Source organism: Sitophilus oryzae, unplaced genomic scaffold (genome assembly GCF_002938485.1).
Source record: "Sitophilus oryzae breed Bouriz unplaced genomic scaffold, Soryzae_2.0 scaffold_2008_pilon_pilon, whole genome shotgun sequence".
NCBI classification, from domain to species: Eukaryota; Metazoa; Arthropoda; class Insecta; order Coleoptera; family Curculionidae; genus Sitophilus; species Sitophilus oryzae.
Window position 1 is genome coordinate 654,469 of NW_022146734.1, and position 144,179 is coordinate 798,647.

At 32.8% G+C, this 144,179-nt stretch overlaps 1 long non-coding RNA gene across 1 annotated transcript; it reads left to right on the forward strand.

Annotated features, from left to right (window-relative positions):
• Nucleotides 1-11,864: 11,864 nt before the first annotated feature.
• Nucleotides 11,865-96,708, forward strand: LOC115884029. The gene is made up of 3 exons (XR_004050488.1): nucleotides 11,865-12,291; nucleotides 86,329-86,459; nucleotides 96,669-96,708. It is a non-coding gene; the product is annotated as an uncharacterized LOC115884029 (long non-coding RNA).
• The last annotated feature ends 47,471 nt before the right edge of the window (nucleotides 96,709-144,179 follow it).

The window sequence follows — 144,179 nt, forward strand, 5'->3', positions numbered from 1 at the left end:
CGGGATAACTCTCTATCAAACGGTATCGAAAAATATTGAGACGTATCTTTCTCCACTTGAAAAGTCGAATTTTCAGAAATCATTAACCTATACCTACGTTTTCTAATTAATTTATCAACTAGTGAAGGAGAATATCCATTACACTCAGCTACATTCCTAATGTAATCTCTTTCTATTTCATATCTTTCGTTGGAAAGTGGGAAACTAAGTAATCTATGAACTAAGAAATTTAAACTAGCCATTTTATGTTCAACACTATGATGTGATTCATTAGGAATATATCTGCGTGTGGTCGTATTTTTCCTATAGATATCAAATTCCAGGCAATTATTATTATTTCTAATAACTAATACATCTAGAAATGGTAATCTGTCGTTGTTCTGAATTTCATGCGTAAATTTAATGGAAGGAAAACGATTATTTAACTTAGAAATAAAATTATCTATGGTGTTTGAATGTGTGTTAAAAACAGCAAAAATATCATCCACATACCTAAACCGTACTCTTGGAAAATACTCAAACTGATTCTTAGCCTCTACTTCAAACCTGCTCATGAATAAATTAGCCAAAAATGGAGACAATGGATTACCCATTGCTGTACCTTCCCGCTATTCAAAAAAGTTGTTTTTAAATTGAAAACAATTTTGTTTCATATATAACGATGTAAGCTCAATATATTCACTCACAGTTTTGTTGTCGAGACCATTTGCGTTCAGTAATTCCTTCAAGTAGCCTAAAGTATGTGGAATTGGAACACTTGGGAACAACGAAGATACATCAAAGGAGACCAAAATTTCACCTTCATCGAATGTTATATCTTTAATTTTGTTAATGAATTCAATATTATTTTTAACTGAGAAAGAAGGTTCATGATCAGGTAAATTTTCGAACTCCCTTGATAACCATTTTGCCAAATTATAAGTCGGAGAACCTACAGCCGAAACAATTGGGCGCATAGACTTGTCCGGTTTATGAATTTTTGGCAAAGCATACAGTTTTGGTAATGAGGGATTGGATACTTGCAATTTCCTCTTTAAAGAAAACTAACCTGTGTAAAACCGTTTCAGATAAAGAGAATAAAGGCTTTTGTCAAAGCTCTGACACTGTATGATGAGTTATAACTTAAAAAAGACACCATAGATCTATAAATTCTACAACTAAAATAAGTAGTTCATATTAAAACAATAATATAAAATCTTGACATTAACCAACACAAATCAAATCAACAGGCTAGTTTGTAATCTAGCTGCTGATTACCCGCTATTTTACACAAATAGGCGGATTTATTCAAAAGAACAGCGCCTTTAGTTAGTTTTAAAACTAGCCATGTGCCAATTTTAGCCGTAACACACTTATATAAGCACAAGTAACACAATTATATAATATATTTTAGCCGTAACACATTTATAACATACTGCATAAGCTCTCGCTAAGCAGTTGGTACGGCAGCGGCTCGTGTACCGACACGCTCGGCTGTCGAAAATCTCTCCACTTTTTTGTTGCCAATGGTCGCGTCCGGCGTCGCGTCTCCTAATGTTTGACCCTGGGCGCCCTCCGCCGGCCGGTCGTACCGCACCGCCGAATTGTGGTCGCCCGAGCGCAGTGGTACCGCCGAACGGAGGAGGTAAAAGTGCGCGGCCAATGGGACGGCGAGCCGCCGCTCTGCCGGGCGTGTCATAAACCACGGCAATAATCGGCTCAAATATTCCGGCGGCCCGGCCGGGAATGGGTGTGAGAAGATTCGACAATTAGCTATTGTTGTTTGTGGGTGGCGTTGGTCAGTTAGGAAATTAATATTTTTATAAAAAATTTTACCATTTTTTTAATTTACCCTTGAATCTTAGATGTAACTGAGTTGTTATGATTGGCGGCAGTGGCGGTTTCCAAATAAGGAAACGTTAACGCTAAAAAATTAATGATGCTAAAAAAATAACCATATAGAATGTATGGAAGGGGGTTACTGCGACCTTACAGATATATTATATTGCATCCCCCTTTCTTCAGTTATAACTAGTTATGACTCATTATACAGTCTCAGGGCTTTGATAAAAGCTAGTATCTGAGACGTTTTTCAGAGGTTAGTTCTCCATCTCCGATATAAGTCGAACCAAACTTCATGGGACGAATGGTAGCAATGATTAGAATGGTCATTATGGAAATATTACTGGGAGAATTGTCATCTCAGGAGCTTGGAACTACCTTCAAAAGGAAAAGTATACTCCACCAATTTTCAGTAGATGGCATACCAAGAATGTACAACTTTGAGAAACACATCACTACTACTGTAGTATTGAGCAATAAAAAGGAGACAAACACATTGGATGAGAGAAACGTTAACTCGGCATGTAAAAGACCATACCATAACTTGGTATACTGATGCTTCCAAAACCAAAGCAGAGACAGGGATAGGAGTAGTTGGGTCGAAAACTAATTACTCCGAAGCAATGGGTACCTACCCCAGCATCCTTCAGGCAGAAATATATGCTATCGAAAGATGCGTACAACTTATCTTAGATAGGAACTATGGGAAAGAAGAAATAGCCATCTTATCCGATAGTCAAGCAGCATTAAAAGCGATCAACTAAGTAACCATCAATTCTAAATTGATTAATGACTGCCTAGAATGTAGAATGTAGAATGTTTAAAAGGGGAATTAATTATCGCGACCTTACAGATCTATTGTGTGTTCCCCTTTTTTGAGTTATAACGAGTTATAACTCATCATAGAGTCTCAGGGCTTTAATAAAAGCCAGTATCTGAGACGGCTCCACAGAGGCCAGCTTTCCATCCTCGACATCAAGGTCGATTTATAAACTCTACAGTTGGCTTTGGATTTGGCTTTGGCTTTGGATTTGCCGTCGCCCGTTCGTAGCGCCGCAAAATCGCATTTATAAACTCGACGGTTGACAGTTGGCTTTGGCCGTTTTGGGCAGATCTAACCTTACATTTTTGTTTACTTTTTACTTTAAGAGTAGCAGAGTCTATAGTGCGTTTTTAGAGACGAAAGTGTTTAAAGTTTTGGTTTTTTGTTCGAGATTTTTAATTATGGATTTGGAAAGTAATGGTCTTGATGAAACTACCCTATTAGGGTTATTGGGAGTGACCATAAATTTGGAATTAGCATACTTCAAAACTAGATGTAAACAAAGCAACACGTGATCGCTCTTTACTATTCTATTGGCTGTAACGTCATTGCTACGTGGTGCTACGGACGGCGAACCGCCCGAACGGTAAAAGTTAAACATAATTCAAGTCCGACGGCAACCGGGCGCCAAAGCCAAAGCCAACCGTGTTTATAAATGCTCTTATGGTAATATACAGTTTTAAGAATTGGGCGGCGGCGCCAACGCCAAAGCCAAATCCAACTGTGAGTTTATAAATCCTACTTCAGCCGTACCAAAGTTCATGGCACGAACGGTCGTCGTCTCGTCGCACTCAGTGTTGTAAATGTGTTTCCCCATTCTCCCCACAGAATCTGCATTCGCCGTTATTTAGACAGTGTCCTGTTAGAAACCGCGTGACAATCCGAAGATTGTTTTTACTTAAATCAAGGAAGTTCTTTGATTTTTCTCGGTCGTAAGTTCTGAGGAACTTTTTCGAGAGTCTTAGACCGTTGGAGGTCTTAGATCCGTAACCCATTCTAGGTTACGGATGGAGTCTGCGAGGTTCTTCAGTTCCGTTTTCAGTTGGTTCCCGCTTGGAAAACAGAACAGTTCTGGTCCAGTTAGTGGAGTGTTTCTTCTAGATTATTTGCTTTTTCATTGCCTTCTATGCCTTGGTGAGCAGGCACCCAGAGAAGGAGGGCTTTATTTTCTTTGCCTAATTTGTTGAGCTTTTCTAGGCATTCTTTGACCAAGTACGAATTGAGGGTTACTGAGTTGATCGCGTTTAGTGCTGCTTGACTATCGGATAAGATGGTTATTTCCTGAATGACTGCGTAAAGAAGCTGAACAAATTAAGCAAGGACAATAATGTTCTCCTACTCTTTGTGCCAACCCACCAATAATAACATAGGGGACTAATATACATACAGCCGTTACTCGCTGACGAGTATTCGACACACATAAAGACATTCACGCAAGGCGTTTTCTTTCATGAGCTTTTCTGTGACTGAAAAGCCCGATACGTGATGTTATCTGGCTACCGCACTCTGTCACTATCTGTCTACAAGCTCACCGTAAAGCAGAGATTTTGGTATGCGGTTTTCTTGCATTCTGCATACGTGATCAGCCCATCTTAAGCGAGATTTTGTGACCATGACTTCAATACTCTCGCAGTTAGCTTTTTCAAGGACCGATACGTTTGAGACATGATGGAACCACCAGACTCTTAAGAGTTGTCTAAGGTGTCTCTGTTGCAACTTGTTTAATGCGTTCATGTGTCGGCGGTAAGGCACCCAGGTTTCGCTCCCATATACCATAGTGGGGATTATAATTGCTTGGTACACTGCAAGTTTTGTTTTTGTACTCAAGTCATGATTGTAGAAAACCCTGTCTTTTAATTTCCAGAATGCTCTTGAGGCGCTACTAATCCTGTGCTGAATTTCAGAGTCAATATTGGCCTTTTCCGAAATCAAACTGCCAAGGTAATTGAATTCCGCCACTCAAGTAGCATTTGGACGTTATCTAACGTCGGGTACCAACGTCGGTTCGACCACCTGACGACCCTTATTTGCACCTAAATGGGGAATGCAGATTCGGGTCGCCTCGACGTCGGTGTCTGACCTAATAGAGAATGTAATTCTACCAATTACCAACGTCGTATTACGTTGGATTTTAGTCACTTAAAATTCGTCGCTAAGCACTTACGTTACGTTTGGTTTCATATTCGCTACCAAGAATACATAAAAACCTAACCAAACTACCTAATTACAAATGGATTCATAATCACTCCTCGAATATAACTATAAGTGCCTATCTAATTTCATATTATAATAATTCTGAATCATTAATCCAGACATCAGTTTTGTCAACGGAAGTCACTTTTTTGATATATCTGATTAAAATGCTCCGGAAAACAACGAGCGCCTTCAAAATTAGGTAGATTTATGAAATTAAAAATAGCTATAAAAAAGTTACTCGCAAAATATTTTTTTAATTTTCTAGCTGGTTTAATCATAAAACTGTACTGTCGTTCCTCCCAAACTCAACCTTATCAATATTATTCTACTAGAAATCGAAATGTGAATATAAATTTTAAAAACAAAAACGATTTTAAAATGGCTGACAATCGGATACGTGTTAAGAATGGCGGATTTCTGTGTCCGACTTAATATGAACTACCAATATACCAATTCCGATCGGGTCTCCAATATTAGTCGTCTCACACGACCGAAGTCATCAAACCGGACGACCGGCAATCGTATTATGACGTATATAATTCCAACGTACGCCACGTAACCTCACTTTGCGTATCAGTGATTTGTGGATTTGTGCAACTATATTTTAGTTTTTGTTTTCTCCTTAAAAATGGACAGCCACTTTTTTTAAGCCCTAACCTCACTTTCCTAAGCTAAAAAATGAAATTAAGATGCACCAGTGTAATGCAGCATCTCTTCCGGATAAAAAGCATTTATGGGTGGAGGCAAGACATCACTACTACTATTATTATTTTGCAAAAGCCTAGACCTCTTTCTGTAAAATGTAGATGAATGTCTAAATGCCTGTTTAGTGTTTTATTAGGCATAATAAAAAAATAAGTTTGTTTACAAAAACTTTTTATTAGGTTATGTTCATGATGTTCATTAGGTCGCAAATGCTACTTAATAGGTTGTATTTACGGACGTAAATAGAGATACGTAAATTAGGTTATAAATATGAACATAAAATACAACAAAATATAATTGGACGTTACTTTAGGGATTATCAGTGAGACGTATCTTATTCGGACAACGGGTAGACGTCGGGCTAGTTCAAGTATATGTACGTCATGCACGCCAACGTGGGAACGACGTTGGGAAATTAATAAAAATGGTACGTTGTTATTTTGTACGTCGACAGATCGTTGGATTTACTGACTCGGATCCAACGACGTCGCTTTTAATAGGAAAGCGACGTCACCGGTCGTATCACCAGCACCCGACCTAAATTTGCACAAAGTCTGACGTCGCTTCAGGTCAGATTTAGTTCGAAGTCAGATAGATGCTACTTGGGCACATATTCCAATAGTTCTTCCATAGGGGATAGGACATCTACCGCCGACAATTTGTAATGGTTTTAGGTCTAGAATGAACCCCATTGCTGCTGTTGGGCTAGGAGTGAAATGAAATTCATAATTGCTCCATATGCTGCTTCCATAGGTAATCATGGGTTTTACTATCATGTTATATATCCAGCGCAAAATGTTAAGGCGCAGCCCCATCTATTTTCCGCTAGTCTTCTGCATATTATCAGAGCCTTTGTGGCTTTGCTGGTAACATTTCTGATGTGCATGTTCCATAGAAATTTACCAGGGTTATTCCCAGATATTTGACTTCCTATGATGACAAACTATATAACCATTACTTTTTTAATTAATTTTTTTTATGCCAAAAACAAAAAAGCAATCGATATAGAAGCCAAAAAAAATAAATTTATTTTTTAAAAACGTATTGCCGTACTAAATTAGATGTAATGAAATTATAATATCGAATATTGCATTTATACTCTATTATACCAGCGTATAAAAAATATTGTACCAAACTTCTGTGAGTGATACTATAATCTAATATTATATCTAATTGATCAATTTTGGACGGAATCGCGTTTTTATTTGTTATTTTAAGGTTGTGCACCCTAATGTATAGACCAATGTATTCAGCTGGCTTGAAAATAACAATCGACGACATTCCTCATGTAATTTGAGGAATAAAATAATAGTGATCTTCATTTCAAATCAATCTCTGACGCTATTTTCTCAGTCGAATTGTGTCTTTGATTGAACAAAAGAATCTTTTATTTTTCGTGTAGACGCGATCGGAGTTCTCTCTAATATTTTTTGCAATTAATGTTATTTTTTTACTAGTTTTTATTACTAGTTGATAACTAGTTTTTTATTACTAGTTTAGTTAGTGTCCCTGTCTAGCAAGTATATCTACAAAATAAAAAGTAATACCTATTTTGTGAACACCACTGCGTTGAATGCAAACGGAAATCCGCTTGTCACTTACTTTTTACTAGTATACAAATTTGCCTAACCGACAAAAAATGCTTAATGTTTCAGGAGGTGTATCTCCTCCGGTTTTCAGAAGCAAAATAGCACAAAGAAAAAAAAATCTATGTACAACTATTCAAGAACAGCTTTTAGCAGATACGTCTATGATGTATCTAAAACCGTTGACGTTCTGTTAAAATGGCATAACATTAAGTCAATTACTATCTGATCAAAATTATTTAATGTGGCAAAACCAAAAAGCTTTCAACGGTTTATAATAGATATATCTGCTAAAAACTGTGTTCCTGAATAGTTGTATTTAAAATTTAATTTGCCCTTCACATAAAACGTCTTGTAGTGTGATCTAGCAATCCCCACAATGTCGTAACGGTAACACAGCAAAGGCTCTCATGCTGTAGGAGACAAAATAAAAGGCGTATCTAACAAAAGTTAATTTTTATATTACAGTAAAAATGTTTCCTTCGCTCTAATGCAAAATTTTCAAAACGATAATGACAGTTTGTGTAGAAGGCGACGATATAAATAAGAATAAAGGTTTAAAATAAATTATTTATTCGATAAATTCCAACTAAGGAAAAATGTATTTTCTTTCTTTCTCTCTTGCAGGGTACCACTCGGTACTACTTAATGCGGCTAGTATAGGTGGCAGCACAGCAAGGGAACAATAGCGACGTAAAACTCTCCTAGTCATGCCGAGTCATCGAAGCCTATCATTAAATATCCTGTCCAGTACTCCACCAGTAATATTAGGTACAAGTACTTTGTTTCGAACGATATTTTCCGTGGATGTGTAATAATTATGTGGTAGCAAATAAATATATATGGGTCCTTTTTATGCTTTGATTATTCTAATAAAATTTGATAATAAAATAAGAAATAAATCTAAAATAGAAAATAATTACAAAATTATTTAAAGAATGCATATTTTTTGGCTAGTTTAAGTGGTTAAGTAGTTAAGATATACTCCTTGAGATGTATTCATGAATTCTTTACATGATGTATTTATGAATTCTTTACAGAAAAAATTGTACAACGAAAATCGAAATGTTGTGTCCTAAACCAAATTTTAGATATTTTATTTCATAATCTAAATATTGAAAATCTTTAGGTTATTCAAACTTAAGCTAAAAAAGTATGTATCTCAAAGAGGTAATGCTTTGTAGATATCCTATAACAAGTAAAACATCAATCTAATAATAAAAGAACAAAATGTTCTAATTCTCAGTTTTAAATTTTACGAAAAAAAAAATTGTACCTATCGGTTTCACATGATTGTTTCAAAATTTATTTAATATCTGTCAAGAGAAATAATTATAGTGGGGTACCGCAAATTACTACTAAGTATCAATTATTATTATGCCAATGTATTCAAAATTCCTTCAGGCGTGGAATTTATATTTCCATAAAAATGTTACAAAGTTATACCTTTTATCATTGGACAAGCTGAGTTTCTTAGATAATTGTTAACGACGTTAAAATTTTGTAATAGGTCACATACCTATTACAAAAAAAAGAAGAACTAGAGAATATTAAACATTTGAAAAAAAAAATATTTGTTTCTGTATCAGTAATTCATAATAACATAATTAATAAAAAAAATCATATACTTCAGTTTTCGGTTTTGACGTTTTTGACGTTTCATACTTCGATTTTGACGTTCTGTTAAAAATCAATTTTTAAGAAAAAACGTTAAGAGTTCATTATACTGTGTGGTGCATCGGAACACGGAACATAGGAAAAATTTCATGTAAATTTTGAAAAGGTCCAATATTATCTACCAAGATGATTTTATGGAAGAGTTGTATTATACTTTTTTGAAGAGGCGTTAAAGTTGTTTTGTCTGGATTTTCGTTTTATTTGGAATAGGCGTTTAAATGTTACTTGCAAAAATCTAAGTTCAAATTACTAAAAATTTAATACCTTCGATGATTTTGTGATTATTAGGAATACCATGGATGATTTTATCATTGTCAAATTCGATGTCAAATATTGTTTACAGGTATGTGTAGTTTGGAAAGGGTGGTTAAATCTTTCTCTATTGGAATGATCATCTACAAAAAAATTAGTTGAACTGACAATAGTATTCATGGTGTATGACTTGTTTGCTGCTCATTACTCAGTCACTCGAGAGCCTCGCCATATCTCCATATACATCCACTATAATTTAAGAAATAATCGAAATATAATAATAAGACCTATATTAATTAATAAAATGTTTACATAATACCCCATTCACATTCAAACAATATATCAAAAGGGATTGTCAAATTCACCCCTCACAATACAAAGCTCTTAAGGGTAGCATTTTTAGCACTCCACTGAGATGTCGTTTTCAGTTCATCTAAATTTCTGTATCGAATATTCCCATAAAGAGATCGTCTTTATGAGCGCGCTTCACAGGGAGAAGTCGTTCGGCGAAAGTTCCTGTGGCCCTTTCCTATACTGAATCCCCAATAGATGGAGGTAAATATTTTTCTTTTCTTCAACATGAACAAGAATATTGAAGTCATTGTTGTTTTCTTTCTGTTTATTATTTTTCTTTTCACACTTCCATGTGCTTAATACCGTGCTTTTAGTTTCAAACATCTTGTTTATTCTTTAAACTGTTGACTTATTTGGTATAGGGCTGTCCAGAGACTGAGCTGCGAACATATCTAGCAGCGGGGATACTATTTCCAGCAAAATGCCGTTTAACCATTGTAACTTTTTCAGAAGTCTTGAAAATCATAATTATTACAAAATTACTTTATTTGGTACCTTCAAATTCTTGTAAACAAAATGTGACATCGAATTGGACAATACACATTTTTGCTGGTATTTTAATTGTAGCTCTGAGCCGTATCATAAATTTTACTGATTTGAAGATAGATTATTCCAAATAACTTTTATATGCCGATTCCAATTAAAACGAAATTCTAGACTACAACTTTGTTCAACTTTTTCTTGTACAACTTTAATGCCTCTTCAAAAAAGTCTCATACAACTTCTGCATAAAATTATCTGGGGAGATAATATTTGACATTTTCAAAATTTACATGGAATTTCCTATGTCCCGTGTTCCGATGCACCACACCGTATACGCATCTGCTAAAAAACTAAAGAGTTTTTGAATAGTAATATTTAGATATTTTAAATAGCTTTTCTTTTATTTGTCTTTTGTTTTTTTTTCGAGCTTTTTTTGCTTCTGACAACGGAAGTACATGGACCTCCTGAAACGTTAAGCATTTTACGTACGTCTGTAGGAAAATTTGTTTTATTAGTAAAATAGTAAAATACCAATGACAAATTGGTCTCCGTTGGATCAATGTAGTGTATATCTTTAAATAAATAGAAACACAAGTATCCACTTCAAGTACATTTTATCCAAATGTTAAAATGCATCACAAGAAATAACTAGTCAACTAAAACACTAATTCACTGCAATACACCATAACATTTTAACTTTTAACACTAGACGAGCGTTTCGCTAATCACATTAGCATTATCAGCAGATGGTTAAAAACTTGATTAAAAGTTTTAATCATTTGCGGAAGATGCTAACATAGTTAGCAAAAAGGGCGTCAAGAGTTAAAAATAAAGTGCTAAGAACCTCGAAATTAGTGGAATAAATTAGTGATTTTAATTATACTTTATACTTAAATGTTTGCAATTATTTACAATATTTAAAAAGACACAATTAAAATTAATAGAATATCCTAGTAACAGTTTGCGTTAGTCAGTTGTATCCATAGAGAAAGCCAAATATTTAACTTATAAAACAATCAACTTTTGATTTCTAACCACAATAACTTCTCTTGACGGAGGATAATCAAAGACCAAAATGACATTTCTCGCAAATTTTGAAGTATGATTAGTGGAAAAGTAAAAATTTGTTAACTTTTTCTACTAATTGAAAATGTCTACCACTAATTTTGACGTTCTGAATGCTTACATTGAAATTAAAGGAACAAAGTTCTACGCTAATTGAAACCACTAATTTATTTCATAATTGCGAGGTTGTGAATGAAGCTTTACATTGAAATTAGAGGAACAAACTTTTATTCTAATTAAAACCACTAATTTATTCCATTAATTGCGAGGTTTTCAATGAAGCAAACTTAATATGGTTTACTGCTCCAAATTAGTGCTTTGCAGTTGTAACACCAAAGGTTCTAACCCCAACTGTATTCAGGTAATAATTATTAACTGCAGAATTTTAAATTTATAGTAAAAATGAATAGTAAATTAGATAAATTAAGGCAATTTTTCCCTTTGCGCGATTATAGTATGTCCATCAACGCAGGATTCGTAACAACGATAGTTGTGTCCGTCATTTTAATTCACAGGCAAATTATATTTTCGGCCATGTTTTGAAAGTCCTCTGTGAAAATCTTCCTTAATTTGTTTATCGAAAGTTGTTATGAATATTCGTATAAACAGCACTTACTTTTTTACATTTCTTTTCCCGCCCATTTTTCACCACGTACGTTACATCTTTCCACGACCGATCTTCTTCCTTCTCCTGGAGGGGTTAAAAACACATACACACATCAAATTGGTAAGAGCCCCCACTCGGGGCCGTAACAGGTGCACACCACGAGCGGGCAGCGCTTAGGTTCCTCAACCAGAACAGCGCCCGGCGCACTCACTCACCGGCACAGTCGCTCCCAGACAACCGAGCGATACTATTCTGTGGTAACACCAACCACGACCGGTACGATCTTCTGCTGTTGTCCCGTGCGAAGTCGGAAACGCGCGCGAAAATCTCGAATTTAAAACGAAAATTCAAAGGGTTAGCGCTTTGACCGACTGTTGATGTCTCCGGAGGTTTGTGGCTTGATCGACTGTTAAATGTGCGCGTGAACTATGAGACTGATTAACTTAATTGTTAAATTAATTTGAGAACGAACTCAAATATAGTTTTGTGTGCAGAGATAATGATAGTTAAATAAATAAAAAGCTACAGACAATAATATATTATTTGAACGATATATGTATATTTTGTGAGTCAGTAACAGTTTAGTGTTATAAGTTGATATTTTTATTTGGACTTGTTTTGTGAATTGGGTGTCGGTAAACATTGTGATTTTTACTGGATATAGTGATTTCTGAGATCTGCGTGATAAAGTTTTTGTGTTTTTTCATCGGTGTATTTTAAAGGTAAGTTCCTTTAAAAAAATATCTTTTAGAAAAAGAATCATAAATATTATAAATTAAGTATGCAAACTAATACAAACTAAATAAATATTTTAAAGTATTATTTATATATATGGTCATAAAGTACATGGTGTGCTATATAATTATACCAAAAAATTATTGCTTGTTTTTATACACATTTAATCAAAGTGATCCGTATTTATGGGAAGAAATATTCTTTATTATATATTTTATGGTTAAATGCTCTATGTCATTGTATTTAAGAAGTCATAAGCATATATATAGGGAAACAAAAAATCTAGGTCCTTATTTAAAAAATAAAGATGATAATATGTGCTCTAAAAACGACAAATTAAGAATTTAATAACATAATAACTCGTAGAGCAGGAAAATTGACAATAGGAGTATAAAATTTGTATTCTAATATATTATTTTCAAATAAATTCAGAAAAAAAAAAGAAATAAAAACAAAATGGGAAAAATTCAGTTTTTACTAAATGTTTTTGGATTTTTTTGAATAAACCATATTTGTATACCTTCTATAGTGTGTATTCTTATAAGACACCATATAGATATTATACCAGAGATAAATAAAAAAATGGCCAAAATTTGTCAAGTTTAAGATTATTTCATTTTTTACGTCTCAATCTGATATCCTATAAAAAAGGAAGAAAATAATTATACCACCGGAAAGAAAACACAATTAAAACAAATTAGGATGGGTATTTCAGAAGAAAATAATATCAAAATGGAATAGTCAATGAAGGATTTTTTTGAAAACTTACCTTTATTATTGTTTCAAAATTATTAATTCTATGGTACTAAGGCAGAACCCGATATGTCAGTAGGGAAATAATGTTAACACATCGGATTTTGCTCTAGTACCACAGAATTGACTTTAATAAAATAATATGACTAATTATACCACAACCAAACAAATATTTGACCGAGAGTAACAAATATGTTTGCCCCTATATGAAGAAAAGTCTAGTATTAATATTAAAAATTGCCCTATATAAATCATCTACTTGACTACAACATGTATACTTATAGACAATTTACCATACAAAGTATGTTTTTAAGTAAAGTTGTTGAAAATTTTACCATTTTTATCACTTATTAAGTATGGCTTTCATTATTTATTTGTTTAAAATCTAAATTTTTCAGATATAATGAGAAGAAGATATTTTTTAAACTAATTTTATTCTAATAAATTTATACTTAAATCTTGCTGAAGTATTTTTAAAAAAACACTACAAATATATATTTCTTGTATAATGCCACCTAATAAAATATAAAAAAAAAATTATCACAAGATTTAATTAATTTACTCATCAGAAGATGTAATATATTTTTAAGTTTAAACAATAGTAAAATATAATTTTACCTTTACAACTATTATAACTTTTATATTAATTTCAAATCTATATAGTAATAGAATTATTATAATGCGAAGAATATTTAATTAATAATTACATTATTAAAATACGATTACCTAATTAATTTATCTGATAGGCACTTGGTACTTTTATAGGTTTTTATGATACTTGGATAGGCACCACGTCTTTTACTATCATTGTTGTTTCTAAAAAATTATACATGTTTATCTGTTTTTTTAGAAGCATATTGTAATGCGGGTACTTTAATATACAAGCAGATAAAATTATTGAACTTGACAGATAGCTACTTTTCATTGTCAACTGTATGTTTTATTTCTTTTTTTTGGAATATATTTTAATTAACGCCGGAATAAAACCTAATTTCATTCTTTGTATTACTTATTACAAGAGAAAAAATTTAAAATGCTTTAAACGGTAAAATATAATAACTTCCTTTATATATAAGAACAATAATTTATCAGCTATTTATTTCAATGTTACCGTTTTGTTCATCTTTAACTACTGAAACGAAATAAAAACAATATTTTAAATATTCTAAGAAGACTAAACACTTTTTAGCATTTCTAAAGAAGTCTGAATTCAGTATTGAAAAGATTGTTTTTTTAAGCGAACAATAGTTTTCTGTTTTATTCAAGAAAAATACAGGGTGAGTCTTAGATAACTGGACTTATTTTCAGCGGTGGTATCCTATTCCCGAAGAAAATTTGTTGAAAATTTTCTATTTTAATATTTTTTTTGGATTTTTTTTTTAATTTTCATTTAAAAAACATAATATTTTGATATTATTGAATCATAGGTAACAGAGTAAATTTCAAGGAACAAAAATCCCGGAAAATCTAGTAGTTCTGAAAATTTAAGCAAAATATATTATTTTTAACATTCAAAGTAAAATATCTCTATTAATATTGCTATTTTGAACTTATTTGAAAAACGATAAAAAGAAAATATCCTTCTTACACTTATTTAAGGCTCACCCGGTATATGAAGAATACAATAATTATTGTGTTAATATTTGCTTATTACATTAAATAAAATGCATATTTGAGAGGCTGTACAAGGCAAATATACTCAAGGTGGTTTGCCATTGCCTTCCTTGAGGTGGCGGCTCGTTGGTCGCTCTATTTAGATAAATAAATATTTTTATTTAAATAAATAAAGCGACCGTACTGGCTGGGGATCGAACCCAGTACCTTCCGCTCCGCAGATCGACACACTAACGCTGGAGCTACGGCCGGCCACAAATCTCAATCAATAAAAAAAACTGATTACAACTAACAAAAACCGAAGAAATTTTAAACGAAACCGCCTAAATACTTTCACATATTTAAAGTTATTTTATTTTACGTACAGGAGACGTATTATAATATCACGGTATAACTTTCAAGCTTGGTTTTTTGCCCTCGCTCCGACATGAATGTTGTGTTTTAGTATAATAGTTAATACTAATAACAGCAACAGTACTTTTATTAGAAAATAATCGACAAGAACAAACAATTATTAAGCAAAAAAGACAGAAAGCTCAATGAGATTTATATATTAAAAAAATTATATATTATAAATCTTTATATAATGAGTTTTCAGTATGGTTGAGTGCAGCGCAGATATATAATATTAAATGATAAACTTTATTCTACAGATCGACGGTAGTCAAGATATACAAACCAGATGTAAACAGAAAAATGCTCCTGGTTGCTGCATATTTATAGAAAAAAAGCTTAGACCTTATATGATTATTATAGTATACGAGTATCATCAAAATACAAAGAAATTATATTAGATTTTTTCGTAACTCTTTATTTAAAGATTTATAGATTTTCATAAAGTCAGTTTTGGCTTTTCAAGTTTTCAACATCTCATTTATTTATTTACAAGTGAAAGTTTTGGGGGCTTTTGTTATGTTTATATTTTCCTTCAAGTTCATACTGTGTGTATTTTGCAAGAGAATTAAAGTGACTGTGACTGTGACTGACTGATATAGAGCTGACAAAATTCCAAATATAATAATACATGTATAGATTAGCAAGAAGATATGAACAATATTTAGCAAAAAACTTATTTGCTAAAGCATAATGTTTTTTTGCTTTGAGCATAAAAGCCGACATAAAAGCTTTTGCTTAAATAAAGTTTTTTCAATATCTAAAAGAAAATTTACTAAACCAAATTGCGTTGTATATGTTACGGACAAAGATGTACAGCCGGTCTTTAACAGTAATGACCGGTCTATATTGTATATGCCTACTTAAGTTGGACATTGTTCATACTGATCGGCCATTAACGTAAAATTCCAAAGGATTTGATGGATAATTTTGATAAACTGCAGGAAAAACTATCGATTTAACAACCTTGCCCCTCGACTTGATTTTAAGTCATTTTTCGAAAGTTGACTTAAGACTTAAAATTTAAGTCTTTTTGAAAATTATTTGCTATTTAAATCTTTATTCCGAAATAGAAACATCTGAACTGAAAAGTCTTATTTTTATATATTTTTATGATACATTTTTAACAGCAGCATTTCTTTTTAAACTGTTAGGCGGCAGTCAAGCAGCAGGATAAACAAAATAATGCTCAATACCACTAGTTGTCTATAACCACTAGTAAATGAAATGTTGGTTTTTTGGAACCGGTTTTGATTATTTGCCGTGTTACGCGTGCGTAGTGAGTCTGTTGTCTTTCAAGTGAATCCCCGACTCCGTTATGTAGCCCGAAAGATGGACGAAAGAAATATATCTCGAATATATTGAAGAGTACCTTAAAATCCTCTCCAGCCCTTAGATTATGCCATAGATTTATTACATAGTGATCAAAACACATCACCACTTTTTAATAGACATGTATTCGATGATATCTATATGTAATGGATACGTACAAAGTACTACAAAATCGATTAAATTTTATAAAAAAACACATATTTTTGTGTTTGTAGTTGTTCTGAAAATTAACTGTTTACTTATTAAGAACATCACTAATTGGTAATACAAGAAAATTAATATTAACTTGAAAAAAGCTACTTAAATTGAATTCTGGTTGTCTTGACTTGAAGGTAATTCTATTGAATTAAGTTATTTTCTTGACTTAACTTTCAAATCATAATGATTTAGGTCAAAAATATATAGACTTAAGTCATAAAAACGACTTAAATAACATTATATTGATTTAAATCTTTACAAAAATGACTTGACTTGAAATAAAATGACTTAAGTCAAAAACTTGAAACATAAATCATTTGAACTTTATGTTAAATTTGACTTAAGATTTAAATCATTTTGATTTTAGAAATGACTTAAGATTTAAGTATTTTTAAAACTGACTTGTTACAGCTCTGGCTGTTATATTGTTGTTAATACTGCGCACAGTAGAACGCAATGGAGGAGAATTGTAAACTCAGTTAACAACGACAACCAAAAAGTAAAGAGGCAACAAAGTAATGAGATTTTTGAATGTCCGGAGTGCGGAAGAGAGATAACATCACGGATCGGGCTTTTCAGTCACAGAAAAGCTCATGAAAGAAAACGCCCTGCGTAACCATCTTCTGATGAGTGTCAAATACTCGTCATTGAGTAATGGCAGTAAGTAAGTAATACTGCCCATAGCTATTATATTTCAACGTTTCCCAATATTATGTGATCAATAACGTGATTGCCTGGATGATGGCCGAAAAGAAGCAAATAAAAGAGTAACATTTTCAATATTGCCCCTAATTCGTAATGACGATATTATCGATGTATTAAATAACGTTGACTTTAGGTCTCAACGTTACTGTAATATAACAAAAAATAGACTATTTCATTGTTGAAGTAAATAATGGTTTACACCTGAATTTGATTTATTTGAAAATTAGTTTTAAACCGCATAAAAGCTCTTATATAAAGAAATAAAAAAACGGATATACTTAGACCGACCAAAAACCGAAGAAATTCGTGCTTCGTCGACGCAAAAACTCCTTTTTATTGCAAAACACATCAGCATGTACGTAAATTACTACCGCATACGCTCCACTATTATTTGAAGTATCTAGGTCTAAAAAATCCTCCATTTAATCAATGATATTGTTACTTTAAAAACTTGAATTTAGTTTATTCTCACCGAAAAAACAACAAGAAAAAGAAAACGAACAAATTATAAATGTTACAACCGTTGATTATTTTGTTTGTTACATATAACTCTAACTGTGTATATGTATCAGAAAATTATAAATTATTACTTTTTATTCGGACTATTATAGTTATTAGAATTAATTTATTTGAAACCGGGCAAAAAAGTACCAGATCTAATTGCAGAACAAATCAAAGCAAAATTTTGCATGAACATGTTATTAGTAACACGAAACTGATATTTTTGTTGTTTTCGCTTAAAATTCGTACTTTCATATATACACACAAATACATACACACACATTAATATACGTTTAGATTTGTTGATTCAGATAAAGTTACAAGTAGGTCATTAATTTTGTTATTTACAAACACCTAAGTAATTCTTCTTAATTGTTATTTCCTAATCTAAATAGAAAAATTGATTATTATTAATTACCTTTATTATTTTAAGCCTTAAAACCGAGGATAGAAAAATGTTTCTTTTTATATTTACAGCGTGTTTTGGTTGTTTAAGCTATAGCTAGAAGTCCACCGACTGCCAAATCATTACCTACTGTTTTGTTGAAGTTCTCCATTCTGACAAACTCATTCATGTCAAAAATAGCTTCTTGTTGTATGCAATAAAATGTAGTTTTATTTTGATAGCAGTACCTAATCGCAGAACTTACGTTGGTATAAATAATAACGCGGTGGTATTGGTATTTTTCACATACAGGGTCCGGCAATAGTGCACCAAGCATCTGTAGCTTCTAAAATAAAAAACTTGAAAATTTTCTTTAAGTACAAACCTAAACTATATATGAGGATGTATTTCAGAAATATATTTTAACTTCTATAAGATGGCTCAAGAAAGTGTGAGTGGATCGGGATGATTTTTTTAAAAGGAACACCCTTATATTATTGCATTTTTGGCTTCATTTCAGATCACTTTATATAATCTTAAGATACGAGTGAATATATTTCTATAATTTCAGAGATATTAATAAATAAATAAAAAATATATTTTTTCAACCTTCCTTAAAAAAGATTATTACAAATTCAAATACTGTCCTGAAATCAAAACTATATTTATGTATTTGCTTTAGATGGTCTATACTTATGCTATAAATATCGAAATCTTAAATTATACTGGGTGTTCAAAATTCTACGCCAAACTTTCTAAAAAAAAATTCTTTGTTTTTTTAAATGGAACACCTTGTATATTATTTTTATTTTTACATAGAGAGTTAAAAAGTGAACATTTTTTGTGTTTAAAGTGTTTGAAAACTTTTAATGGCTTTGCAGATACACACAGTTTTATTGCATATGGCTCTTTCAATAGTAAAATACCTAGGAGAAAAAAATAATTGGGCGGCTTTGATAAAAAATTACTTTGCAAAACGCCATATGAAATAAACCGCGAATATCTGCAAAACCGTTAAAAATTTTGAAAAACTCTAAATACAAAAAAGTTTATTTTTTTAATACCCCTTCTATTGAAGAAGTAGGTAATATACAGTTTGGCGTAGAAGTTTGAGCATCCTGTATGATTTACGATTAACACATTTATAGCAAAGTAAGTACAGACCATCTAAAGTAAATACCTAATATAGGTAGTTTTGATTTCAGGACAGTTCTTGTATTTTTAACAATTTTATTAAGAAAGGCTGAAAATATATTTTTTTATTTATTTATTAATATCTCTTAAATTATCAAAATATATTTACTCGCATCTTAACAATGTAAAGTGATCTGAAAGGAAGCCAAAATTGCAATAATATACAGGGTGTTTCATTTAAAAAAAATATCCCGATCCACTCACACTTTTTAAGCACTTTTTTGCACTTAAACAAAATTCCCAAGTTTTTTATTCTAGGACCTACAAATGCCTGAACGATTAGTGTCGAACCCTGTATTTAGCAACAACCGTTCTACTAAAAATTTACCTAGGCTTTTTCCGGCGGTATTCAAGTTAATAAATATGTAAAACGTGGAATATGTGGGAGGCGAGTTAATCATCGCGACCTTACAGATCTGTTATGTCCCTCTTTCTTGAGTTATAACTCATCATCCAGTCTCAGGGCTTTGGCAAATGCCAGTATCTGAGACGCTTTCACAGAGGTTAGTTCTTCATCTCTGATATCCGTCGTACCAAAATTCATGGCACGAATGCTTGTGGTCTTGGCGCACTCAGTGATAAGGTGTTCTGGTGTTATTTTGAAACAAAACATGTGTATTTATGGTCTAAAACCGATTTCATTATTTCATACTCGACCTTTACATTAAATTTAATTTTTTTTAAAAACCTTTCTAGAACACTTGTTTTAAAGTCTGTTTTAAACTACATAGTTTAGAAGGAATCCACAACTAAGAAGTAGGTTGGGTGACAATCAGGCGGCAAAACTTATTTACAGTTTTATAGAACTTAATGGTACTCCTCTGAGCTGTAGCTTGAGTAGGGTTTAAGTACCATTATGATTATTATTTGTTCCCAGTAATTAGAATGTAGAAGAATTCGTAGGTACTTGGGAAGGCCCAAAGGAATCAATTTGAGGGGTGTCTCACTTGGGTAAAAAATGTACATGTACTGCCAAAATGTCACTTTACTTCCAAGCCACTGCCAATGACGACTTGATTTTTGTGAACTGCAGGCACTTTGAGGCACTAAGCACCTGTAGTTTTTCTAGACTGGCTGAAGAAGCGACAATAAAGTCGGGAAAAAAAGTGTCTCTTCTACATATTAAGTATCATATGTTTTTATTAGTTCTGTTATCAGATTTGAAGGTACAGTAAAGTATTTTAAGGTAACGTCTTCTTTTTCTGCTAAGGCTAATATGGACGAAACCACCTTGTTTACGCGGAATTCAAACCGCGACCATCGGATATATTACTGTCATTAGCCTACCGACTTGGCGAGGGTCTAAATGAATAGTCTAACTAAGAAGTTTGGTCTTTCTTTTTGTGGAAGTCCAAAACCGAGACATCAAGACTAATGTTGGTCATGTATATTTATGTCATAAATCAATCTTTTTCTTTTCCTTATCTTTTATCAAACTTTATGTTTTGTTAGGAATTTGGCAACTCACTTTAATATTAGCTACTAGCTACTAGATAGTTTTACTCTTTACACAAATACATTTGAATAACATGCCAAAACTAACCACAAGCAAAATACCGCACGCAAACTACTTACACTATTTTTTTCGGAAATATCTAAAGTAAGTTTCTAGAATTTAAGATTAAGAGAGATACACTCTGCATCTGCCCCATTGTTTAACAATAGTAACTGTATGAATAACAAATTTGTGCTTGGGAATACAATAACGGCTACATCGAGCTCAGCTTATAAAGATATGTAAGCGAATTATTCCAGTTTTTTTTCCTTTTATGAATAACAAATTACGAATAAAAGTTCAATTTCTTATTTGCACGCCGAGTTTACATGACAAAAGCTTGGGAATATTGGTTTATTTGAGTGTTTATCAGCTGGTCAAATTTAAATTATACGGTTAAAATATTTCTATTTATAAATAAAACTACTTTATAAATAATACACTGTTTATGTTGTCGTAGATTTAGACACAGAATAAGAAATGACCCATAATTTTTTGAGTGAGTGCGATAAATCATTGATTCTGGGAGTTTAGAAGCTTTTAAAATCCATAATAAAAAATCCAAAAAAATATAAAAAATATAAAAAATATAAAAATGAAATCGCGTATACTCGTTTTTATCCAAAAATTTCCGGAAATTTCGGAATTTTTAAATTTTTAATGTGAAGTTTGAAGCAACATCAAATTACGCACCTTTGCCTCAATGGTGATGAATGGTGATTCACGAGTCTCAATGGTGATGCACGAATTTGGGACACCCGTACATAAACAAACACTTTGTTTGCATTTTGTTTGTATGTGTTGGGTCATAATATATCAATATATATGCTTAATTATATGATTTTTTCTACATCTCCGTGTACTGATCATTTTCGCCCTTGCATATTAATTTACAACCTGTATAATAGAATATCTGATCCAAGCAGATTTTAAAATCTCGAAAATATTTTTGCAATTAAAAGTTGAATGAAATTTCTAATTTCAGAACAAATATGTCAAAATTATAATCAAGCTAAAACAAATCTATGTCAATTTTTTTCTTTCTCTGAAATACTAATAACTAATTAGAACGTTCATTTTGTTATGCTAAGCATCTTGAAAGCGAAATGTATCATATAATCTCGGGTGTCTATCAAACTGCTTTTTTTAGGAGCGATGTGTATTGTATGAAACTAACAACACCTTTTTGATAATTATAGTTATGTGTAACAGTACATCTATATTTTTGACTTTCTTCTGTCAAGGAATGATTAAGTAGAATAGTATCTTAATTTAGATTATTTTTTGTCAGTTATTTGGTATAAGTTTTCATATTTTACTGCAGTTTTATATATTTTATTTCTTATTTAACAAAGACAGACAGTTGAAGCTATTAGTGCAAAAAAATGTTTGAAAGATTTTACCCAAGAAGGTGTTAACTCCCGCTCTATGTTTTATAAGTTGCTGCTATTCGGAATGGAGAAAAATCCAACAAATCAGGGACCATTAAAATCGGCCCAGCCGTTCATGATTTATAAATGGTGTAACTATGTATGCACATCTCTAGTCTCGATTTTCTATATTTTACAAAATTATCCTTCAAATGGACAAAAAAAACACCGGAAATGATATAATTGACAAAAACACAAAAAGGAAAGAGCTAAATTAAAATACGGTACTGAAACACATATACCAACTTTTGTAAGGTTATCGACATGACCTTGGCTGTCAAAAATTTCCACCTAATCGCGGAATACACATTGAAATTTCAACTTGAACAATTGCCGAAAATTTGAATATTATCTATGTATAGTTTTTTCGGCGTTTTAGATATTCAATGTAATGTTCTTTTTATGTCCCAAACTTATTGTTGGAAGGTTATAGTCAGAGTAGGTACGCTGCAATTTGTTATATCAAATGAATTAAAATTACATTTCGAGGATTTGTTATTCTAACTGCAAGCAAATTTATTTTGATGAAATAATCGTTTTTCTTCTCAATGTTAAGGGTCAGTGCTATATCACTGAACAATAATTGACCTGTAAGGCTTATGTGTTTGTTCCCTTTTCATGTCTGTACCCAATATCCTATAAAAATGTCTATACCTATGTGGCGGATTCATCTCACCAAAAAATTTCGCCACTGCAAAAAAATCTACAAAATAAAATAGTTATTTTTTGTAAACACTGCTGCGTTAATCCAAACGGAAACTACTTGTCATCAGTTAGGTTTACAGATATACAAATTTGCCTAACGAACAAAAAAATGCTTAACGTTTCGGAAAGTTATCTCTTTCCGTCGTCGGAAAGAGATAACTAAATTCAACTATTAGAGAACGCTTTAGTTTTTTAAAACAGATACGTCTACAAAAACCGTTGACGTTCTGTTAAAATGACATTATATCAAGTTAAACTTCAAAATTAACAACTACTACCTGATAACAATTACTAGGTAAAACCAAAAAGCCCCAAACTTTCTGTATGATTATTTTTAATTTTTACGTATGTTATGTTTATTTATGTTATGTTCTTTAAAATCAAAGAAGCGATTGCCATACATTACTAACATCTACACATGCATGAGCAATACATTTATTTTTATTAGATTGTACTAAAAAGCCTCTTTTTTTTCTTTTAGAGGCTATCGCTTCTTTCTTTATAATTTTGGCGTTATTAAAATTTATTCTGTGCCCTGTGTTCCAGGAATGCTGACAAATCTTAGATTTGTGAAAATCTCCCATTCTTAAATAATCTTTATGTTCTTTAGTTCGAACATTTGAGGGTCTAGATGTTTCACCAACGTAAAATTTATCGCAATATCCTATCTCTGCGCCAGCTTTTAAGCAGACTTACCGTGGAAAGGGTCGGAAAACTTACTTATATCGCCCAAAATTATAATTTACTAAATCGAGAAGAACATCCAAGAAATGGAAAAAGATGAACATGTAGATTTCGAAGTAATACACGTACTAACTCAATTAACGCAAAGAGAAAGAAGAACCAGATGTCGAGCTTGAGGATGATTTACCATTATCCACTCTATTACGTAGTATAATATAGGCCACTCTGACTCTGACTAGCTTAAAAAACGTCCTTGTTTTTTGTTGTAATGTTTTTACAGTTTTGAAATAAAAAAATAATATTATTTAAAAACTGTTTTTTTAAATTATCAATATTACCGTAATATTACCGATTTATAAATTACACTAGTTTACAAAGTTTAACTTTTTTTATATACCTCGAAATAAATACACATAAATATGTTAATCTACCTTCCTTAAACCTAAAAGTGTTAGAAGAAATATTCTATCACGTCACAATTTCTTGCTGGACTCAAATGTTTTTTTTTTCGGATGCCTGACGTGGTGAGGACAGTTTAGTGTTCGTTTGCTTCAAACGATATGAATTATCTTGTTTCGGCTTGATTTAAAATGTCGAGTAGCATATGTAAACAAAATTCTGATCGTTTTTGTTATGTTTGTGGAAAATATATAATATCAAAGAGGAGAAGACCCATTGCCCCCCCAGATTCGTTAAAATTTGCATATCTTCATTATTTCGGATTTCCTGTTGCAAACCAAGATAAAAAGTGCGTACCTCGTGTGTTTTGCGAAAGCTGTAGATTCGTCTTACTCCAGTAGTGGTCATCAGGACAAAATGTACACCTTCCATTTGGTTCACCAATGCTATGGATAGAACCTAGTAATCACGAAAATGATTGTTACTTTTGTGTTACCAAGACATTGGGATATATTTGTTGGCCCACAAATTCATGAAATTATGAAAGATTCTCAGTTTGAAAGCCCTACTCAATCTGTCTCTGTCAATGAAAAATCTGCTTGGAAGTCATTCCAAATGGTTGTGGAAGATTTTTTTTGGGAAATAAAAAAAGTGAAAATTACAAAGAAATTGTTACCGATTTATTGGAAAATTTTCAACAGATGGGAGTAAACATGTCATTAAAGATTCATTTTTTGCACTCGCATCTGAGTTTTTTCCCTGACAACTTAGGAAGTATGAGTGACGAACAAGGGGAACGTTTCCATCAAGATTTAAAGGTTTTTGAAGAACGACATCAAGGATTTTGGGATGAAAACATGTTAGGGGATTACTGTTGGTCCATTATAAGAGAAACTGGTTCAAATAGCTATAAAAAGAAGGCAAACATTTGTCATTTTTAATTTTTTTTAGTATTAATAACAACATTATGTATTTCAGTTAAGTAAATAAATATTTCTTAAACCAGATGTGACAGAATTTTCTAATATTTTTTTCTGGATAATTCTACCTAAATAAATAATAAAATAACAACTTTCAGCTGGGGTATGAAAACCATGTAAACTAGTGTTACCGGTAATTTTACATCACTACCCTGTCTGATTCTTTAATGAATGGTTTGTTTTTTCCCTGATCACACGTAATATTTAACATATTATTTATTTAAATAAACATTGTGAATGTTACAGTCTGAAAATGCCTAAACAGTAAACAGACGCCAGTTGTAGCTTATATACAAACACTTTAATGATTGATGCTTTTACTTTGCATAAAAAATCTGTTAATGATAAAAGAGAGTTGTCCTAATGACTAATATCGATCAAAGAATAATTTGTTGTTAATATTCCGTATTTCTTCGATTCAAATAAAGACATTATAGACTCGGCGCGGAATGTTATCAAGCGTAAAAATAGAAACCTAATTAATATATGTTAGTCGTAAGGCGAAGCCGAAGAATAAAAAACAAACATTAGAAAATGATTAGTGTTCTGCATTGTTGGAGTTGGATTCTCTAACGTGCTGTTTGAAAATAAATTTCATATTAAGTCCTGACCAGATAGATGTGTTGCCTATGTAATTTGATACGAGCAAAAAAATTCTAGGCTAATACTAATTTCTTCGAGTCTGGCTGGTAATTTACTTTGGAGTGAAAATTAAATAAACAGGAGGATGGTATTTCGATCGGTGTTGGTTCGGTGTTACTAATAAATAAATAGTGGGTAATAATTAATTTATCTTGTTATTTCTTGTAAATTATATTGTTATTAGAAATAGCAATTTGTCGACAGGATCATTTTTCAATCCAACATGGAGGACTGTTAAATATACAGTGTTAACAGAGCTACCACCTGAATTCCCAGCGCAAAATTTAAATTCCAGTTAGGCAGCACGGCGGTGCCGAATATGTCCATGGGGGGGGGGGGCAACAATGAATTTAAAAATCGCGCCTTCGATTACGTAACTAAAAGTTTAATTGATATGAAATATATGTATCCATTATAGCCATACCAATTACATATAGTTATTAGTATTTTTCTGTAAGCTGCTGCATTAAGAATAACGTTTCGATACAGCGCCACCATCATCAGAGGCAACGCTAAAACTTCGAATAGTTGGTTTAGCGAGTGCTCTTTCGAAAAATGCCCATCCGCATTATAGGAACTCGGTTGCACGGGCACGATGCACTTAATTGCAATAGGCAGGGCACCGAGACTTTTCTCTCTTTTTAGCTCCTAAGTCGGTAGTTAATTCAAGATTACTCCCCATAACTGTTCGCCCGAGAGGTCAGTCAGTCGACCGACCGAAAAAGATAAAACAATAAAATTTAAATTGCCCTCTCTCGCTCTCTCTCTCCCTTTAAATCTATGGCGATGGTCGTGGTACTATCCGGACGATTAGAGCGATCACTTAACCTCTGCGAATTCCCGAATTAATTACATTTTTCGAATAGGCAGCTGTATTTGTATATATTTGTAGGAAGTACTTAAATAAATTCGTTCTTTCATTTCTCTACAACACTAAATAAGGTGTGTGTTGAAAAATGTCAGGTTCAAACTTTTAAATAATAGTTATCCTAAATCATACAGGTCCCGGCAATAGTGAGTCGGGCGTCTGTAGCTCCTAGAATAAAAAAAATTGAGAATTTTGTTTAAGTGTAACTCTAAAATATGTACAAAGATGTATTTCAGGAAAATATTTTAACTTCTATAGAGTAGCTCAAAAAGGTGTGATTGGATGGGGATGATTTTATTTAAATGGAACACCCTGTATATTATTGCATTTTTGGCTTCCTTCCCACTTTTGGCTTCCGACCACTTTACTTAATCATAAGATATTATTAAATATGCTTTGATGGTTTCAAAGATATTAATAAATAAATAAGAAAATATAATTTTTCAGCCTTTTTTAAAAAAAAATATTAAAAATACAAGAACTGTCCTGAAATCAAAACTATATTAGATATTTACTTTAGATGGTCTGTAATTAGTTTGCATAAATATGGTAATCGTATATCATACAGGATGTTCAAAATTTTACGCCAAACTTTTTAAAATACAAAATAATTTTTCTTCGGTTTTTTAAATTGAACACCCTGTATATTATTTTTTATTAGATGGAGAATTAAAAACATTGAACATTTTTTGTATTTAAAGTATTTCAAAATTTTTGATGGTTTCGCAGATACACGTAGTATTATTTCATATGGCTCTCTCAACGGTAAAATACGAGAGAAAAATCATTGGGTGGCTTTGATAAAAATTTACTATGGAAAATGCCATATGAAATATAAAACCGTGAATATCTGGCGAAACCGCTAAAAATTTCGAAATACTCTAAATACAAAATATGTTCATTTTTTAATTCTCCCATCTATTGAAAAAATAATATACAGGGTGTTCCATTAAAAAAACTAAGAAAAAATATTTTGAATTTTAGAAAGTTTGACGTAAAATTCTGAACATCCTGTATGATATACGATTACCATATTAATAGCAAACTAAGTACTCCACCAGTGGAGACCAACTAAAGTAAATATCTAATATAGTTTTGATTTCAGGACAGTTCTTGTACTTTTAATAATTTTTTTAAGAAAGGCTGAAAAATATATATTTTTTATTTATTTATTAATATCTCTGAAACTATCGAAATATATTTACTCATATCTTAGAATTATGTAAACTGATCTGAAAAAAAGCCAAAAATGCAATAATATACAGGGTGTTCCATTTAAAAAAAATCATCCCGATCCACTCACAGTTTTTTGAGTCACCGTATAGAAGTTAAATATTTTCCTGGAATACATCCTAGAACATGCTTTAGATTTGCACTTAAACAAAATTCTTAAGTTTTTTTATTCTAGGGGCTACAGATTGACGACGCGCTATTGCCCGACCCTGTATATTATACTTCATGGATGCATAAACGCCATACGATTAGCATTAAAAACAATGTCTCCAACATCACGACATGCCATTTTCAAACCCTCCTTATTGCACTTGCGAAACGTTAAATAGGTTTGTCTTTCCCGAGGACCTTACTTTGCGCATTCGCATTAAAAGTTGCTCGTATTTCCAAAATAGTTACAATTTTATACGGTTTAAAAAGTAAAAATTATACATTGTTATGGAAACCAACTTTTCATTATCGTCATATTGTCATAATCATATGTCATAATCTTATTTCCATTGTGTAAGGACGCTTGTTTTTATGCGTTTATTATTTTAAAAATTGTATTAATTACTCTTTTATCGGTCGCTTTTATATAGCCAAGGATGCAAGTGTGTTCAGTGACAAGTTAATTTTAAGTTTGTGCAATTATATTTCTATTTTTTTTTGTTGGACTTTTTAAATAAAAATGACTAGGAAGTGTTTGGTGTGTGGAAGTTCTAATATAAAGGTCCCCGAATTATCTTTTCATAGGCAAGTAAAAGTATCCAGTTGTTCTTTTATTTATATTAATATAGGAAACATAGGAAATCCCATGCAAATTTTGAACTGTCCAAATATTAGCTTCTCTATTGATTTTACAGAGAAGTCGTAAATAGTATTTTTAAAGGTCCGGATATGCTGAAAACTCTTGCCAAATTTGAACAATATTTTGGGCAAGTTATTTTTAACTAATTTAAGAAAAACTACATCTATTTTTAAGTAATTAAAACTTAACAAGTAACAAAACCAAACAAACCAAATAGAAACCAGATAAATGCCAACATACCTTAAGTTGTCAACTTATAATTTTGTCATTATCAAATTTCAGTTCTTAAACTTTAAAAGCTTTTCTCTAATTTGAACAAATTTTAAATAAAAAATGCATATCGGGTACAATAACCGTAGGTACTATAACAAGTAGCGTAGACAGTACATTTTATTCATTCATAGGTTGACAACTTAAGGTATGTTGGCATTTGCTGGTTTTGCATTGTTACCTGTTCAGTTTTAATTTAAATTAAATGCAGTTTTTGTTAAATTATTTAAAAACGGCTTGTCCAAAATTGTTCAAATTTGACATGCGTATGCAGTATACGGAGACCTTTAATAAGCCAAGAGCCAACATTTGGCCCAATATTTAAAATTTGCATGGGATTTCCTACGTTTCCAGTTTGTATTTTTTCCATGTATGTTATGGAACATTTATCCACACAAGAATGTTTATTATAAAAAATTGGTAAGAGCAAGCTTCTTAGACAGTTGGCACTAGTATCTTGCCAGTAAGTGTTATGTGGTAGTGTAGCAGAAATATGTCGTCGAGGGTCTCCGATACCACTCGTCAGCTGTTATATACCGGAACTGAACGTATTATTGGTATTATTTCCAATGCTTTTCTCAGGTTGGTGGTTATTATGAGCAGTTTCCGAGTCGTATGTTTTCTAGTGACCCAAACTTGGAGATTGGGACTAAAATCTTCTAGGTTAATACGGCGGCATATGATTTAGATAAAATGTTCGACTCAGCTAGAACAGATACTTTAAGTTTAAAGATGATTCTGATTGAGACCAAGTTTTTCAAAAATTTGGTACAAAATTTGTTTATAGATCTTCATTTGCAAACGAAGATCGATAAAGGTATTTGAAGCTCACTACTAGAATTGCGTATAACAATTGAGAAAGCATGTATTATGGTACTAATGAATATGATCTACTGGTCGATAACGACATAGGAGTGTGTTTGAATATACGAACAACCTATTAAAAATATCGATCAAGGTTATGAAGAAAGGCTCATTATGGATGTGTGCTGTACAAAAGAGCAGAGTATCCAATGCTCAAAAAAATCTGCATTGAGTATGTATCAGATAAGCAATAGGTTCAAATACTCTAAAATATAATTGTTATGATATACTAGTGCTTGTTTTAATGTAGCGAATGAACAAATGCTCCTGATAAAATGAGATGCTTTTGTTTATACGTACTATCTATCTTTCTAATAACATAATTATTCAAGTACCTAAGTCTAATGACTTAGGTACTTTTTTCTGTTATAATGAGATGAAAGATTTTTTTCTAAACAATATTAGGTTGAGGGGCAAAAATCTGCATTGAGTATGTATCAGATAGGCCATAGGTTCAAATACTCTAAAATATATTTGTTATGATATGCTAGTGCTTATTTTAATGTATCGAATGAACAAATGCTCCTGATAAAATGAGATGCTTTTGTTTATACTACCTATCTTTTTAATAACAGAATTATTGAAGTACTTTTTCCTATTACAATGAGATGAAAGATTTTTTTCTAAACAATATTAGGTTGAGGGAACTATTTTGTTTTTATTCCTTATGTTTTAGAGTTGTTCTTTATTAAATACTTGAAAGACAGTGGTTTTAGTTTCTCACCAAACGTATTTAGTTCTTCAAAAAAGTCCTTTGTGTATTTCGATACATGCCCTGTAAGAAAATCTACAAAACAAAATAGTTATTTTTGTGAACACCGCTGCGTTAATCCAACAGGGACCAACTTATCAGCGGTATTTTATTATATTCTATTATAAAAAAAGCTTTGCATCAATGTTTACAACAAAATCTATTTTATTTTGTTAATTTTACAATAGTGCTAGTGGCGAATTATCCAGAGGACTTTTTTGAAGAGATATATCCGTCACAGGGGTATAGAGATTTTTTATAATTACTGTTAACACTTTTGAACAAATATTTAAAATAAATTTAAAAAAAGTAATGGTGTTATAAACTTAGGTTTTAAAGAAATAATTAAAATATATCAGCTCCAATTTTATGTATTAAATCGATTATCATCAGGATCATTAACGGCAATTTTATCTAATTTTAGCCACCCTATATCTCATTCTATTAATTAAACATCTACCGGTAGATATTAATAAATTAAAAGTTTCAGAACTCACTGTAGGTAATATACAGTAAGAAAGATTTATCGTATTATAATAGCTCACTACTCTCACATATAACCCATTAATTCGATAAATTTCCAACTTTATTAAGAAAGATTATAACCACGAACACATTACCTGTCTAATTGCGGCAATATTTCAAAATAAACTTTACGCCGATCAGACTGTAATCGATCGTTTTGTTCAAAAATCGCAACAGATTATTATTATTATTATTGTTTGGAAAACACGAAAAAAATCGAATAATGTAATGTTGTGTAAGTAAGCCTACGGTATTTTTAGAAAGCATGAAAGAAAATCCATTTAATTATTTTTTGCTTGCCATTGATGAAGAAATCCGATGCCTGTAAAAAATTAACTGTTATTAGGTAAGGAAATTTGTAAAAAGAATACTGGGGAGGAAGCATGTATTAATACAATAGAAACATACTTTTGAGGCTAAAAAATCCTTAATTTAAGGCTGTAAATTAATAGATAGTTATGTTATTTTACGAAGTTAATGTTATTTTTGAAGTTCGTGTTTCAATTGGGTTGGGGTTGGTCAGACTTATTACATCGAATATGGCTAGAGGGTCGCGGAGAATAAATAGTGTAGGTGGCAAAGGTTTGACTAATTAGATCTAATATTCCGATGAGCAGTTATCGAAACCAGACAACACAGTAAATTTTTTTATTAAGAATGACAACACGCGTGGTATTGACGTATTCAGAATACAGCGACTGATTGAGGTTGGGTTGGGTTGGATCTAGAGTAGTTTATAACAAGTTTAGTTAGTTAATCTATAACTAAAAATTACGTCGAAAAAAATTATTACTCTTAGATACGCTTCAGTCCGTCCGTCAAAAAAAAAATGTATGGAAGGAAAGGATATGGAACGGAAGGGAAACGGAACGGATAGTGTGCATTGTCCTATACATTTACATCATATAATATTTTATGTAAACGGAAGGGAGCTGATATGGAAGGTATAGTGAGAATCAACCTTTACAGTTCAACAAACAAATGCAAAAGAACTCATATTTATTTAATATAATATTGAATTTGGATTACTGTAAAGCGTTATTAACACGACTTTGAAGAAAATGAATTCTGCGAATTTCGACTTCTTTATTTTTGCAATTGAACCGATTAATATAGTTAATTCATAGTTGTTTTATCAGAGTAATATCGTAAAAAAGGTTTAACGAGTGTTGCGAGTTCCATAGAGTGGTACTAAGAAAGTATTATTATTGAATCTTTCGATTTAGACACCACGACTGGTCAGTTGTCGAGGTGGTGTCGGATTCTTACAGCGCTTTCAGATGGAGCGGACCGTCCGCGCGGATGTTTTTTCAAGATAGCTCATCCGGACGGAGCATACGCGACCCATGCGAAATTGCTCATATAAACTCACGGTATACTTGCTCGAAGTCGCAGACAGTCCGTCGCGAAAAGCGCTGTTACCGACCAAACCAAACCAATCCTAACCAAACCAAACCAAACCACCTCCTTTTACTTCACCAATTGCAATGGAACCGCTTGCGCATTACTTCATTTCAGTGGCTGTAAGATAACTATTTTAAGGCGTGTTGCTGGCCTCTATTTATTTTATTATGTCCCTCATTATGTTTGTGATATCCTGATATTTGTTCAATTCTGTTCCTGCAAGACTTTCTGCTACCTCATCAACATCAATGCTTCTATCTGTTATCCTGAAATATTCAATTTTTTTCTACTATTGGAGGCACTTGAACAAAGAATACTATACATCTTCTTTTTCCCGGCAATGTTTGCATATAGGGGAGTTAATTTTACCTTTTATGTAAAGATACTTTTTAAAGCATCCATGCCCTGATAATGTTTGGGTGAGATAGCAGTCTACATCTCAAACCACTTCTTCACATTTGGAATTAGTTTAAAAGTCCATCTTCCAGAGGTCCTCTGTTTCCATTTTTCTTGCCACCGGGTTATTTGTAAGTTGTTATCTAATGAATTACCTATTTACGTTAATACTGTTTATAGTGACCTTATTAATATTAGACATCTTTATTTCTATAATAATTATAATGACTTCAATCAAGTTTCTCTTGGCTTGGCAGAGCTATCCTAACGCAGAACTGGAGAAATCTTAGAGCTCAAACACACTGACGCGACGGCCACTGGCCGTTGGCTGGTCGGATATATTGCGTACATAGGTGCATCCAGATAAACGACCAGTTTTAGCAGAGCTGTCAGATTTAACGATTTTTTACGTTTTACCAATTAGAAAATATTGTTTTCAGAAATATTAAAATATCCGAACTCAAAAGCGAAGTTCCTATTCGAGAGCTTATTAAATGTTCTAATATTAAATAATGAATTTAAAACATTAATGGTAATTACAGTAGGGTAATTAGTATAGTTTACACACGTTGTAAAGGAGGAAAAAAAGATGATACAGGGCAGATCAAAAAGAAAGTTTAAATATGCTTTTTTATGTTTTACCATCGAAACTTGAAAGTATAATAACAGGTATCATACCAACAATAATAAGTGAATATAATATAAAAATGTTATGAATTTTTCCTAGAATCGACCCTTCATAAAAAAAGACTAGGTTTAAGTTTCTTTATTTAGTTTGTATGCTATTTCTTTGAGTTTTCTGCACGTGTACAAATACTACACTAAAACACTATATCTTATAGAAAATTTGGCGTTGAATTTTAGGGATATCATCTGAAAAATTATTAATTTGGAAGAAAAGCGGCAACAAAAGGCAGAAAATATTAGAATATAGAATATTTTAATGCAGTCTATTGGTCGCAGAGACTAGCCAATGGCCAGGTCGTTAGTGCGCGTTATAGCGTTGGATCATTAGATTTAATAGTATTACAGGTAGCAGCGACCTCGTCGTCAGTGCGTTTGAGCCCTTAAAATCTGGCAGAAATAGTGCGCGTATGCTCACTGCAACGAGCAGACTGAAATCACATCTTCAGAGAATGGGATTGGTAGAAGGCACCGAATGACTCTAGTATGTAAAGTGATGAAACTATGAAGCACGTTATTGCAAATTTGACCTTAGTAATATCACCCTCAGATTTAACCACCTATATTAAAAGGTTGGGTCTTCGGGGTAAAATTGTCTAACCACGGATCCACTTTTAGTAATTAGACAAATACCTACAACATCGCAAGAAATATTTCTTGCTTAGTACCGCTCCCGTCATATCTCGGTAATGCAGCGAGATCGGTTCTCTTTTTTCCGCATCATATTTTTACTTTTTTCACGATTAAGATCAGCATAGCACCTTCGGATGAGTTTCCCACATAAGAGATATTGTGCACCTGTGTTCTCCGGAATACTGAGAGAGCAACACGACTGCTCACAGTTCGCGTATAGTTCGCATTATTGTAATAGCTATACGCTGCCTAGCTACAGCATACATCTAATTCTCCAATTCCCTGTCTCTTACTTTTCAATAATTACGTCTGCCGAGAAATTTGTGGAATTTTATATTTTACCCGAGGTCGTTAAAATTTGAAACGGACATATTTATGAAACTAGGAGTCTTAATTGAACGATGTTTTATAGCTATAATATATAAACCAGCTGAGAAGTATTTGCTTCATGGAGTTTAATATTTTATATGTTGAGTGAAATGACTTTATTAGTTCAAATAGGCCTTGTATAATTGCATGGGATAATATTGGAAAAATAAGCATAGAGAAATACACTGGCCGACACAAAAAAGTACACCTTAAAATGTTCATATTAAGTTCATTTCGTTTGCAATGGAACCAATAGTCGATCAATTTTGCAATGTGTAGTCTAATTATTATTAGTTTTGTTTAGATTTTTTAAATTAAAAATTAAAGCCGTTAATGTCTATTATATGAGAAAAAAGAAAATATTGTTATTTAGGCGTAAGTTTGAAACTCCTGTGGAAGAGTTTAACAAAATAAAGTATATGGGGGTGTCTCACTACTGGAATACATGTACCGAGTGTCCCACTAAGAATAGCTCTCGGCTGTATCTCGGAAAGTATTAGCCTTATGGCTTACGGAAAAAAATATTTGTAACTAAAGGGGCTATGAGAAATTGCTGGAAATTATTTTCAAGTTTGTAAAACGGCCGCTAGGTGGCGCAACTGCTATGGAAAATAAGAAAATAGATTTTTTACAGTATTTCGCCTAGATAATGGGTACTATAAATAAGCTTCATAATCTTAAGTAAATTTTGGATTTTTTTTGTTAGAACCATTTTCCCTTATCTGCTAAGATAAAGTGGTGGGGGAAGGTAGATCTATCTTTATTTAAATGTTAATAACTCCGGACTGGATGATCAGAATCCAGCAAACGAGGGTTCGTTTAAAAGAGCGTGTCTCATCTTATTTCATCTTACTCTATATTATTCCATAAAAATAATAATAATAAGGTTTTGAACGTAGACGCTAGGCGGCGCTTTCTTACAGTTTAACAAACAGAGCGCGTTTTTTTCAAAAAAATTAAATATGATAGTATGTGTTACTTTAGCTGATAGCGAGGCTGATAGTAAAAGAGTAGTAAAAGCTTAAAAAGTCAGCGAAAACCGCATCTTGATATCTTCTTTCAAACCGAAGGTATTAGCAAAATTATAATAAATACCAAAAAATAAGCCCTTAATTTCCTTATTTCTACAATACAGTATCAGTAGCCCTCTTGATTAGGCCCATTCTAACAAAAAAATAAGATAGAAACAGTTAATTTATTTTAAAATCGACAAAATACCAGAATACCATAATACCAGTATTAATATATAATAATTAAGATATTAATAATAGTGAACAAGAAATTATGATTCAGTGAAGTCATGGTAGGCTTTAGAAAAAAGTTGCTTTTCGCATAATAGTATAAACGTCAAATTGTTATTAGATCAACACTTTAATAGTCTTAGCAGTATTTTTTGTATCTTTTAAATGCTTTTTTTAAAATGCCTTTATTATTTCATGTAGTTGAAGTTGTTGGGGCATTTTGAAAAAGCAATCAAAAGATAAAAAAACGCTGCTAAGACTATCAAAATGTTGATCTAATAACAGTTTGATGTTTATACTATTACTACAAAAGCAACTTTTTTCCAAAGCCTACCATGACTTCACTGAATTATCGTTTCTTGTTCACTATTTTAGTAGTATCTTAATTATTAGATATTAATACATCTGATATTATGATATTCTGGTATATCGTCGATTTAAAAAAAAAAACTAACTGTTTCTATCTTATTTTTAGGTTAGAATAGGCATAATCAATAGGGCTACTGATGATACTGTTGTAAAAATAAGGTAATTAAGGGCTTATTTTTTGGTATTTATTATAATTTTGCTAATATCTTCGGTTTGAAACAAGATATCAAGATGCGGTTTTCGCTGACTTTTTAAGCTTTTACTACTCTTTACTATCAGCTTAAATTACATAATATACTATTGCATTTAATTTTTTTGAAAAAACGCGCAATGTTTGTTAAATTGTCAGACAACGCCCCCTAGCGTCTACATTCAAAAGCTTATTATTATTATTTATATGGCACAATATAGGGTAAGAAACGCTCTTTTAAACGAACCCTCGCTGGTTGGATTCCGATCATCCAGTCCAGAGTTATTAATATTCAAATAAAAACAGATCTAACCTTCCCCCACCACTTTATTTTCGTAGATAGGGGAAAATGGCTATAACAAAAAATATTTAAAATTTACTGAAGATTATGAAGCTGTTATTTATAGTACACCTTATCTAGGCAAAATTGTGTAAAAACTCCATTTTCTTATTTTTTGTTGCAGTTGTGCCCCCTAACGGTCGTTCTATAAACTTGAAAATAATTTCCAGCAATTTCTCATAGCCTCTTTAGTTATACATATTTTTTTCCGCATCCGCTACGGCTAATACTTTCCGAGATACAGCCGAGAGCTATTCTTAGTGGGACACCCTGTACATTTTCCTGGCAGCCGTCTTAAGGTCGTCTATAATAATTACATGGCAGTCATAGGCAGTCTTCTTCGCAGTCATTGGCAGTCCCTTGGCAGTAAAATGATATTTTGGCAGTACATGTACATTTTGTACCCAAGTGAGACACCCCTCGTAAAAACCACTTTCGCAACGATAATTTATTTTTTACTTATAATAAATGACCGATTGACAGACAGAGAGACAAAATAAAAAGCGACATACAGTGTTGCCGGTTTTTACCTGTGATATTATTTATGTGTGATAGATAATAAAATTCGCATTTTTCAAACTACGGTTTACAAGATCGCCATAGCGATTTACTTCTGTCTATTTTAACAACTTTCATGTATACTACTGAAATGAAGATAATATATCTAAGCTAAATATAATCTATTACTGCTGTAATAAAATGAGTAACTAATTGTGAAAAATAAAGTTCCAACCCTAGACGCAACATTTTTAGTAAACGCCTACTTATGTGGTTTAAATTTTGATGCAAAATCCGGCAATATCGCGTAGAATTAATCTATCAACCCAACTTTTATCTCTTTCTAATACATTTTATTTTGCATTAAGTTGTCTACAATTATTCATACCAAATAAACTTTTAGTCACGTGATTAAGGTTGACCGGTAGAGCGTTGCCCACTTTTATATATATTTTCTTTAAATCAAAATATTTTAGGAAGCAAAAATAAATTAATTATAAATATATACGTTATTATTTACATCAACAAAACTCACCTCTTTAACAGCATTTAAGGAACACAAAGGGCCATACCAGCAACCTCCTGAATCCGGAGCGCGAAATTTAAATTCCAGTTCAGCACGGCACCGAATATGTCCATGGCTGGCAAACTTAATTTAAGAATCACACCCTCGATGACGTAACAAAAAGTTTATTTGATATGAACCGTATATCACTCTTACACGTTAAAATCCAGACCAGGCTTTTATAATGACCCGATCGGTATTATATGGATATTCCATCTTTTATACATCTCTGTGCAGTATACTGTAAGATTTTTAAGACTGTTGCAAAACTCCAAGAAAATTCTGGAGGTATTCCGCATTTTTTTTCGAAAAATTCGATAAATATCAGACGTTTCCACTTAAAATTCCCCGAGCTTACATTGTACGGCACACGTGTTTCGATCCTATCTCCCGGTAATGTAAATTAATAGGTTTCTTCTTAGATTTTCTATTTCCATCCTGAATTTTAAACACCCTGTGAGATTCTCGTTAGTGACTGATTAATATAGGTGAGATTCGAATCGATTTAATTTTAATTTCGTTAGGATTTTCTCGGGGAAAAAATCAAAACGAAGATAATTTGTCTAGATTAGGTTCGATAATTTTAATATGGACTGCTCTCGGAGGCGGGTTTCAGTATAAATTAGCGAAAAAAGGAACGAGAGGAGTTGGAGTGAGTAGTTAATAGATCGGAATCGGAAATTTTATTAGATACTAGGGAAGTTCTAGAATATCGATATATTTATGCAAATATCGATAATCTAAAAAATTCCCGGGCAGCATAATATTCTACTAATAAAAATAACTTATGATGAAAATAAAACGGAGCCCAGTTGGCTTAGAAATAACAATCGATGACATTCTCCATATAATTTCATATACAGGACGGTCCGAACTGTTTTCCGGAAACGGCAGGATATTCTGTAGATAAAAATAAGTAAAAAAGTTTGTATAAATGTATGTCCTATAATGCTTAGTTTCGGAGATACCAGGGTGTACAAGTTTTATTTTTATTTCGATTTTTTTCCAAATAATTTCTGAAGTAACGTCAATATTTGGATGAAAATTGGTATCTGGGAGTTTTTCAACATGAGAAATTTGAATTTAATGTCAATATGAATCCTACTTGTAGAGGGCGCCACCTGCATATTTTTAACCGGTTTGAAGACTAATAACTTTGCATCCGTATTTGTATAAAACTACCGAGTAAAAAAATATAGTTGGTAAAAATTGCTACGAGTAATGGTTCTCGAGATAGTTGGAATCTAAATTATCAATACCTGTCCCTATTGGCACAAATTAAACTTGTTGACTAAATAGTTATTAGACTGAAATGATAAATTTGAAATGTTTTTGTGCCAAAAGTTCAACAGAAACTGTTTTTTTTTTGAAAATATATGAAAAAATTAGAAGTTCCAAAATTTAGCATTTCAGTCAAATAACTATCTACTCAACTTTTTTTTTTTTAGTCAATAATGGCATGTATTGACATTTTCTTTCAAAATGTCTTGAAAACGGTTGCTTGTAGCGATTTTTAGTAAGAAACCTTTTTTACGTAAAAAACGTCGTAAATGTATATTTTTTTACTCAGTAGTTTTATACGTACGGACTAAAAGTTTTTTTAGTACTCTTCAAACCAGTTAATCAATATGTAGGTGACGCCCTCTTATAAAAGTAGTCATATTGACGTCGAAAATCTAATAAAAAAAATCTAAATAAAAATGAAACTTCTACACTCTGTATCTCCGAAACTAAGCATGTTAGGAGATACATTTATACGAACTTTTTTACTTATTTTTATCTGCAGAATATGCTGACAGCGATCTTCTTTTGAAAGTCACGTGCTGACACGTTTTTTTCAATCATATTGTACTGAAATAGTATTACTCTTGATAATTATGATGCCGGGCGAGCTCCAAAACGTTATAATAATTATTATATTATTACACTATAAATAAATGTTGATAGGTAATTGATTAGATAACAATGTTTAACACACTTATTTCAATAGACATCAACTAAAACGATTGACATGGTTTTACATGAGTTTTACAACTTTTTGCAGTATATTTTGGCTGTGATGTCATATCTTTTTGTATGTCATCCACCTTTTTTTCTCTTGTAATATATGTATCTTTTAGAATAATATCAGTAAGTAAATAAATAAGTGAGCATTTCAATCATTAAAGCAATATTAACAATCGAAATTATAAAACGAAAATTTTAAACGTATATTACGATCAGAGAATAACTAAAAAAATTGACAAAAACAGAGAATTACTAAAAAAGTTTCAAACAAAGCTGTAACTCATTCATGTAACTTCAATCAAACTCCAACCGTGGAAGGGTGTGTGTACCCTCGGCTGAAGAACTGTTGTCAGATGAGGATGGGAAATACCCTGTCCCCTCTACAACAGGGGTATGATGGGTTATAGACTGTGTGATGACTCAAGGAAGGGGGGCACAGTAGATCTTTAAGGTCGCAGTGATTAACCCCCCCCCTCCTACTCATTCTACATTCTACAATTTCAAATCATTATTGTTCATTTGTTGAATACTAAAATTTAATTTTTAATTTGTTCATCTCTTTATAGCTAAACTGTAACTAAACTTCAAGATTTGAAGTTTGTGAGACTTGAAGTAAGAAAGAAAGAATTTTGATAATCGGTGAGTGAGTCGCTATCGAAATTAAATAATTTTGCATAGCAATAATTCCTAAACACTAGATATATTGGCAATATAGCCGGTATAAAAATACCTAAAATTCTTAATTTATCCACAACAAAGTTACACGGGGCCAAAAGTCCGAGAAAAAGATGATGCAGCTGTGTCCTCGACTGTATCGACTTGGCGGAAATATTACTAATATCGATATTTGTATATATCGATATTTTTGCCCGTTCCTAATATAAATTAGCCAAAAAAAGAACAAGAATAGTTGTAGTGCGGAGTTAATAGATCGAAATCGGGAAAATTCTCATCAGATATTGGCGCGTCTAAATAGAAATGTAGAGGAGAAATTGTCGGACAGCATCGGAGATCAGTTGTAATTGAATGCTGTGGATGCTCGGCACGTACCATCTCTGGTAACATGCTAGTGTTAAATTCTGTCGATCACGGTGTCGATCTGCGCGTTAGATTTACGACGATACCAGGCCTGATTGGAATCGGAATGTCTGCTTAATTATAAGCTTACCGATTTACTTGTCTTTTTAAAATATTTCCATTTTTAAAAAAGAGTAAAATCTTGGGTGTAGTGACTATACACCTCCGAGATGTGAATACCAAAAGATTATACTTTATAACCGATCTCCAATATTATTTAATATCTCACCCTCTATAGCTTTTCTTATTAAGTTTAAATTTAGTAAACTCTACACGGGTTACTGTAACTGCAAAATATCTATACTAACATAAATAAAATCCTTATCCTAACTGATGAATCACGATCCTTCTCAAACCACTCAACGTAAGAAGCTTAATTTTGGCATACAGGTTTATTCTAGGGTGTAGATGTTTGATAAGATGGGATTTTTCGAAATTCCAGTTCCAAGGGGGTGAAACCACCTCTCAAATATTACAATATTTTTTATTTAAAAAACGGTCAAGTTTCCGAAAAAACGCTTAAACACGTATATTTAATTTTGTTTTATAACATATTTTAAGATTTTTAAAAAATATATACAGGGTGTTTCGAAAAATCTGGCTTTTGATTAATCACGATCCTGCTTAACACGTTAAGCGCCATGGTGGGCCCTAGGGACCGCCAAAGGAAGTACCCTCTACGCCACGGAGGTCCCCAGGGACCGCTCAGTATTCGGTTCGAATTATTTGTTTCACAAGCCAGCGGTCCTTGTTTAAGCCTGTTTGAGTGTGATGGGCGGACCTCTCTGGCTTGAGCCTTGATTTAAAAAAAACTAAATTTTTTTGAATTTCAAATGTTGAAAGTAATGAAAAAATTATAACTTGGCCCAGAGAGCATTTTTTAAATATTTTGTCTGGCGCTTAACGTGTTAAAGCGCTTGACGTAAAAAGCTGATTTTTGGAAAACAGATTGACTTTAGGGTGTAGAGGTTCGATAAGAACGGATTTTTCGAAACTCGAATTCTAAGGGGGTGAAACCACTCCTCAAATATTACAATATTTTTTATTTAAAAACCGGTGAGTTTTTCGGAAAAACTCTTAAACACGTATATTTTATTTTGTTGTTTTACATATTTTAAGATATTTAAAAAATTTATACAGGGTGTTTCATAAAATATGACAATTGAGTAATCACGATTCTGCTTAAACTGCTTGACGTTCAAAGCTGATTTTTGGCAAACGGATTGACTGTGGGGTGTAGAGGTTCGATAAGGAGGGGTTTCTCGAAACTCAAATTCCAAGAGGGTGGAAACGACCTCCAAATATTAAAATATTTGTTATTTAACAAACGGTTAGTCTTTCGGGAAAACGCTTACACGCATAATTTATTTTGTTTTTTTACATATTTTGAAATTTTTTAAAAATTCATACAGGGTGTTCCAAAAAGTTGGGTAATTGATTAACCACGATTCTGCTTAAACTGCTTGACGTAAAAAGCTTATTTTTGGTAAACGGATTTTTCGAAAGTCAAATTCCCACGAGATGAAACTAACCCTCAAATATTATCAAGTTATGTAATAATATCGCCATATTGTTTTTGCTCATGCTGACATAAATGTGAGAAAATTTGATCCAGTTTGTATGTTAATGGAAATTCTTGCTTTGCTTTATCATCACCATTACAAATGATTAATTCGACGCGAACAAAGTCGCGGATACACGCTAGTATTATATAATGACATTTAGGGGAGATCAAGTCAAATTAAAAATATGTTCTTTACTTGTAATGTTCTATTTAGATTAAAAGAATTGGTGTTCAAATATATCTGCATAATATGCGTTAAAAAAAATTTAGAAAATACCTGTGTATTAAAATGACAGACTGGACAGACTGCACTTTGTCGTATGCCACTGCCTTTAACTATAAAAGAAGTCAACTAATATCAAAACGAGAAAAACTCTCAAGCCTACTCTGATTTCTTCTAAAGTATGCCCAATGATAGTCTACACTATTGTGACAGTTATCTGTCCTTTTAATTCACAGGCAAATTGTATTTTCTGTCATTTTTTGAATGTTGTCTGTCGAATTCTCCACGTCGACTCATTGGACAGACTTTATATCTGTATTTCATATCAATTAAATTCTTAGTTATGTAATCGAGTGCGCGATTTTTAAATTCATTGTTGCCAACCATGGACATATTCGATGCCGTGCTGACTGACTGGAATTTATATTTCGCGCTGGGGATGCAGCTAGTAGCTCTGCTGTAAAAAAATGTCAAGTTGCGGCATTTATTTATTTATTTCCTGACATTGTCATTCGTTTTGACAATGTAGTATATTAGGAGTTAAATAAATAGTGTTGTGATATTTTAAGCTCGAAAATGTTTACTAGCAGACCTTGCAGTCGAACATTGTTATTTTTAGAACTTGCGAAGTGTACAAGATAGCTTAATAGCCGTAAAAAACTCATCGCAACTTTATTAGAACATTTTGAACGGGAAAGCGGTAGTAATGGCCCTTTATGTTCTTTAAGTTCTGTTTAAGAAGGTGAGTTTTGTTGATGTAAATAATAACTGTTTATATATTTATAAATAATTTATTTTTGTTTCCTAAACTATTTTGATTAAAAGAAAATATATAAAAGTGAGCAAACCTGTGCCGGTCAAGTTTAACCACCTGACTAAAAGTTTATTTGGTATATGAACTGTAGCTGCTAAATATTCTGGAGACTTCAACAGTGGATTAGAAATGAAACCTTACTAATTCTATGTTGTACTTGTCGATTAGAAATATCAATATAATTAATAATATACCTTTTCAATTTTTTTTTAATAAACAAAAAATATACTCGAGAAAGTCCAAAAAATCCGCAAAAATTCAAATTAATTTGAAATGTGCGAAGTGAAACATCATGCTTCAAGTTTCAAAAAATGCTGTGTATTCCGTCTCCAATGCATTTTCGATCGTATGGTGTTTTATAGTATTATTCTTAACTGCAACATATATAAGTAACTTCATTACTAAATCGTCACAATTTTTTAACGTAACCTCTTACAACATATATCGTACTATATACATTTCACGTATGATATCTTCGCACGGCTTCTGTCACTCAAACGTTCTTATTACGAGCACAGCTCACCTATTATGCAAAGTAACCTTCTCCTCGAGTACGAGCTAAAAAAAGTTCGAGTACGCCAGATTGACAAGGATCGGTTGTCGTCGTGTGTTGGAGAGATTCGAATCTCGAGAGAGGAACATTCCTGTTCGAGCTTTATTCGAATATACTCGTACGTTCGGTTGCGACACCGCTACTAAGAGGAAGGCTAAGTGTCGTTAGAACTAGGCTATAAGTGTAGCTAATTGTGCCATGGAAATAAAGTATTGACCCTCTGACTATTTGCTTGACCCTGTGTATATATATTTTTTTGTTTTATTGAACTTTTGTATTATACCGGGTGGTGCATCGTCGTTGGAAACATAGTAAATCCCATGCAAATTTTGAACTATCAAAAATCAAAATATTTGCTCCCATGCTGATTTTACAGCAATGTCGTAAATAGTCTTTTTAAACGTCTGCGTATACTGAATTTAAAAAATCCATTAGCCATTATTGATTTATAAATGATAAACCAAAAACTCTTTTAATTATGAAGAAGTCTAACACAAAAACTGAACTAACTGAGAACACTAACATAAAATCAATGCGCATCAATAGAAATAACAACATTCCAGAACGTAATAGAATTTACTTACCTGGGAAGCATTGTAACAGCAAACTGTGGTGCAGATGCGGATATTGTCAGCAGACTCAGGAAGGCGCTAAAACAACTGCCAGAAATAGAATTCGATTGAGAATTTTTCACTGAAGCTCTTTGCTCGGCTTAGGACATATAGGATTCTATATACAAGATGGTCCTAATTGTATTCGAGAAACTTCGGCAAAACATATTCTACTGATAAAAATAAGTAAAATAGTTCGTATAAATGTATGTCCTGAAATGCTTAGTTTTGAAGATGCAGGGTATAGAAGTTTCATTTTTATTTCGATTTTTCTAAAGTCTAAGAGTAACGACAATATTTGGATGAAAATTGGTGTCTGGGAGTTTTTTGACACGAGAAATTTGTTTTTGATGTTACTATGACTCCTACTTGTAGAGGCCGCCACCTACATATTTTTTACCTGGTTTGAAGAGTAATCACTTTTCGTACGCACCTGTATAAAACTACTGAGTAAAGGACAGTACATGTAAGACGTTTTTACGTAAAAAAGGTCTATTGATAAAAATCGTTACGAGTAATGATACTCGAGATATTTTGAATCGAAATCATCAAAACTTGTCATCACAACATAAATTAAACATGTTGATGAAATAGTTTATTAGACTGAAATCATAAATTTGAAATGTTTTTGTGTCAAAGGTTCAACAGAAACTATTTTATCATCATTTTTTCGATGAAAAATTTATGATTAGTTAAAAAAAAATAAAAAGTTCTCAAATTTTTCATTTCAGTCAAATAACTATCTACTCGACATGTTTATTTTTTGTCAATAATGACATGTATTAATTATTTCCATTCTAAATATCTTAAAAACGGTTGCTCGTAGCGATTTTTACCAGAGACATTTTTTACGTAGAAAATAACGGAAATATATATTTTTTCACTCAGTTGTTTTATACAGGTACGGACAAAAAGTTATTATACTTCAAAACAGTTAAAACACATGTAGGTAGCGCCCCCTACAAATAGGAATCATATTGACATCAAAATTAAATTTCTCAAGTCAAATAACGCCCAGACACCAATTTTCATCTAAATATTGACGTTACTCCAGAAATTATTTGGAAATAATTGAAATAAAAATAAAACTTTTACATCCTGTATCTCTGAAACTAAGCATTTTAGGAAGCATTCCGAAGTTTCTGGAATATATTTTTTTATTTAATTATGTGGAGAACCATTACTCATAGCGGCTACTCACTATTACCCAAGTGGCATTTGGACGTTATCTAACGTCGGGTATACGTCGCGTTCAATAAACCCGACGTCGGGTACAACGTCGGTTCGACCGCCTGACGACCCTTATTTGCACCTAGATGGGGAATACAAATTCGGGTCGCCTCGACGTCGGTATCTGACCTAATAGGGAATGTAATTCTACCAATTACCAACGTCATATTACGTTGGATTTTAGTCACTTAAAATTCGTCGCTAAGCACTTACGTTACGTTTGGTTTCATATTCGCTACCAAGAATACATAAAAACCTAACCAAACTACCTAATTACAAATGGATTCATAATCACTCCTCGAATATAACTATAAGTGCCTATCTAATTTCATATTATAATAATTCTGAATCATTAATCCAGACATCAATTTTGTCAACGGAAGTCACTTTTTTGATATATCTGATTAAAATACTCCGGAAAACAACGAGCGCCTTCAAAATTAGGTAGATTTATGAAATAAAAATATCTATAAAAAAGTTACTCGCAAAATATTTTTAACATTGAAAATGTTTCTGTTATCCTATATATGGGAGCCCAAATCGAATTAAAATGCTACATTTGCCACACCATGACGTCATATATACAAGGGTATAGGAAATCTCGGCGCAGCGGCGGCAGTCGGCCAGCGCGCGCAAAAACCATTACATCGCTAATTGTTTAATGATATATCTTTATTAGTTTAAAAGCAAAAAATATGGGGTTTGCTTTGATACCTTGTCAAGACATGAGCGAAACTTTTAAATTGTTTCTTTTTTTCATTTAGGCCTTCGTTTTTCGTTAAATGAAAGTTATATTAAAAAAAAATCTCTATTTTTAAACCAAATTTTCGCATGATTGAAATGATTATTCATGTTTAAAGTTTTTTTTTGGTCATAAGCGCTAATGGAAATGTTTTTTTGTAAATAATTATAAAAAATTACTCCCTACGAAGACTTTATTCTGTACTGGATCAAAAAATAAGTATTTGTTTTCTCTATACGGTGGTATTAATATATCGATTTTTGATGATAGTGCCTTTTTACCCTGTTTAATTTTGTACTACTTTCGGAATAAGGGTCCCCATATCATGTACTGTGATGTACTGTACTTCCATCCCTGAAAAATTCAGCTTGTGACACCGAAGTGAGAGGTAACGTCAAAATAAGCTTTAATCTACCTACATCATCATAGGTAGGTGTAGGTACTCTAGGTAAATTCTACCTAGACAGTAGCTGAACTAGCTGACAGTAGTAATTAATTTGTTATCCGATAAGTAGTTGTCATTATATAAGTTTAATCGTCTTATACCTCCTATAACGGTAGGTTTTGGATTTTTCCTGATTGGTTTGTTAAACAAAAATATACTGGGCATATAAATGTCTGTTACAGGTTAATTCGTTAAAGAAATATGTTACACACATATTATTTTAATAATAATAGTATAATAGTAATGGCTATATTATGTTATAACACATTATTGAATTAACAATTGAAAACAGTATTGAATGTACTTATTTTAACCAATGCATTGTTTTGTTTTTTTAATCTCACAAATAAGAAATATTTTATAGTTTTTATTATAAAAAACAGTGATTATACAATTTATTTACACCCCTTACACTGTTTTCTGTAAGGGGTGTAACCAGGAGTATATTTCGTAACCTTTTACGATATAAGAGGGCACAAAGTGTTTTATTACTTAATGCTTAAAATTTAATAATATATTTGTACATAAAATAAAATAGACTAGAAAGTCAATTAATTAATATTGACGTAATTACTAAATAAGTACAAGATTTTTTTTCTAATTATTTTAGTGTATTTTTAGTCACCGAATTATAAAGGAGAGATATCCAACCATTGCATTATTTTACTCACAAATAAATGTTTTATGGTTTTTATTATAAAACAACGATTAATTTATTATACACCCCTTAACCCAAACACTCCAAGGAGGATATTTCGTGACCCCGTATTTAAAGTGGACAAGGTTTATTAGTCAATGTTTTAATTACCCAGCGTCTTTAATAAAAATCTAATGTAATTTTTCATAGAAATGATCTGACATGAAAAGCAAATTTTATCAAAAAACTTTTTGATTATCTACAAGGAGTAAACCGCTGACAAATGTCTGTATACTAATGCCAAAGTAATGCCAAAAATACAAATTAAATACCAAATTTCTCATATAATGCCCCACTAATGCCAAGCTGATTCCAATATAATACCACTAATACCACGAATAATATGTAACACATTTGTTTCACGAATTAACCTGTAACAATACTGGTAGGTACGTGCACAGATTTTTTCCTAGGTAACTTAAAAGTCGTTAAAAAGTCTAATTATATTTAAAGAAGATATAATTCCAACAAATTACATTATAAGGCCAATAATGCACAAGTAATACCATTAAAATTTTAGCGTTTTTAACTTGTGTAACATATTTCTTTAACGAATTAACCTGTAACAATAGTGGTAGGTACGCGCACAGATTTTTTCGCTAGGTAACTTATTAAGTCGTTAAACAGGCCTATAAAAGCTATAACAACATAGGTAACTAATATTTATAATTTAATTCGAGTTTTAATCTCAAATAATAAATGTTTTTACTGGTGTATTTCTGAAGTGTTCATTATTAAAAGTAGATATTCTTCAAGTTATGCGAAGTAATAAGTAATGTTTCCGGTGAGACCGCGTATATGTCACCGGATTCTGGTTAGTATAAAGACTTTTTCTATAGAAAGAGTTTTTTCTATATTTTCCTTTCAAAATAAGACTAATTTCTTCTTATTCTTTTAAATATTACAGTGTTTCTTTTTCCTAAAATGTTATACTTAATTTTCGCTTAAAATTAAAAAATCACAAATGGAGGAAAATATACGTTATTGAATAAAGTTTATACAAATCACTTTACCATAACAAAAAAGTAAAAACATGTCATGGCGGAAGATATTCAGGTGGCATTTCACACATTTATCTATTAAAATCGAGATTAAAATAATAAACTTGCGTAACATGTTATACACGAGATAGAAAATTTCAGAATCGATTAATACGCAATACGCTACGCAGTCAACTTATTCCTATGCGCGGATGAGCGTCTTCAAGACTCTTCCTTCGGCCAGGGTCACGACGCCGTCGAAGAGGAATCGGCCTACGTTTGGCTAAACAGGCTGGACACGGAGTACGATATTGGCGAGTCTGACTATTTATAAAAATTTGCAAAGTAAAATATGTTGGAAAAATAATTAATCCATACATATATAAAAGCTCAAAGGGTTTTTTTGTTGCATCCATCCCGCCGAAACCGCTTTACCAATCTTGATGATTCTTTTTTTAAATGAAAAGTATATATGTGTAGATTTGTTATGAAGTATTTTTATAGTGCTTAATGGCTATTTCTTTGTATAAAACGACTAAATACTAAAACATACCTGAAAAACACCTACACACAATACCTCCAGAAATAAATTATTTGTCATTGTCAGTGGTGTGTCAGTTAGATTATATATAACGTTTTTAGATATTTTAGAGTGAGTTCATGCCGCCAGCTTTACATACATAAATATTAGCACAAAGGTTCGTTTAAACGACATTAGTGAATTAGCTACACAAAGCGATTTTAGGAAATTCATCCTCTTAGAGAGTAAAATTATCTCGGAACAGTTTATTGTATGAAAATTCCTTACTATTTGGTCTAGAAGAATGAAATCCTACAAAAAGAATTAGAAGAAATTTCTGAAATTCATCAACCAAATGGGTAAAGTTAGTAAAAATTTATATAAAACTTGGTGACCTCTGGATTATACACATAAAAATTGGCACAAAGGTAAAGCGAATTTATGAAATTTATACCCTTAGGGAGTAGAATAGAGAATGAAAGTTTGCTCTACGAAAATGCAATACTATAACATTATAAACCAGACAGTATAAAATGTTATACAAGGGTTTATTTAGTGACATCATAACGAAATATATCTTCCTCAATTATCCTTCAAAGAATAAAAAATAACCTATAAAGAGAGTATTAGTGCTCTTAATAAATAAAAAAAATGAAAAATAAAAAACATCTATGCTCACTAGCTCTCTATAAAGAAGTAAAAAATCATGTAAATCAATGCATGACGATTCGAGGTGTAACGCGAACGTAGTCGCGAGAAAAAGCTAGTAATTTATTAAATTATTTTATTTAACTCATTAATTTTCATTGAAAAGGAATTTTTGTAATTCGCCACTATATTAGTTAAAAACTAAGAAACTCATATCAAATTTAAGTTTTGCGATTTTGACTTATACTTTTTACAAAATCTGAACACATTTTAAAAGAAAAAAGTTTTTGATAATATTTATGTAGATTGACAAGTTGTATAACATAAATTTCTACGACCGGTCTACCTAGTGGTCTTCAGCATCGCCTTGTGGTGCAAACGTGGGCCTGTTAATCTATGACGTGACGCACAACAGCCAAGAAAAACAGAAGCGTGGCTAAGAATTTAGTAATTTAAAAAAAAGTCTTTTAGATACAGTAGTAGGTATTAAAAAGTTTTGTGTTTAAATGGGGTTTGCCTTTAACAGTTAAAAAATTATATCGTAAAGTGTAACTTTCCGTAAGAATTCTTTATCTGTCATTGATCATGATCTGTCATCATGTTAACCTGATGTTTTGTATGTTATTTTGTTTTTTTCGAGGTTTTTTTGCTTGCTTGTTTTACGGATAGGTGCGATCGCATAATTATTATTGATAATGTTTTATTTAATTTTAACATTACTACTTTTTCAGTGAATCTTTAAATCTGTTGTTTTTTTTAAGTTCGTTATTTAAACATATGTATATTTTTACGTTTTTATTCATCATTTTCAATGCCCCCCCGGTTGCATCTTTGTAAAGGACTGTGAATTTTTTAATTTTCTAGCTGGTTTAATCATAAAACTGTACTGTGGTTCCCCCCAAACTCAACCTTATCAATATTATTCTACTAGAAATCGAAATGTGAATATAAATTTTAAAAACAAAAAATGATTTTAAAATGGCTGACAATCGGATACGTGTTAAGAATGGCGGATTTCTGTGTCCGACTTAATATGAACTACCAATATACCAATTCCGACCGGGTCTCCAACATTAGTCGTCTCACACGACCGAAGTCATCAAACCGGAAGACCGGCAATCGTATTATGATGTATATAATTCCAACGTACGCCACGTAACCTCACTTTGCGTATCAGTGATTTGTGGATTTGTGCAACTATATTTTAGTTTTTGTTTTCTCCTTAAAAAAATGGGCAGCCACTTTTTTAAGCCTAACCTCATATGTGGGAGGAGGATGGTGTCTGCTGGGTTCCTAAGCTAAAAAATGAAATTAAGATGCACCAGTGTAATGCAGCACCTCTTCCGAATAAAAATCATTTATGAGTGGAGGCAATACATCACTACTACTATTATTATTTTGCAAAAGCCTCGACATCGTTCTGTAAAATGTAGATGAATGTCTAAATGCCTTTTTAGTGTTTTTTAGGCATAAGTTTGTTTACAAAAACTTTTTATTAGGTTATGTTCATGCTGTTTATTAGGTCGCAAATGCTACTTAATGGGTTGTATTTACGGACGTAAATAGAGATGCGTAAATTAGTTATAAATATGAACATAAAATACAACAAAATATAATTGGACGTTACTTTAGGGATTATCAGTGAGACGTATCCTATTCGGACAACGGGTAGACGTCGGGCTAGTTCAAGTATATGTACGTCGTGCAAGCCAACGTGGGAACGACGTTGGAAAATTAATAAAAATGGTACGTTGTTATTTTGTACTTCGACAGATCGTTGGATTTACCGACTCGGATCCAACGACGTCGCTTTTATTAGAAAAGCGACGTCACAGGTCGTATCACCAGCACCCGACCTAAATTTGCACAAGTCTGACGTCGCTTCAGGTCAGATTTAGTTCGAAGTCAGATAGATGCTACTTGGGTAAATATCGACGTTAATTCAGAAATTATTTGAAAAAAATTGAAATAAAAATGAAACTTCTATACTACACCCTGTATCTTCGAAACGAAACATTTTAGGACATTACACGAACGTTACATTTATACGAACGTTTTTACATATTTTTATCTGCAGAATAAACTGTTTACCGAATACAATTCGGACTATATACATACATAATATGATATATTATGGACGGTATAATATATATTCGTAAAAATTCCGAAATAATCATCATAATCATAAAACGGATTATTGGCGAAATTACCGATGAGGTAAACAAAATCCGTGACACAAAAAAAGACAACAGAACAAAATGACCGCGTTAATAGTTCCCTTCTCCCCTGGAATCTTCTCCCCCCTTCCCCAACCAACGTCAGTCTGATGGGGGGAATCTGCCGCCGCCGCGCGCTAATGTCAAACCGACCGGATATGAACAAGGCTTTTTATCACAATTACGACTGAATAAAAGTCGGAAAATGGCGGACCCAGTCGAACGGTCGACGGGAAAAAGAAGCGAAAGAATGGGGAAGCGACGACTGTGATTTAGCTGGCCTGCTGCTTTGCATAGTAATGGTCGTCCGGTTTTTAAAATGTTATTGTTTATTTCTCACGGCGCTTTTCGTGGAACACGGAGAGCCGTCGTTTATAAGTCGAATTTTCGCAAAATACGATAAAAAATACCTTAAAAATAGTATTTTCGACGGGCTTCAATGAAAGTATGACGCGATCAAGAATGATTGAAATAGTTAGCTTTTCTGAATTTGCTCGTTCGGATCGGATATTTAAATTCTTTTTCCATAATAATGCTAGTAATAAATTTTCTAACTAGTTTTATTCAAAAAAATGAATCCAATATACAGGGTGGTACAAACTGTGTCCCAGAAACTTTCGCATCATATTCTGCATATAATAAGTAAAAAAGTTCGCATAAATTTATGTCATAAATGCTTAGTTTCGTTAGATACAGGGTGTTGAAGTTTCATTTTTATTTCGATATTTTCCAAATAATTTCTGAAGTAACGTCAATATTTGGATGTGCAGGAGTTCTTGGACATGAGAAATTTGATTTTGATGTCAATATGCCATCAAAAGGGTACATCCTTTTTAACTGGTTTGAAAAGTTACAACTTTTTGTCAGTACCTGTATAAAACAACTGAGTAAAAAATATACATTTATGAGGTTTTCTACGTAAAAAAAGTCTCTCGGTAAAAATCGCTACGAGTAATGAGTCTCGAGATATTTGGAATCGAAATTATCAAAACCTGTCATCATTGACATAAATTAAACGTGTGTTGACATTAGTTATTAGACTGACACCATAACTTTGAAATATTTTTTGTACCATAAGTTCAACAGAAAAAAGAAAAAGTTTCCCAATTTATCATTTCATCCAAATAAAACTATCCACTCTCAACATGTTTATTTTCTGTCAATAATAACATTGCCTATTTCTATTCCAATTACCTTGAGAACCAACAGACATTTTTTACGTAAATTATGTCTATGCTTTGCTAAATGATCTAACATTTAGCTTTCACAAAAATTAAGAAAAAATACGGGAAGGATGAAAACTACCCCTACTCCTACATAAATGTTAGCATAAAGATTTTTCAACTTCACCGACGGCCGATTTTCTTTTCGTAAAATGGCCCCTCTAATATTTACTGCATTTTTTGTCTATTGTAAAAAAATGCCACCATGCATACTTTTTGAGAAAAAATATATTTTTCCAAAGCTGACTTCCAAAAAATATTTTTTGTCATATAGACATTATTATGTTCTAATATTCTAGTTGGCGAAAATATGGAATTTTATATTAGTATCACAAATTATATTCTATAATAGTAGCTTCATAAAAAGCTTAAAAAGTTGATAATTTTTAAATTAATTAACGTTCGGGTTTATTTTTGATAGGTGCCCTCTAACGGACAAAGGAAGCACTTTTGTATAAAGGTAAATTATGTGCAATTAACTTATTTTGTGAAAAACAACCAAACTTATACGTAGTTGTTCCATGTCTACGGAATATTGGAACTCCCTGTATATTTTGTCGGTCTGCTTTGGACAAATAAATTTTCCAATTTGTTTTCACAAAAACTATGGGATGTAGCGTTTTTTACAAGAGGCAAAAAATGTATAGTCCATACTAGAGAGACAATTTTACGAAAAAAAAATCTGTCATCGATGGTGTTTGAAAATATTTATAGTAAAATTTATGTAGGGGTGAGGGTAGTTTTCAGCCTCCTCGTACATTTTCTTGGGTTTTTTTGAAAGTCAAATGTTAAAGAACTTAGCAAAATACAGACATCCAAAATATCATTCAAGTCGGAATAACGGTTCTTAAAATTAAATTAAAATTATCAAAAAAATCCTATCGCCGGTTAAAAATAGGTCATAAACGTCTAACGTGCCATGGTCGTGAATCACCCTGTAGTTATATTATTAAAAAATAGTATTTTTTCCATAGGAACATATATGTCAATTTAACAAATAAAGTCAAAAATTGTGTATGTTCAAGAAGATGGATGGACATGCATGGAATAAAATTTTTCGATAATTTTCTTAGCATCAATACCAATCACTAATCCTAAAAATAATTAAAAATATACAAGGTGTTTTATATTCCGTATTAAAAAAATAATAATAAAATAAATGTTGTTATTAATTTCTCTTACATTTATGATCGTCTTGTGTTTATTCTCATTTCACTTTCTGGCGGTTCAGCTATTCATCTCTATATTCAAGTGTTTTACTACCTCCAATAAGTAAGCTTGCGGGTATGGCACTAAACATCTCCGAGAACCCTGAAGCCAAAATTGTATAATACTTTAACTCCTCTAGTTAAGTAGATAGTAAAAGGGCTGGACAGAAAGAATATCGAATTGAATTCGTTAATGGCCGGCGAAATATCTCTCCATTTAGGCGTAGGAGAGTACCAGCTTCGCCCATACCTTATTTACGGGCCTCGAAAGTCCGCATACCGCTTCCTCTAACACATAAATTCAAATTCAATCTCTATATTTATATACTGCTATCGTTAAATGGCATTTTTAGACCCAGTTCGGCCGACACACCATAAATTTTCATCTTGGCGAACGAAACTTTATTATTTATTTATTATATCGGTGTGTGTGCGTTAGATTTAAATTGAAATCGCCCGATTTAATTGAAGAATTGAAAGCTTGTAGCGTTTAAGACTTCTTAATTTAGTCCCATAATATATTAATTGCTTCATTTTTGAACCTTTTACTTGAAACTTATCAATTTTTAGAAATTAAATAAAGATATTTAAAATTAACGATTTATATTTGTTGTCAAGGATCCGCCACAAAACTATAGATATTATTTTAAATAATATACTTTATTGACTCTACTCATTTATATCATATACAGGGTCATTCCTTAAAAGCATGCATGTATTCTAAGGGTTGGTACACCTAGACAAATAATAGTTATTTTTTATACAAGACGATAAAATTGTATTCGCGAGTGAATTAATTTCGGGAGATGATAATGCAATAATGGTGATAATGCGTATATAAAACAATATTTTTTCCCATATAGCGAGTTACGTTTTAAAAAATATTCAGAAATTATTATTTAAAGGAAATTATTAGGAGTAGAAAAAATATTGTGCTGGGTTGGCGTTAGTTTCTATGTAATTTGAAAAATAAATAAAGCTGTCTTTTTAGTTGTCAGTTTTGAGTCAATATTTTTTTAATTCTCTTTCGTGTCGATTGCTGATGGCTCAAAACGAAATAAGTAAATTACCAACAGATATTTAGGCTGAGGCGACAAACGCCATATCCAAACTAATTCCATTTAAATCCCGTATAACTTATGAAATACAAACATCTTCAAAAATGGAAGCAATTAAAAAACGTGCGAGAAGAAATAAAGTTTTTAACCTATCCTCGCTGTTAAAGTATCATTTAATCTACCCTTGCGGTTAAAGTACTATTTTATCTACTATTTTTGATAGATATAAGGCAATTTTAATAGTTGCTATGGAAAAAGCGTATTTTCCCTTTACTATTTTGAAAATAAATTGAAAACAACTCAGTTATTTTTTTAGGTTAGGTTAGGTTATAAGATCTACTAAATAACTTAACAATATTTTATAAAAGGAGCTATTTCAAAATTAGAAAACATATGGTGGATTTAGGATAGTACTATCCCAACGAAAATCAATTAAGAAAAAGTACCATTTCAAGGGTAGGTAAAATCACCTTTTACTCCGTTGATTCGTTTATGTCCTTTTCAAAAAGATAATCAGCGGCAGATAAAAGAAACGACATGAGTTTGAAGAAAGGCAGGCACGTGGTGGCATCTAACAGCTGGTTTCTGTTACCCAATTATAAAATAATTTACCTCTTGACTCATTAGATAATATAAAAGACTTCCGAATTCATTTAGTATCAGCATGTTAGATATAAATGGATCAATAGATTTTTTATTGAATTATTTATATTTATATAATATTTTATTGATACTCTAACCAGTGGGGGCGCGTGGTTTTTGGGTTAATAAGGAAATGTCAGTGTCCTTAAGAATCTATTACGCTGTACTTTCGGGTCGCTCTCAGGGGTCTTGAAAAACGGATGTGTGGTCAAAAGAAATATATATTATATTTAAGAAATCTGCCTAAGGCTTAGACCGATGCTGTCGTGTTAAGGATGCTTCACGCTATACCGTAACGGGTCCGAGCCGTGCGTCGGTGAAGACACGGCCAAACATTGTCAAGTGTTCTTTACATATATACATTCATGCCAGGCCGAGCACGATCCGAGCTTCGCCGGAACTCGTCCGTGCCCCGTCCCAGAAATGTCGGCGTACATTTTTTTCTCGGATCCGCTCCGTTCCCGCCACGTTGCGGAAAGCATGAATGTACTTTTCCTGGTGCCCCGACTGCAATCTGCAGTCATGATATAAACAAAGTACACTTTTTATCATGTTTGTAGTAGTTATTGGTGAATCTTACAGCAGTATTTGACGACAGGGTATGCGTAAAACTGGACAATGAAAGGTTGTAATGAACAAGATAGATCCTTCATCTTTTCCTTTGAGCAAGTGTTTCCACTGCAGGTGTTGTTCTTTATTCATCAACTGCAATTGGTACCAATTCCAATTGCGAGAACTTTGGCATTGTTCGTATTAAATCTTCGTGTGTCTATGGGGCTGTGTTTTCTAATATACTCGGAACTAATACGAACTCCGTTATCAACTCGGTGTTGCATATACAGAAGGATCGGACGTGGCTCGGTGTCTACTTCACGGAACGTGCCCGGCTCGGGCACGGTCCGGTGTACTGTGAATCATCCTTTAAGCTACACCCAAAATTCCAAACACACGTGCTTGGATTAAGGCTTAATTAAGGCTTGCGGAGCTTCAACATTTGCCATAAAATAGCGGACAATTTGTTATAAAATCATATAAATTATATATCACTGTAATCACACAACTGCAATCTATTTCCGTATTGTAACAGAATTTTAAATTATGTCTTTATTTTCGAGAAAATTTAGAACGCTTATTTTGCTACTACCTTTTCGGACTAGTGAAATGGATTCTTTGAAGTATGGATATGATCCTTCGAAATGGAAAACGAAAACAAAACACTTGAGTAAAAATTAGTAAATTGTTAAATTAATACTACAAATATTTATCTACAAGAGAGAATTTAGTATAATTCACAAGCTAGAAAATAAACCAAAAAAAAAATAGAAAAAGCAAAAACGAAAAGGAGCAGCAAAGACAGGTTTGCTGCTATCCTATTTAAAGAAAAATCCGGTAACTAATTTAACATTTCTTATCACTGCAATAGGAAACTATTAAAGACTTAATTAAGTGGATTTAAAAGCAGACCTCATACCAGGACTTATTACTTACTCAGAACCGATAACATTTCTACACTTGGGGTTTAAATTAACGGCGGCATAGCTGCAAGAGACTGCTCTACAACGAAAAACACTTTTTAGAATTTAAAACGTTTAGATGTATAAAGGTTTATACATGGTTTAGTGCTTTTATGTCATGACAAGGTTCAAATTTACTGCTCTATATGAATGTGCACTTTGAAAGCAATAAAAAGAAATTATAATCGGTAATATACTTTTCTTGGTGACGATTTATACCATACGATTAAAAAAAACTACAGCAATAACATAGTGTTAAAAACAACTTAGAGTAAAATTCAGAATAAAATTTAAAAAAGTAACTGAAAAAATTTTCAACCCATTTTCCCAACCCATTCATAAGTGAGAAATAAGGTGTTGATTTCACCAATATTAAAAATAACTGCAATAAAATATTAAGGTAGCCTTTCTTTGGCATAGTATCAATTTTTATTTTTGTTATTATATGGACGTCTACGCCTTTATATGCACTTTATGACACTTAAATTACAAATATGCCCATTTTTGGTCGGACAAAGCGTTTGAGCTTTGGATCGAGTCGATAAAATATACTCGAAATATTTTATTCTGACGTATTTGACACTCCCACATCAAATAAATTTGCCGCAACGTTAAATAAAGGTGTAATTACATTACACGTACTATATTCGTTGTTCCTATATGTATAAGGCACTAAATCTTCTGTAAAGCTTGCGTATGAACGTACTTTACGTACCTATTTATATGTGGAATTTTTTTGGTTTATCTCAGAAATGAACTATTCTGTATTTTTAAAAACAAGTTCCAATAATTACAAAATCTGTGAAATATGAATGTTATAATAAGAATTCATAAAAAAAATCAAGTAAAGTGATAATCAACGAAAGTATACATGACAGTGACAGCCGTGGATGGAATAACAAATATAGAGCATAAGAGAATAGAGTGGATAATACAGAGGACCCAAGTAACAAAAGTCATCTACTGAGATCATCTAGCAAGAAGGAATATCTGTAAGAAATGGTCTACTAAAATTACTTATATTATTAGTAATCGAGATACACAAAAAGACCAAAGAAATGCCCTAATCTAAGATTAGATTAGATTTTTTGAGGTGGCTATTAGCCTGTTCCACTGCGGCCTTTTCAGATCTATTGTACTCTCGGAAAGTACTACTCTCGTAGAGTCTACGGAAACAAATATTTATAAATTACATTATTATATATACTAAAGAGGCTATGATAAATTGATAAAAATTATTTTGAAGTTTGTAGAACGGTTGCTAGAGGGCGTAACTGCTATAACTTATTTTTTATAGCAGTTGCGCCCTCTAGGAAAAGGAATTTTTACACAACTTTGCCTAGATAAAGGGTACTGTAAATAATAGCTTCATAATCTTCAGTAAATTTTCAATATTTCTTGTTAGAACAATTTTCCAGTATCTGCCAAAATAAAGTGGTGGGGGAAGATTATATCTATTTTTATTTAAATATTAATAACTCCAGACTGGATGAACGGAATCGTACAAACGGGGGCTTGTTTAAAAGAACTTTTCTTACCCTATATTATACAGTATAAATAATAATAATAAGCTTTTGAATGTAGACGCTAGGGGGCGCTGTCTTACAATTTAACAAACATTGCGCGTTTTTTCAAAAAAATTAAATGCTATAGTATATGTAATTTTACCTGATAGTAAAGAGTAATAAAAATCTTAAAAAGTCAGCGAAAACCGCATCTTGATATCCTCTTTCAAACCGAAGATATTAGCAGAATTATAATAAAGACGAAAAAATAAGCCCTTACTTACCTTATTTTTATAACACGATTAAAGTAGCCCTCTTGATTATGAGCATTCTAATAAAAAATAAGATAGAAAAGATTAGTTTATTCTAAAATCGACAATATACCAGAATATCATAATGTGCCAAATGTATTAATATCTAATAATTAAGATCTCAATGGCAGTGAATAAGAAACGATGCCTCAGTGAAGTCATGGTAAGCTTTTGACGTAATAGTATGAACGTCAATCAACGTTTTATTATATCAACATTTTGATAGTCTTAGCAGCGTTTTTTCTCTTTTGAAGGAAGGCATTTTTAGAAAAACAATCAAAAGATAAATAACGCTGCTGAGACTATCAAAATATTGATGTAATACCTAATATTTTGATATATTATGGTATTATGGTATTCTGGTACATTTTCGATTTCTTGAGTAAAATAACCTTTTTTATCTTATTTTTTATTAGAACGGTCATAATCAAGAGGGCTAGTGATACCGTGTTAGAAAAATAAAGTAATTAAGAGCTTATTTTTTCGTATTTATTTTAATTTTGCTAATAACTTTGGTTATATAGAGATTTGTTGGCCATCCACTTCTAATCAAAGATTAGAGATATTGCATCAAGCAACATAAGGAAGATTATAACGAAAAAAAAAACAGTAGGAAAAAGGTACATAATATAATGATATTAATAATATAAGATAGACATATATGTGATTGACTGCTTAAAATGTATTTTTCTACTTGGGTATGTGTAACTGGGCTAATATAAGCAAAATTTATCACTATCGATAAGAACATCATAGAGAAACTAATTAATTCACGTACGGACAGCACAAACACACTCTCAGATGCGACTGGAGACGTATTTGATTTATCGCAACTAACGATTTAAATCATGGGAATAACTGCCTGTAGCTCGGTATAATACGTTCGGTTGACATCTCTTATCTATAGCTTGTTTGCTTTGGAAAATTAGCGCGATGATTTAGAGACGGCCAAAGCAAATATGTAATAATGTGACTTCTGGTGTATTCCATGAGGATATTAATGATCCCATCGAAAGGAAATATAGGTAAAATAATTACAACTTTTTGCCTCTGTCTCAATGTTGTACAATAAATAAAACATGCAAATATCTACCCAAATCATAATATTTGATTACATTTCCGCGATAATTTTTTAGTTTTGCCTAATAGTTTAAATAATATGCATTATACACAGTGACTGAAAGCACAATAGTCGAGACTAACTCAAGAATTCACCAGGGCAAAGGAAGGTGAAATAGTCATACTCTTAAAAATTTATGGCACATCTGATAAGCAAAAACAGAAAAACTGCCAAAAATGTGGCAGGTTTAATTGTACCGGACATTGTAAGATCAATCTTCTTCTTGCGGTGCCGTGCCTGTCTTCAGGCGTTTGCGATCTCCATGACTATTTCGTGGAAGAGTTCTCTATCTTCTGCTGCATGAAACAGCCTCTCCACCGCCAGACCGGTCTAGTTCCGTATATTTCTGAGCCATGACAGTTTCTTTCGACCTACCCATCTTCTACCTTCGACTTTTCCTTGAATAATCAAACGAGGAATATAATATTTGGTGCCACGCATTATGTGTCCGAAGTAGCTCACCTTTCTGGTGTTTCTGGCCTTGATGGTGGTTAACAGTTCCCGATCTTTGTTCAGCTGTCCAAGAACTTCCTCGTTGCTTATATGTTCGGTCCAAGAAATTTTAAGAATTCTCCGGTAGCACCGCATTTCAAAGGCTTCTATTTTATTTATATTCTCGACTTTTAGCGTGCATGTCTCGCACCCGTAAAGAAGAGTGGACCATATGTAACAACGTAGTGTTCGCAATCGGGTTTGCAATGACAGGTTTCTATTAGTGAGCGTAGTATTCCATTTTTTGAATGTTCTACGTGCCATTTCAATTCTTGCCTTTACTTCTTCGTCACATGTATTTTCACTATTTAGCCAGCTTCTTAAATATCTAAAATGTGGTACTTGTTCAATATTGTTTCCGCTGATTTTTATCGGGATTGGATTAATTTGTATTTTACCCACAAACATCCATTTCGTCTTCCTGATATTTATATTAATACCCCATTTGCAACTAGCTTCATGAACCCTATCTAGCAACGTTTGCAAGTCTTCCATGCTTTCTGCGACAATGGCGGTGTCGTCTGCGTACCTTACGTTATTTATGATCTCGCCTCCAATTTTAACGCCTTCTATTCTGCCGGATAAAGCCTCGCTAAAAATGTTCTCCGAATACAAATTGAATAATAACGGTGACAAAACACACCCCTGTCTTACGCCTCGTTTTATTGGGATGTCATTTGTAATTCCTTCATCGACCCTAACAGCAGCAGTTTGATCGTAGTACAAGTTTACTAAAAGGCGCATGTCATAGTTGTCTACGTTATACAATTTCAGATGCCGAAAGACCTCTGTATGTCTGACTCGATCAAATGATTTTTCAAAGTCGATGAAGCACACATAGATGTTCTTGCGAAATTCGCTGCACTTTTGCAACAATAACCTCATGCAAAACAGGGCTTCACGTGTGCCTAGTCCACTACGAAATCCAAACTTTTCCGATGCTCTGTTCACATTTAGCATATATTCGCAAAACTAATGGGATTTATGGATAAAGCAATCCATGTGCAAATTGTGTCAATGACTCTACTCATAATGAGCTATATGAAGGTTTCAGTCTCCAAGATATTAGACTTTTTGAAAAGGAAAAGACTGGAAAATGTAACCTCGAGATCAGAGAAAACCCCAATAGATCTGAAAACGTCCCAGTGAAACAGGCCAATAGCCTGCTCAAAAACAGACTGGCTAAACAACCGCGGCGTCGGCGATATTGTGTATATGTTACGGTTAAGGTTTGAAATATAGTTAATCTCAATATTTCCTTCAATAGTGGTTTGTTTGTCCGCTAGAGGACATCAAACTTTAAAAACATAAATACATTTTTTCAAATATTTTAAGAACCCTAAGTCCAATTTGAATGAGATTTTTGATATCTATGTTTTAAAATAATTTTTAAATTAATTAACGTTGAGAAACCTCAACGTTTTTGATTGATGCCCTCTAATGTTCAAACGGAGCACTTTTGTATAAAGGTAAATAAATTATGTGCAATTAACTTAATTAGATCCGTAGTTGTTCTATTGTCCACGGAATATTGAAACTCCCTGTATATTTTGTAGATGTTATTTGGAAAAATAAATTCTCCAAAAATTTTTTTCACCAAAGACTATGCGATGTAGCGTTTTTTACAAGAAATAAAAATGTAGTAAATACTAGAGAGACTGTTTTACGAAAAGAAAATCCGTCGTCGGTGGAGTTGGAAAATATTAATACTAAAATTTACGTAGGTGGGGGTAGTTTTCACCCTTCCCGTACATTTTCTTAATTTTTGTGAAAACCAAATGTTAAAGCACTTAGCAAAACATAGACATCAAAAATCCCATTCAAATCGGACTAACAGTTCTTAAAATATCTGAAAAAATGTGTTAATGTTTTTAAAGTTTGATGCCCTCTAGCGGACAAACGAAGCACTTTTGTATAGAGGTAAATTGTGCCAATCAACTTATTTTGATTCCAAAAATATATAGTATTTCTATGTACACGAAATATTGGGACACCCTGTATATTTAGCAACAACCGCCGTATTTTTAAAATGTATATCGTTGTTCAGGGGTAAGTTCAATGTTAATAAATATGTAAATCCGTTTAACGACGGTCGTTCTTTTGTTAGTTGTCTACACCGCCGACAATTATGTTGCAAGTTTGGCTCAAAAAATCTAATCCAATCTCCATAGTCAAATTTGAAATTAACAATGTAAAAACCTCTGACGAAGAGTACGGGACTCAAAAAAACTCAAAATTCTTTCAAAATTTAATTTTATTTAAAATTGGGGCGACATGTTTCGGGATTCATTTAATTCATGGGAATTCATTCATTAATGGGCCAGAAGCCATCTTCAGGGCCAGAAAGCTAAAATAATAAAATTACAATCAGAATACTTAAACAATTCTAATATAGTCATACAGAGGTCAGGTTATAAAATACAATCACAAACAAATTCAAAAGTTAAAAAAAAATAAAAAAGGTTAAAAATTATTTTTATGACAATTACTTAATCACAGACATGTTATGGTAAGCTTAGTTGGAAATTAAAACAACTAAATTACAATCAGAACGGGCAATAATTCTCAATCAAGTTCAATAAGAGACGTAACTAAAAAACAATTCTCACAAAAGGTTGGGGAAATCCTTTCAAGAACTTTTTAGGTGAGGGGAGCCATATACACTGTAGTAAGTTTAAGTGACGGGGAAGGAGCGTGTAATAAGACAGTATTTATATTATATTCTAATGCATTATTCAGAGATATTTACTTATTTATTGGTCAAATGTATTATGTAGGATATATTATCCATTTTGAAATTCTGAAATTAACAGTTACCTTCCATACAAAAATGATGGTTTCGCTAATGATGAAAGTTACTGTATCCATTTTACACCCCTTTATTTAACTCCGCCGCTGTTTCTGTCCTTCAATTATTTTAATTCCGGTGGCGGACAGGACTTCCACCACTACGAAACGAAATAAAAGGCGTTAATAGAGGAAGACAGGTAGCACCACAAGATAATTCTAATTTAAAAAGCAATATCGAACTGACACAAAAGGCTCGACAGAATTCGATATGTTTATACAACGTATTGGTTTTAATAAGCGCTCTGTGGTTTTTGTAATTTTAACTGTGGTCAGGATTCGTTTCTAATTTCACAACTATAATTGACGGGTAGCCGGCGTAATAACCGGCCGCAGTTTCCTTTTGTACTATTTTTAGATAATTTTCCGTCCTACTAATGCTCAAAAGATTATAGTTTTGTTGGTTTTAATCATTCGGACGGTGTGAAAAATGTACAAATGGCTAAACATATAAAAATGTTTATAATCCTTTGTATAAATCTACAGGGACGGTTTTAAAACTTTGTTGAGAGTAACATGAAAAATATCTGAATGTGTCTTTTCTTCCTTTTCTAAGTAAAAATCATTTTTTTTTAATTAATACAAAATTTCTCAAGCGATATACAGTAGTTCCTTAATCACAGTAGTTCCTTTCTCACGAAGATACCTAACCAACAAAATTTTGAAAATTGAGATATTTTGCGATTTAAATGTTCTGATGTAACTATTTGGTCTCACGAAGTGGTATAGCTGCAATAAGAATATTTCGAACTTTAAATTTCAAATCTAAATTTAACTAGCATAACACCCCCAAAAATAGCTTATCACGATAGCGGCTTATCTACATAGATTATCAAAAATACATCTCAAAATTTTCTCACCTACCGTCATTATTCGTTTAATGTAAATTATATTACCTAATTTAATAGAAAAAAAGAAATAATTTTATCTAAAACTAAGCTGACTACGCTGCTTTAAACCCAATCTTTTTCGTTTTATGGCTCTTTTGTAAAATTTAGAATGTGTCTCGTCTTAAGAAATAAATAATTTAAATTTTATCATCGTTTCATTAATTCCACCAGGGAAATCACTGCCAAAATTTGTACACTAAAACAAAATCCCTTTAGGGAAAATTCCCCTAAAATTTCATGAAATACCCCAAAAGTTTATAAATTCTTCTGAAATACCGTTCTTTTTCCAAATTCGCCGAAATTCGCTAGAAATTCCCTGAAATTCCGTCGAAATTTCCCCGAAATACTCCCAAAATTCATAGAATTTTCTCGCAATTCCCTGCATTTGTACACTAAAATCCCCGTGATTTCCTTCCTCAATTCTTCTTCTTCTTCCTTCTTTATACAGGCGTATTTGGTTTCGTCATCTCTACCGGTTAGACTGACAAGTTCTCGCTCCATCGTTGTCGCGGACGCCTTAAGCTTCTGCGACTTAGCGGTGATTTGTCGCGTGCAACTCTCACTGTTTTTTCTCTCACTCTTTCTTCTGTTATCCATTCTGCTGATATGCTCGTTCCATTCTTCCTTTCTGCTGAGTACCCACTCATTTACATTTTCCACATTGCATGCTCTCCTTATGCTTTCATTTCTCTCCCTCTCCAGAAGCATCTTTCCAGCTATTCTGCGTAGTACTCTCATTTCGGTTGTATCTAGTATCTATTTCGGTATTTCATTATTGGTGGTACCGTTGCCTTGTAAGTTTTTGTTTTTATTCCGCCATATTGTGTCATTCAGGCATCCTGCTATTCTGGTTGCCTTCGTTGTCCGTTCTCTCACCTCCGCCTCTACATCACCATATCCTGAGATGTCTATTCCTCAATTAATTTTATTTATTCCAAAAACAAGTGGTCATACACTTGACATTGATGTACAATAATTTCGTCGAATTCCTTATCTGGCTTTAAACCTACTATCTATTACTTTCTAAACAAAACAATCCTATGCTGAATGCTGAATATGCATAACACATATAGGTAATTTCAAATATTCCAAACCAATTCCACCACGTGTTGTCATTCTTAGTTGTCATCTATCATCAGTTATTCTATCGCATCGCCTGATCGCGTCGTTTACTTCTCATCGGTGTATTGGATCTAATTGCTTTGCCGCCTTTGTAGTTAATTTTATTAATATTATGTATGTTAATTAATCTTTAATATTAGTTAATTTTGATAATAACTAAAATTTCTATCTTAGAATTATAGTTTAGATAATGTTTCACCTGTCTTGGTCTAGCACAATTTTTCTACTCTTCTACCATGACACGAGTGTAAAATCTATTGATACACACTTCCCAATCACGACAGTTCGAGACCAGACGTAATCGAATATCTCGTGAGTAGGTAGTCTATTTAGACACTCGTCAAATCGGTAGGCTGTGGCTCGGATTCTCCGTAAAGCAAGGTAGGCCCCGTCCAGATTAGCCTAGAAAAATAGAGGATCAACTTGAGGGAGGAGAGGCATGGTCAGCTCCTCATAATAGGAATTGACCTCAAATCCAAGAAGGCAATAGAGAAAGAAACAATCCTGCAAGGAGGCAATATCCTCTATTATAGATACTGGACAACACCGGTATCAGGTCTAAGTAGGGTTCAAGTTAAAGAAGTGGAGAAAATGGGGACAGAACCACCAGTCTTCACCTCAGGGGTACCTCAGCCGGATGCAAGCTCCTCGATTGTGAAGGGCACGATACCGCGATGGGTACGATACCGCCAAACTCCAACCGTGGAAGGGTGTATACCCTCGGAAAAAGAACATCTATTGTCAGAGGAGGATAGGAAATACCCTGTCCCCCCTACAACAGGAAAATGCATGATAGGTAATAGACTAACGTGTGATGAGTTATAATTCAAAGAAGGGGGGCAAAATTGCATTTGGCATTAATGGAGTCATTAAAAAAACTTAAAAAGAAAATTTGTATTAATGTATAACATTTTTGTCATATCCGAATAATTTGCTAACTTCGTCTCATTAAAGAGATCAAAACTAATCGTTTGATCTCTATTCAATCTAACGGTGTCTGGCAACCCACACATACTCAAATCGTAAGGATAAGCGTTTCGCAATACATAAGCCGTTTATTAATGTCTAGGCAGTTAACGAAACAGGTATGCATATACGTGGCTTGGTGTCTCATGCGAAACCAATAGCGTACTCATTGTAAATCCATTGGTCGGTTGCTGAAATAATGCGCGACAACAAAAATAAACGCAGCCGCGACCGTTCGGATTTAAGGCTAGAAGTGTCAGATGGAAAAGAAATTCTTTAATGAAATGTAAATATGTCAGTAATTATAACAGGTTATGGGTATTAAGCTGTAGGACACCGCGTTAGTATTTATTTGCCTTTGGTAAATAAGTTCATTCTTTTTTTTCTGTTTCTCGTCTGATATTAATTGCGGTATTAAATTCGTATTTATTATTTTTATTTGATAAACTAAACCATAAGAACCCGTGTGTTAGATTAGAGAGAGACAGAGAATAGATTTTTGGTAAGATATTACCAGAAAATTATTAATATGATTTTTCCGAATAAGTGCTATTTATTATTGGTTTTGGGATCTTAGAAGCTCTTAAAAATCCATAACAAAAAATGCATATTAATGTATGAGACCGAGATTTTGAGTCTTTATTTTTTTTAATTGAACAAATTCAGGGCCGTGTTTAAAAAAGAAAGCTGATAATGGTTGCTGAAAAACGAAACAACAGTTTGGAAATCTAGTAGAACAACATCATCTTGTAGAACAAAATACCAATGAAAATGTAAAAAAATCATTTGTTATAATATATTCAAATAGAGTGGAAAAAAATAAAAATTAAATAACGAATATTCTTTTTTTCAAAAAGTCTTTAAAGAAAAAGGGTGTATTCGAAATTCGAAATATTTATATATTTATATATCAGTTGGGCATCAGCTGGATGGTTTGAGTCTCTAATTCCTATCCAGGGACTCGGGTTCAAATCCCAAGAGATTTATTTAATTTTGTGTGGTTGATATTTAGCTTTATTTTTTGTTCCTGTTTGGTTTTTATTTGCCGGTCATTTGGACCTCGTCTCAGTGTTGTTTTAATATGTAAAATATGAACGTGTAACTGACTGTACCTAATTGTATTTTTGTAAGTAACGACGACCTTTTTCAGGTGATATTTTGATCAGTATCAAATTGTGCAACTTGGTCTTTATTTAACCGATCTTGCATCTCGTCTAATTTTCAAAATCCAAATGATGAGGCACGTATTTGGGACACCCTGTGCACAATCATAAATATAAATTTTATGTACGTATTTTATAACTATCCTCCGAATTAAAATAATAGTATATTCTTTTATTAGGAGTAAAAATGATACTTTTCGTGGCGAGGCTATATACGTTTGACATTATAGGCGAGACACAAAAGGTAATTTTTACTAAGAGAACATGCTATTTTTTTTAAACGTCACAAAGATTTTTTTCAAACGTCACAAAATTAATTGTCTTCGCGACGTGATTGATAATATAAAATAGTTATTTTTGTATCTAGTGCGCGAAGTGCTACTTTGGTGATCGATAGATACTTGAATTTTTTAACGAGGCGTAGCCGAGTTGAAAAATTAGTCGAGATCACCAAAGTAGTTCGCGCACGAGTTGCAAGCAACATTTTTTCTGCAAACATTAAAATCGCGATATCACTAAAAATTATTATTAATATATTATTGCTTCAAAAAAATTGCTTTTTTTATTACTGAACATCGTCATAGATTTTCTTTTAGGTTATTTTAATACTTGGTATTTCTGGTGCTTGCCGTCGTGAGGAACTTACTAAAATGACGGTCATAGAAGATAAAGAACATAGAAGATAAAGATTCAGTTTTGATCGTTAAAGTATCCAATACAAAAACAAACATCGACCGACTCTTTACAATGTCAAATTTGAATTATATTGAGACTTACCGAAAATACGCAGCTCTTCGTCCAAGAAATACTACCAGTCGCAGATTGTTTTTAAAATATCAAAACAAAAGATGTGTTAACCAAGTAGTCGGCATAAATTCTACTGGTAAGATGCCTAGCATGATAGCAAAGCACTTGAAGCTGCCAGATTATGAGCCCTACAAACACTGGGCATTGTTTCCGGAGAAGCCACACTCCTTGCTAATGCAGGGGGTGATATATTTAGTTCGAAGCGCCACGGAGGATGGAAATCTTCAACAGTGGCCGAGGATTCTATCAACAATAAAATTCAAATATTAAATAAAATTTTAGAGTGTCAAATACTGGGATCAAGTACCTACCGCTACATCAAAAATTGGCTAGTGTCTGAAGTCCCAAAACCCCCATAGCAAAATCAGAACTATCTAGTTTGGGATTAAATATTGGTTCGTGTACTGGTTATACCAGGGGTTGTACTATTAATGTTAATATTGCAAATAATATCTAGAATATGCATTAGTGTTAAGTTTGATATTTGTTTAATTTTGAATATTTCGAAATAAATAATTAGTAATGATTTAGTTCTTCATTTTCCAAAAATCACAATTCCAAAATCCCATATAATTTACACGCAGTGTGTGAAATAGGCATTTCGTGCATTACTTCGCGAACCGTGTCATGGTAACATAGGAAAATGAAAAAAAGTGTCACTTCGCACATTGCTACCAATTCGCAAACCTTGCCATTTTTTGACGTTTATAGAAAAACATCATTATAACGCCTGGGCATAAAAGTAAAGCACTTTTACGCCTAAACATAAAAGTATGAAAAAATATTAATATATTTACCTAACGTAACCAAACCAAATAAAAAAAAATGTTTTCTTTTAATTAATGAAAAAAGATCTTTAAAATCTGGATAAAATAAAATTGGCTGGCTCTCTAAACTGAAGAAGACGTCTAAATTTAAAACTTCGTTCTATCGGCGTATCTGAAAGGCCGGTTGATTGATGCGGAGATCGGCAAATGAAGAACATGAAAATTGAATTAAGTGAGATAAGTCGAGGAAAACGAGAGTCAAAGGTCTTTTTTTCCTTCTGCCATCTTTCGCTGCAATAGTTACTCTGTTTCTGCACGAAAGCGGCATAAATTCCAACGGATACTAATTGGTATTTGCAATAAAAAACCGACAAAGTGCCTGCTGCCGAAGAGCGAATTTATTTGATGAGGTCGAATGGAAACATCTCGCTGAAACCTTTTTATTTAAAGCTCTTTTTCCAAACATGTTGAAATCATCGTCTCTAATTACAACCTCGTGATGCTTATGACCATGCTAATATTAAGTGAAGAAAGAAATAGTGCGTTAAGAACATATAGTTCATTAATAATATAAATTATAATCAATATAATTCTTTGATCTTTTTAAGCTTTTTCGATAGTCGGAATTTTCAAATACCGTCTACACATAAAATTTTACCTGTTAGTTAGGCTTGTCAGGTAGAACCACAGTTTAAAGAATATAAATATATTTATATTCTTTAAACTGTGATAAAACGGAATACCGCCGAATCCTTTATATTTTTTTTTTCTAAACATGTTGCAAAAATCGACCCTACTTACAACCTGATGATGCTTATGACCAAGCTAGTAAAAAGGAAATGCAGAAAAATAAAACACCTCGATTAATTTATGTTATGCGTGTCAGGTAAAACGGAAGACCGTCGAATCCTTTTTATTTGAGGATCTTTCTCTAAACATGTTGAAATCATCGGCTCTAATTACAACCTGCTAATGCTTATGACCAAGCTAATAAAAAGGGAATGTAGAAAAATGAAACACTCATGTTATGCGTGTCAGGTAAAACGGAAGACCGTCCAATCCTTTATCTTTTTTTAAACGTGTTGAAATCATCGGCACTAATTACAATCTGCTGATGCTTATGACCAAGCTAATAAAAAGAGAATGCAGAAAAACGAACCAGTTCATTAGGTAATTATGTTATCCGTGTCAGGTAAAACGGAAGATCGTCGAATCCTTTTTATTTGAGAATCTGTTTCTAAACATGTTGAAATCAAGTTAACAAAAAGGAAACACAGAAAAAAGAAACAGTCCATTGATTATGCTATGCGTGTCAGGTAAAACGGAAAACCGTCGAATAGTTTTTTATTTAAGGATCTTTTTCTAAACATGTTGAAATCATTGGCTCTAATTACAACCTGCTGGTGCTTATATCCAAGCGAATATAAAGGGAATGCACAAAATTGAAACAGACCATTAATGTTATGCGTGTCAGGTAATGTCGAATCATTTTTATTTAACTCTTCCTAAACATTATGTTGAAACCACCGGCCCTAATTTCAATCTGCTGATGCTTATGACCAAGCTAATGTTAAGGGAATCACCCTATTAAGCTCTCCCCAACTTAGATTGACAGCCTCCCCCTGCCCCTCTCGTTTAATTCCCTAAAATATTTAATGGACAGTTCCTAACTACAAAATAGCCTGGAGAGATCAAATCAATGACATATCTACTATTAGATTGACATTATATTCTATTCCGAGTAAATTATAATTATGCACCGATTAGATTGCTTTGCGTAAAGTTGACCGGCAACAATGGCAGAAGAAGAACAAACAAAATAAACGATTGCCGGATCACTGGGGACCGTTATCGACAAGCCAGCGGTGGCATGCATGATTAAGTCCCCGATATTGGATTCTCACACCTCTAAAACATTTCGAGGCGAAAACCGTAAACTTTTTCCAAAACGATCGCTCGACCGAGAAGAATACGAAAAAAAGATGAAAAAAACAATTTGTCGGCCGATTCATTCACAAATCCGAACTGCTGAAACGGTACTAGTATTAAGGAAGCAAGAATCGACGAAGGAGATGTTAATTCTTTACATTTCAGCATAATGTATTGAATGGACTTTAGTTCATTTACCGTATATCTTAATGCAGGAATCCCTCTTTTTACGCGGCATATTTATAGGCTGTTTTATTAATTCAATATTAGATTGGAAAGGTTTATATGTATAAAAAACGATTTGTCGAGTTGTAACAAACGATTAAGCAGTTATTGGCCCCATATAGCGTGAAATTGCCCCAGGCACAGCTGCTTGGTATCAGAGATCAAATTAACAAAATTGTTGATTTAAGAAAGTCGTTGCCTGGAGAGAGATTTCATGATTTTTTTAATGATTTTTATCAGGAAGATGTCAAAGACTGCTTGAATCACATTCTGTTGAATTCACTGAACAAGATCTCAAAAAATTGGAGTGTAAGATTGAAACTAAAGAAAGGGATGAAGCTGTAGTCTTTGCACCAGAGGAGTTAAACTTAAAACTCTACACATGTTTCTTACCGTAGCACATGGTCTTTGAAATGTGAAGAAAGAATTAAATGAAACCATAGACTTAAAATAAAATATAGACTACACTATTTACATCTCAACGCGGACAAACAATATTTTTTGTACACATGTTTACTTCTGGGTACAGTCGACCGAGCCTTCCTCATCCAGCCTATGTTGTCACGTCTTTAATATTATCAATATTTTTTTACTTATTATACACATATATTGAGATATTAATACTACAGTTTAATAAAGTAGGTTTTAATATTCCATAGATGTATTAAATAGTCCTTATACTACTAAATTATAAGTCGGATACTGTTTAAAAAGGATAAGTTCTTTACAATATGACAACACCGATTAGAGGCGAGGGAGCCTATTCATTCATTTATTACCTTGTAGTACGCGTCGCACGTGTGCGGTAAAGCTTTGTTGCCGCTATCTCCCCGGCTGTATTAACGCATTTTCTTAGCTTGTAGTCCTTAAGTGTTTATTTTATTGACTTTTTCTGTTTAAGAACTATAAAATATGGTTTGCCAGTGCCAAATTTGCAAGAAATTTGACTTAAATAATCCATTTAAGTCTTGAAACGACTTTTGACCAGTAGGCAACTCTCAATTTACCCATTGGGAGTCAGTGGCGTTGTTGTAGAAAGGCGCTTATTTAGATAATATTTTAGTAAAATGTAAAATCTGAATATTTTCTCTTACATTACATTATTTACTTACTTACATTGTAACAAAATCATAATTATAACCCTGTTAATAATTAATAATGTTTTTTATTAAAAATATATTCCGGTTTATTCTAAAATTATCTTCAGAATCTAAAATAACATACAAGAATTTTAAAATGATATTACATTATGAAACAATATTTTTTTAATATACCGGGTCGTCTCAAAAGTGGCTCACCCCTATAACTTTTTTATTTTTTCAGATAAAAAAACAGATTTGTATGTTAGTAGGTATATGACATAAATTAGGATTTATTGACGTATTCAATTGTTTTTGGTCTCTTCCTGTTTCACCGAAATGATTACATCTTTTGATTTTTAAAGGCACCCTCGGTATATTGCTACTTTATTCGATAAAAAATAACACTCTGAATAGAATGACATATCATATCTCAACTTTTGACATTGTCGCTTAAAAACAAAACCTATTTTAAATTTCAATCCAGGGTGCCATGGTGTTGTTAAAAACACTAAGTTTTAATCAAGGAGCCTTGGAAAAATAGTTTTGATCGTCTAATAGGTTTCGTGTCTTGTCTAGGCCGGTTAAAAGATGTACATATCGTATTTTTAATCATACATATGTCAATTTTTTCAAATGGAACAAGGGTGACTCGTTAGCATATTTGGAAAAAGCATTTTTTTATAAATATATTGATACCACACACTTGCTATTTCGAGTCAAATTGTCGTTATGAACCGCGTATTACAATTACAATTAAACCATATGCGAAAATGTCAAAAGTTGACATATCATATGTCATTCTATTCAGAGTGTCATTTTCTATCGAATAAAGTAGAAATATACCAAGGGTGCCGTTTAAAAATTAAAAGTTATAGTCATTTCCGATGAAACAGGAAGTGACCAAAACAATTGAATGCGTCAATCAATCCTAATTTATGTCATATACTAACATACTAAATCTTAGTTTTTTATTTGAAAATATAAAAAAATTATGGTGATGAGCCACTTTTGGGACGCACCCGGTATAATAAAGACAGTACCGAGTTAAATAAATGTAGTTTTCATTTTATCCACTTCCTATCACCTTCCTTGCTTTAATGGATTGGATTTATGTTTTCTCTAATTTACATAAGACATAACTTAACCAGAAAAAAAATTACAACAATCATATATTATTTTTTTCTCTGTCGCCGATTCTATTATATCTGTGGAATAGATCCTGTTTTGATTAATATTAGGGGTTGTAAATGTTTGACTAAAATTAATAATTTATTATTAATTTCAAAAATTACGTAATTTCGATTATAAAATTTCTTCTATAACGTGTATTTTATTATTTTTATCCTTTTTGGACTCTAAATTGTTTTTCTAAACTTTTATTTAAAAAACCTGTCCTAAATCTTAATAAAATATAAAAAAGTTTAAATACGATATATTTTTAATTTAATTATAGCTTCATTAAAATCAAAATTTACCCGGCTATGATACGGAGAGTTCAGGTGTACTTGAGAAACGAAAGACAGTGTTGTGTTTCTCGGCAGAGTCGTCAGGGAACGACCGTTACGACAGAGACAACCTATCTATCGCTCGTGTCGCACTCGTTATAACCTAAAACAATAACACAACAATAACAAGACAGTGTCTGACCGCATGTTCCAGCTATTTATGAATGAGATGCTCAGTCTATATTTTATTTTAAGTCTATGAATGAAACAAACTAAGATATGGCTGGGACATGATTCAAGAAGGGCGATGACTCAAGACTTATGAAAATAGTTATTGTAATATATTTATTTGGATATTTTTGTAGCTCCATAGAATTTAAAGAATATTGTTTTTATTGTAGTTCTGCGATATATAAAACTTTATTTAGATAGTAAGACGCAGTTTCATTGTAGAGTTTATACCGGCTATTTTAAACCTTATTAAAATATAGTTATTAGTAAAACAATTTAAGTTTGATTTCCACCCAACCGCCGAGTATTCCACATTGGCGACGAGAATAAACAATAATCACTGTTAGTCTCCATTCTTGGAAGGAAGAAATACATATTTTGAAGAAAGATTTCAAAATAAAATGAAGAAACTGGCAATCTATCATATTATGGTCAAATTAGAGAATTCAGTTCTCGAAATATTGACTGGGTGATCTACAAAAGGCGTTTGGAAAATCATTTCACCGTAAAGGGCATAACTGACAACGAGAAGAGGAAGGCATTGTTGTTTAATGCTCTGGATGAAGAATCATACAAACTTATTTATAATCTTGCTTTACCGAGATTACCAGAAGACAAGACCTACAATGAACTTACCGAACTGTTCAATATTCATTTTAAAGTGACCGAGTCAGTGTTCGTAGCAAGATCAAAGTTTTTTGCTTCGTTCAAAGATACTCAAAAAAGTGTGACTGAATGGGCAGCAAGCGTACGAAGAATGGAATTAATTGTAGTTTTTTCGACACAGTTTTTGATATGATGTTACGTGATCGATTTATCATTGGATTTGATAAAGGACAAGTGCAGTCAAACTTGTTTAAAATGAACATTTTCACCAAATTTGCTGAATTGGTGCAAGTTGCTGTAACTCAGCCGGCAGCTGAAGACATTCCAAGGAAATTTAACGAATTTACAATTAAAAAGGAGCCATCAGGGCAACATATCCGAAGTCATCAAGAAGCCCCTAATAACAAAAGACTACTTGGGCGCCCAAACCTTTGGTGGCGTGACTACATCCATAGAGACCTTCAAATTCTGAGGACCATCAAGTGAGAAAAAACACTCCTAACCAACCCAAACACTCAGGGCCGGAACGAGTGGAGGAGAATTGTTGAGGCTACCAAGACTTACTTTGGGTTGTAGAGCCATTAATAGGTGGATGGATGGTTTATTATAGACTTACATAACAAACTTCGGCAAATTTCTTATCTGGCGTAAGGATTATAAATATCTATTACTTCCTAAACAATACTCTGAACGACTTTATGCAGAGTATCCGTAAACTACCAATCCACCGCGGGTTTTGATCATATTTATTCTACCGCTTCGCCTGGCGACTTTATTCACTGCTCATAGGAATATTAGATATAATAGGCCAAACCATTGCCGCTCGCACTCTTTGTTCCCGCGACACTCCAGCGTTATTCAATATATTAAGCTGGCTCGTGTGCACATGTAATCCGTACACTTACAACTTGCGGTTGGAATTATTAGCGGTGGATTACGATTTCTGATTTTACGAACTGTATAAAAGGAATAACATAAGGCGTGTTATATTTAAAGATAATAAAATTAATTTCTATTTTTTTAATAAATTAAGCTCCTTTAATAAAGGTGCCCGGTGGCGTAGAGGTACAGGCTCTCGTCTACCAATCTCAAGGTGTGGGTTCGAATCCTACACCCGGCATTTTATCAGCCCACTATTTTTATTAAAATAAAAATAGTTTGGGTACCTAGGTCAACTCAGCCTTAAATTTGGGATTCACAATCCTGAGGTAATAATAGGCGGTTGAAGCGTGGTGCTAGCCACATTACCTTCCTTGTATACCGAACGGTTCTAGCAATGGCAAGCTGTATCTAGCTACTCCCAGGCGTTAAACGCTATATACGGGAGCTATTATTATTATAAGATCCTTTCATTTGTAGCCTTAGACGACTTGATGGCCCAAAAAGAGTCTTAAAATCCAAAGTGTTTAACGACGCGACGTGCCGCCACTGCATCAATAGATATATTTGCTAAATTTGCAGAAACAATGCTTTGGTAAAATTTCAGGTTTTTTCCTATTCCAAGAACTATCTCAGCAAACGTAACTAATTCGACAACCAATTCTACGCTTAATCAATTGGTGCAAACTGCAAAACAATATCTTTAACGGATCTGGAATTCTTCGAGAAAAACTAATTAAATTTGGAAATTTTTCCATTTTTTCTTTTCGCGTTTCAACGGGTCAACTCTCACGAACGGGTAAATAATCTTAATAGGTTTTAAAAACAAACAAGAAGTTTACTAAAATATGCGCCGATGTCTGATATATCAATTGGAAAATAACCAAATTGATTAACTTTTTTTGGGTTTCGGGTAATTTTAAAGAAATAGATCAATAGAATTTTTCCAAGAACTTGGTGGGCTTTGTCCAAAAAATATATAATGATAGTTAATTTTATAGTTAATCAATTAGTCAAGTTCAACAAATATTAACTGTTTTTGCTATTTCTTTTTAAATCAGTTGAATAAATTCAGTTCATTTAAAGCCTTTTGGCATTATATTTATTAATATAATGTTTTTATATATAGGTGATGAGAGTTTTCATATTTGTTATATTTATTGGAACTATTTGGTGTTTAAATCAATATGTCATTCTTAAATATGGCTCTTAATCTTTGAATAAAAAGACTAAGGAAGGAGTATAATTCTATCCATGTGTTCAAGTATAATTTCAAGTATAGTAGACGGACAAAGGGCCCTAGGGTGGGGATCCTTGACAGTTCGGTTTGACGATTTATTCGCCACATTTGAATTTGATTTTAAATTTTGTGGATTTGCCAGTCTTTACAGAGCTTATTTTATGTTATTAATTTTATTTATTCTACTACTGATAGTTTTTTAAAGGTAGTAAATCTAGAAGCAATTTGTGGCAGAACTTAATTAGCAGTGACTTTATTGCAGACTGTAAAAACGTGCGGTAGATCTCGGTCAAAAATCGAGGGAAATAATGGAATAACTTTTCGCTAGTAAGTGACTTTATAATATACATACGTGTAGTAAACTGATCATTTATGAAATCACTTAAAATTAACTAATTATATATTTTTCCGGCATTTTTGTTTTTATTTACAACATGTCAAAGATTAGATATCAAAGAATTTAGATACATCAATTTAACTTACCTGCTTCATATATATATATATATATATATATATATATATATATATATATATATATATATATATATATATATATATATATATATATATATATATATATATATATATATATATATATATATATATATATATATATATATATATATATATATATATATATATATATATATATATATATATATATATATATATATATATAATATATTATATATATATATATATATATATATATATATATAGAATATAGAATTATATATTTTTATAAAAAATTTAATAATTACCAACATTTATTCGCAACGTAAAGTAAAACAACAAATCATGGTGTCTTACCCCACGTCTACCCTACATCATATTTTTACACGTTTTGAATAAAATTAGAACGGCACCGATAAACCAGAATTTAAGTCGGCCATTTTAGGAGCCCGTCGCGTTCGATCTGAAATTTTTGATATGCTCCTACCTTAATCTATTTATTCAAAGTTCTCAATGGTCGTGATATAAGTGCTAAAAGTGGTATTTTATTTTGTGAGAAGGGAAGCTTGTAAGCTTCCCTTGAAGCTTACATCCCTTCGAACAAAATAAAATCACTTTTAGCACACATATCATACACTATTTTTTCTACAAACAAGTTTATGCTCGTATATATGAAGGTATTATTACTTTTTACGTTAATAATTATATAATAATTCATAATATGTCATTCTGAAATCAAATTAATTATGAAGTTTATGGTTGCTAGGGTAATTGAAAGATTCCAAACCAGAGAGAACACTAATAACTAAAGTGAGAGAGCTTGTGGAATAGGGCATTTCGTAGACAAGTTTATTTCGTCACCGCGCATCCCAGACGCGCATAGCGTTTAGGCGGTCAAAAAAGGAAGTTTTCAACTTTGCAAGTTAAACATTTGACAGGATTAATTAGGTTGTCAGTAGCTCTTTCTATTTCTTAGCTCTAGAAGGAGATAACTAAAATATGTTGATAATCGGAGTAATAAATTGTTTTTAACTGAATGTACCTGTTCTCTTAGCTTGTGAGAAGATTATTGTCATATGATTGTCATTATTGATTATTTGAGATTCCACGATTATTCGGCATTTTTGTAATTTTTGTTTTGTGGTTGAGATCCAGACAAAACGTTTCCTTTAAAGGTAAGTTTTATCTTGGTAATTATTTTAAAATACCTAATAGTAATAGTGAGTGCACATAATGTAGTCTAAGAGCTAGCAACGTTTACGAGAAAGTATTTTAAGACATAAGGCTCTTTGATATATCTTTTACTATGCTCTCTGGAACAGCATGCAGCCCGTCTGGCTGCCGATACCTCTTGCGTTCACTACTGCGCATCGGAAGAAGATCCTATATATATTTTTAATTTATTAGTCCTATAAATTCTAGTATTGAATATAACTCGAACATGTCTCCATAGCGCAGTGCGTAGAGTTTCCGACTACGAACCGACGATTCAGAGTTCGAATCTGGATCAGGTCAAATACTTTTTTATTTTATTTTCGTATGTATTCTCATAGTAAAGTATTAAATAATTCTGGTGATTAAAAAAAACAAATATTTAATACTTTACTATCAGAATATAAACGAAAATAAAATAAAAAGTTTTTGTCCTGACCCGGATTCGAACTCTGACTCTGAAACTCTACGCATTGAGTTATGGAAACTCGGTCGGTTTATATTCAATACTAGAATTTAAATGACTAATAAAATATATGATCTTCTTTCAATGTGCAGAAGGGAACGCAACGTTTACCGGCAGCCAGACGGGCCGCATGCTGTTCTAGAGAGTATAGTAAAAGATATATCAGAGAGCCAGACGTCTTAAAATACTTGTTTTTCCGACGTTGCTAGCTCTCGTACATTGCTAAATTACATAGGTAAGCATAACCTATGGGACGAATCCGATTGTAAAAGTGAAACATCAAATTCTTTTCTGATACCTATGGAACGGCTAGGTATTATACCTGGTATTATGACCAGTAATACAAATTATTCTTTCAACTGATAGGTTCTTGTTATAAAATAAAGACTATCAAAAACATTGAATAATAGGATACCTACTGATACTCTGTGCGAGCTCCCAACCGTGCTTCCCTGTTTACTCCCAACCAAGTTAGATAAAAAAGATATTGAAGATTGCAGCCTTGAGTTGGACTATGGCAAGGAGTATGGGCTCCACTACGACATGTACAGAAACGGATTACCTAAACTGGTAAGCATGTAAAATTAAACCTTAATGAAAAATAGTACTTATTTATTTTTAGTTCAAGAAAAGGCATGACAATCCACAACCCATAAAAGACCTGGTAAATGAATTCTGCAAAAACTGAAAACCAAACTAAGTTAAATAAATTATTATGTTCCTACACTGTATTTTATTTATAGGTTTTAATGATTTAAAGTCTAATAATAAATTTTCGTTGACAAGAAAATAATCTAAAAAAACTACGAAGATTTCTTATTATAAACTTGAAAGATTGAGATTCGGTTCCTAATACACAAATTTTAAATTTTTGGCGCCAGTATATAGGTATGAATGCAACCTACTATATCGATAATGCGCTCATAGTTCGGATTAGACGCCAAAGGCCGCGCCACTAACACAGTCTTCAAAAATTATCGTTGATCGGTCTCTCTCACTTTAGTTATTAATCTTTGAATAAGAAGACTAAGGAAGGAGCATATCAAAAATCTTAGGCACACCGCGATGGGCCTCAAATATGGCCGACTTAAATTCCGGTTTATGAGTGTCGTTCTAATTTTATTTAAAAAATGTAAAACTATGATGTAGGGTAGACGTGGGGTAGACTCAATAATTTGTTGTTTTATTTTACGTTGTGAATAAATGTTGGTAGTTATGAAAATTGTTATAAAAATATATAATTCTAATAAAAATAGATAAGTTATAATAAGTATTTATTAACACAAACATCCGATACGCTACTGAAGCAGGTAAGTCAAACCATAAAATAATAAATACAAGAAGAAGTGTCAAGTCAATGTTAAATTATGGAAACAGCGTGGCTGCCTGGGTAACTAATTTTCAGATATGGCGGCTGGGACATTTGACATGACATAGACATGACAATTTCAATTTTATGAAATTTATTTCCGTTTCCGGTTTTTAATGGCGGGCTGTTCAGGAGGTTTAAATGAGGGTTAATATACTTTTTACTCTTTCTAGTAGTAAATAATACAACAAAATTACTCAAAAATATTTATTTGGAATTTAGAGCAATGTAAATATGCAAATCAACACAATTAAAGAGCTATAATCCAATAAACTACTGTATCAATATCAAATATTTAAATAATATCAGAGATGCTGTGTTAAACTGAATTAGTAAAGTAACAGTGCATTGACTTACAGAAACTTGAAGATAAATAAATGTTTTCACAGCTTCACGGGCATAAAACTAAATAACTGGAAGCAGGAAAAAAGGCAACCGGAACCCACACAAAACCTGGAATCAAAAAATATGTAAAAACATAAATATAGGTACATAAGACTTTTGTGAATTAAATCAAACAGGACTTGAATGAAAATAAAATTAATAAAAAATATAATACATATACATCTAATACCTCATTTGTATTTTAAAAATAATCTACATACATAGATTTATAGCATTATTGCTATGAAAATACATAATAGGTACCTATATGATGTGTAATTACGCATTTCTGTAAATCTTGTAGAAAATTAATATAGGCTAATAATAGTTCAATAATCATAATTTACCTTGTATAACTTGCTTTCAATTGCTTTCAAATCACCGATCAGTCTTTAAAGTAGAGATACGGAAAAATCCTTGGCAAAGAATATCCCAAGATCCTTGGGTTTAAAGCTAAAAAAATATAAAAACAGTTAACATATTATCTATTTTTACATATAATATGGCCCATACCTACTACACGCAGAAACGTCGATTTCATAATTTTCTTCATGTAATTAATATCATATATACTTTATTAAAGTGTTAACAAGGAACTTTATACCAAAAAACATCTTTGTACTTATAAATTTCAGCCGAAATATCAGAAACAAACTTCCAATCAAATCTAAACGGCAAAAATTAAAATGGTGCCCCACCTTGCCAGAGGCCTCGGGAGCTGACGCTGACACACAGATAAAAGACAAAAGAACAGGACGCCGACGTGCATAAAAATGTTCCGTAGCAGAAATTGACAGAAATCATATAGAAATATTCAGATTTTTGTCTAGGACAGTCTAGAAGGCCATGCTTTCTGCCTGGGTAGGACCGCGCCAGAACTGTTTCCAATTTTCCGGTTTACTGTCACCCCCCTGAGTCAAACTAACGTATCTAAATTCTTTGACATCTAATCTTTGACAAGTAATAAATAAAAGCTAAAATGCAAGAAAAATATATAATTTAGTTAATTTAAGTGAATTTCATAAATGATCGGTTTGCTACACGTATGTATATTATATAGTCACTTACTAGCGAAAAGTTGTTCCATTATTTCACTCAATTTTTGCCGAGATCTACCGCACGCTACACAACCAACTATTTTAGAGTCTTTTTCGATAAATCGCGATAGTGTCACTGTTAATTTAAGTTCGGCCACAATTTCCATCTAGATTTACTACCTTTATACAACTATCAGTAGTAGAATAAATAATAAATAACATAAAATAAGCTCCATAAAGACTGACAAATCCACAAAATTTCAAATCAAATTCAAATGTGTCAAATGAATCGTCAAACAGAACTGTCAAGGATCCCCATTCTAGAGAGCTTTTATGGTGCCTTTTCCGCCCACCATGCATGAATACATGGATAGCATTATGCTCCTTCCTTAGTCTTCTTATTCAAAGTTATTAATGTTCTCTCTGTTCCAAACATTCGATCATTTGTTGTCAACTCTCAATGTCAAATTTGTGCCTCAATTCTTGTAAAATGATGGAAAGTAATCAAGAAACTGAGTGTTCCTCAGCAGAAATTGAAGAAGCGGCTAATAGAATTATTACTTTTGATATATTACCCAGCAAGTCCAAGGATCAGTACGATTTCTTTTTTTTTTCAATTATCGCTTCAGTGTTATAAGTAAATCACGTGACTTACTTTTAGCACCAGTGCTAAAAGTAAGTGACTTTTACCATCAGTGACATAATGTCACATTTTAGGCACTGACAGCATGCGTTAAAAATTACATTTTTACTGACGTTTGTAGAAAAAATATTTTAAGTTAAGGTCTTCTTTTGGCTACTTAGACTAATCTGGACATGGCCTACTTTGCTAACGCGGAGTCCGAACCGCGGTCCTCAGCCATATCATTGTCAATGACCTACAGACTTGGCGAGTGTCTAAACCGATTCTTACGAGATATCCGATTTCATACAGCCTGGTGCCGACACGAATAACATTTTACACTTTTGCTATGGAAGATCACGACAAAGTTTTCCGTCCATCTACTCGCATCGTCTAACGTCACTTGTGATCTATCGGAAACCGGTGTTCTGACATAGCTGGACCGTTGCCTGAATATAAAAAAAAATCTTAGACAAAACACAAAACGAGATTTTTGACAACTATGGAAATAGCGATATCTGTATGATAAAACTTTGACTTCAACGAAAAATACCTAGACAGAAGAAAATTAAGACGCGGATGTATAAAACGTTTTCCTCTGCAAGCTCTCTCGAGATAGAAAAAAGGCAAAGCTAAATAGTGAGCTCACGGCGCTGTCACACTAAATCTGTCACCAGAAATGACATAGAGCCTCGCTGACATCGACGGTACAAGTCTCCCATGGAACGGATCGACGCCAGGTAGTTTTAAATGTGGCTCGGGCGCGCGCTCGCCATCTGCCGCACGCGCTGCGAACCATAGTTTACGTCTTTTTCAATTAGATAATTAGAGAAGTTCCATCTCACATTTTATCTTTTCTAACGACCTTAATGGCTTTTTCACCGGTGATGCCGTCGAAGAAGTTGCTACTTTTTTAGATTTATGCCGAACAAAAGTGAAATTGTTCGTGTACTTTAAAGGAAAACGTTTAGTTAAAGGATTAATATATCTACTTATACCTGGATTTGAGATAGTACTTTGGCTGTTTATGTTTGATTCTCTTCCGTTTTTAAAGGCCCGACATAATATTTTTAAATAAATTCAAAATTTAATTTAAGTTATTTTTACAATAAAATACAAAGCAAAAAAGCCGAGTCTCATTATGATTATAATTATTATCTGTTATTACTATTATTAAACATCCCAAAAGTGTCTTTCTGCCGAGGAGCAAGGGGGAAGACACCACCTACCTGCTGAGCCTTATGCAGGCTCAGAACTCCAATGCAAGGACATCAAGTTGGCGAGTCATCAATTCGGAGGAGAAGGATCATGGTCAGGTCCTCACAATATAAATGGACCTCAAATCCAAGGAGGCAATAGAGAAAGAAGGATATATCCTCTATTAAAGATTCGGGACAACACCGGTATCAGGTCTAAGGAGAGACCAAGTTAAAGAGGTGGAGAAAATGGAGACAGACCCTCTAGCCTCCACCTCACAGGTGCCTGAGCCGGAGACAAGATCTGCGACTGTGAAGGGCACTGAGGGCCAAACCTCAACTATGGAAGGGTGTTTACCCTCGGAGGAGGAACTCAAGAAAAGAGGACACAATAGATCTTTAAGATCGCAGTGATTAACCTCCCTCCCACTTATTCTACACTCATTACTATTATTTCGATTTTCAATTAAATAGAGTACTTAAGAATGTACAGGGTGGGTCAAATTCGACGCTTTTAAATGGAAACACCCTTTTCTATAGGAGATAGACAAAAACTAATATCGGTGTCTGGAGCTCAATTTTTGTCAAAAACATGATGGTGAAAACCTCATATCGATACCTGTTACCGTTTCGGAGTTACGGGGTGTTTTTCAAAAATATGCATTTTTAACAAATCGCTGTAACTTTTTTGATATGTGAAATTTTGTATTTTTATGAAAACATTTCCAAAGCACCTTTTTACGTAGAACTTAATGGTTTAAGTATATTTTTTTTAGAATTAATAATTTAAAAATTATCAACAAAAATTTTGATTTTTTATATGGGACACCCTGTATATTTTTAATTTATTGAAAATAATTTAAAATTACCTTTCTAAAAATATAAAACACTTGATATTTTGCTCTATTCCTCTTCGAGATATAGAGTATATAAAAATTCGCCCGCTTTAAATAAGTAGGCTTTCAACGGCACCGGCTGTAATGCAAAAAAATTCTAGCTGTGAGTATCAGTTAAAACGAAAATAATATTTGCTATGAGAGATGCAGAATTTTATAACAATTTAAAATATATTTAACCAACATCAACACATTTAAACTATATCTAATAACAATAAAAATAAATAGCAAACCAAGACATGAGATTTTGCTACAGGTGTTCGACATATCAACCGTCTTCTGTTTATGGACAGACGGGGCAGTATTTGAACATTTCTCGCGGAATTCATTAACTCAGTAGGGGTGAAAGATAACATCTTATAACTCCTAAGTATTTCTAATTCTTGTCTAGATTATACGGAATAATAAGGAACCTTTATTCTTCCGCAAATATATTCATAGGATTAGATCCATGGTCCATGGGCACTAAGCAACGGCTGGGATCTTGAAATTGGCTGCAAAAATTTGCTGATAACTTCAGCGTTTAGAGGCGGTGCGTAGTCTTGCTGGAAAAATATGTTTTCGAGTTCCATTAAGGGCATAGCATCAGTTAGGGGTCCAAAGCCTACTAATTAAAAGTGGCGAACTTTTAAAAATTCTGTATTTCGAAGGGGATTATAACAAAATATCAAGTGTGCTATATTTTTGGAAAGGAAATTTTAAATTCTTTTCAGTTAATTAAAAATATAGAGAGTATCCCAAATAAAAAATCAATTATTCTGTTGATAACTTTTAAATTATTAATTTTAAAAAAATTATACTTAAACCATTAAATTCTACGTAAAAAGGTGCTTTGGAAATGTTTTCATAGAAATACAAAATTTTCCAAAGCAAAAAAGTTACAGCGATTTGTTAAAAATGCACATTTTTGAAAAACACCCCGTAACTCCGAAACGGTAACAGATATTGATGTGCGGTTTTCACCATCACGTTTTTTATGAAAATTGAGCTCCAGACACCGATATTAGTTTTCGTCTATCTCTTATAGAAAAGGGTGTTTCCATTTAAAAGCGTCGAATTTGACCCACCCTGTACTTCTCTTCAAATTGAATATCATCTACAACTTCTATAATTAATGAATCGGTTGAAGTCCCAGAAATATTTTTTTATATTCAGTCGAAGTGTGTTTACACATTTTCAATGACTTTCTCAAATTTACAAAGCCATCATAATAATGTAATTATACAACAATATTTTCCTATAAACTAAAATAAACTAAGAACATCTGTATATTATTTAAAATTTGTAGTAAAGTGTATAAGTATTTGTAAGCCTCTAAAAATAATTAATGTACAGCTGAAACTTAATACTGGCGTTTAATTAGCATTAACATTCTTCTCTTCTGTTTCAGTTTAATCATTGATAATAGCATGATTACGATGGAGTGCCAGCCAGGGGGTCACGGCGGACACCTGGGGCACTCCATGATGCTGGATCACACTGGCGCCATGCATCAGCAAGACCAGGACCATAAAAAGAAGCGTAAGTACTTTTTTACTTCACTTTTTATTTAATTTTGTTCCTCGTCCTTTCGTTTTTTAAGTATCCGAAGGTTAAGAAGGTTAAGAGTTTATTTAAAATAGAAAAATGAACCAATGAGACTAGATTAATGTCACTACTGACTCTAAAATTTGGAAAATATCACATTATATACCAGTATAGGGTGTCCCATTTTCGTGTATTATATCGTGTTTCTAGTTTATGAGTAGAGATAGAACGATGCGGTTTCCACTATGCTACTTTTTTATGAAACTAAATATGCTACACACAAATTTGTCCTTGTCCCTTTGCTTTCTGTAATACAGAGCAAATTTGAAAATATTACATTTCCGACCCCCTTTGTATCTTGGTTATCTTATGTAACGAAAATGTGAAAACTGAGTCCCGTAGAGTTTGTTAGGTAGAATCTAGTGTAGTCAATTTTTAAGTTTAACTTAAACTTTAAATATTTTATTTCTCAAAACTGTAATATCTTTATTTCTGAAAAATAAAAACGTTTATTACATTAATCGGCCCGTACCCATTCGAGCCGCTCTATAATAAAGCCCAAATCCGTAAGGAATACCATCACCAAAACCCATACATTACCGAAAGGTAATCTCGATAATACTCCACCCGACCGGCGATCAATTTAATCAATTTACAATCGGTCTCTTATTGATCGATTAATTTTAATCAAGCCGTTGTGTATAGGACCAATTTTCCGTAACTCATACTGTACTATAAAAGCCGGGAGAGAAATTACGGCACACGCTAAATTATTAAAGAATAATGTTCTGTTTTACTACACCGTATATAAGTTTGGATCGTAAAAATATCTCAGGGTAAAATTATGATTCGCTCTTGTAAAGCCCCGTCTACACATAACGTTTTAACGTTGATGGACTTCCATCTGAAGAACATCTTCCCCTAAGAACATTTTACCCAAAACAGAAATTTGACCGAAAAAAGCAATAATCAAATTGGCCGCTTTTAAAGGAAAACATCTTTATCTATAGGATATAAGCAAAAACTAATATCGGTGTTTGGAGCTCAATTTTTATCAAAAACATATTGGTGAACGCGCATCCATATCTGTTACCGTTTCGGAGTTACGGGGTGTTTTTCAAAAATGTGCATTTTTAACAAATCATCTAGTTTAAATTATTATAAAATTCTGCATCTATCATCACGCAAATTCTATTTTCGTTCAATTGCTGCTCACAGCTAGATTTTTTTTGCTTTACAGCCAGTGCCCTTCAAAGTCTACTTACTCAAAGTAGACGAATTTTTAAAAACTCTATATCTCGAAGAGGAATCGAGCATAATATCAAGTATGCTATATTTTTGGAAAGGTAATTTTAAATTCTTTTCAGAGAATTGAAAATATATAGGGTGTCCCATATAAAAAAACAAATTTTCTGTTGATAATTCTTAAATTATTAATTTTACAAAAATTATGAACCACGTTTTGAAAAACACCCCCCACTCCGAAACGGTAACAGATATCGATGTGCGGTTTTCACCATAATATTTTTGATAAAAATTGAGCTCCAGACACCAGATATTAGTTTTCGTCTATCCCCCCTGTACATGTCATCATCCAAGATACTAGTTGTTAAAGTTGGACTAATTGACAGCTATATTGAAGTAACGTGAGCTAATAACATATCACAGCCACCTAGATTTTATCAAATATTAAAGATCTACGGACACTAAATCATAATAATGAAAAACTCAATAGTATTTTGAAAAGACATGAATTCCCCATTGAAATATCGGAATAATATACTGGATGTTCCATTTAAAATAAAAGAGTACCTAACTTGCTTTTAGAGGTGACCAATGTTTAATATTAATTTTGTCTCACCCTGTATAACATTTTGGGTCAATTTTTAATTTGATTTAAAGTACAATAGTTATTTTAACTACATATTAGGTTATACCGGGTAAATTCCAATTTAGGTAGCTTTTATTGTAATTTAAAAAATTGTACTTTATTTTTAGAAAATGTTAAATATTATGTCAAAAACCTTACATTTTAGTCATATACTTCTCTAATAAATCTCACCTTTATTTTTTTCCCAGAATCTGAAAATCAATTAATGTACAGGGTGGTCCGAACTGTAGTATTCCGGAAACTTCGGCAGCATATTCTGCAGATAAAAATAAGTAAAAAAGTTGGTATAAATGTATGTCGTAGAATGCTTAGTTTCGGAGATACAGGGTGTAGTTTTTTCATTTTTATTTCGATTTGTTCCAAATAATTTCTGAAGTAACGTCAATATTTTGATGAAAATTGGTGTCTGTGAATTTCTTGACATGAGAAATTTGATTTGGATGTCATATTATATGACTCCTATTTGTAGGTGGCGCCACATACATGTGTTTTAACTATTTTGAAGAGTAATAAAAGCTTTTTTTTCGTCAGTACCTGTATAAAATTACTGAGTGAAAAAAGATACATTTTCGTGATTTTTTACGTAAAAAATGTCTCTTTTGTTAAAAATAACTACGAGCAACCGCTCTCAAGATATTCAGAATGGAAATAGTCAATACATGTCATTATTGACAAAAAATAAAAATGTTGAGTAGGTAGTTATTTGACTGAAATAATAAATTTAGTAAATATTTATTTTTTTACATTAGTCATAAATTTTTCTGCGAAAGAATGATGATAAAATAGTTTATGTTGAACTTTTGGCACAAAAACATCTCAAAATTATGATTTCAGTCTAATAACTATTTAGTCAACATGTTTAATTTATGTCAATGATGACGGGTATTGATAATTTCGATTCAAAAAAACTGGAGAACCATTACGCGTAGCGATTTTTACCAAGAGACCTTTTTTATGCAAAAAAACGTCGTAACTGTATATTTTTACTTAGTAGTTTTATACAGGTACGGACGAAAAGTTATAACTCTTCAAACCAGTTAAAAATATGTAGGTGGCGCCCTCTACAAGTAGGAGTCATATTGACATCAAAATCACATTTTTCATGTCAAAAAACTCCCAGACAATTTTTATTCAAATAAAAAAAAATCGAAATAAAAATGAAACTTCTACACCCTGTATCTCCGAAACTAAGCATTTTAGGGCATACATTTATACGAACTTTTTTACTTATTTTTATCTGCAGAATATGCTGCTAAAGTTTCCGGGTGTTCACACTTGATCACACGGTCAGTGATACTTCTGACCGAAACGTTGTGTAAGCAAAATATACAGACCGGACCACCGTAGTAGTAACATAGGCAGAACCGGACGAATTAGCGTATACCCGTCCGCCGGATAAAAAGCAGGCGAAAAAATGCGATAAAATAAAAATAGGTCGATATGTGATAAGAATGTTTCAGAATTTGTATTTATTCGTGTTTTAATAGCCAAAACGAATACGTAGATTCTCGCCACAGTTCTCGTGTAAAATTTATTTTTTAAGTAAAATAATGGATGTTTATGAAGTTCGTGAGAAAATTCAAATTGTAAAATGGTATTTCCAAAATAGGTCGTATCGGGATATACAAACAATTTTTCCACAAACTTTTGTAAACAGGCCAATTCCATCTCTATCTACTATATCAAGAGTTATTAATAATTTTGAAACACATGGGTGCGTATCGCCACAAAAACACAAAAAGCCTGATGTGTTGATTAATGAAGAACAGGAGTTAAAGCAAGTGTTCGTTTGTGCTACCGCGGATCAAAATCCCACGTTTTCAAGTAATCAAATTGCTGAGGTGGTTGCCCTGCCCACAATGCCCGTATTGTTTAAGAATATTTGAACAATACTTTTCCCAACCGTTTAATTAGTGGATATGGAACTATTTTGTGGCCCTCTAGATCACCAGATCTTTCTCCCAATGATTTCTTTTTGTGGGGTTATATAAAATCCAAAGTGTATGGTCATAATAGGGCTAATAATCTGGATCAGTTTCAAGTAAAAATACGAGAGGCTTTCCAAACTATTAGCTCTAATATGTTAGCCAATGTCAGACGGGGATTTTACGACCGCCTCTGTCTAGCACAAGAAGGTGGTCTATAACTTTTTTTTATTTAAAGTAATATTATAGTTTTTTTTGGGTTTAGAGAATTTATTTATTTTTAGTTTTGGTTTGTAAACACACTCAAGAGTGGCAGTGACTCACTCGGCAGTGACTCTCGAGTACGATCGCAAAACGGGTAAGCGTAAATACGTCCGGCAACTTGCTATGTTACTAGTAGCCTGGTCTTCTCTGTATAAAGACAATGGAAGTCCGAAACTCTTTTAATTTTAATGTATAGTAGATATTTAAGAACAAAACTTTTTACTTCATTTGCAGGAATATAATTACAATATTTTTATTATTTAATTTTATTATAATAAATTAGTTTTTTAGAAGGCTTGTCCGCCTAATTTAGTTAAAGCAAAATTTTCGTTTGTTTTTTTTTTCACATTGTTTTATTTAGTAGGTACGTTTTGACTGAACAGATGATAAGGCATAAGGGAAAAAGTTATGTGTAGACGGCGCTTAAGAGAAATACCTGTCTGCGATGATATTTCAAGTTAATTGCGAAGGTATTTCATTAGTTTATCGTATAAATATAGAAATTATAAAGAAGAATGGTAACATCGCAATATAACCGTTAAAGAATAATAACTGTAAACCTAAGAAATATTTATATTTTTTTCTTATCGATAATAAATGAATGAAGCTGAAAACATAAATGAATTCCCATTGGTTATTATCTACATTAATCAACATAGAAACAAAAACGCTAAGCCCAATCTTTGACAAAAACGCATCGGTGCCTAAAGTAAGAAACGATATAATCTGAAGGAATAAATCAAAATCTTCCGCGACAAAAACCTATCTCAATAAGTCGAAAATTACACAGCAATTTTTCTATAAACAAATTATTTCAAAGCGTCGGTCTGCCGCCACAGACTCATTTAAATAAGCTTCAAATTGCTTTGACGCTATGGGCTATCACTTGTCACCGATGGGAAAAAAAACAAATTACGTGTTACTTTGGCTAAATCGACTAAAAAATCCGTTTTTGACATTGAATTATACGATAGAGTATGAAACGGTTATAGTTTCTGAAGAAAATTATCGATTTACATATAATTTTTTGATGATGGTGATGATGACATCAATGTAGTATGGCAATATAATGTGTGCTTTTGAGAAATTATATTAATTATTTATATGATCTGCAAGACACCTGCTCCAATTATCACTGTTGATTAATACATTTAAAAATATAGCATAAGAACGAAATAAAGTGTTGTATTTGTAGAATAATTTTTATCCATTTATCACTTTACCTGTTGCCTTAGTTCGACTGTTGAGAGGTCTGTCCTGATAATAGTAATAATATAATGTAGTGCACAGTGCACAAATTATGCATGTGAACCAACGAATTTAATGTCTCTCATTTTTGCTCATGTAGAATGAGTGGGTGTGGAGGTTAATAACTGCGACCTTAAAAATACCTTGTGTCCCCTTTTCTTGAGTTATAACTCATCATACAGTTTATAACAAATCATATATGTTGTAGGAAGGACAGCGTATTTCCCATCCTTCTCTGACAATAGATGTTCTTTCTCTGATGGTATACACCCTTCTAAGGTTGGGGTTTGGCCAAATACGTTTAAAATAAAGTTTATTAGTTATTAATATATTAATAGTTTATTTAAACGTATTTGGGTTTGGCCCTCCGTGCCGTTCACAGTCGAGGAGCTTGTCTCCGGTTGACGTTCCCGTGAGGTGGAAGCTGGAGGATCTGTCATTTCATTTTCTCCACCTCTTTAACTTCGTCTCTCCTTAGACCTGATACCGGTGTTGTCCCGAATCTATAATATAGATAGATAATAAATAATAATAGAATAGATATCCCTTTTTCTCTATTGCCTCCTTGAATTTAAGGTCAATGCATATTATGAGGACATGAGGACATGACCATGACCACGGCCGACTCTAAACGGGCCGTGAACAGGGACCCCGCGCACTGTTGCCACATTTTAGATAGTGGTCTACTTTAATTTCGAGGCGTAAACGACTTGAACAATGATTTAGTGCCTAAAAAGAGAACAAATAGAAAAAAAACTATAGTAACATAAGGGTAACATATTTATAGAACCTCGAGCGGTAAGTATTTCTTCGCTTCCCTGTTAATATTTTAGCAATTCCTGTAATCGAAAAATACAATGAATAGATAATAATGTTTTTATTAAAACCCCACTGCGTTTACAAATACTTCTCATTTGTCTGTGGGGTTTATGTACAATTAATGTTGTCTAACCAGAATGATTGTAATAACAAAAAGGATCTATTTCTAGATAATAATATTTACGTAAAAGTATTTTTTGTTAAAATATTAAAGATAAAATACGGAGTATGTACCTTCACAATTAAAATATACAAAAAAATATAGCAGTGATGGATCAAATCTAATTATACCGAATGAACGAAAAAAAACGGCGTCATGTTAGCTTGGAAATGACAATCGATGATATTCACCATATACCTTTACATATTTAGTGACAGTGATTTAAACTGGCTAAAATTATAAGAAATTTGGATATATAAAAGTATTATATGTGTTATCTGTGGTATTATCTAAATTTTTTAAATTTCGCCAATTGTTAATAATATTTTTAAATAAGTGTACAAAATCGTAGCTTACAAATATTTTACTTTGAGGATAATCTGGATTAGGAAAGAAAGTTGAATTTTTAGTTAAATCTGAAAACATTGAACGATTTATTCTATGGTTATCTGTTATTACGTCTAGAACTGTAAAGCCACATTTTTGAATTAATGTTATGACTTCGCAGACATTTCCAAAAGCCGAACAGATCATAAAAGCTAAAATGGTTGTAGCCAAGGAGTTGTCGTTGGAAGAAACACCTACTAATTTTTCCCCCTATAATCTAACCTTTTACTTATATATATTTCATCAATTAAAAGGCCCGCAACTTTTTCATGAGGTTTTAAAGAGTCCGAGATATAATTTAAGTAATTACATGCAGTTCTGTCATTATCAGTAAAATTAGAATACACAGTAGGTGCGACATCAAAACTTGACGAAAGATTTTGAAGATATCTCTTTGTTGGTAAATTGAAATAGTCCCGCAATAAATCGTATGCGCAAGGGGAAACTGTATATAACATAAAAGACATAATTACAGTGTCAGGTGAATATCGTTTTTTCTTTAAAATCAGTAACTTCAATTGGTCAATTAAAGATTTATGTTATTTACTAGCGATGGGAATTATCGAATGAATTAGACTATCGAATGGTTACTGAATGAATGATTTCAACTATCGAATGGTTTTATTCGAATAAAATCATTCATTCATTTGTATACTAAAGCATATGTGACAACCTCGCCGTGACTAAATGGTTATCGTTGAGCCACGACTATTTGTGATGCTATTTTGTTGTTAATAGGTATAACAAATTATTACTGTTATTATTATTTTTATTAAATCAGTCTTTGCTTAAAATCATTAAAAATCATTTTCCTACATCCAAAATAACAAGTATTATTGCAGTGTAACAACAGAATATTAATAAAAAAAATGCAAAATATATAGACATACTATCCCTAACTAACTAAAGCCAAACAATAATATTCTTTGCTAATATCAACTAATACCAATATATGGCAACAGCGCCCTTCATAATGTATTTTCTGTGTAAATACTAGCACCCCAATAAAAAAAATAATGTGTCCTTATCTTTATATGACTCCGCAAAAAATCAAAGATGCCGGCTTCTTTCTAGCATTGCCACCGACCGCTGTCGGGTATCTCGGAAAGAAACCTACGTCGCCGGGCGACACCTAAAATCCAGTTAATATTTTATTATAATCGATCCTGACCAATAAATGAATTTCATAAATGAATGAATTTTAAAAATGAATGGTTTTTGCTGCCGAATTACTAGAATACAATATTTCAAGGCAGATGACGCATCTATTCGATAATTTTTATTCGAATAGTTTTCAACGAATGTTTTCTTACTAGCTATCGAATTATTCGAATGAATTGCAACTATCGAATGTTTCGATAGTATTAATTCGATAGTTCCCACTACTATTATTAACACCAGTTTTGTGATCCTCTGAACTATCTTCCAACATTTCTGGAGTAATTTTACTACAAGCCTCATTTAAGCAACATAAACCTTTCTCAATTAAACATTTGAATGATTGGTCAACATTGTAGGAGGGGTCCTTGTATCCCATTAACAGATTTTCTAACTCAGACCATCTAGTTAGTTTCAGATTAAAAGGTAAAATCCAACTTAAATGAAAAACAAAAATCCGGCGACGACAGTTTTTAGAAGGGTCAATTAGCTATCTTTTAGTAAAAAAAGCAACTTTCTAGAGCAAGTCGTTACTTCAGTAGAGACGACACAGATAAACCTTAGCATTTTATATACCTATGTAGATATCTGATGTTTCAAAAATGTCATTTAAATGTTCTTGTCGATCTATAACGTCCTTTCGTCTTTCATTCATGAATTCTTCGTAGGTAATTTTTTTAAAGTACCATCTGGTAAAAGAAAATTGTCCTCCCTAATAATATCACTTACAGGAAAATGCAAACCACAAACAACTGAATATTTTGAAGGAGACCAATTTTCCCGTGATATGGCTTTCAACCACTTACCTCTTAATACATCAGTTTTAGGAATCTGAAATGTAGATACAGATTACTCTCCAGCATTTATAGTGCTTTTATAATTGGATTTACATCCAGGGACACAACAGGTTTTCGTCATTACTTCAAATTATACACATAAACACGATTATTTTACCGAATATATAGAATGTTTTTTTAATAAAACTTATAACTAGCACGTTTGTAACACTTCGCCAAACGGAATATATCACTTTTTAGTTTATAACACTTTATATTATAAGTTCTATAATTATTATTAGTTAAGAAAGCATCAACAACCGGCCGGTAAAATATACATAACCTTAAAACTAATGTGGCGCGATAGCCCACCAAGCCTTGTTGCCGTGATTTCCTATTTCACGGCTTTTTCAATACAGACGGCTATGCCATGACCCTCCTCCCTCGAGTTGATGACTCGCCAACTCGATGTCCTTAACTTGGAGTTCTGAGCCTGGATAAAGGCTCAGCAGCTAGGTGGTATCTTTCCCCTTGCTTCTCGGCAGAAATAATGGTCTCCCTTTTAGGATATTTTCTCCCTTCAGTGCAACCAGTCCCGGCCCTTAACAACTCTTAATCTTAGGTGCCGTTTCCATCAACCAATCCGCCGATTCTTAATCCGAGATAGACAATCTATGAGAAGCATGCCCACACGAAAGTGTATTCCCGCAAAACGCAGCTGACCCTTTTCTTTCTTTAAATTTATTTATGCCAAAAAAGAGTAATCATAGATTTGAAATTTGTACACAAAAACCGTATTCTCTAGAATAAAAAAATCGTATTTCAGTAGGTATTCTGTATCAATATTGAATCATTGTCTACCAAGTTGAAAAAAAGTAATTCTAATTAATACAAGGCTTACACAAGGCCTAACTATATTTATCTTAGGTCAAATTGTTTTCCAAATCAAACCAAACCAAATATTATTCACTTAATATTCCTTAACAATTTTAATTAGTGGAATATATTGCCTCTGAAAAATAGTTGACGAAACCTGGACACCAAAAAATGTAGAAAGAATATTTTCAATTAGATACGCCATCTTTTTTTTTCGACATATAATGGATTAACGTCGTGCCTCTGCATAATAGCGTACTCAGATAAAAACTAATACCATACAAGAAGACCGAACAACATAATATTAAAAATTTTGATTGAGCTCTATTTTGGGAGGCCTTGTAATAATTGTTTTAGGTTACCATAACGCCTTTTTTCACCGAAGGATTTTAATGTTTTTGTCTTTGTTACACACACTGTTACACTGTATTTATAATGTAATTTAGTATTCTGTTAGATTAAGATGAAAATAGAAACATGACATAGATTTAATATTGTTTTTAGTTTTAGTTATTGGTGGCAGTAATGATTTTCTTCTTCTCTAACAAAAAGTCCATCAAAAAAAGTGTCATTGTTAAAGATATATTGTGGAGAAAGATTGGCAACAAAATTTTTTTACCAAGTAATATGATTCCAATCTAAAATATAATATGCAAATACAATAAGAAACAAATATTTATTGAGAATATATTGTTACAGGAGACAGTGGATCACATGTTGGCTCTTCTTCAAGTGACGGTAAGTAATCATTATCTATTTTTTAAACCGGGATTGGCCGTTAACATGAGCCCTGTGCTCACATTTTTACGAAAATGTACATATTCAATAGAATTATATGGTCGTGATATTTAGCGCTTATATCCATTTTCCTGAGGAGTGTCCAATTTTAGTTTGGCAGACGTGCTACACTTCACGATATCACGATTAAATTTGCTAGTGGATTTGTTAACGCTGGAGTTACATATTTTGTGATGCCAAGGCGAATTGTTGAATTAACCCTGATACAACCAGAGCAAGAGGATTTTTTTAAGATTGAAACAAAATATAAAAATGTTACTTTTTGGGTCAACTTTTGAAAATTTATAGCGATAATAAAAATCTTAACATTTCTTTGGATTTTATAGCTTTAGAACATACAGCATGTTTAAAAAAAATCATGCCATCTCTCGTGAGAAGATTCTTCCCGAAAAACAAGATGTATTTTTTAAATCAACCTAGGTCCGATTCTGCTACGTCTTTCGTAGCTAGAGGGGGTTAAAGTCTTTTTTTTATTTATTTTTTTTTCAAGTGTTTTTAGCGATTTGAATGAAATTTTGACGGTAAAAGTTATTACAAGTGTTACATATCCAACCAGGGTATTTTGCCACTGTAAGAAAATCTACAAAATAAATATTATATTTTGCAAACACTGCTGCTTTAGTCAAACCACAGATTAGGTATCCTATAAGTATACAGATAAAAATCTTGTCCTTAATTCGTGGTACGAAAATTGTTTTTTATGACGATGTGCAAACGAGTCAAATTTCCTGTGCGCAAAAATAAACTCGCGTAAAATAACAATAAACAGCGTAATAGAGAGATATCGCTAAACCGAATAGCGTGCATGGACGTTAATAAGGCCAGGTGAAATTTCCTTTACGTGAGGTGGTATTAACTTTCTTCATTTATCGGATCGGAAAGAATTCTGATCGCGTCGCGTCCGCTATTTAAACTTAACCTAACTTTGAATTTAAAACTTTGAAATTGTTTTGTTTACTAGGTATTTTAAAACTAAAGGGCTAAAGTGCTTATTTCCAGTGCTTTATTGTTCAACGTCTGCCAGTGGGTTTAGGGCAACAAGCAACAAATTCTCTTAGAAGGGCTAAGTCGTCATCTACTGTAAACCTAAGACTCTTTATAGGTTCTTTAGTATTGGAAGAGGTGGAATCCACATTTTGGGCCATATTTATTTAATTAAAACTAATCCCAGCTACTTAAATATCAAATTACCTAATAAAACTAAAGCAATAATTCAAAACAATTCAAACATAACCTAAAATAAAAGATCTCGCAGGCCGGCTCCGGTTATCAAATATTTAAGCAACTTTTAAACGTTATCAGAGGTTATTTAGAAAGAGCACTTGGTGTAATTGATCCGCAAATTACGTCAGGCGGTAACGTTATTAGAGGATGTTGCGTTAAAAATTAACTCGCGCATATCGTAACCATGATAAGGTACGCATAAATACTGGATGACGCTATTCGGTTTTCCGATATCTCTCTAATAACTGTGCCGATCAGGCGCTGTGCACAATTTTAGAGGCCATAAGTGGGCGTGCTATATGCGCAAACTAGTCACCTAAACTAGTGCCCGATTCAGAAAATTGGAACCACGAAAATCAATAAAGAAAAAACAAAGATTATAATCTGTATAATCTGTGATCAAATGAAGACTAATAATTAATTGCCAGCAGTGGTTTTTTAATAAACAAATTTGCCTAACAGATAAAAAAAATATCTAACGTTTCGGGAAGTATATCTCTTCCCGTTGTCTGAAGCAAAAAAACAAAAGGAACAAAGAAAAGAACTATTTAAAATATCTAAAAGCATTTATTATTCGAGAACACTTTAGTTTTTTTAAACAGACGTTCTGTTAAAATGACAACGGTTAAAGTGACAATGTTCTGTCAGAACGGTTTTTATCAACGTAAAAATGTTTTACGTATAGTTACGTAACTGCCAAGGATCGAAACAAACTGTATATTCGACTTTATGTTGCCGAGGTGAGGTGTATTACAATTAAAAAAACATCATGCTGCATAAAAACGTAAAATATTTGCTATTTTACCTAGTAATATTAAAATAAACTATTTTACATTATAAAAAATAAATCTTCATTTTTAACTTAGGATAAAAGAGATTAATCAATAATTTTTTAATTAGAGTAATAATTCTTATGTTAATGATGACAAAAAAGCGAAACAGTGTCTAGAAAGTCTGTATCATAATATCTTTCATGTACATTATAATTTTCTTTGTTTAAAAGACGCAATAACGACACATTTATACCAATAACGACATGTTTTTTGCTAATATTTCGAAATGGATTCGTTTTGTTTGATCGCTTCTCAATTATTAAAATAAACGTAGATACTTATAGAAACTAATGAATGTTTATATTAGGTTGGCAGTCATATATTTGAATTTGAAGACTTTCCATCAAACTGAATTAAAACCTTAATATCTTAAACAGCCCGGAAAGTGACCATTAAAGATTTTTTTTCAGTTCTCTTAACAGATTTTTCGGTACTTTAACTAAAATCGTTTATCCACTGTATTAATTATATATTTATATTTTAATAATATAAATACCGAAAATAGGCGTCAACTTAAAGGCAGTTGAGAAGACGAACTAAGGAATGTCGATCTCCCGAGAGCACCGTGTATATTTTCGCGGGACCTCCTACTTAACGCTTTCGCCATAGAGAAATATAGAATCTATTGTGTCTCTCTTTTATTCAGTTTCTCTGTGGCTCTAGTCTCCTTTGACTCGTGCTGGAGACCGCCTCTAGACCGAGCGACCTAGTCTATCGCCAAATTGTTAATTTGGCAACAATTATTTGACTTTAGCTACTCATTTGTACAGAAAATAATTATTGATGTACAAGAAATATTTGTGAAAGCAATGCATGTTTAGTATCTTTATGTTTACTTACATAAGCTAACAGTTAATTTTGTAGAAAATATTTTTTTTTATTTTGACAAGTTTTGTGTATAAGTATTTTTAAGAAAGTAAGAAAGACCATCATCCGCATAACTTCCTAATAAATTCTAGATAACATTTAAGCGAGGTTTCAAAAAATGTATTGCCTACGGCACTTTTTTACCCTTCCTTCCTGTATTTTTTATTTTAAAAGTTGGTAACCCTAGACTAATGCCAGTACTAGATAGTTATAACAGCATTAATTTCCTAAATAACCTGAATTTGAAAAAAAGAACGTGAAGATTCCAAGTAACACCTTTTTCTAGAATAATTCTCATATTTACAGCATTTTATGTAGGTAAAGTCTGTTACAGACATATCTAGCGGCATATGTTTGAGGCAATTCATAAACCGCAACGATTTTCCTTTGCAGTCTATTTTCCCACTTTACGATAGCGTAAATTCACGTGTAATTTACTCGGAAACTTCAAATTTGACGTAAATATTGTCGTAACTTTATTATTAAACAATTAGCGGCGGAGCGCGTACGCGCACCGGCTCAAATAAAGCGGAATTTATTGTAGATTAACTGAAATTTAATTACGGAACGGCTTGCATAATTGTCGACGGACTCGAAGTCAACCGACGCAAAGCGCAATAATGCGTGCGCGAACTATCGCCGAGAAAAATGCGTCGGCCGAATATTTTAAAAATGATTTATAAACCTTTCGGCTTTCAAACATTAATTATATCTTGGCTTAGATGTATAATATATCATTTCGTTAAGTCGGCTTAATGGTAAGTGGCATTTCTGAAGTCATAATCGTAACAGAACATGATAACATGTTTAAAGATACGTCGTATTAGAAAAATATCAGAAATAGTATTTGACCATAGAAGTCATAATAAATTTTATCGTTTGGTCATTTCGTATCTATCGCTTATGATGACCATTAGGGTGTAAACAGATATTCATAGATAACTGACTCAAGGTATGTTTAGTAGTAAATCTCTGTTTTGGTTCGTGTTTAGAATATTTTTAAGGCTGATTTTTTATTTTTTCTAAGCTACGGCATGAACGACTAAAAAGGAGTTATAGTAACTATTAAAATGACGATCGATAATAGTTTCTATTATGCCGAATAGCCGATATGCCGATTGATATTTAAACACAACATAATTTACTAAATAAAGATAGAAACCAAATAAAAAAGATGTAGAAAAACACGAAAAACAAAACACCAATCACAGGCAAAATACATACGAATGATAGGAAATCTACATAACATACGAAAATCGTTCAAAATAGAAAATACACTGAGATCAGAAGATGTGATATACAAAATACTATGTATAAAATAAAGATAATTTATAAAAGGACAATTATCGCAAAAAAAGACAATGATACGACCAATAGTACTGTATGCATGTGAAACGTGGACGTTCGTGCAACGGAAAGTTCGAGACTAGAGATTTGGGAAAGGAAAACACTGAGGAAATTTTTTGGAGGAAAGAATATAGACAACATATGGACCAGAAGAACAAATGAAGAATTAAAGCAACCATATCGGGCACCGAGTACAACGGGAGTAGCAAGAGCACAAAGACTGAGATGGCTGGGATACATTGAAAGAATGGCTGAAGCGAGAATACCTAGTATGATAACGAAACGTGAAATAGGTGGAAAGAGAAGAAGGGGTAGATCGAGAATCAGATGGAAAAAGGATGTAGAAGAGGACTGTTGAGAATACAGTGGATGGATGGAGAATAAAGGCGAAAGACAGAAACAGATGGAGAAAGATAACCAATCAAGCCATGAGCCTTTTAGGCTTTTAGAGCTATTATCGCAAACCTAACATTTGTCAGCATTCATGGGACACAGGACACAGAGTAGATTTTAACAATGCAAACATTATAATGCAAGAACCGATGTAGAATGTAGAATGACTGGAAGGGGGTTAATCAGCGCGACATTAAATATATATTGTGTCCCCCTTTCTTGAGTCATAACCCATCATGCAGTCTATAACTCATCATACATGGGGATGTGCCTATTGTAGGGGGGACAGGGTATTTCCCATCCTCCTCTGACAACTGTTCATCGTCCAAGGAGTGGACATCTACCTCCTACGACCTCCATCTCCTTGGTTTTGAGGTCAATTCCTATTGTGAGGACGTGACCATGGTCCTCCTCCCTCGAGTTGATAACTCGTCAACTCGATGACTTTACAATACAGTTCTGGCAAAGCTGATGATAAACCGCAAGGGTTAGTCGGTCCACTTCTACAGAGCCCCGCAGGTAGAAGTAAGGGATACGAGAATACAATGGGTTGGCCTTTGGTGGCCCAAATTGATACCAGTGGAGCCTAGTCTTCTATCTAGCTACGAATCCTTTTGACCTGGTCCCGCCATCGTATGATTTAGGGTTTTGGTAAGCTAAGAACCCCACACTCTCTACCCGTGAGACATGACAACAGACAATAGAGGGTGCGTGGTATAATGGATAGTATAATCCCATCCGGCATCATTACACGTCTTGGTTCACATTCTCTGACCACGACACTACAGCCAAAAACAAGAAATTGGGATGTTCTTTAGACCCAGCCAAAGTGGCAGAGGGCATTCTACTAGCACCTAACCTAACTTACCGAAATCTCTTCTTTACGGTGAACTTGTAGAGGGTAAGAGAAAACCGGGTGGACAACTCAAAAAAGATACAAGGATGTTTTTCATGAAAACTTAAAGGGGATAAGTATGCAGCATCAGTGGGAGGAAGCAGCGCACAATAGAACGCAATGGAGGAGAATTGTAAATTCAGTTAATAACGACAACCAAAAAGTAAAGAGGCAACAAAGTAATGAGATTTTTGAATGTCCGGAGTGCGGAAGAGAGATAATATCACGTATCGGGCTTTTCAGTCACAGAGAAGCTCATGACAGAAAACGCCCTGCGTAACCATCTTTTGATGCGTGTCAAATACTCACGTCGCAAAAATTAATAGTTTTATAATATTTGAAAAAAAAACAAAATTATTGTAACGATTTCTGAAAATTTCAAATACAAAATAGTTAACTGTATATAACTGTTAAAACAATATTTATATTTCGCAACGCGTTTTAAAACTATGTTTTAAAACTAAATGGCTATATCATAAACAAGCCACAAAACACAAATTAGTTTATTTATTGCACACGCATATTTTAAGTGCCATTTCGACCGGTAAATATGGGCTTACCATTTGTTTACAACCATTTGATTGGTTAATGGTGGCGACCGTGGTAAGCGTTTTGTGGGCGATGGTACCGAGATATATTAGATAGGTTCGTGTGTGCGTAAATTATTAGGATACTTCGAGAATAGTTTCTCTTAGTACGGTTGTTAAGTTTATTAAGCAAATATTAAATTACAATTTTACTAGTGTTAAATTCAGTGTTAATTTTTGAGTTTTGACTCATTTAATAACTTTATTCCACTAGCGCAATACAGAAATTAAAAAAGGCAAAATTTTTAAAAACTTTATAGACATTACCTTCCGTTGTTCAAGTAAAAGCAGGGAATAACCTAACACGAGACATACCAACACCAGGAGGCATTAGACAAGGAGATATCCCGTTCTTATTCAACCTTTTAATGGACATCATCATGAAAAGGTGACCTTGATGAATAAAGGTTATCGAATGGGACACAACAGAGTTAGCATGGGACACAACAGAGTTAACACCTTGATGATGCAGCCATTATCGCGAAAACAGAGGACGATATGCAGAGACAGCTTCATAAATTCTATCAAGTAAGCCGAGAATTAAACATGATTATCAGAAAAAAAACAAACAGAAAAAACTAAATGCTTAACTTTCTTTAAAGAGCCGGTAAGATGCAAACTAGTAGTAGAAAATAAAATCATTAAGCAAGTATCACAGTTTTGATAACTATAGGAATAGATATGTTGTACTACCACAATCCAGAGAAAGATCTGAGAAGCCAAACAAACAGAGGGACATGTCAGGATATCTGAGGCAAATAGTGTGGACAAACCCCTTCATGCGAACAGAGTGCAAAATTAAAATTAATAAGACCTACATCAGACCAATAATTATATATGGCATATTAATCCGAGAGGAACACACAAAACCAAAAGCATGTTAAGGGTTGCTGAAATGAGGAACTTAAGAACAATAATGGGGAAGACTAGAAGAGACAGAATTAGAAACACAAATATCAGACAACAATGTGGGATACAGGACGCAGTGAAATGGGGTAGACAAAGAAAAAGGCAATTCGCACACGTAAAACGCATGGAAGAAAACAAGCTACCACGCATAGATTTTGAAGGGAAACTTATGGGCAAGAGACATCTGGGAAGACCTCCAAAAAGCTGGAAAGACAGTTGGCAGTCCATCTGCCAGGAGCTCCTAAAGAGGCAACCTTAAAATTAACAGATCGACTAGATCTCAAACAAGTAGTACAAGAAGAAGGCTTTCCGTTGCCTCGTACTCGTTAAATTTGGCGAACATTTATGTTCTCTAGACTTCGCAGGCAATGTAGTTGGGGTAGCAATGTAGCAATGGGTAGTTGCTTCTTGAGCTATTGCAAAAATTGATCCCAATTTTACTTTTATCAACCCTTTGTTTGAATCAGTACTAAACAACATAGTTACCATAAAAACCAATGCTGTTCTTAACTCGATTTTTAAAAATAATGCTTGTTGCTAATTTTCTTATCAACTTCTTATAATTTTTACTAAATATATACATGTGTTTGTGGATATAACGTTATATTAGATTCGTCTTTCAGTGTTATTTTATCTACTTAAAGAAAATTAAACATTCTTACTCTCTTGATGAAATGCTCCCTAAAACACTTTCATGATAAAAACTATTATTTTGTTCAGTGGAGTCGGTTGTCACAGCCTGTCAAACGTTATATAATCGTAATATACATATATAATAAATCGAAGCAAAACAAACAAAAGGCAAAAAATGGTAACAGAAGATCGTGCAGTGAGGAGATTCTCGAAACAATTGGGCAAAACCTTTTGATTTACGTAAGTCCGACGGAATCGGACAAGTCGTGAAGCCGAGTATGATATGTTTGCGTTCGAGACAAGCAGCGCTCTTCATGTAACGTGTCTCTCAAGGACCGATGCTATGCTTTTCCTTGCGGAATATATATTTTAGAACCGAGAAAAAAGCTCTATAGCAAAGAGATCTGTCCAAATAACAACAGAAATGTCCTTTTTTTTGAATAGGGATATCATGTAAATTACTAGTTCTTACCTTTTTTATAATCAGGGACACCCGATATAAATGTTATAATTTCGAAGCTATCTATAGCAAACGAAAATTATATGGTAAAATGTTAATCGTAGGCGAGGGGTACTTAAAAGAAAGTACGTAAACTTAGCACACAGAATGCTAATAATAATTCAATCCACTTTCTATATCGCAGCACTGACCACGAACATTAATTTTATATAATGGTTGAACTAAGAAAATTATAATATTTTACCTTCTTAACATCTCTATTCTATGCAAAGATATACGTATTTGCAAATTTGATAAGAATTATTAAAGAAATGAGTTTACAAAATTTACGGTAATGTAACTTTTTTTTGTTTTTGTTGTTTAGTCTTCTTCATAATACGAGTATATCGTCTAGTATATCGAGTGTTTCATTTAGGTTGCAAATGCAGTTATCTCGTTTAGCAAATATAGAACTTTAATTGCGGTTTGTGCAAATCTTAGCTACCTTTTTATAAAACAAAAGACTGTAATATATAATCATAGCCTTCTTAGTTTCCATGATACATTGAAAAGAATTTAAAATTACCTTTCCAAAAATATAGCATACTTGAAATTTTGCTCGATTCCTCTTTGAGATATAGAGTTTTTAAAAATTCGCCCACTTTCAATAATTAGGCTTTGAACAGCGCCGGCTGTAATGCAAAAAGATTCTAGCTGTAAGCACCAACTAAAACGAAAATAATATTTGCAATGAGAGATGTAGGATTTTATAACAATTTAAACTATATTTAACAACATCACCACATTTAAACTATATAAAATAACAATAAAAATAAATAACAAACCAAGACATGCGATTTTGCTACTACAGGTGTTCGACATGGTGACCGTCTTCTGTTATGGACAGACGAGACCATTTTTGAACATTTCTCGCGGAATTCATTAACTCAGTGGGGTGAAAGATACCCTCGCATAACCGCCAAGTACTTCTAATTTTTGTCTAGATACGGGCAATTTAAGAATAAGAACTTTTATTCTCCGCAAAGATAAAAATCTATAGGCGCTAAGTCCGGCGGCCTCGGCGGACTCGACGGCTGGAATCTGTTAGGCTATTGAATTATTCTCGAAATTGGCTGCAAAAATTTGCTAATAACTTCAGCATTCTGAAGCAGTGTCTGGTCTTGCTGGAAAAATATGTTTTCGAGTTCCATTAGGGACAGACCATCAATAAGTGGTCCAAAGCCTACCAGTTAAAAGTGGCTTTTAAAAATTCTGTATTTCAAAAGGGACTATAACAAAATATCAAGCGTGCTATATTTTTGGAAAGGCAATTTTAAGTTCTTTTCAGTTAAATAAAAATATGCAGAGTGTCCCTAATAAAAAAACATTTTTTTCTATTGATAACCCTTAAATAAAAAAGGTGCTTTGGAAATGTTTTCATAAAAATATAAAATTTTCTATAGTAAAAAAGTTACAGCGATTTGTTGGAAATGCACACTTTTGAAAAACACCCCGTAACTCCGAAACGGTAACAGATATCGATGTGTGCTTTTCACCATCATGTTTTTGATAAAAATTGAGCTCCAGACACCGATATTAGTTTTCGTCTATCTCCTATAGAAAAGGGTGTCCCCTTTAAAAGCTTCCAATTTGACCCACCCTGTACACCAAAAATTATAAAGTGTAAATCTCACTTTACAGCTGATAATTTATCTTACAAAAATAATATCTTCGTTTTAAGTTATAGCGCTTTTATACAGCCACCATGATGCACTAAATAGGCCGAGAGACCTAAAACGAAATATCTGCGCGCTTTCATCCAAGCAACGGAAAAGGAATAAACTACTAAATTAATATATTTGCATCGGCATTAATTCAAAATGTAAGCATTAATTATAGATACGTCCATGTTATTTCTCACGAGACAGCTCTCTTTAAAGGTATGCCATATTGAAGGAAGGCAAGGTGTTAAGTTTCCTTTCGACGAAATTATTTACCGCAATTAGTACAAATTTATACTGCTTTATAGGTACATAATTTTGTTTTGATAACCTTCCTTAAAAATATATTTGAAATTAAATAAATATTGGTATAATATTTTTTATTTGTTGAATTAAAGAACATTAAGATTATTTAAGAAAGGGAGATTTTCACAAATCTAAGATTTGTCAGCATTCATGGGACACAGGGCACAGAATAAATTTTTTAACAACGCCAAAATTATAATGAAAGAAGCGATAGCCTCTAAAGGAAAAATAAAAGAGGCTTTTTTAATACAATCTAATAAAAATAAATGTATTGCTCATGCATCTGTAGTTGTTAGTAATGTATGTCAATCGCTTCTTTGATTTTAAAGAACATAACATAAATAAACATAACATGCTTAAAAATTAAAAACAAATTAAAAATAATCATACAGAAAGTTTGAGGTTTTTTGGTTTTACTTTATTAAGTAATTGTTATCAGGTAGTAATTGTTAATTTTGAAGTTTAACTTGATATAATGTCATTTTAACAGAACGTCAACGGTTTTTGTAGACATATCTGTTAAAAAAAAACTAAAGCGTTCTCGAATAGTTGCCTAGTATAGTTTAAATATTTTAAATATTTTTTTTTCTTTATTCTTTGTATTTTTTTGCTTCTGACGACGGAAAGATAGCTTTAGCCCTCGCAGTAAAGTAGAAAGGAGAAGTTAACATTAACCTTTTAATTTTAACTTTTAAACAAATCGTTTATTCATTTACAGCTTGATTTGACCACCGACTTACTATAATCGTTCTTTCAAGATGTTTTATAGTTTCCGTTTAATCTACACAAAAACCGAGAAAAAAGTTGTTGTGACCTGTCAATTAGCCGAGTCCAAAATTTCGAAACAAATGCTTTAAAAGTTAATTTTGAACAAATAACATACAATACTTTATTGAAGTGAAACTTCTTTACGCGCGTTGGGAGTAAAAATTCAAAGCCCTGACACACGATCTAGCGTCAGGAAAAGTGGTAACGGTATAGTGTTGCCACATCTACACCTTTGTAAAACAATTTTGCTCGTTCTGGGTAACGATCTGAGCCATACGCGGCTAAGAAAATAATATAATAAATTTGATACTGTACCTGTGTACCAATATCCTTTGGTTGTGTGTTAGAAAGTAAATTTTTATGCATATTTTCATCGATAGGTTTGTAACTTCTGAATAACGGTCTAAGTAAAGCCTCTAGCTCATTTGCTAACTCAGAATTAGAATTATTAGAGTTAGTAACTCGCATATTCATTGGAGGTCACTGATATTTATTTCAAACCAATAATCAACGAGAATATTCGTATAATTTATTAAAATTACTGTAAATCACTATAAATAATGAATAATGAATAATGAATAAAATAATAAAAACAAACCCACTTACTACATAGTAGTAGTAGTATTTTGGTTTAATGACCACCGCTGCCAGGGCTATCCAGCGGGATGGTAGAATTAACTATTTACGGTTGAAGGGCTTATGTGATGAATCGCCATAGAAGCGAGTCTGGGAAATCCTATACCCCGACTGCGACTGTTGAACAAAATGTTACCTACCAAAGAAAGATCCTGTGAAAAATCTCAAATTTAAAAACGATTTTATAAAAGATACTGAGTGATTGATATAGTCTATCTACTAAAGCAGGAAATTTATTGCATTCAAAAAGAATATGGTTTAACGTTCCAATACTTAAGCATTATATTATGTTACTTTTTCAAACATATCCTTCAAATATTTCAATATAGTAGCTGTTAGTAAGAAGTTTAAAATATGCGCACATAGTGCACACACGGTTTTTTTTCATATTGTTTGGATCAAAGTTATATTTTTAAATGAGTATTTTTTAATTCCTTTATGTATGTTTTGGATGCTATTTTATTTACTGGTGGAAACATTGTCAGTACTTTTATAAAATTCTAATTTTATTTACATCATAGATGAGTCACTTAATTGTCAATTAAAGAAATTTATTTATTTAGAAAAAAACTGACAAAATGGACTCATTAAAAAGTACTGAATAAGTGATTCCGAAAGAAGTTATGAAAGAGAAAGAAATGTAAAAAAAGAGGCTACAGGGTAGTTGATATTGTATTTTCATAGTGAATTGGAAGTGAGTGGACAGTGCTGAAATTAAAAGTCCCAATTAATTCCAACTGACTTCAGAATAACTATCCCAAAAAAATCATTCCATAAATTTTACAGACTTGGCCCTGTAAAAAAATACCGGATTTATTACTGTAAAAGCTTATTTTCCGCACTGAAATCAAGTATGTAAAGGTGTGTTTTACGATACAGTATGAAATAAAAAACACTACACGTCTTAAACACGAGACACGTAGAAATTAAGACCTACTAATGATTTATGTTCTAACAGGCCTAATAATCACCTATGGATCGATAAAAAAATCGATTTTCTTTTTAGAGACTCTCAACTTAGTATTCAGCGAGCGCCGTAAATCCTAACTAGATTCAGCGTCGTTATGAATATTACATAAGGGGCAGAAAATATGCGAAGAAAATGTGTCTCTGTCTTAGAGAAAAAAGTAGGTCTAGAGAGTTTCTCAGGAGTATCGATCTATACAACATAGCTCTGTATGAAAGATAAATTGACCATATACGTTGAGTTCTTTTGATCCCATATATATAAAAAAATGTAAACAAACCTCTTGGTCATGGGCGTAGCTAGGTTTTGATTTAGGGTGAAATTTTCGATATCCTCATTACCTTTATCGCAAAATTAAAAGATAATATATGTTATCTTGTATAACATATAATCAGAAGATGTAGCAATAGTTGATAACATATAATCAGAAGTTGTAGCGGTTGATTGACGTTTTTACATACAGTCCCAAGGCTTTGACAAAAGCCAGTATCTGAAACGGTTTTACCGAAAGTAGTTCTCCATTTCCGATATCAATCGTACCAAAGTTTATTTATAACACAAATGGTTGTTGTCTCGGCGCACTCAGTGATGAGTTGTTTTTGTAATTTCACATTCTCCACACAGAATCTGCAATTTACTAAGGTATTCATTGAGGAGACAGTGTCACAACCTGTTAAAAACCTCGTGACAATCCGAAGATTGTTCTTACTTAAATCAAGGAAAATATTTGGTTTTCTCGGTCGCAAGTCTTTATGGGGAGTCTAGTCATTATGTTCTGTTTTCCAGGATATTTCTGGTAGCCTATCCTTTTGATAGAATCTCTTCATATCATTTAGATCGCAGCGTAGTTGTTCCAGGCTTTCGAATAATCGTATCAAATATGCGTTCAAATCCTCTTTCCAAAAAGTCTGATTAATAGGAAAGCTATGCAATATATTTCTGGCAAGGTGGTCTTAAAGCTACCTTCAGAACCTCGCACTTAAGGTTGATTCAGAACCTCGCAATTGGTGGAATAAATTAGTGGTTTCAATTAGCGTAGAAGTTTGTTCCTTTAATTTAAATGTAATCATTCAGAACGTCAAAATTAATGGTAGATATTTTCAAGTAGTAGAAAAAGTTATCAAACTTTTAACTAAATTAACTTCAAACCAATGTTATTTATATGTTAAGGCTTCTATATTTCACTTATTTCTCTAGGAACTCTCTGCATCGGGAAGCCGGTTAACAATGTGTCAGTGACAAAATTTTTATCTCTCCGGTCGAGTAGAACAAATAGCGTTGACAACGAGGTGACAGTCGTTTCATTAGAACGCCGTGTAAAATGACTTAAACGAGGCGTTTAGTTGATAAAGTCGTTCGCCGAACACTAAACGACTGTTCGGTGTCCTCAGGGAGATATGCAAACAATTCATCGATGTTCTAAATACTTGTAACGTGTTTTTCTCTCTTTTAAATTAATTCAATTAATGTTTGAGATTATTTGTTTCTTTTACGATACAGTATCGTAAAACACACCTTAACATACTTGATTTTATTTGGGAAAATAAGGTGTGTGTGCATATTTCTAGTGACACTTCTTACTTCTTCTTCTTCTTATAGTACAATCTTCTAATGAAGGTTGGCTCACAACAATCGCGGTGAAACGTGCTTGCGTCTCCCAAGTCCTCTTCTGCCTTCTACCTTTCCTTCTATAATCAACTTCAGAAGCTTTGCTCTGCTGTTGCGCATGACACGGCCCAGGTATGCTGTCTTTCATTTTTTATATTTGCAAGTAATTCCCTTTCTTTGTTAAGCCTCCTAAGAACCTCTTCATTGCGATTCCATTGATTGATTCCATTGCGATTGATACTACATTGATCCCAACCGTCTCATGGTGTTCATTTTAATCGTCCATGTCTCACAGCCGTATAAGAGGACTGAGTAAACAATGGACAAAACTCAGACGTATGTTGATGTTGAGTAATCGGTTACATAGTAGGTTTCTCATTTTGTTAAACATTGATCTAGCCTGTTCTATACGTGATGTAACTTCTAAATCGGGGTCATGGTTCGATGTTAGCCAGAATCCCAGGTATTTGAACATATTTACCGTGTCTACGCATTGTCCGTATACTCGTATGTTGGGTGGTGGAATATTTCTCCAACTAACGACCATTATTTTGGTTTTTGCCGTGTTTATTTGAAGTCCCAATGGATCTCTCCTTTCCGAACTATGTCGTCTAGAAGTTCTTGAAGAGCCTCAGAGTTGTCAGCGATAATCGCGGTGTCGTCTGCATACCTAAGGTTATTAATTGGGACGCATTTATTTTTATGCCAATGCCTTTATTTTGTAGGGCCTTATGGAATATATATCCCGAGTATATATTCAACAGTAACTTACACAGTAAGGGAGACAGTACACATTCTCCTGACGAACTCCACGTTGTACTGGTTTTCGTCTGTTTCGTCTTGCCCTAACCTTATGTATGCTGTCTGAATCCAATATAGTGTTTTTAAGAATTGAATATCGTTTTTGTCTAGACATTTTTCTTGCAAGATGTTGTCCCTACAGCACTGTGTGTTCTACTTTATCAAATGCCTTTTCGTAATCGACGAAACAAATGTATACGTCTTTTTGTTGGTCTCTACATTTCTGTAAGAGAACAGACAGGCCAAACATTGCTTCCCTGGTCCCCATTCCTTCTCGAAAGTCAAATTGGCCATCATCTAAATCAATTTCACATAGTTTTGAATATTTTATGTTGAATTATTTTAAGAAGTATTTTTAAAACATGGCTCATTAGGCTTATTAATCTGAAGTGTTCGCATCTTTTTGCGGTGTTATTTTTTGGGATAGGAACAAAAATTGACTTCAGCCAATTTTGCTAAACTTCTTACTAACAGCTATTAAATTGAAGCATTTGAAGGACATGTTTGAAAAAGTGATATAATGTAATGCTGTTTTAATATAAATATTAGTTCAATTTCTGTAATCTTTACATTTTCTGTTTGCTCAATAGCCTGCAAGTTACTAACTCTAATAATTCTAATTTTGAGCTAGAAAATGAGCTAAATGCTTTACCTACATCGTTATTCAGAAGCTACAAACCTATCGATGAAAATATGCATGAAAATTTACTTCACAGCTATAGAATATTGGTACACAGGTTCAGTATAAAGTTTATTATAGTGATTTTCTTAGCCGCGTGTGGCACGATACCCAGTGCGAGTTAAATTGTTTTACAAAGGGGTAGATCTACCTCGAATGGGGTAGCTGTGCGCACCACTTTCCCTGACGGTAGCTCGTGTGTCACGGCCTTGATTTTTTACTTCTAACGCGCGTAAAGAAGTTTTACTTCAACAAGAACAACGGTAAAACGGTAAAGTACACACGATAATAAGACAATATAGATAATTTTTACCGGTCTATATAATTTCTTTTTCATAATGTCCTGGTGATTTTCTTTTTTCAATACCATAACTCTTTTAAATGTTGATTTATCTCAAAGTATTATTCAATTCCGACTGCAAAAGATTCTTCCAAATATACGCAAAACTTAAATATAATTACCGACTACTTGAATCATAATATATAGATTCTAGTACATTCCCAGCATGTTCAAACAATGTGTTGACCTCTGATGTTGCACAACAGATACAAATACACGCAAGCAAATTCTAAGTAACTGCAGTATTGTTTTCTTATTAGGTATAGCACGCGTTGGTTCTGCCATTACATATAGAGAATATTTTTCAAATTTTTACAAAAATGAAGTAAAAAATGTCAAATTGTCGTGTTTTCAAAGGAGAATTTTCATTGTTATTGGTCGTGGCATACAGAGAAATAAGATTTGTTGTTCCAGATGAACTATTTAGATAAATTAGATTGTTTAAATTACTTTATCTACAACCGTTCAGTTATAACGTTTTTACATCACTATTTTTTTAGTATTTCAATTACGTTATGAGATTCTTAACACAGCTAGTGGCTTTATGAATTTATAACACAACTAGTTTTTATAATAATGAAAAACAACTACGAACATCTAAATATATTAATTTTTGATACAAATTCCTACTACTAATTATTATAAATATTAATAACACATTTTTTAAACTTCTTCAAAACAATTCCTGCTGCTGATGATGATGATAATAGTGAGGGTCTAACTGAAATAGATTGGGCTGTTGATCGGTTTGGCCAGCCCGAGTGCGAACTCGGGCTGGCATGCTTCCTCAGCGATTCTTGATCCCAAAATGTGCTGCGCAACAATTTTCTTATTTTCGTTTGATGTATCTAAATATCCCTCTACGACGGAAGTACTTCTCCAACCTCCATGATGCTTAACCATTAGTAGATCTGCTCCCGAGTCCGTTAGCAATGAGGCAGATGTGCGTCTAAAAGCGTGTCCTGTATATTTCTCCGGTTCATTAAGGCATAAAAAACAAGCAATTTTTTTAGTAAATAAATGTGACAAATATCATAGTTAAAGGTGGGCGACTAATAAACTGTAATTATTTCTGTAAAAAATGGTTGTATACTTAAAAAAATTCATCGAGTCAGGGAAAATTTCGGCAGAAGGCATCTCAAAAATTACAGAAAATTTACTTGTGAATTTAAATTATAGATCACTGTCGGGTATCATCTTGTTGGACAGACTAGAAAGTGTTGGTTGGACAAATTTGTTTACGAGCAAAATGTCACTGATTTTCATTTGGGCTCTAGCAGTGGCACACAGTAACTTATACAATATAACGTAGATTTTAAACATTTAACATTTAGATGTATTTTTTAACGATGCTACTCACTAGAGTAATACTCTTAATGTCACGATCTTCCTAATCAAGTTAAACGGTCATTGTATTTTTTTTATTGTAGAGAGTGCATATATCTCTAGGAGTTAAAAAATACGCGGCGCTACTGATTCTGTGCTTTATCGTCCAACAATTGAGACTCGAGATGATTTTTTTCGACAATTATTGATTTATGCGAAGAATTATTGAGTAAACATGAACGGGCAATTCGAACATAAATCTTCTTCATTCGCCTCGAGCGCGATGTTGGTATGATTTAATTTTCTGGATGTTTACAGAGATCGTCCCCGATGATGATGCTCCTATTTATTGTTTTATCTCGTGCAAGCGACCTTATCACGTATTACTGACGGCGTTTTACCCTCAATGGCTTTTTATAATAGAGCAATTACCCTACATTACATTAGTATCTGTCACATAACAGTAGGGTATAATCGTAAACAAGTATTAAACCTGATATATCGCTCGGCATTTTTTTCTAATTATTTCTTTTTATTTTCTAATTTTAGATGATTGTGCTTGACAGATTTAAGACCAATCATGAAATATACTGTATGATCGATAAAAAAATCGCGTCAAATTAACTTGATAATGATGATGTAAACATTCACCATATGATTTGGCATATTAAGTGTTATCGATTTTTAGATATTATACACCACCTAAACCTGAAACAAGGGAACGGCCCAGGTACGTCGAAACACCGGTTCCCATTAGAACACCGAAGTTAAGCGACGTAAGGCGATACTAGTGGATGGACGGGTGACCAGTTCGAATCGTGCTGTTGTCCAATAAAGGCAAAAGTGTAAAATCTATTGTTCTAATACACTGCTCATTCACGCCAGTTCGAGGCCGGATGAGATCGGATATCTCGTGAGTAAGAGTTGATTTAGACACTTGCCAAGGCGGTAGGCCATCAACCATGATTTGGCCGAGTACCGCGGTTCGGATTCCGCATAAACAAAGTAGGCCCCGTCCAGATTAGCCCTGGCAGCAAAAAGGAGACGTTAACTTCAAATCTTTACTTTACATTACTTAACCTGAAACAAATGATATACACAAAGCTTATTGTAGAAAATGAAGGGACCCATGTAAAGAAAAAAATGCAAGGTTGCCACTTAAATACTAAAAAATATGCTTGACGAAGATATATTATAGATAGGAACTATCGAACTCTCGTCCACTCTTAACGTATTTGTGATTAATTATATTTTTGTTTCTTATTAATGTTCGTGGAAAAGATATTTAATACACACATTTTTTTAATTGATCGGTATAGAACATGTAGCAAACCCAGCGATACGTGGAACATTATCAGATAGAACATTACTTCCAAGCTGCCTTTTATCATGTCCTGCTCTTCATTCTTAACGTCTAAAGACAAACTGACACGGTCTTATGAAGATCAATTAAGATCTTTTAATTAATATAAATCGACTCGGATCGGAGATAAGATCGAGTATTGTTTGAGATCGATGCCGAGTTACTTAGTCATTTTATACAAGGGCATGTAGAAAAGAACCTGCAGTATTTACTATCCAAGTTAGAGTTGATTTAAAACTTTTTTTATTTTATTCTGTATCGTAAAACACCACCTTTACATATTTGTAGAATGTAGTAGAATGAGTAAGAAAGGAGGTTAATCACAGCGATCTTAAAGATCTATTATGCCCCCCTTTCTTGAGGTATATCATATCATACAGTTTATAAAGCTTCATTCAGAACCTCGCAAGTAGTGGAATAAATTAGTGGTTTCAATTAGCGTAGAAGTTTGTTCCTTCAATTTCAATGTAAGCATTCAAAACTTCAAAATTAGTGGTAGACATTTTTAATTATTAGTAGAAAAAAAATATCAAACTTTTAACTTTTCCACTAATCGTCAAGAGAAATAATAGTTAGAAATCAAAATTTGATTTGTTTATAAGCTAAATATAAGACTTTCTCTATGGATACACCTGACTAACGCAAGCCGTTGCTAGGATATTCTATTAATGTTAATTGTGTTTTTTAACATTTTGAATGATAGTAAACTAAAAAGTATAAAGTATAATTGAAACCACTAATTTATTTCACTAATTGCGAGGTTCTTAATGAATCTTTCTGTTGTAGGGGGGCAGGGTATTTCCCATCCTCCTCTGACAACAGATGTTCATCCTTGGAGGAGTGGGCATCTACCTCCTTCGAGGGTATACACTCTTCCACTATTGGGGTTTAGTCCTCCGGCTGAGGTATCCGTGAAGCGGAGGCTTCATTTTCTCTACCTCTTAGACTTGGTCACTGCTTAGATCTGATACCGATGTTGCCCGGAATCTTAACAGAGGATATTTTCCTCTTTTTGTATTGCCTCCTTGGATTTGAGGTTAATTACGCCGCAAGGGTTAGTCGGTCTGCTTCTACAGAGTCCCACATATTAAATAAGGGAGACGAGAATACAATGAGTTGTCCTTTGGTGTCCCAAGGTTGAGACAAGTAGAGGCTATTCTTCTATCTAGCCACTCAAGAGATGCTACAAAAGATGCTATTTTTTAACTATTTTTAGTTAAAATTATATTCTATAATGTCTAGTATGTCACTGATTTTCAGTGGACATCAATGGTTACAAATAAATTATAAGCTTGCTGACGTGACGTGCGTGATTTCTTTATTTTATTATGAATACATCATGATAAAATAGTATGAAAGGAACTCACCTATAATGGAACGTATATACAACAATTGCACTATTTTACAGAAACTGGTTCGAAGATAGAATTGTTAACAATCACCTACTTGAAGCTGTTCAAAATGGAATCGGATTACAACAGGCATAACAATAAATGCAAATCTAAATCTACTCCGAGTTATAGGGCATATAAAATTTAGTATTGCTTGTATCTTAACGCTTATATTCGTAGTTCTACTATCTGATACGAGCAACTCTACATAATTTTGAATGATACGGATAATGAAGTATGTCGTCGGTCACAACAAACGACATACTTACATACCTTAGCTTAGAGTGATTGAATGATAAGTTTCGCTCATTAGATTTAAGGAAAGATTTTCCTTTAATGTTTAATTACCATATATGGTCGTAAGATCGGCAATTCTTTATTTTAACTTTTTTTCGAATAGCAAATTTAAGAATTTACTTGCTATGAAGAGTTTGTATTAAAATGTTGATACACGTACAACGCTTGTTGCAATATTTAGAATTTGCAATATTTAGAATTTTAGAAATTGCAATATTTAGAATTTAAGGCATAGGGTGAGCTTTAAACAAGTGTAAATATATTTAGGGGTGGTATATTTCAACCAAAATCAAAATATGTTGAAAAGCGCGCATTTTCTCTTAAATTTTCCTGTATATTTTAGAAAACTTTTTAGAACTTCCTGTTTCCCGCAAATTTTCGGTATAATTTCTTAGTCTTTGATATTACCATAGTTACGGCTATAAGGGGTATAGAATATAGAATGTAGAATGTTTAGGAGGAGGGTTAATCACCGCGACCTTAAAGATATATTGTGTCTTTCTTGAGTTATAACTCATCATGCAGTCTATAACTCATAATACATGGGGATCTTCCTTTTTTAGGGGAGACAGGATATTTCCCATCTTCCTCTGACAACAACTGTTCATCGTCCAAAGGGTGGACATCTACCTCCTACTTGAGTATACACCCTTCCATCTATTGTGTGTCCCCCTTTCTTGAGTTATAACAAACTCATCGTACAGTCTCAGGGCTTTGACAAAAGCCAGTATCAGAGACGGCTCCAAGCCAGCTCTCCATCTCCGACATCAGCCGTACCAAAGTTTATGGCACGAACGTTTGTCGTCTCGGCGCACTCAGTGATAAGAGGTTCTGGTGTTTCTCCATTTTCCCCCACAGAATCTGCATTCGTCGTTGTTTCTTAGCTTCAATCAATATACTGAGGTGTTGGTTGAGGAGACAGTGTCCTGTTAGAAACCCCGTGACCATCCGAAGATTGTTCTTACTTAAATCATGATGTTGGTGTATTAGGCTTTGATAAGTCCTTGACGAAAAACTATATGGAGAGTTCAATCTCCAAGTCAATTTGAAAAAAAGTAGGACTGCAGAATATAACCTAGAGATCAGAAGGTCTATAGCCACATCAATAATCTAATCTGAAATCTAATAATAAAAAAAAATAAACTAAACTTTGTAGAGTGAGTAACCGATAATTGAAAACATATTATGACATCAATTTGTAGTTTAGCATTTTCGAAACATTTCCCTTTTTATCCATTTAAAATCCATGATTTTTAAAGGAAATGGGAATATTGGAAAGGCTTATGTGTTTTTTTGAAATTCTTGATGTATGGGAGCTGAATGTTGGTTGGGTGGTCACATAATTCTTCTCCTATGAGAAAAATGCTTCAATTGTAGAGAGCTACTGAAGCAATTGGGGAAATTAAATTTCTTCCTATCTGATATAATTTCTTTTTTGTTTCTACCTTATTTATTGTGAGTTCATATTTCGTTAAAGCTTAGATTCTAACTCTATTCTAACAATTTACACAGATTTCCTTTTTATCTCAAAATCTTCAAAATGAAATTATGTCTATACAAACAGCCATTCAAAATCAATTACACCTTATATAAATACACACCTATATATCGGTCTCGGAAACGCCGCATTACCAAGTGTATTATGGCCTACATAGACCGAATAGCAGGCGAAAACAAAACAAAACGAGCAAAAACAAATGAACAGTGGAGAAAAGCAAATGTCCGGCGAGTGTAGGAGGCAGCGACAGCATGTCTAATTAACGGTAAAGAAAATTATCAGCAATAGAAAGTGCTACATAAGGAATTTCAGATCGGAACGGGTCGGCCACATTCGATTTATAGAGTAGCCGAAGTTATTTTGCATTAATTGCTGGACGGTTTTAACTATAAGTATCTTATGGCCTATCTAGTACCGACTTCTTTTATATTTATTTCAGAGTATTATACCATACAATCGAAAAAAAAAGTCGTCAAAGACGGCTGTGGAATAAAAATTGGTCAAGTGCGAGTCGGACTCGCGCACGAAGGGTTCCGTACCATTCATTATCTATACAACATTAGACACTATATTATTATAAACTTTTTTCCAATTTAGCTGAAATTTTGAATGCGCGTATAAGTAATTAGAAAAAATGAAGAAACGCATTACTAAAAATTGTATTAATCAGTAATAAATATGTAAAAAGAAAAAATAAATATGTAAAAATATGTAAAAATTAAAAAAAAAACGATTAAAAAAAGTCGCCTTGACTAGGATTCGAACCTGCCTTACTACGGCTCCAACGTCATAGCAGCGTAAAGTCCTAACGCTTTAACCACGCGGCCTCCGAGAACTTGAAAGATACTATGTAAAATTCTTACTTAAGAGATAATGTTTAGTGAAAGTACTTTTTTATTAATAAACATTTATTTAATTCTGTTTTTAGTATTTGTTCTTATAGCGGCAACATAGATACATTATCTGAAAAATTTCAACTGTCTAGCTATAATGGTTCATAAGAAAGACCTTTGTGACAGACGGACGGACAGCGAAGTCTTTAAGTAATAAGGTTCCCGTTTTTACCCTTTGGGTACGGAACCCTAAAAATCGATGATAATTTTCGCGAGGTCAAGCATCTAGACGTCCTATATTCTTCTTTATTTTTTAAGGGCCCATACTCTTCTTTATTTTTTACTGGCGCTTACTGCCAGTTGGCCTTAAGAAGGTAGTAATTTATTTTTATATTGTGTAAAGATTATTTTTAAATGATGTTGGAAATAGATTTGTGTGTCTGGAAAAGGTCAATTCTTTAACCTGCCGTCTGTGATGCCTTCTTTTACGATCATACGGTGCTTAATATTATGAATAAGCTTAGGGTAAACTAATACATGAGTGGAATTATTGAAACACATTTGTAAGTTTCTGTGTTACTGATTTATGAGTAGTCTATCACTATTTACTAGTGATGGGCATTACGATTCTTTTAGTGAATCCAATCACACGATTCAATTTCTCATAATATGGGTAATATGGAATCGACTCCTACGATTCGTTCATTTGAACGAACCACATGCACAATTTACGTTTCATAAAAACAAGAATCGTAACTGGCACTACCGGCGATAATTTGATCACACAATTACTTAAGGGAGCAGAAAAAGTAATATGTAGTTCTTTCATTTGTTTTTCAACATTTTATGGTACAGGTGTAATTGGATTATTTTTTTACCAATAATAGTAAATTATCAATCGAATTCATATATACTATTTATTAAAGACTTTCTGCTGAAGAAAAGAATCATAGATATCTCACTAAAGAAACACGTAAGATGAGACTTGAAAATGTAAACAAAACAAAACTTCCAAAATCTTAACTTGTAAATAGACAGCTGTGCTGTTGTCAAAATGAATTTTGAAAAACAAAAACTGGCCTATATAATTTTTTAATTCTAGGTTATATTCTTGCAGATAAAAATCTGTATATCTTCAGATAAAAGTTTGATAAAAAAACTTGTTATAAAAGAATGAAATAAATATTATAATAATTTTCTTACGGTTTGTTTACCTGATAAGATACATCTGGTTTGTATATCTTCAGTAGCTTGGTTTTGTATGGTAATGTTTGTCTATTTATATTATTTGTCAGAGCGTATGTTCAAACATGGAAGAAAAGTTGAAATGGATGAAGAAAACGAAGAGTGCTGAATTATCGATAATAAAGAACTGACAACATTTTTATTAGTAGGTATTCTAAATCGACTTATAAAAATGTACTATTAAATATTTTTCTTAACAGATTCGTACGATGATAGAAGAAGTAGAAAGAAAAACAGTTGAGAATTGGCATTGCCTCGTCGCTATTATCAAACAAATATCAATTTATGCTAAGTACACTGCGATTTTGCTAAGCCAGGCTACTTACGAGTGGTGCAATACCAAGCGCAAGTGCTTATTTTCTCGTTGAGTCCGATTAAAATTGCGGATGCACAACTTGGGTCCCGACGATTGCGCAAATACTACGCCGATTTTAATGTCTACGTCACGAAGTTCTTACGTCGGCGGTTGCTCGCATGCACACGTCGAAAAATTAAGGCATTCTTTCGCAGAATTCGTTTTTATAGGCTCATGTGGTATAAAAATTAGCCACGCCATATTTAGGTAAAAAATGACATATTCAAATAAAACTACTGAGAACTTATATTATATTCAGTTTTCTTGTAAGGAACATTTAACAATAGTTGTTAAGAGATTCATTTAATGTTGTTTGTGTCTTGTCCTGGCCGGTTAAAAAAAATATATATATATATATATATATATATATATATATATATATATATATATATATATATACAAATCAGTTCATAACGTTCTTCGCCGTCTTCTGATTTCCAGTCTCCATTGGTCTCTGTCTGTCCAGAGATGTTCGTCTATTCCTCTTGTTATATCCCCGTCTATTCCTTCTCTCCAACTCCGTCTATGCCTTCTCCTCTTTTTTTACTTTGTGCTGTCCAATGAAGTCCTTTCTTTCGGATTCTGCTCTCTTCCATCCTTTGTACGTACCTGTACAACCTGAGTTGGTTAATTTTGATGTCTTCTGTTATTCTGTGTTTAACGCCCATAATGTTCTGAATTCTTTCATTTCTTACTCTATCCAGTGCCACGCGCCTTACTTAAGCCTTGACTTAAGGTTTTTTTCTTTCAAATGCCATACTTTACTACCATAACTAATGATGCTCTCTTCCATCCTTTGTACGTGCCCGTACAACCTGAGTTGGTTAATTTTGATGTTATTCTGTGTTTAACGCCCATAATGTTCTGAATTCTTTCATTTCTTACTCTATCCAGTACCACCAAAACTACCATAACTAATGATGCTTTTAACTATGCTTTTATAAATTTTGTGTTTGTTTTGTTTTGAGACTGCCTTATCCCATAGAATACTGTTGAGTTGTCTAATTGCTTGTCTTCCCTGGTTGTTTCTGTACTTAATTTCTTCGTCAAGGCTACCATCGTTGGTAATGTGCATGCGAAGATATTTATATTTTTGGCAGTGTTTTGTCTTCTGCTGTTATTGTTCTAGGATTAAGTTCTGTTGTTCGCCGCCGATACACATATATTCCGTCTTCTTAAGGTTTACCTCCAGCCCCCACTTGTTGTACTCTTCAATTAGTTTGCGGGTCATATATTCCTAGTCCTCGTAGTCTTGAGCCAGTATTATTTAATCATCAGCGAAACATAGACTGTGAAGTATCCAGTCGTTTAGTGAGTTAATTAAGAGAATCCCTATAATTTGTTTAATCTTTGTGTGACGAATTATGAAATAACTGAAAATCGAAAATTTTCTCGTTTTGACGTTTAAAACTTTTGAAACTACTGAATGACTACCAAACTTTTGTCGGACAATTTGTGACATCAGTATGAAATAGTAAGCATTCGACTCATGTCGCGTTCGTAGATTGGTTATGGTACATGGCCTAGAAACACATGTCCGTTTAAATTAAGTCCTCTTGGTATTAGAAGCTAGCTTTTTGGAGGGGTAAATTAAAGACACACATAGGGGTAATAATGAGACGAAGGTTGGGGTAAATAGCATGTATATTTTTAGATTTTAATCACATCTAAAAATAAAAAAAATAAAGAAACCAAATAAGTATACAGAAAAGGACCTTAAAATGGCTGCAAAGTTAGTCAGCAGCGGAGATGTAAACGTAATATATGCACTCAAAGCTATTGATAAATGAAATAATAACTTTAGTTACTGAGATAAATACTGATTTAAAGAGGTTGTTTTAAAATTAACACCCTCAAATTTGTTAAGAGGTACTTCGGTAGGTTTGCCCTTTGTTTTGAGATAAAAAAAGATCATTTAATTGGCAGCCTTAGATTGAGTAAATAAATTAACATTCCTCAGCGCGTGTGTACGTACACAGCATACACGTACTCAGCGAAAGAATTTATAAAATAAATTGAAACAATGCAGTAAATCAGATTAATTATAAGTAAGATTTGACAACTGAGTCATTAAAATTGAAACCTTATAATAAAATATTGAACTATTTTCCATCGGTCACATTCTTTATAAGGTAACACATATAAATTCCATTCAGTTTTCTACTAACGACTTTATTAACTAATCTATATAAAATATATCCTTGTAGTCGATTATCATTAAGCTTTCGACATCAACAATAACTTAAATGGTTTTTAAACAACACTTTTCTGCAGCTGAAATATGTGTAGAGTACCTCAAAGGTTTTCCTTTTTTAATAGTAAAATATCTAAGATTATTTAATATATTAATTAATATTTAATATATTAAATAATATTATATTATTTAATATATCTAAGATTATTTAATAATATGGACAAATTCTAGAGCATTCAATACCTACTGGTTCTAATATGTAAGAATTAATTTTAATTTTTCTGATATGTTTAAATTAATTTTAATTTTTTCAGTATTTTTCGTATACTTATAACTTTTGAATAAATGTTCCTGATAATCGCAGTTGTTTTTTTATACTGCTTAATACATAAAAAATTATGTGTGCACTATGTACGCATATTTGAAGTAAAACTTCTTCTTACTTCCGTTGTCCGTCTGTCCGTCTGAGGACTCCATTCGAGTACCTCTATCCAAGTACCGAGTTTGGTTCCAGTCGATCCATAATTAAGAAAAATTCTGATGATTTTCTCTATTTAGAGGCATCGGTTTGAAACGTCGAGGACGTCATCCTGTATCCTGTCCCCGAGGGGTGTCTCACTATTGGAATTACATGTACATTTTCTTGGCAGTCGCTGGCAGTCATTGGCAGTCTTACGGCAGTCACCTAAATAATTACATGGCAGTCATAGGCAGTCTTCTGCGCAGTCATTGGCAGTCGCTTGGAAGTAGAATGATATTTTGGCAGTACATGTACATTTTTTATCCAAGTGAGACACCCCTCGCCTGTCCCCAATTATGCCGAAATCGACCCACATTTTTCTTCAATATCAAATCCTTAGTCCCACCCTGATAATGATGTAAACGAAACGTCGTATCTAGCTTTGCAGGGTAGACCGTATGCACCGTCGCTTACATATCCTACCCGCCAAATTTGGTCGCAACCGGACGACCTCAATTCTTGACGTTTCTTACATCAAAACTTACTGTCATAGTGACACTTGTCGTTTACAGTCAAGTTGGCCTTTGTCCAATCTATTGACATACCAAATTTCATTTAAATCTGACGATTTTTTGATTTAAATCATTGATGATGGGGTTTCGTAGTGCACCAAACGTCGTCAAAATATCATGAAAATCTATATTCCGGGTTTCAGCCCCCTAGCTTACATAGGACCTGAGTTACGACGCTTCAAAATCTTTACCACTTTTATCCTGACTTTTACTCTCGCGAGCTCGTGTATCACGGCCGTATCGCTAGTAATATAACTAGTTATTGGTAATTAAAGACAAAAATACTACATATAATATTATTGAACACTAAAATTGGAAGGGTGATAAATATTTATAAAATCTAGAATTTCTACCACTGAGACTCTTAGTTTTGGCTACCCTGTACACCTGCACTCCATTGTATACCTTCATAAAACAAAGCCCGAAGGAAAGTTGACATTGGACAACCAACGAGATTTTATTACACACTTCGGCTATTTAACAAATACTCGACTTAAGTTAAAATGGGTTAGTAAAAACGGTTACCCAATACAGATGGCAGATAAAGCAATTTAAATAAACATTTAAATGTACTCCTGAAACGATCGTATCTCAATATTGTTTGACATTAGATGTTTTATCTGTTCACATATAAAGTGAATTTACTGAGTCTCTCGCCTTTGTGGCTTATTTTATTGATATCGGCCTGCGGAATGAATTTTCTACTGCGGCGAATTGTGAGAGTTTAATGTACAGGTTGTACAATAAACGGCAAATCTTGAAAAGAAAGATTGATGTCATTATCTAAATATTGAAATAAATAGGCAATTATAGGAAATTACAGTTGAGGGTTGGAACCTTTAGTGTTCGGCAAAATAAAACACTAATTTATCACAATACACCAAAAACACTTCACTTTTGCACTGGACAAGCACAAAAAAGTTTTAATAATCTGCTGTTGATGCTAATATTTTTAACGAAACGCATGTCGAGTGCAAAACTAAAGGGTTTTGGTGTACTGCGGTGAATTAGTGCTTTATATTGCAATTATAGGAAATTCAATAAATGTTAGGTTAGGCAAGTTTTCTGAATGAAAGCTGAAAAATGTAAAGTTCTAAGGTAAGTAGCCAATTAGTGACCGATCGCCAATTGTTGACCGATTTTGTCTATATACTTCTTAAATAAGAATTTTAAAACATTTATAAACAATTCAACGCCTCCATTTCATTTAGACATATTTAAGGTTAATGTTTTTCACATAATTTTGATATTTACTTTTTTAAATCAGCCGCCAATTTATTTAAAGCGTAGGGGCGCGGGAGATCAGCCCGTTTAGTCGTTATTAGGTGTCGAAGGTGTTAACAGCGTGCTTTGTTTGTTCGAGGCGAATACAATTAAGGTAAGCATATTACTTCAATATTTGAGTTTCTAGACATTAATAAAGGTATATTTTTGACAATTGCATACTTTAAATTAAATATTTTATAACATTTATGTAAAATAATTATCGGTCAATATTTGGGTGCGTTTAACCACAGAAAATCTAATTATTGACCGACCGGTCAATAATTGGTTTATTGCATTACTAATTATAATTCCTTTTATTTTATCTATTTTAATACTGAGACATTTTTTTTATTGAAAAATAAACTAATAATACACTAAACTACACGTAGGCCAAATAATGACCATGATAATATTTTGACCATAATTAGTATTTTTAAAACAAATATGCGGTCACTATTAGGATTAAGCATCGGTCATTATTTAGCTTTCCTTTGGTCAGTAATTGGATCTAAAGGATTTTACCTATTGACCGGTCGGTCAATAATTGATTCACAGACACAACTGCATGGAGATTGCTATTTTCAGTATTTTAATAGCAAATTATTTACCTCAAAACCATGAAACTAATAAAACGATTCATTACATTTTATTTTGACCAAATGATTTTCAGCGTAATATGTTAAAGTATAGTATTATTTTTAATATTAATAGTGTGGTCACAAATAGGGCACTATATAGGTCATTATTTAGTTTTGCGGTAAAACAGAATTTTTGTTCACTCTTAACTAAGTGTCTGGATTAAATAGCCTTGTTAGTTACTTGTTAATTGGACGTTAAACACGTATTTTTAATTTTATATAAAATATACGCCATTTTACTAGCAATTTAGCATTTGTAATTCCTTTAAGGAAAAAATGCGGTACTAAGTATTAAGTACTTTACATTTTTTCAGAATGCCCCCACAAAATAAAAAACGGAAATTATACACCAGGCAGATGCTTGATAACGCTCTACTTGCCGTGGGAAACGGCATGTCCTATGGAAATGCCAGTAAAGCTTTCAATATACCAAAAACCACACTGATATATAAAAATTCTGGCAAAATTCCCATGACAGGCAAACCAGGGCCACCCACATTACTGTCAAGTGATGAAGAAGATATGCTTGTAAAATGGTTAATCTTCGTCAGTAATAGAGGCTTTCCTGCTACCCGGAATCAATTGGCAGATAGCATAGAATTACTTTTTAAATATATGAAGAAAGAAAATCCGTTTCCAAGCGGTCGTCCAACAATAAAATGGCATCAGCTTTTTGAGAAGAGACATCCCGAAATAGCAGTTAGAGTAGCCCAAAATTTATCCAAGCCTAGATCGACACTAAATGAAAACAGTTTAAGGAATTGGCATGCCGAAGTATATACATATTTAAAAAATAATAATTTGGAGAATGTGTTAGAGGACCCAAAACGGGTGTACAACTGTGACGAGTCCGCTTTTTTTTTGAGCCCGAAGGGAAATCGTGTGCTGGCTAGAAAGGGGGAAAAAGCAGTTTATTCTTTTTCTAGTAATGATGACAAGGAATGTTTGACAACGCTCATTATGTGCAATGCCGCTGGAGATTTGCCACCACCGATGGTGGTTTTTCCATACAAACGTATACCACCAAAAATAAGTAATCAAGCACCTAAACATTGGGGTCTTGGTCGTAGTGACAATGGTTGGATGACAGGTGAAACCTTTTTTGAATACATTGCCAATGTATTCTACAAATGGCTGACGGAAAATAATATTTCGTTTCCCGTGCTTTTATTTGTTGATGGACACTCTTCTCATCTTACTCTAACTCTTAGTAAATTCTGTTCTGAAAAGAAAATTATTTTGGTCGCTCTGTATCCTAATGCGACTCATATAATTCAGCCACTAGATGTTGCATTTTTCAGGCCATTAAAAATGTCTTGGAAAACGGTCGTACACACATGGCGTTTAGAGAACAATGGAGCTAAAATATCCAGAGAAGATTTTGCGCCGCTGCTTCAAAAATCGATAGACGAAATGGAAAATAAAACAAAAATAATTTCAAATGGATTTAGAGCTACAGGATTATTTCCTTTTGAAGTGGATAATATAAATTTTTCCAAATATTTCAAAAATGACATAGAAATTTCTGAAGCTTGCCAAAGTACTATTAAAAAACAATATAACAATTGCTACACTATAAATACTGTTTTAAAAAGGATGGAAATGGATCTTCCCGATAAAATTGAAATATTTAAAAATACTGGAGCCGTTTGGAAGGGTGATACCAGAGACACGGGATTATATGAATACTGGAAGTTTTTAAAGGCAGAGAAAAATAAATATAATGAACATGACGAAAGTCAGCAAAATGAGGAAATCGATATGGAAATAAACCAAGACATTTTACCAATTGCAAATTCTTCACCATCAAAGAGCATAGATAATATTATTACAGAAGTGCTGGAAGAGAATGCAGATATGTCTAATATTGATAGAATTATTTTAGACGGAGACAGTTTGGTTATCCCATTTGATATAAATCAAGAATATGAAATTTTAGATACTGATTCAATAAAAGAACCCAATCGTGTTGCTGTTCCACCAAAAGAAGAAAACAGTATTGTTATAGAAATTCTAGAACCAAATAATTCTAATACTAATATATTACAATTAGAGTCAACACCATCCCCAAATGTCCAAAAACAAAACAACGTATCTGCATTAAGTTCAATAGAAAATACCACAATTGGAGAGCAACCTAATAAAATTTCTACGACAACTCCCGACTCTATTCCCACTCCCTTTAAAAGGGCACTTTTTTGGCCTGATTCAAAAGAAAATATAGAAACGAAAAAAAGAAAAAAAGAAAAAGTACCAGCAGTCGCATCATCGGAAGAATGGCAACAATATCATAAAAGAAAAGAAGAGATTAGGAGTAAACAAGTAGAAGAAAAAAATATTCGAAAACAGGTACGTTTAAATAAAAAAGAAAGTAAATTGAATAAGAACGCAGTACCTGAGATAAACCAAACTGAAACACCCTTATCCAATAATTTGAGAAAAAAAATTAATAAAAAAAAATTTGTCGGCAATTTCTGTATTGTCAGGTATGAACAAAAATATTTTCCTGGCAAGATTTTAGATACTAGAAATCAAAATTCTGAAATTGAATATAAAGTGACAGCAATGACACCAAGTGGGTTAAACTGGAAATGGCCATATCCCGAAGATATATTATGGTATAAAGAAGCAGACACTATAACGAATATAACAGAACCAAAAATGATAAACAAGAGAGGTATTTATAGTGTCAAGGATATAGACAGTTTAGTATAATTATTAATTCAAATTTGTTAGACTTTGTTGAGAAACATGTAGTAACAATTTTTGATAAAGTATTTTTTGAAATAATACATTTTGTTCATACGAATAAAGACAAAATTTAACATTTCTTTTACGAAAGGTACTTAACTTGTTGCTAATTTTATAAATGTGCCATACAGATTTAAACAAATGGTTTATCATTAATAAGTGTTGTATTAATTAGTTGTTATATGTATTAATGAATTATTATCGATTAATGTTAATATTTATTATAAATTACCAACGAACTAAGTAGTTTCCTTACTACTTAGTTCCTAGGTATAAATAGTTAATGTGCAATTTATAATATATACTTACATTTAGTAAGTTAAACCAAAGAATTTATGGACGTACCTGCATAATTACATAATAAAATTACCTTAAAAAATAAGTTTATGTGATTTTTCGTATTTGTTTAGAAAAAAGTACTGAACAAAAGTAGGTACTTAGGTATAAATATATTTTTCTAAGTTAGTGGTATGATATGTTTGTGATTATTAATTAATTTATGTAGGTATTTAAAAAATAAAGTTTTAATTAAAATTTTGTTGTTTTATATCCAAAAGTATAGCAATAAGTAAGTATAATTCACATAATCAATTTAATGTGGCCGGTCAATAATTGGATATGCGTATGGTCACTAATTGATATCTTCAACTTTACACTGGTCAATAATTGGTTAAACCTGCTTTTTTCCGAATATCCGTTAATATTTAAGTTATAATACAAAATTATAACAAAATTGCATGATTTTATGAAAGACAATACTTCAAAGTACCCTAAAGAAATATATGTTGAATTTTAGTCAGTTCCAGAAAAAAACAGTACTAAAATAAAGTTGGAGTATCTGCTTAAGCGGTCATTAATTGGCTAGTTTACCTTAATTGGTTTACATTAGTCTTCATTTTTTGAGAGAATCTACTGTTAAATAATATAATTTTTTTAAAATATTTGAGTAGAGACGAGACAAATTACTGATTCCGACTATTTTGTACTTTGGGCATTTTATTGCAAGTAAAAAGTACGCTCTAAGTTTTAAAGATTTTTTTTATTTATTAGAAACTAAATTTAGTAATAGTTTTGACATCTTAAATAATGTGCACTTTAATTAGAACGTATAGAACTAAGAGAACTTATAAAACTTACAGATCTTATGGAAATTAAAGAACTTATCGATCATTAAGCTCCTGCTACTAAAAAGTGACCAACCCTGTATATTACTTTCTTAGTTAAAAATTAATTAAAAATTATTATCTCTTTATGCTCTTCTTATTGAAGTAGATGATTTTATACGACGGTCTTGCTCCTGAACGATGTGGCAAAGTTACGTCTACATGCGTGTGTATGCAACGATGTTAAATGCCTATAGCGACGCCACATTTGTTCAGTAATTAGCTTGCGTACGCCTGCTTCAGATGGTCATCAGATAACGCGTATGGAAGGCCAGACTCGCATTCAATCCCTGTGGAGACAAAATCGAGATACGGAATGGAAAAAGCACAAAATATCTAAGCTAAATAATATATGTTAGAAACACAATTCCTTGCACTGATTACCTCACACATTTTTCACGAATAATTCTAACCGTAGAGAGGTTATAGAATAAACTGAAGATATGTATAAAAAATAAACTAACCAATATAGTTACAATGATTTGTTTGGATCCAACATATCCAAGGAAAATGTAAACAAACGTCTGATTATTATTTACTGTCTGGTTGACATAATGTAATTATTTGATAATATATTAAATACAATATTTGATAACATCATTGGCGTACATCTTCATTAAAAAGGAAGGAAGGTGTTAAATAAATAAATATATCTTTTTATGCTAAAATATTTTAAAAAATATAAATAATATTTTCTATCTGGTTTAGACATAATTTAATAGCCGGATACTCTCTAAAATACTTACTGTGAATGTGATCTTTTGAAAGATTTTTATATTTGTTGTAAATTTCACAAATTTTTCACTTTATACATTCTTTGGCATGGAATTTCTGTCTTACTTCGATAAATAAAATAGTCTGACAACTTCCAAGTACACATTTTTCGCCAGAATAGCAAAATAAAAAACTCTATATCACCACAACACACCAAAACACTTCACTTTTGCACTGGACGCGCGTTTCACTAACCATAATAACATCATCAGCAGATGATTAAAAACTGGTAAAGATTCAGTTCCGAAGATCGTAAAGCCATCGAATATTACAGTTTCAAATTCAATATCACATCACTCCAGTTGTTGAAATTTGTACTTCGTTTGTATTTTTAAGTTCCAACCTAAACTATTGATGTGTGATAAACAGTGATACACCTGGTTATAGTCTGGACTGGTTATTGTCTCGCAACTTCCAAGTACACATTTTTCATCAGAATAGCAAAATAAAAAACACTAAATCACGCAATAGACCAAAACATAGTTTGAATAACTTAATTTTTAATCACCGCAATACACCAAAACACTTTGTAGAATGAGTGAGAGGGGGGGGGGGTTAATCACTGCGACCTTAAAGATCTAGACTCTTACTTGAGTCATTACACAGTCTATAACCCATCATACCTCTGTTGTAGAGGGCCGGGACAGGGTATTTTTCATCCTCCTCTGACAACAGATGTTCTTCCTCCGAGGGTACACACCCTTTCACGGTTGGAGTTTAGCCCTCCGTGCCCTTCACAGTCGACGAGCTGACTAGTCGACACTTGCTCCTCGGCAGAAAGACCCTTTAGGGATGTTTTCTCCCGTCACTGCAACCAGTTTCGGTCTTTGCCAATTTTTAAGCTTAGGTGCCATTTCCACCAACCAATTCGCCGATTCTTGAGATACACAATCTATGAGGATCATGCCCACCCGTGTATCACCATCAAGTGTTTCCCCGCAAAACGCAGCTCAGCTGACCGATCCGATCACCACTACTTCGTCCAGTATAGCTTCTTCTAGAGACGTTTGCTGGTCGGTGGTCAGAGCAACCTTTGAGAAATCCTTTGGCAGCACCGCAATTTTCACTTGTCCAGCAATAGCAGCAAAGCTGGTGTTGGACAGCTTTTCATCCTGTTTTTTTCTCTCCCTGCCGGAGAAGAGGTGAGAGGTTTTCGCTCCCTCTCTTGCCCTTTGATGGAGATGAGTCAGGTTGTTTCTTGGTTTCTTTACTCTCCCCTTTTCAGAGGAGTGTTTTTGCTTTTGCTTCCTCTGGAGCAAGTCCTTCGTGAAGCAGTCGGAAGTATCTCCGTGCTTCTGCACCGCTACGACCTACTCTCAGAGGATCGCCTAGCCCGCCTGGTTGACCCAGGCTGGGTAGACGAAACGGTAGCTTACCAAAACACTTTACTTTTCCACTAGACGCGCGTTTCGCTAACCATGTTAGCATTATCAGCAGATCATTGAAACGGTAAACAAAAGAAACAAACCAAACTCAGTTTTAGTCATTTGCTGATCCGTTTCAGCGGATTAGCAAAAGTAAAATCTTTTGGTGTATTGTGGTGAAATAGTATTTAATTTTGTTGTTGTAACACAAATGGTTCCAACAAATCTATAGTTACAATTCTTCAAATAAAATAAAGTGTAAAACTATAATTTCCATTAATAAACTTTTTTACTAAATAAGTAGAATACTTGTATATCTTGAGGACCTTCGTTTTTTTTATATTGTTTGTCTAAAAAATAAATTCACTGTTATGAGCAGTATTTGAAATTGTCAAATGTCATTTAAAGAAATATTTAAGACATTTTTCATTAACGGCTCAAACAAGATCGGAATTTTATAGTTAACAGCAACTGGAAAAATCTCTTAGACATACAACACAAAATAATTTTTGTTAATTTGATTTATTACTAAAACCTTATAAATATGTAATTATTACTTCAAATTGTCACACTATTAGAGTTCAATTCTTATACACATAAATATATATTATATTTCATTAACTCCCATTAGGTATACCTGTAATGTTTGTAATGATGTATATACACGTCTATCAATATCAATACATACACCATCAAAGACTATTTCCTATTAATAACCGAGTGCGTGTATAATTTTCTACTAGCCATCGCTAATATCTCTACATATTTTTTTATTGAAAAAATCCTCTCGTTTAGCGGATTCGCGTGTATAGGTAAACGGCGACTGCACAGACAAATCTTGAAGTTATCTGGATGTTATCTGGCGGTTGAATCTCGATAGATTTACTGTGAGTCGGCGTGCGGTACCTTAGTACTATGATTATCGGTTGCCTATTGCTCAAAGTACCTATATTCGTTGGGTTAGTACTCTGCCGCCGTAGATCAACTTGATGGGCGGTAATTATCTGTAAGCTCGCTATTAGTTTTTCGAATATTAAAAATAAAAATATTTGCTCATAATTTCTACTCGTTCCAGGGTAATTTATAAAAAATAGTATATTAGTATATTGTTTTTAGGCGAGGTACAAAATGTACATTTTTACTCCGAATAGAACATGCTATTTTTTTCAACGTCATTGTACAAATCACAAACATTTTTTAAACAATCCCAAACATCACAAATAATATAAAAGTAATATCTTGTAACTAATTGAACATGGTTTTTCAAAAAACTTCGTACCATTCTTTGTCGAGAGATTCTTCACGTAAAAATAAGATTTATTAATCTATATTATGGTTTATATCTATAATCGGACCTATATTAACATAAAAATGTTAATATAGGTTCGATTCTGATTTGTTTCGTAGCTACAGGAACTTAAAGTCTTATTTTTTTTTCGACATATTATAATTTTCTGTGCGATATTAAGTGCGACATTTCTTATTGCTAAAAAGTGTCCCATATGTCATACTCCCCAGAAAAAATCCCATTTTTATGTATATTGAGCATCGATGGATAATTACAGTCTTATTTTCATTCCTTTATGTGAATCTCGGAAGATTTGTCTAAGGTAAACTCTGCAGAAATACCATCTGCACAAGCCTGCATAGGAAGAATGTCATTCTCTGGAAATTCTTTACTAGAGGGTTTCTAGTATCCAACTTGAAGCGCACCATAGCTGTTGTTACCTTTTCGGCTAGATCTAGGGATGGTGGTCTAGAAGAGAAGGACTATTGGAAACTATCTGTAACTAACTAATAACTAACAGTAGCGGAATTCAATTAACTCAGCAGTTTGATTTCGGAAAAGGCCTATATCGACTCTGAAATTCAGCATAGAATTAGCAGCGCCTCAAGAGCATTCTGGACATTTCTACAATTCTTTCATTCTGCAATCATGACTTGATCACAAAAACGGAACTTGAAGTTTACCGAGCAATAATAACCACCCCCATCATGTTATATGGAAGAGAAACCTGGGTACCGCAGGCACACGAACGCATTGAACAAATTGCAACAGAGACACCTATGACAACTGTTAAGAATCAAATAGTATCACAATGTCTCAAACGTATCAGTTCTCGTAAAATCTAGCTGCGAAGAGCGCTGAAGTCAAGATTAGTAAATCCCGCTTAAAATGGGCTGGTCACGTATGCAGGATGCCGAAAAGCAGCCTACCGAAATCTCTTATTTACGGTGAGCTTGTAGACGGTAAGAGGAAACCAGGTAGACAACTCAAAAGATACAAGAATATTTTCTATGAAAACTTAAAAGGGATAAGCATGCAGAATAATCAGTGGGAGGAAGCAGCGCACAATTAAATAGAACAGAATGGAGAAGAATAACTCAGAGGAGTAAACTGAGTTAACAACAACAACAACCAAAAAGTAGTAAGATTTTTGAATTTCCGGAGTGCGGAAGAGAAATAACATCACGTATCGGGCTTTTCAGGCACAGAAAAGTTCATAAAAGCCTTGCGTAACCATCTTCTGATGCGTGTCAAATACTCGTCAGCGAGTAATGGCAGTAGTAGTAGGGATGGTAGACTTAGCATTACCTCTATCGCCCTTAATGTTGTAGCCCGCATGGTTCCATCTATAAATATCGAGGTGTTTCTTTAACACGATTTGGACATATATATCATTAGCAACGTCGTAAAATTGGGTTTAGAATAATTAAATCATGTTTTCGAAAAGATTTTGTCCAAATACGACCACGTCTGTATTACTTCTTTCTCTATGGATTTAACTCTGTCCTGTCCATACTATGTTGTACAGAAGGAAGGCAACCAGACAGACATTCTGTTTAAATAGTCGTAATTAAACTAAACGTCTCATACATATTCAAAACGTTCTAAATCTCAAACGCAACCTGACTAATTTACGTTGATCTATATTTGCAATAATTATTAATTAAGTCTAAATCCACTATGCAAATCGCGCGATTCTTATCGCTCGTATATTAAATATGGTGGATATGCTAAACGAGTATATTTGTCTATTTATACGAATTAAATATATCGACCAATAAGAAGCCTAGCTGGTGATTTGGCAACATTTTCCAACGGTGCTGCTATGGCCGTCATACGAATAATTGACTTTTTTCTCTCAAAGCACCTAAAACCTTTGCTTTAGAACAAATAATATACATAAAGGAGAAACCTTACTGTGTTAAACGAAAATACCCAGGATATAGAAAAAAACTCTAAACAGAAAATTACTAGTTTATCAACACACCTACAAATAATATTACCTTACGACATATATTATATACTACGACTGTATGGTATTATATGCACAATTCCACAGGACCTATAACTTTATTACAGTTGGAAGTTTGAACCTTTGGTGTTATAATACCAAAATATAACACTAATTCACCACAATACACCAAAACACTTTACTTTTGCACTGGACGCGCGTTTAGCTAACCATGATAGATAGCATCATCAGCAGATTATTGAAATATTATTATAGTTATCGAAACGCGCATCCAGTACAAAACTAAAGTGTTTTGATATATTGTGGCGAATTAGTGCTTTATGTGACACCTCTAACATTAGTCAAAAAATCAATTCGATTAATAAAATCCGAAATATTAAGAATATTTTGTATTATACTCGTATAGATATGGTACCCCTTATTTAACTACAACATATTTTGACCGATTAAACAACAATATTAACACCTGTAAACAATTTACAACCAATTAGTCTTATAATTTCACAGCGCGACAGAAAAAGAACGGGTTCGGATTACAGATTAACGCTAACCAGCAAGGATAATAATGGCCAGTTTGAAAAATCATCCGGCCACACTGTTAATAAACTAATTAATCTTACCAGAGGCATTTATTCGTAAATGGACAGTACTGTATACGCCTGTTGGTACTAAGTGCGGCCTAAATTTGCATGAAATTACGATAAGAAAATGGAACAGAACTGTATATTGGCTCAATTTGCCCAGAAAACAGAATGCCAAATGGGAAAAAGCACGCTTTTATTATTCTCTTATTTAGACTATTTGCATATAATCGATTTTCGTAAAGATTAAGAATAAAGTTTATTTTAATTTATTAAACATTACAATATGATACAGTTTTTCGCAATAATTAAAAAAAATCTAGCAAAATTGGCAACATTGTAACATAATATACCTATTTGGTGAGTAACTTTTCTTAAATAACTATTTTTTGATCAAAACTATATCTATTAAGAATTTTGTTTTTTGACTCATGTAACACCATGCCTAGGTTAATTTTTAAAAGCGAAATAAACTTACCACCAACAATTTATATTTTTTTCAACTATCATTACTTTATGATGTTATGTTTTAACATCATGAGGTGGCTTGGTGACTACTGTCGTAATATCATGTCGACACTGATTATAGGTTAGGTTGCTGGGGTTTACGTGAGGTGCGTACTAGGTTTTTTTGGGCTCTAGTAGTTGTTTTGTCTTTTTGCTATCTACCAACTGGACACTGATTATAACTTTATATTAAAATTTTACTTTACTTTTTTTAAGCGTTCCAGAGTAACAATACAGGCTTGGTTTTAATAAATATTAGCAACACTAACAGAACTAAGGACATAGGAACTAAGGACATAAAATAACTGTAATAACTAAGTGTACAAACAAACCAAAATACTTATTTCTTTGTATTGCCTCCCCTGGCCGCTTATAACTATCTGTAGACGTCAGTTCGTACTGTTAATGAGACACCAAATATATTGTGTTATGTTTTCCCATTCTTCTTCAAGAACCAAGCGAATATTCATAATTTCGTCAATCTTCAACAAGATCTATGACTTTTGCACAATCTTCGACTATGAATATGGTTCTTAGTATATTCAATCGTACACAATAATAATCACCAAACCCACCTCGTCATTATGAAGAATAACATCCAAAAGTAACGATAACAATTGAAAAAATTGCAAATTGTTTGGGGCAAGTTTATTCTGCTCTTAAAAATTAACCAAGGCATGTGCTGATATGAGTCAAAAAATAAAATATTCTGGAGACATAGTTCTGACCGAAAAAATAATGTTTTAGGAAAATTTACTCAGAAAATTATTGCACAGGGTGTTTTAAAGATAAGGCAAAAAACAACTCTTTGATTAACGGTGTATAATAAGAATACTAAGTTTATAATAAAATAAAATAAAAAAATGTATAACCTTTTAAACTTGACGAAAAATGTTTCCGTTACTTTTTGTTGCATCTGAGTGTCAAGAGTCGTTTTTCAAACATTGATAATTTCTCAAATCTCCAAAGCTCTCTCAAAGTTATAAATATTTCTTCTAAACAAAAATTTAGATATACTTCATATTATTTGCATAATCAGCTTTATTATGTGACATATGTTAATAGCAATGCTAACCTAGGGAACTTGCTAGCCAGCGTATACGTACCGAACTGTCTGAAAAATGGCTATCTCTGACACACATCGCGCAACATATCTCCGCCTACAAATTCCAACAATTCTACATAATATCAAGCCATTAAAAGCTGCAGCGTGTGCAAGCATAGCGCAGAGAGCTATGCTATGCGGCAGGAAAAAATGGCGCATACCAGAGTATCTGTAACGTGTCATGGGAAAAGAGAAATGGTACCAGCTTCAAAAAAGATGTTTCTGCACGTAAAGCCGAGTTTGATAGAGAAGATATTTCAGACCACACGAGATTTTCAGCTATATAAGATCTATACATATAGCTTTATATATTTTTTATATTTAAATTATAAAAATTAACCGTTTTATTTTATATGATTTTAGTCTCATCTTTACCTACAATAAATTAATGTTATGATACTTAGTAAGAAAATCGCCTAATTGGTAATATAAGAAAATTAATATTAACATTTAAAAAAAGGTACTTAACCCATAAGTACTAACATATTGAAATAGTCGCGCCTATACTAACAGACCGTCTGAGAGACGCATTAAAGAAATACAATACTATATTACAAAAATACAATAATTTTGTTTGTGTCCAACAGATTTTTTTATAAGTGGAGTGAATCATTAGCATTAAAACTGCAGGAAAAAAATATCTAATGCTTATATTATGCAAACATGTTTTATATTTTTGAAATAAAAGTATTAGTTTTGGATTTTTGACATATCTTTGTTTCTCATCGAGATAGAAAAAAAAACGAAAGGAAAATGAAAAAATATGTTGATTATTATATTTAGCATATAAAAACCTATCTATTATACACAAAAAAGCAAAAGAAAATATAAAGAATAAAAAAATGACAATGCCTAAAGATGGGCTTGTTCCCTACACACTCTTTGGCACATTCCAAACAAATTGTTCTCTTCATTTTCTTCGATATTAGTCTACTGATCGCTCACATTTATATTTTCATCATTTATAACAAAACATACACAGCTACATACCTTTAGATGTTAGTTAAAAACCGTTTTTTTTGCCTTCTAATTCGAATTCAGAATTATGATTGCTGTCTATAGCAAAATTTTCGCCCCATTCGGATTCTATGTTACTATTTTGCTATTATCGCCGCCAATCTTTTCAAACCACTTTAGAAGAGTATCCTTGTAATTTTGCTCGCCATACTTCACATGTTTTGAGCTATTAGGTGCTTGATTCATTCCACAAATTAGACACACTCCGTCTGTCAGACGGCATCGACATTTTAAACTAAAATATTTTCAAAACTACACACTTTCGCAAATTCCACTGCCGGCCTTTAACTTGTTTTGATGCGTATTGAAATTACATAGTTGGATGATAATTAGAAACGGAGAGGAGGGGAGATGTCATAAGTGCAGCTAGTCCGTTGCGTCTGTGAGACGGGGTGTTAGTACTTAAGGGTTAAATTGACTTGTGGTTGTCTTGACTTGAGGGTAATTATATTCATTTAAGTCATTTTGACTGACTTAACTTGCAGATAATCATGATTTAAGTGAAAAATACAGACTTAAGCCATAAAAACGACTTAAATAAAGTTACCTTGATTTAAGTCTTTTCAAAAATGACTTGACATAAAATAAAATGATTTAAATCAAAGGCTTAAGATTTAGATCATTTGAACTTTATGTTGAATTTGAATTAAGACTTAAATCATTTTGATTTTCGAAATGACTTGACTTAAGTTTTAAAAAGACTTAAGACAAGTCTTTTTAAAACTGACTTGTTGCAGCTCTGATAGTGTAAGTATGATTAAGAATAAACGACGTCAGCAATGGCTATGAACGCTGTTATTTTATAAAATTGTATGGGAAATGTCATCGATCGTCATTTCCAAGCCACGTGGACGCCGTTTTTTTATCACACGGCATAGAGTTCCCATTTTTTGTCTACCTTATTTTTTATTCTTATTCGTATGTTCCTTTGTTAGGATCCTCAGAAATTGATTATTATTTTTATTAGATCCTTAGAAATAACTCAGTTGCACCTAACGAAACTAATATTAATTTCCAATAATTGTGTATTTGTAGAGTAGTTTTAGTTTATCCGCTACTTCTTTTCGTAATCGTATATTTAAAATTCTTTTATGATACTGCTTAGTTTTCTGAATGCACACAGATCTTTCATGAAGTAGACGTAATATTTTACAAAATAAACATCATCAAAATTAAAAAATGGATCCTTTCATGCGAATAACTGTCAATGATAAAAAAACTGCTTACAAATTATAGTGTCCTCTAGTATACTTAAATAAGGTATATAACTATATAAGGTATATAACTATAAGTATATAACTATACTCAAAAATAATACAAAAATTTTAAATTCTATATCACGATATACCGCAAAAGAAATATAATTATTTTCGAATGATACTCTCGGAGACCAGAACAGCGCAAAATCAAACACGATTAATAAATTCTAATACGATATCAATTTTATTAAAGCAGTTAATTAGTTTTTCTCGACCACTTTGCTAGATCCTGATTATTCTTATTAACTATTAGAGGCAAATTGCCTACGACCGATCATCTTTAGAAAGGCTCTCGAGAGTCCGGAGTAAATACAAATTGCTACATTTACCTATAAGATACATCACGGCTCATAAAAAAACTGGATGGACTGACGCATGAACATTATATTAAAAAGCATATTTCTGTATATGGAAGCGGCCAAGTTTATCTTCCTTTAACTATGGTAAAAGGAATAAGTCAGTCGAAGAAATGTAGGTTTAGAATCGTGTAAGTAACTTCTTTGGGAGGTAAAAATTGTCGGGCGCTATTTGTTTGGCTGGATTAGGTCGGACAACCTGCTTGTAGCGTATAAATTAAGCTATTTATAATAACAAAGCGCGTTGCTGTTTGTGAAATTCGCGTGTAATGTTATGAAATTCTTTGGGGCAAAATTTGGTTTATCATATATCTTACTACGTAGAATTTATTATTATATAAATTTGCTTGATTAATATGTTACAGAATTACCACATATGTATGTGAAATTGAGCTTTATATATTTCAGAGATATTACGTAACGAGAATGACAAGTTGGGAGAAACACTAGGCGATTGAGAATGACGGGTCGATCTTATGTAATCCTGAGTACCACGAAATGGAATAAAGCAGTTATGAAGAAAATTCAGTATTTTATTTGGACAATACGTACTACATTCTAACATCAGAAGTGAGATCGACCTACTAAAAGTACCATAAAAGTTTTAAAATATGCATATACCATGTTGTGTGTAAATTGAAAAGTGCTAAAAATTAAATAAAGCTATAAAGCTACAAGTCCAACAGTAGTAGTAAATAAAATCCATAATAGTACGTATAGGTAAATTTGGAAATTAGCTATTACGTAAAAATCATTTCAATTACACCTTGTACTTTAAAAATGGAAAAAGACAGGGCAACGATGTCCAAGAGGCAAACTACAATTTATTATTATTTCCTAAAATAGCTCTTTCTTGTCACATTGTTAATGTAAAAACTAAAGGAGTGAGAAAGTAAACCTTAAGAGGATATATTTGAATGAGATATACACTTAAGTACACAGATACAAATTAAGTTATAAATATATAAAAGTTTCTTATAAGAATACAACGCTCAGTGGAACGAAACATGCTGGGAATAACCAAGAAAGACCGTAAAAGCCGTACTGGACACGACAAAAGACCCAGGTAATAGCTGTCATCCACAGAATCAAATCTCTCAAGTGGCAATGGGCAGGACACCTGTCAAGAAAGACGGACAACAGATAGACCACAAAAATTACAGCATGGTACCCACGAGGAATTAAGAGACATAGAGGAAGACCAAACCTGAGATGGGATCGTGATATTAGGAAATTAGCAAGAATATTTTGGGCCCGCATAGCCAACAATAGACAACAATTGGCCCAACTACAAAGACTAAACATGTGAGGGAGGGTACACCATAATTGGAAATGGTCGAATAAGCTGAGAATGTTGATGATGATATAAAAGTGATGATATAAAAGTTTCGGTTGCTTGCTTGTGACTTTAAAGGCAGAATTCAAACTAATATTCCAATAAATTAAGTTTGTAGAACAATCAATTAAAAAAAGGTTCAGATAAAAAAGAAAAGTTGTAACTAAAATTAAAAACAAGCATCTTTTGCTTAATCTTTTCCCAATTAAATTCCAAAAGTCTAATTTATCTAAATTAATTTCATAGAGCTGATTATTACTAGTGAATAAATTGAAGCAATATAAAAGCTTAAAATAGGTATTTCACCAACGTTTAAATTTACATTATGAACAAGCGATCACAAAGATAATGAAGATGAGTCTTAGAAACATTATAGACTGATTATAGTCTAAAAAAAATAATTGTTATAGTAAATGTTATTTTTTAAAAATAATTTGTTTCATATAAAGATCTAATTCTTTTCATTATAATTTTGGGGTAATATTTCAGTACGTCTTATAAAATAGTCAATTATTAAAAATAAAAGTGCTTCCATAACACACAGCGTTACATAATGCAGTAATATTTGTTTGGACGAAACAATATGCATATTTTGCCAATCTGAAAAAAAACCAACAGAACACAGTGCCAGTGCGAAAGCCTGGCAAATGTGCGATTCTTTGTATTTGGCAATGACAGACCATTAGGAAACAACGATGTGGTGAGTTCAGTCTCAAAGTTGTTAGACTTGTTAAAAAGGTAGGACTGGAGAGTTTAACCTAGAGATTAGAAGAGGATCACAATAGATCTTGTAACGTTTTAATAAAACGATACTATTGGCAACCCAACATACAGCCTACCGGATTAGTTCTTACTAATTTCGGACACTCTGTTGGTCGTACTTGCCATTGTCATCGCAGAACTAGAGCATCTTTTTGACTATCGGAAGTCACCATTTTTGATTCAGATTGCGTGGCTTAGACATCGACCATACTTATCTGAAGACATCGGAAAAAGTTTCAACCTTTTTATAATTTTAAACTTTGGAATGTAGTCCTAATGGTTCCTGGCATTTGGGGAAGGAATCAATTTTAAGTTTTCATGGGTATTTTGGTAGTAAGTTTGATCTTTATCACATTTATACTCTTTTGGTTCAACCTTATCTCTTTACAGATTTTCTAAACGTAGTTTTGGTTGTCCTGTCAATATAAATTTAATTTTGGGTAAACCCTCAACATCGTGAGGTAAGTTCTAAAATTGCTACCCTTTCCAGGGTTTTACCGTCCAGTTACATATCCAGATATATGTTGTAATTGGTGGTTTGAGGTACAAGATCCTATACCTATAATCCATGTTTGATTTCCACATGGCTGGTGGTATTCTAAGAGGCTGTTCGAGGCTGTGGTAGATTGGGGATGAGCTCCCACACCTAACGTCCACACCATCCAGAAGGACGAACCAAAGCCTAGAATTGCACCGGATAATCAGGCCAGATTATACCACAGCCTCGAACAGCCCCTTAGAATACCACCAGCCATGTGTAAATCAAACATGGATCATAGGTATAGGCTCTTGTACATCAAACCATCATTTACAACATATATCTGGATATGTAACTGGACGGTAAAACCCTGGAAACGACACAACTTATGCACAAAATGCATTTTAGCAATTTTAGAACTTACCTCCCGATGCTGAGGGTTTACTCAAAAATTAAATTCATTCACAGGGCAACCAAAACCACGTTTAGAGAATCTGTAAAGAGATAAGGTTGAACCAAAAGAGTAGAAATGTGATGAAGATCAAACTTACCACCAAAGTACCCATGAAAACTTAAAATTGATTCCTTCCCCAAATGCAAGGAACCATTAGGACTACATTCCAAAGTTTAAAATTATAAAAAGGTTGAAACTTTTTCCGATGACTTCAGATAAGTACGGTCGATGTCTAAGCAGTCTAAGCCACAAAATCTGAATCAAAAATGGTGACTTCCGATAGTCAAAAGGATGCTCTAGTTCTGCGCCGACAATGGCAAGTACGATCAACAGAGTATCCGAAATTAGTAAGAACTAATCGGGTAGGCTGTATGTTGGGTTGCCAATAGTATCGTTTTATTAAAACGTTACAATCTTGAAAGGTCACAAAGAAAACAGCAAAAAAATTAATCTAATCTAGTCTAAAGGTAGAAAAAAAACACCCACACAATATGCGTTTACAGTTTCTAATATTTTAAGTTACAAAGAAATTAGCAAAAAGTTAATGAACTGTTTAAGAAGATAAAAGCAGAATAATAAATGCAAATAATGTTTTCCTAGGCGTCTCTTAAGTCGTGCAAAAACTCTTTAAATTCTTAAGTCCGACGGCTGAGTGTCATTCCGGCGAGCTAAGTCTCTTTAATTGAACATAAACCGTGATTTTGCACCTTTTGCATATCATTTTCGAGCATTTTTCTCAAATCTGACTTTGTTGCTACTGTATGCTGGATTTGAAATGTTTATTTTAATTAACAGTACCCGTCCATTGCGCAATACACATAATTTATAAATAGAACATTACAGTTTTTTTATTT